Source organism: Aquarana catesbeiana, linkage group LG03, assembly GCF_042186555.1.
Source record: "Aquarana catesbeiana isolate 2022-GZ linkage group LG03, ASM4218655v1, whole genome shotgun sequence".
In the NCBI taxonomy this organism is placed as follows: Eukaryota; Metazoa; Chordata; class Amphibia; order Anura; family Ranidae; genus Aquarana; species Aquarana catesbeiana.
In genome coordinates this window covers 218,828,033-218,949,928 of record NC_133326.1, presented here as the reverse complement: position 1 = coordinate 218,949,928, position 121,896 = coordinate 218,828,033, and the positions used below count along the sequence as shown (strand labels likewise).

The following is a 121,896-nucleotide window of genomic DNA, read 5'->3' as shown; positions in this document are numbered from 1 at the left end:
ACTCAAACTCTGCTCGGAAGGCCGCCAGAAGGGTCGAGGCTTCAGATCTAGGCAATTCTCCTAAGGCTTGAGGGGCCACATCCCCAGGGCCTGTGTCCGGAAGTAAGTAGAGGTCCCAGATGTGGACGCTACAGCTGGTAGGTCCGAGTGCCGAACCGGGGGGTCATCTGGTTCCTCGCTGCTGTCTGTTGCTGGCTGAGCAGGGGGAGGAGGCTTGACCTTCCCTGGGTTTTGAGCGGGCACCATCTTGTCTTTGGGAGTGCGGGAATCGGGTTGAGATGTGCGGAGCAGGTATCGCTGGATTGTGCCCTGTCGTAGATCCGTGGACTCAGTGGATCGAAAACTGTGAGTGGACATGCTTTTCAAGGATATGCGATGGCTGAAGTATAGCCTGTCTGCTACGGGCGGCCACAGAGCTCAGCAGCTCATTTCTTTAGCCAGACATGGTCGGTCACGCTTCTCTGCAGAGTTGTACGGACGGGGACCACAGGTGGGCGATGACCTTGCTGGGCTACTCTTGTGGTTGTGCAGGTAGAGATCCAGGCTCAGAGAGGTGAAGGAAATCAGGAGCATATGTGGATACAGCAGCTTGGGTGGAGCAAGATGGCTGCCTCTCGTGGTTTCCAGGGCTGTGTCTGCAGCCCGTGCACTGATGAGGGTAGATGCTTATGGGTATCTCCGTCGAGGGCCACAATCTGCCAGGCCAGAATGCCCCGGGGGGTGAGTGAGGTTTGGATTAGGCCCAGAGGAGACAGGGGCTGCCAGGGTGTAGCAAGATGGCCGCCACACTAGGTCTCTGGGGCTAGGGCTGTGACTGCAACTGGAGCCAGATGGGGGGTGGATGGTCCTTCAATATTCCCTTGGGGGGCTCGATTGGCCAGGCTAAGGTGCACCTGGGGATGAATGGGGTCGAATCGGGCCCAGGAGGGAGACGGAGAGGCCACCGGGTGTAGCAAGATGGCTGCCGTCACTTACCAGGTCCCTCTGGCTGGTCTAATAGGGCGGCACGGGGAGGATTGCGGGCCCCGGGTGGCAGGCTGGATATCCCCAGTGGTCGAGGAGAGCCAGTCTCAGGGCAGATGGATCAGCCGGAGGTACATATGTGAACAGGCATTCTCTCCCCCTCCTCACTACACCTCCCCCTCTCCCCCCTCTCCCTGCTCAGCTGATCCGCAGATAGAACGGAGAGGCACCGCTGAACTGCTTTTTCTCTTCACATAGAAAACGGAGCTGGAATTCGCACCAGACTGGTGTGAACCCGGCCTCAATGTAACCATATTGCTACACTTAGAGGCGCCTCTCTTCTCTTTTATACTCTGTAGCGCCTGCTGGAGTTTGCTTCTAATCCCCTTGTGGAGGCTTCCATTTGAGGATGGACATTTTATGGTTACACAGCCTATCACATTGCTATAATCTTTTTATATGGACTTTAAACTGAAGGACTTATGAATGGTTGTGGAACTAATCATTTTAGTTACCATTATTTCTTATGGGGAAATTTGCTTTGATATACAAGTGCTTTGGATTACAAGCATGTTTCTGGAATGAATTATGCTCGCAATCCAAGGTTTTTCTGTATCTCTTGTAGAATTACTTGCAGTAAACATGTATATTAAAAGTGCAAATAAAAGAGCAATACAATTATGAGAACAACATTATATAGTGTTTTTTTCCTGATATATATCTATTTGTGTAAGGGGAAATAATACACAGTTGGGACACATATAGCAGTAAAAACTTGGCAGAAGTTCTAAAAATTCTTCACGCTATCCAAAACTAAACAAAAAACTATGTTTAGAATCAGTGGATTTTCAATATGGAGAAGAACTTCAATTACATGGCTAAATAACTAGTGATACAATAAAATAATGCTATAACTAATGTTAACTGAAATAGGAACACACATCAACACCCATACAAATGGTCTAGTCTTGACTTTATTTTTTTATAACAGATTTGATAGTTTTACAATCATTGCTCCATGTTTGGGGATGGAAATACAGGATCCATAGAATTGTAGAGAGCATAGCTGAAGTCAGAAAATGTTCCATTACTGAATTATCCAGCAGGGAAAATATAAAGGCATTTAATGAAAAAGATAAACATACTGAATTGAGCGGTAAATAGTCTAGGCTTGGAAAGCAGTAGCGATAGGTTTACTAATAACCAGATCATTAACTGCAGACATCTGATTTGATTTCTCTTGATGAAGAAATGGTGCCATCTCTGGAATCTGTGAAAAATAGTTCTTGGCAAGAGTATGTCTGTGCTTGATTTTTCGAATAAAAACAATACCATAAGCCTGGAAAAGAGGGTGAAAGAAATAAACAAGGTCTTTAAAATGTGTACAGTTGTATTATCCTAATTAAATAACTAAATTTGTAGTACATCAATTATATGAATGTGCAACCTGTCATTTGCAATGACTATCAATATAGTATCTAGTATTAATAGACTATTAATATAGAAGCAACTTCAGTTTTAAAGGGAAACTAGTGTGTAAACATGATTTTTTTTTCTATCTTTGTATTGGCCTAATGTGCCATATTTTCATGACAAATGTATATATTTTTGTTTTCAGGGCTATCTGCAATCAGCATTCTTGTTACAGCACTTCTGAGAGAATATTACTTACAGTGTATGGCACCTACAGAATTACTATATGTGTGCAAAACTTGCAATGAGATAAGAGGAACAATAAACTTTCACATAAATAACCCCATAAACAAGTGATACATCTAATTTGTAAGCACTGCTTGAGATAATTGGGCTGTTTTTTTTTTTTGGCATAAAGAGTAATAACAGGTGTATTTATAAATTATACTCCCATTATCTCACATGCAAATTTACCAATTTGCAGAGAAAATTGAGTACTGTCCGTGATACTTTTTTTATTTGCACTAACATACAATTTTTCAGGACAAGCTTTCGGGGTATGTCCCCTTCTTCAAGGTCCAAGCAGTACCCCGAAAGCTTGTCCTGAAAAATTGTATGTTAGTGCAAATAAAAAAAGTATCACAGACAGTACTCAATTTTCTCTGTCACAATTGCACTAATACGGCTACAATCAAACCAATGCAGGAAAGTCTCCCTTGGAACAAGCCAGATACTTTCCTTCTGTGGAGTGTGAAAGCATACGAAAGTCCTCATGCAGGGCATACACTGAGCAAATTTCACCTCCTTCCATGATCACACTGCCCACACGCCCCCTTTGGACTCATCTGATCACAGATCGGGGTAAAGGGCCAATGACAGCTGATCACACGATGTAAAGACAAGCTGGTTATCGGCTTGAAGAGAGCCGGTAACCAGCTTGTGTTGGGGATCACAGTGTCCTGATTATAAGTGCAGTCCAAACAGTGCCCACTAGTGCTGCCAATGTGTGCCCACCAGTGCTGCCAATCAGTGCCCACCAATGCTGACAATCAGGGCCCACCAATGCTGACAATCAGTACCCACCAGTGCCTCCTCAGTGCCGCCTACCAGTGCCCATTAATGCCATCTAGCAGTGCCCATCAGTGCTACATATCAGTGCCCATCAGTGCTACATATTAGTGCCCATCACTGCCGCCTATCAGTGCTGCCTATCAGTGCCGCCTCTCAATGCCCTTCAGTGCTGCCTATCAGTGCCCATCAGTGCCACCTATCAGTGCCCATCAGTGCCACCTATCAGTGCCCAGTAAGTGCAGCCTCATCAGTGCACATCAGTGCTGCCGCATCAGTGCCCATACGTGCAAACTATAACAAGCTACGAAAAATGGGGGGGTTTCAAAATTTTTGGTGTTTTTTCATTCGTTGAGCAAAAAATTAAAAACTCAGTGGTGATTAAATACTACCAAAAGAAAGCTCTATTTCTGTGAACAAAAAAAAAAGATAAAAAAAACATATGGGTACAGCGTTGCATGACCGCGCAATTGTCATTCAATGTGTGACTGTGCTGAAAGCTAAAATTTGGCCTGGGCAGGAAGGGGGTTAAAAGTGCCCAGTAGGCAAGTGGTTAACGAAAGATGAACATAATGATTTTCTGTTGTGATTACTTGAATGTTTATTCACTCAAAACACCTTTGTTTTTGTTGGCTCCCACTACCTCGAAGTGCAGGGGACAGTGATGGGCACAACTGGGAACCTGTACCTGGGGAGGTGGAGCAGGATTTGCAGCTAAGCATTGCCTATGTAAATGTGCCATATTTTGTCTTGGCACAGGTACATAGATAACATTATGTTGGTTTTATTTTTTTCCTAAAAAAAATGTGTTGATATTCTTCACAAAATTTAGGACAACTTACAATTCACGATGGTGGTGAATAAACAGAATTTGGCTTTCCTCAAACATTTAAAATATTAAAACGGATCTTCACCCTCAAATTATACGTTTCTCCTGTTCCCCCTCCTCTGCTCTGCTTTTTTTTATACCTTTTTTTCTGAAAACAGGCTTGGTCTTGCCTTCAATGCACGTCATTCACCTAGGTCAATGACGTGCACTGTGCCCGATGTGCCTGTATGTCACAGATCCCAGGAGGCCTTAGTGTTTCATTCACAGAAGAGGAGGTGGAAGCCCAGCAACACATCATCGGGAGGCTCACTGCCTGAACCCAGAAGAGACAGCAGAATTTCCAATTCACATCACACACAAACATGGCATCACAGCACCCCAGTTGTGGCTGCTGAGAAGATAATCTAGGCAGGACAAGGATCTGGTTAGTGAGTATGTTAACCGTGGAGAACCAGCCACAAGGTAAGCAGGGCTTAAAAAAAAAGGGGGGGGGGTGAATATCCACTTTTGGGTGACCAGGTGACCATTTTATTAAGGCAGTATGCCGTAAACCAACATCTAGAAACAATATTTTGCATACTAAATGTTCCCGTCCCTCCAATTATGACTATTATAGTGTAAAGTCAAAGCCTTTACACTATTGGTCTCATATCTAATATTGCTGCTTGAAAGGTTATACACATCAATAGACTATTTTACTCACTATGCAGTATCTTGGGTGCCCAGTTAAAGCGAAAGTAAAGTCAGCTATAAAAATTTTTTTTATAGCGATCCGGAGGGCCCCCCAGCGATTCCATCCTCACACTCTTCCGGGTCCCGTGCCTTCAACTACTTGATAGGCCAGGCCGCAATGACCCCATTACCACGCATGCGCACGGGAGTCACATCCCCGCGGCACGGATCTTGGCCGATTGGGGGAGTAAATGTTTGCTGAGCTGTGCATGCGCAGCTCAGTGAACATGGCAGCTGACAGGCAGAAGGATGGAGTTATGGCAGAAGAGACCAATAGACTCTCTTCTGTCATAAATACCCTGCCTATCAGCCATTTGATTCAAAAACAACTTTATTTCCACTTTAATGGTGCCAACTATTTTCTATCTATATACTTCTCTCCTTACTAGCTGAGTGGTTGAAAAGTATGAGAGCTATATAACCACACTGCTTGTAAAACACTGCATAGATACAAATGGGACCTAGTGCCATGTGCACTTGGTCCCTTGGGGGCATTCAAAAAGGATTTTTAACTTCTGGTGATTATCTATATAAAATAATACCAGTAATAAAATACTCTAAGGAAAAAAAATACATTAGTCATGATTTGTCTCCATCAATTATGTCCTGATAATCTGGGCCTATGGGTTCATTATGCAAGCAGCTTTTGATTTTGAACAACTTTGCATAACCAGAAGGTGTCATGGCGTTTGCTCCATTTCAATTTAAAGATCTTAGCTAGAAAAACACCTTCACTGCTGTATAATAATGAGTTTTAAAACAATTATCACAAATAAACTTTGCATATTTATTCACTCTGTTGTATGTAACTAAAGACAAAACTTTTTTTTTAGTTCTGGATAGAGTTGAGAGCAATGGCGGCTGGTGCTCAAAATTTTTGTGCCCATCAAATGCAGCCACTGTGACCATCATATGTAGCCTCTATGCCCATTAAATGCAGCCACTGTGCCTATCATATGCAGCCACTGTGCCCACAAAATGCAGCCACTGTGCCCATCATATGCAGCCACTGTGCCCACCAAATGCGGCCACTGTACCCATAAAATGCAGCCTCTGTGCCCATCATATGCAGCCTCTGTGTCCATAAAATGCAGCCTCTGTGATCCCCACCGCAACTTACCCTATCTTGGTGGCGAGTCAGGCAGCGGGTGACAGTGGCGAGCTGTGGGACATGCAGCGTGTCAGGCAACGGCTCCTATATGCTCCATGGTTTCCGTGCGTCTCTTCTTCCGCTCCACTGGGCGTCCAATAAGAGTGCCTGTGCCTTCAGCCAATCAGGTGACGGGTATTAGAACCGCGCTTCCTGATTGGTGGAGGGGTGGGTTCAGTGTTAGAAAAGCAATATTAATTTGCTTTTCTAACACATCTGGGTGGACTCTGAGTGCAGTGCTCTGCGCTCTGAGTCCACCTTTTTTGAAGCCTATTAGAGCCTATGGCTATAATCAGGTGCTTAAATAAAACCCAGCCGCTGTAATTCAGGCGCCTGAATAGGGGGTGGCTACAGCGGCAATGGATAGATTCATGCAATGCATGAATCTATCCATTCTAAATATATGGGGGGTGGCGTGACAGAGAGGGCGGCGCCCGTGCGCCCTTAGTGGACGCACCGCCACTGGTTGAGAGGGATGAGAACACCTGTCAGTTTTAATTGCTGTCTGTGCCCCTATTGAGGAGATCCACCCTCTCTATTTGTCCTGTTTACCATTTTCATCAAAAGTGAAAGTAAAAGCAAATCCCAAATTTTGGGTTAACTTCAGAACACTTTGAGGGAAAATCTTCTAATGGGGACACTATTTCTGGTGACACACTGGGATTCCCTCACTTGGCTATGGGACAGGAAGTAAAGGGAAATCTCCACAATGGGACACAAATGGGAAAAAAAAACTGACAAGGTTATAACCCTCCCTTGCTCTATCTAAATGGAAAAAAAAAGATGTTTTGCCTTTAATCCCACTTTAACAAGCCTTTATTCAGCAGCACTAACTACAGCATGTGCTTTCATTTATCCCAAAAATATCTGGGTCCCACAGGTCTGTTAAAAAGATGTAACTTTGATAAAAAAAATTCGAATTCATCTCACTCCAACATCACTGTAGAAAGAAAACTGACAGCTCAGGACCTTCTCCATGATAGGGAATGCAGCCAAATTTGTCTAAGTTCACAGGCTACTCGCTGTCCTAAAGTGACATCTTCTAACTATGCAAAAGACATTTTCATGCAGTTTTGGTGTCAAACTCTGAAGTAATCTGAAATGTTCCTGGCAAGATAATTTTGCAGCTCATCTGTTTGACACACGGACACTAATGGATCTGTGTAACCAAATGTCGCAAGGCTGAATCTTGAAGAAGACCACATTCACTATATACATTTTCCCATAAGCTAACGACCATAGCATTTTTAAGTCATGTTGGTTTATTACTAATTGGGCAAATATTAACTTGTCCTTTTTAAAATTCACTTATTCATCATTTAAAGCCCAACTCCAGCCATATTTTTTTTTTACTTTTGAATAGAGTAGAGAAGGGTTAGAACTTCTTTCAGGTTTTTACTGCTGTCGGTTACTTTTTCTGTTTTCTCTGGAAGTTGGCTTTAACCACCACTTTATTGTTGGACTGCATTTTTTATTATGCCGTCACTCATATTGAACAGAGATTACTGACTGCATTAAAGTATGACTAAAAAAAATAGTTTTGGATTGAGTGGAGAGGGATTAGAACACCTATTAGGTTTTTATTTCTGCCTGTGACCCCCATTAGGGAGATTCACCTTCTTTTTTTTTTGTCCTGTTTACATTAACAATGAAATAAAAGTAAAAAAAAAAAATAATAATAATTTTGGATTGTCCCCAGAAAAGCAATAGAGAAGAAATCTTCCAATGGGGCTACTAGTTCTGGTGACCCGGGGGGCCCAAGGGATTCCCTTAATTTGAAGAGATTTCCTCTTACTTCCTGTTTTGTCATAACCGTCCCTTACTCTATCTGAAATGAAGAAAAAAACGTTTTGACTATAGTTCTCCTTTAACTACTCTAGCCTCAACCCATTGCATTATTTCTAATCTAGACAAATCCGTTTATTTCCAAGCCAGTGGCTTAACATAAATAAAATCTTACGTTCATGTTCAATAAACCAAGAGAGTTGCTAACAAATATTGGCATATGTGTATAGGAGCTGGACAAAACAAACAGTTTTATACCTTATACTGTATAAATGGATTTCTTGAAGACACTGGGAGTTCAGCAGGAAGCTTGTACTATTGTGTATCTGCACCCAAGTATACATCATGTAGCACTGCATCCTTTAGAATATATATATATATATATATATATATATATATATATATATATATATATATACACACACACATTTTTTTTTTTTTTAATACAACGTGTATGTGATTATACAAAATTAGGCAGGTCCCATCAAACACATGCTTGCTTATTTGTTAAAGCTGAGATTTTAGGAGATTTTTTCACTGCATATAGGTGGTTATCACATCTCGCTGACACTGCTCACTTTTCCTGTGAATGAAGCAAACATCTTACAGCTTCCCACAAAACGTGCAACACGTTTGGAATTACTTACTTGACTCACCCGATTAATAATTACAACACACAATAGCTGACTTGCAATGCCCTCTGTTGGCAGAAATGTACTGTTATCAGTAAGCTAATGGAATACATGTTACTCAGACATGTGATTTATAAACGTTTAACCAGAGTTTACAAAGCTATGATGGTTTTAAATTGATAAAAGTAAAGCAAGTGTAGCTATTGGTTCCAAAAACAAATGTAGGGCTTAATAGTGATATCTAATTATATATTCTTTGTATGTGTATATAATATATATATATATATATCTCAATCACTCAATCACACAAAAACTAAATTAAATAAGCTTCTTAAGTTACCTGTTCAGCATTGCCAAGTTTTAAATGGGCAGCTGCTTCATCTTTTGTTAATAGGATACAGTTCCATGGAGACCACTCATAGTATTTGTCCCACCTAACCATGACCAGATCATAAAGGTCATCACAGACACTGAGAACAGACTGGGCTGCCCAGATATTCTCAACCAGATATTGGAGGTCTTCTTGCTGCAAATAAAATATAAACATATATTTGGTAAGACTGTGCCAACAAATTTTTAGCACAATAATAAAAAAAGAGGCATTAAAAAAGAAGTTTTGCACATTTTACAGCAGCTCAGAAAAACAATGCATAGACATATACAATACAATAATTTCCCAGCACAGTTACCAGCTAGCCAGCAAAAAAAGTTATGTTTTAGGTTAACTGTTAAAGTGGTTGTAAAGATTAAAAAAAAAACAAAAAAACTGCAAGACAAAAAGGCATAATGAGCTAATATACATCGCATACTAGCTCATTATGAAATACTTACCTTAGAATGATGCTGTTTCAGCGGTCCCCGTACAGCGATGTGACCGGCCACATGTCGTCCCAGAGTTACTTCCGGGTTAGCGGGCTCCGGCTCTGTGATTGACCGGAGCCGCGATGACGTCACTCCCGTGCATGTGCGTGGGAGCTGCCAGTAACGTCACAGCAGCTGAAGTAACAGCAAAAGCGAGCCGTTTCTTCAGTGCGCATGTCCTGATGGCGTCGGCACATGCGGATACAGTGAATATCTCTTAAACTATGCAAGTTTAGGGGAAATTCATGGTACCTACAGGTAAGCCTTATTATAGGCTTACCTGTATGTAAAAGTAGTTGTACAGGGTTTACAACCACTTTAAAGAAAGTTAAATGTTAAAGGATTGACGAGAGTCGGGGTACACATTTATAAGTGGTATTAAACCCAAAACCAAAAATGTAATATATTGCTGATTGCCAGTCATCAGATGTGGTGGCTGCATTAGTTCTTTTTTTAGGCTTTTTTTCCCCTCTGTTTTCACCTGTTGATTTGACCAGTAACACCCTTACTGCATTAGGATGCCTACACTCTGCAGGAATGAGCACAGAGACACCCTTGGGCAGCAGCATTTTCTGGGGGAAGGGCAGTGTTAGATGGATTTGTAGATTTAGATACACTAACAAACTGAAGCCAAACTAACACTTTTTTTTTAGGTAGTTACAGCAACAGTATTTTTTTTCCTTTTGAAGCAAAAGTTTTACATAAATTAATAAAAGCTGGCCATTGTAAGCACTCCTGTTAGTGTTTTATGTAAAATGTCTTAACCTTCTAAATTGCTGCACTGCAGAACAGCTTGATCTGTTGACAAACAACAGACTTACTGGCAGAATCACCAGAGAAAAATAAAGGAAAGAAAGCCTAAAAAAGGAAACAATGCAGTTATCACACCTAAGAGTTGGTAAGCTGCAATATAATAAATGTATACTTTAACCATTTGTTTGTAACCTGTACATACAAGGCAACAAATCAGTACATACATAAATAGTATACAACATGAAATGTAATATAAAAAAACTAATAGGTAAATAAATGAAAGTACTGAAGGGTTAACAAAATGCTCCTGAGCTAACATATACTGTGTTTTTGGTATAAATTAGTCAGGTTCGACTAATGTATATCAAAAATACCCATTTATATATACCATATGTCCTTGTATACCTTTAACTTTTTTTTTCTTAATAACAAGAAACATGTTATACTTACCTGCTCTTTGCAATAATTTTGCACAAAGCAGTCCCGATCCTCCTCTTCTTGAGTCCCCTGCAGGTGCTCAAGGCTCCAAACCCCCCCCCCGAGTGCCCACCATAGCATGTCGCATGCTGTAGGGTCACTTGTGCAGGCTCACCTCCGAGCTAGCTGTGTGTGTCCATAGACAAACAGAGTGTGGCTCAGCCCCACCACACACTCCCTCCTCACTGGCTGTGATTGACAGCAGAGGGAGCCAATGGCTCTCTTTAGGATCTGTTTGCTTAAAGAACCAGTGGCTGAAAGGTAAACTCTGAGAGCCCTCAGAGCATCTAGGCAATGGAGAGAGGTCTCCTTGGGGTGTACTGATGCCATACCCAGGGAAGGTAACAGAATACAGGCATACCACACTTTAAGTACACTCACTTTATATACACTTGTGAGGACGGACATACTCGTGAGTGCACGTAAAGTACCTCGCAAGTACAGACATCCCGTGCCGCACAGCTACAGAATGGTCTGGAAGAGGCAGAGTGGTCGCCAGTGAAGAGGCCGCAAGTGAAGAGGCAAAGTTCCTGTCAGCCAGCCCAGAGTTGCCCGCAGCCATGCCCACCAACCAGCCAGCCAAGAGTTACCCGCCAGCCAGCCCAGAGTTGCCTGCCAGCCAGCACAGAGTTGCTACTTAAATGTAAGTGGAGTACTGTACAGTACTATAAACTTCACTCCCTAACCCCCCACTAAAACCCATGGGCCTCCACTATAGGCCCTGATCCCCCCCTCTACAGCCCCTTACAGCCCCTGACCCTCCAGAAGTAAAAAAAAGTTTTGCTTCACTTTAATTACATTTTCGTTTTACATACATGTATTGGTTCCATTGTGTACTTAAAAGTGGGGTATGCCTCATTGTTCATTAAGGTGATAGCTAGGAATTCTTTGGGTAGAAAAGGTCTTTAGGCTGGCCATACATGGTTCAAATTTTCTTTCCTGCAACCACGTGTTACAGGAAAGAAATTTGTATGATTCCCCCATTAACACAGACAGTGCTGACAGGAGAATCAGCAAATGTCTTGTCCCGGCAGGGGCCGGCAGGAGAAGGTAGGCAGGCCAGGAGAAGACAGTGATTATCACTAGTGGCTGCTATAAATCGTAAGAAAATCTGGCAGGCTGGTTGTACCCAAGTTGATCGATAGTTCAGAAACCCTTCTGGCTGAAGTGATGGCCAAAAGATAGGCTATCTTATGGGATAACAATGTCAAGGAAATGTCCCCAATAGGTTCAAATGTGGATAATTGTAACACGGACAATACAAGATTTAAAACCTATGGTGGGAGTGGAGGCCTTATAGTGGGAACAAGGTGTATACCCCCATGAATAAAGTACTAATTAGCTTTACTGACCTGACCTGAATGCAGAGAACTTTTGCTAAATGAAATACGGGTGGGTAAATAATGTTGACTACAGGACCGACACAGGGAGACCACATAATGAACTGGGAAAACCTGCACTCATTAGCTAACTGGAGGGACTTCCAGGATTTCAAATATCTACCCCGAATCTACCAGTAGCTGTTGATAGTAGAACATCTTCCAATTTAGGTGGAAAAATATAGCATAAAGAAAAGAGACAACCTTTCTGCCAGACACTAAGAGGATGAGAGGAGTTATAGCCTCAAAGGGTACTGGCCTTCATTATTCTATGTGCCTAGGTGTGCCTAAGTATCATATAAGTTAGCGTATACAAATACACTGCTCAAAAAAAGGAACACTTTGAAAACATATCAGATCTCAATAGTGAAAAATATCATGCTGGATATCTATACTGATATGGACTGGGTAATGTGTTAGAAATGAAAGGATGCCACATCGTTTGAAGGAAATGAACATTTTCAACCTACATGGGGCTGAATTCAAAGGCCACCTGAAAATCAAAGTAAAAAAATGATGCAGCAGACTAGTCCATTTTGCTGAAATTAAATTTTTGCTGAATGTTTTATGGCCTTCACATGCTTGTATGCATGCCTGACAACATCGGGGCATGCGCCTAATAAGACGACAGATGGTGTCCTGGGGTATGTCCTCCCAGATCTGGACCAGGGCATCACTGAGCTCCTGACTGAGGTGCAACCTGGTGGCGTCGGATGGACCGAAACATAATGTCCCAGAGGTGTTCTCTCTTGGATTTAGGTCAGGTGAACATGGGGGCCATTCAAAAGGTATCAATTCCTTCATCCTACAGGAACTGGCTGCATACTCTTGCCACATGAGGCTGCGCATTGTTCCAGGATGAACCCAGCATCCACTGTACCAGCATTGGGTGTGACAATGGGTCCAAGGATTTCATCCCGATACCTAATGGCAGTCAGGGTGCCATTGTCTAGCCTGTAGAGGTCTGTGCATCCCTACATGGATATGCCTCCCCAGACCATCACTGACCCACCACCAAAAGGTTATGCTGAACGATGTTGCAGGCAGCATAATGTTCTCCACAGTTTCTCCAGACCATTTCACATCTGTCACATGTGCTCTGGGTGAACCTACTCTCAGCTGTGAAAAGCACAGGGCGCCAGTGGCGGACCTGACAATTCTGGTTTTCAATGGTAAATGCCAATTGAGCTCCATGGTGCCGGGCAGTGATCACAGGGCTCACTAGAGGACGTCAGGCCTTCAGGCCACCCTCATGAAGTCTGTTTCTGATTGTTTGGTCAGAGACTTTTACACCAGTGGCCTGCTGGAGATCATTTTGTAGGACTCTGGCAGTGCTCATCCTGTTTCTCCTTGCATAAGGGAGCAGATAACGATATTGCTGATGGGTTAAGGACCTTCTACGGCCCTGTCCAGCTCTCCTAGAGTAACTGCCTGTCTCCTCCATGCTCTTGAGACTCTGTTGAGAGACACAGCAGACCTTCTGGTAATGGCACATATTGATGTGCCATCCTGGAGTTGGACTGCCTGTGCAATCTCTAAAGGGTCCAGGCATCACCTCATGCTACCAGTAGTGACACTGACCCTAGCCAAATGCAAAATAAGTGAAAAACAGTCAGAAAAGATGAGTAGGGGAACAAAATGTGAGTGGCCCCCACCTGTTAAACCATTCCTGTTTTGGGGGTAGTCTCATTGTTGCCCATCTAGTGCACCTGTTGTTAAGTTCATTAGCACCAATGCATCTGAAAATGACCACTTCAATACCAGGCACTTAGACACCTTCCCGCCCAGGCCAATTTTCACCTTTCAGTGCTGTCGCAATTTGAAGGACAATTGCGTGGTCATGCTACACTGTACCCAAACTAATTTTTTATCATTTTGTTCCCACAAATAGAGCTTTCTTTTGGTGGTATTTGATCACCTCTGCGGTTTTTATTTTTTGCGCAACAAATAAAAAAAGAAACGAAAATTTTGAAAAAAAACAAGTTTTTCTTTGTTTCTGTTAACATTTTTTGTAAATAAGTACGCTTTCTCCTTCAATGATGGGCACTGATATGGCTGCACTGATGGGCACTGATACGGCGGCACTGATGGGCACCGATGAGGTGGCACCAATGAGGTGGCACTGATGAGGTGGCACTAACGGGCACTTATGATGGGCACTGATAGGCGGCACTGATGGGCACTGATAGGTGGCACTGGTATGCGGCACTGATGGGCACTCATAGGTGGCACCAATGGGGACTCATAGGCGGCACTGATGGGCACTCGTAGGTGGCATTGATTGGTACATATGGGTGGCACTGATGGGTACATATGGGTGGCACTGATGTGTGGCACTGATGGGCACTGACAGGTGGCACCGATGGGCAATGACAGGTGGCACCGATGGGCAATGACAGGTGGCAGTGATAAAACATTGCTGGGCAGATCTGGGCATTGCTGGGCAGATCAGTGACATAATGGTGCCAATCAGTGCCCATTTGTGGGCACTGATTGGCACAGATTGGGCACATGTGGATGGCCATGGGGTACATACCTGGCCATCCACGTTGCCCCTTCCCTGGTGGTCCTAGTGGCAACGGCTCTTCCCATTGACAGCGTGATCAGCCGTGATTGGACCCGGCTGATCACATGGTAAAGAGCCTCCGCCGGAGGCTCTTTACCAAGATCGGCGGAGCGGTGTGTCAGGCTGACACACCGCTCCACCGATCGCCGCGATGCGCTCCCCCGGGGGCGCGTGGCGGCATGTTATCCTGCTGGACGTCATATGACGTCCAGTCAGGATAACAGAACCACTTCCCGGACGTCAATCCGCTATAGGGCGGGAAGTGGTTAACAAACCCCCTCTGCTACTTAACTGACTAGATCAATATTCCAGGAGTTTAATTGACTTGATTCTATACTCTGATTAAAAAGTGTTCCTGTAATTTTTATGAGCAGTGCACATTGACACCAACTGAAAATGGTTAGTACCATCCAAATATTACAATTATTTATGTAATTAAATGTACCCACAAGAACAACCAACCTCAAAATTGATTAAAAAAACACTTACCTGGAGCACAAATGCTATTTTAGCATTATCACCATATTCTATTTCTGATCTTTTCAGTTGCTTCATTAAAAGTCTATATTTTGAAAACTCTTCTCTTTGTCGAGCTTCATTGTCCAGTTTTGAACATTTTCTACACCTGCCAATACTGCGAGCATTGGCAGAGAGAGAAAACTCAGTTGATGGTAGGTAACTTTTGCAGCTGTTACAGAAATATATATTTTTGCGAAGAACAGCAGGATCTTGAGGAACCTGAAGATAAAAATTGTAATTAGGTGACTATCATACAACCAGAGGTAAAATGACCACCACAACCATAGCCAGGCAATTTAATTCAGGGCTGAATTCACACCAACATTAACTCTGGCATTTCTGACAGTACAGCATGATAATGCTAAAAGCTCTGATTGCATCACTTATCATTGATACACACAAACACTTAAAAAACTATTTATTCACCGTATAGAGGCAGCTATAGTAAGTATAGTGATGAATGATCTCTAAATTGTTTTGTAGGGTTTGTGCATTAGATGAATGCTGCTGTAAATATATCATCAGGAGATCCTGCATATACCTTTATATGACTTTATGTAGTTTTGACACTTGCTGTAGGTTTCATGAGATGGCTTGACTTCCACTGTTAGCCAGTAGGGCCACCCATGGTGAAAGCCCAGTATGAACATGTGTAGATTTAGACTGCTTGACAATACCAGCAAGTGCTGGCATCTTAAAGTTGCCTGAGTTTTGGGAGCTGGAAGTGTCATCTAGGTACTGCTAGGTGACTGCATTTAATTGCTGTAGCCTATTTGGCACCTTTATGATACAGATGGGTTTTTTAAAATGAAACTGGTTTTAGAAAAAATCTTTTAAGTGTTTATAATTTAGAAATGTACTTTCTATTGTTCTCAGCCTCCTCCAATCTCTGAATTCCTTTCTTTTGCTGCTGTTTTCTGACTGCCTGTTAGAGGGTGGCTTCATTCGTTCTCCATGGCCCCACTGTATGTAGGAATTTAGATATGCTTCCTTGCTGATAAGACGTAATTCTATAGTGACAGGTTTGCTTAAAAAATTGTTGAATCATTACCTTGAGTAATCTGGCAATTTCTGGGTTAAATGTGGGAATTTTAATGTACTGTAGGAAAAGTGTAGATATTCTCTTCCGAAGTCCTTCCAGGTTGTGCTCTTCTACACCACGAAATAAAAGGTCAGCCTCTCTGTCAATTAGCTCCACAATCTCTTGAGTTAATTTGCAATTGTGTTCCTATAAGAAAAAAATGAAAAATAAAAATATATATATAATTTTGGGCCATGCAGGAAATAGTAATATAGATGACCTCAGACACAGGCAGATGCAGTTACTTCATGATTCAGATAAAGGCAGATTTTTCATTTAATAGGGGCCGCAATGACCTAATTTGAACAATAATCAGCTAAAGTATGAATAGTTTTAGAATATAATGAAGAACTGATGTGGTTCATTACACGCAACACTTGAAATATTAAGTTTGGTTTTACATGTTCACCAGTGGGTTTGTCTAGTGACTTTCCCTATTATATCATTATACAGAGTAAAACTTGGCAATCCAATTACTGCCACTGTATCAGGAAAACATTTAAAAATAGAAAAACTAAATTATTCAATAAATGAGGCAACTGTTAAATCAGAAAGCAAATATCCTCTATTTTATAAAAAGGCTACCGGCTACCTGCTATGGTGTTTGTAAAAAAGGTACAGCATATGGATAGATACACTAAAATGAATGTAGACTTTACTACTTTGTGTTAGACATAACTGGCTTCAAAATGTTCTGCCTATTGAACTGGTACAGACCCCCATGACGACAAATAGTGCAGTACATTGGCAATATAGACTGGTAGTTACGATTTAGTGGTCAAGTTTGTGACGTGCCTTGGCTAACTACAGTTTAGACATTTATACAATATACGTAACTTCTGTCTCAGCTTTTTTTTTTAACTAGGCATTTGTATTTCTTAATATTGGATTAATAATTGATATCTGCATAAATGAACTGTAAAATATTAATAGTGTTACAAAACACCTGTTCACACAGCCAGGTTTTCAAAAGAAAAATAAATTACCTTGACAGTATGCTTAAGTGTCAAAAGAGCATCAATCCTTTCATCACGAGTGAAGTATTGGGTGTTAATGCTGTTATAAATATCACGTAGCTCTCTGGCACGGATTGTAAACTGGGTATCCATCTCTGTAACTTTTCCATCAAGGGCTTTCCATTTTTTGGGTTCACAACACTTTAAATGAGGAATGCGATTTTAGATACATTAATGCTTACATAAACATACAGCAAATGCAGACCAAGAGAAACATATAACAATTAAAGATGAATTCTCGGCTCAGGGAAAACATACTGCTTGAAATGATAGCAGCCCAGAATGGATTGAGTCAAAAGTGTTGTTTGTAAAATCAGCCTATGTGGTGAGAAAAACAACTTAGTGCAGACTAATGGCCCGTTTTGTGCAGAAGCTTTAAGCGGTAGACCACTTTGCATGTTACCTAGTTAAATAATTTGATTAAAAAAAAAAAAAGAAACAAGTCCGCTAAGTTTATTTTTCATGCACCTTTTAAGTCTACTCCCTGACATGCCCCCTCTGCTGCCTGCCTATGAGTCACATGATCAGCAGAGAACATAGAAAACATGTACATCATGTAGTATACAGAGACTGAATAGGAGGCAATCATTCTAAACAAAACAAAAAGTATGAATATAGGTAGATCCTATAAATAACAGTTTATTTTTTGGAAAAGCGTTTCTTGTAAACTATCACATAGAACAAAAATAAAACAACTTAAACCTTCAGTGGGACAAAAGACCTGGGCCCTTTTAATTCACCTCCATTTTAACCATGCATAAATTTGTAGTCTATCTATCACTAGTTGCGGAGGTGCTAAACCAGGAGTGTCTAACCAAATCTGCCAAATACGATAAAATGTACGCATTGCATTATGGTGGCGATAAGCTAGTTGTTCACTAAATAGGAGGGAGTTGACATACTCAACCCACTGTTTTCTTGTAGGTACTGTAGGTGACATCCAGGACCGAGAAATCAGCTTTCTAGCTTAATACAATAGCCGATTTATCATAATATAAATACCTGGTAAGTACATTTCAGGGTCAAACATGACAACAGCGATAGACTATACAAACCTCTGCAGCTGGTGTACCCAGGAATAATGGAAGATACCGTAGTTTAAGAATCAAAAGCATGTATTTTAAATTACGTATTTTAAATAATAATTTCATATTCAACACAAACACTATTAGGCTAGTCTCTATTAATTTTATTGTGAGCCTGGAGTTTAGCTTTAACATTTCAGATTTTTTTGTATCAAAGCATAACAAAGAAAATAACCAAATTCAATTGTGTGCTAGAAGATAACGTTTTTAATACTCTAAATACATACCATCACAACCCTATCTTCTCATAAAAGGTCATTTTATGAGAACAGATTTTGAAAGTAATGCTTTCATATTTTGGATAATCCCTCCTTGAGCATCATCCTAAACAACATTATTTCAGGTAGGATGTCAAAAATCATGACACTTTTGAGCTGTTATTATTGTACATTTTTTAATCATCATTCAAATAAAATTAAAAAGGAAAAGAAATGAAACACCTGTATAGTAAATATACTGTATAACCTTAAAAATACAGTAAGCCCCAAGAAAGACCCATGTATCGTAAATGTAAGCGTGCATAACCTTAAAAATACAGCAAACGCCAAGAAAGATCCTTGTATCATAAATGTAAGCTTGCATAACCTTAAAAATACAGCAAACGCCAAGAAAGATCCATGTATCGTACATGTAAGCGTGCATAACCTTAAAAATACAGCAAGCCCCAAGAAAGATCCTTGTATCGTAAATGTAAGTGTGCATAACCTTAAAAATACAGCGAGCGCCAAGGAAGATCTAATTACAGCCATCATCATTTTTTACATAACAGACATACATATTAATCTATATTAACCAGTAACTGCATAAAAGTAGGCTCTGGTACTGTGTGAATGGGTACAAAGAGGAGTCAAAGTGCAATGTGATATGTAGTAACTCTGGATAATTCTGGTTTTGCTTTTCAGTTAAAAAGGGTTGACACAATAACAGCTCTCACATGTCTTATTTTTTTTTTGCTTACAAGGCAGTGTACAATTCACATGGAATAAAATAGACTCTTTGTCCAAAAAGAAATGAGTGGTCATCTACAGTACTTCAGGTGTACCGACTACTTTTCTCCTAGAATCAATAAAGCTTTTTGAAAGGATAAGTAATTATCCAGAAACTGTATTTAAAGTGCACACACAGTATATGTTTTGAGACTTAGCGAGCAGCCTGATCATATGAATATAGTATTGTTTAGACTGAAAGGAAATCTGTACTGCCAGAAATACAGTATGCAGGCGGACATTGCTGACTTCAGCTTCAAAAAAAGATGATGGTCTCCTAGCGGTCCTGTTAGATCTAATGGCCTCTATATTTTTTGAATTACTGACCTGGAACAAGCATGCAAATCATGCAAGCATGTATGACTTCACCTGTAGCATGCTTGTCACAAGGGGGAGTTATTTAGAAAGCAAGGTAATTAGCATGACCAGATAGAGGCTTTTGTTCTGAGATGACATTTTTCAGGGAAATGGAATATGGGTAGCAACAGATAATTGTGTAGGATCTACTCTGGCTGTATGGTGGCATTGTTCTGGGTGTGCCACAGTTCTATTCTGCTTTTATAAAGAAAAGGTCTGGCTTTGCAGTGGCATAGCTATGACCCTTGGAAACACGGTTCTTGGCATAAAACAGCTCTGTTCAGGCTTTAGGGTGGTAGGGTCTGCTCACTCTTCTGACCTGAATAGGTCTTTGGTGGAACAGCATTGGCAAAAGGTACACATTTTTTTCTATTAGAAAAAAATTCACATCAGTCTCTCTCATAAGAGTTTATGTAAAAAACAGACCTCTACAAATGCAGTTCTTCACTTCACTGATGGGACTGGGCAGCACTTTGGTTTTCATGATAGCAAAGGGAAACACATCTGCCCTTTTAATTACCATATACATGTCCAGAGTCCCTCAGGAGATAATAGGATGTGATTTGTAGAAATATAAGCCCTAATTTCCAATGGACGTTGTGCTTGTATGAGTCAGAGTGAAAGGGAGGTCATCTTCCCTGCCATGGAGACCAGAATACTAACAGCTCTGGTAGAGGGGAACCAATTGTTTATAAGAACTCTGATTTTTACTTATGTTAAGGAGGGGTAGCAGTGGCTGTGGAGGACATATCTATATTTTATTAGAAAAAGTGGACCAATTGTTTAATATTTATTGCAATGCCATGTCTGTAAAAATTCAATTACCTCTAAAATGATAGTAAAGGTTCATTTTTTGTTTTTTAAATAACAAACATATTTTACTTACCTGCTCTTTGCAGTGGTATTGCACAAAGCAGCCCCGATCCTCTTCTTATCGGGTCCCTCGCCGGTGCTCCTGGCTCCTCCCCCTTGACCAGTGCCTCCAATGGCAAGCCGCTTGCTATGGGGGCAATGGTGTGTGCTCGCTCCTAAACCTGGCTCTATGCGTCTGTAAGACACAGAGCCATGGATTGGTCCCGCCCCACTCTTTCCTCATTGGCTGACTGGCTGTGATTGACAGCAGCAGGAGCCAATGACTCCCGCTGCTGTCTTAGCCAATGAGGAGAGACACAGGACAGCCGAGGCTCCCGTGCACATTGCTGGTTTGAAAGAGGGCTCAGGTGAGTATTGGGGGGGGGGACAGCACATGGAAGGTTTTTTTACCTTCATGCATGCAATGCTTGAAGGTAAAAAATCTTCAGCTTTACAACCACTTTAACTATTTATGGATCCTTATATCTTGAGGGTTAACTATTGTATTAAAATGTGTTCTCAATTCATCCAGCTTACTTTGGACTTGTGATTTATATATCAATATTTGAAAAAAAATATACACTATCATTTTAATCTGAAATTGGAGCTAAACCTTTCTATCTTTTGAAGATGATGCCATCTGAAGCTGGCCATACACTATACATTTTGATTGTTCAGATTTACCAAAAAATGTCAATGGAGGACACACCTAAACAAGCCATTACATTTGTATAAAATCAGACCCTTGCACTACATAGTTGATCTAGTGTAGCAGACGTCACCAAACATCTCGAAGAATAGGAAAATCAAAGCAAAAAATTATAGGTAAGTAGTAGGATAAAGCATGAGGAGATGTCAACAATTAATCAGTACACAGGAGATGTAGATAGAAGTTTGTACACAGTGATTAAAAATATCAAGGGACGGGGATAGTAAGCACTAGGGTCATCAGTTCAGATTCGAATGACAACACTACTCGCATAAAGTTTGCATTATCTTTCTGTGCTTGCATGCATTTCCTCTGGGTACTCTGCTTTCCTCCCACACACCAAAGACATGCTGGTAGACTAATTAGCTTCTGTGTAAATTGGCATTAGACATTGACATTAGATGGAAAGCTCTTGAGGGCAGGGTCTGATGTGAATGTAATATATATATCATATAGATATATATATCTATATATATCTATAGATATATACACAGTGGGGACGGAAAGTATTCAGACCCCCTTAAATTTTTCACTCTTTGTTACATTGCAGCCATTTGCTAAAATCATTTAAGTTCATGTTTTCCCTCATTAATGTACACACAGCACCCCATATTGACAGAAAAACACAGAATTGTTGACATTTTTGCAGATTTATTAAAAAAGAAAAACTGAAATATCACATGGTCCTAAGTATTCAGACCCTTTGCTCAGTATTTATTAGAAGCACCCTTTTGATCTAATACAGCCATGAGTCTTTTTGGGAAACATGCAACAAGTTATTTACACCTGGATTTGGGGATCCTCTGCCATTCCTCCTTGCAGATCCTCTCCAGTTCTGTCAGGTTGGACGGTAAACGTTGGTGGACAGCCATTTTTAGGTCTCTCCAGAGATGCTCAATTGAGTCTAAGTCAGGGCTCTGGCTGGGCCATTCAAGAACAGTCACGGAGTTGTTGTGAAGCCATCCCTTTGTTATTTTAGCTGTGTGCTTAGTGTCATTGTCTTGTTGGAAGGTAAACCTTCGGCCCAGTCTGAGGTCCTGAGCACTCTGGAGAAGGTTTTCGTCCAGGATATCCCTGTACTTGGCCGCATTCATCTTTCCCTTGATTGCAACCAGTCGTCCTGTCCCTGCAGCTGAAAAACACCCCCACAGCATGATGCTGCTACCACCATGCTTCACTGTTGGGACTGTATTGGACAGGTGATGAGCAGTCCCTGGTTTTCTCCACACATACCACTTAGAATTAAGGCCAAAAAGTTCTATCTTGGTTTCATCGGACCAAAGAATCTTATTTCTCACCATCTTGGAGTCCTTCAGGTGTTTTTTGGCAAACTCCATGTAGGCTTTCATGTGACTTGCCCTGAGAAGAGGCTTCCGTCGGGCCACTCTGCCATAAATCCCCAACTGGTGGAGGGCTGCAGTGATGGTTGAGTTTCTACAACTTTCTCCCATCTCCCGACTGCATCTCTTTGGGTTCTTCTTTACCTCTCTCACCAAGGCTCTTCTCCCCCGATAGCTCAGTTTGGCCGGATGGCCAGCTCTAGGAAGGGTTCTGTTCGTCCCAAACGTCTTCCATTTAAGGATTCTGGAGGCCACTGTGCTCTTAGGAACCTTAAATGCAGCAGAATTTTTTTGTAACCTTGGCCAGATCTGTGCCTTGCCACAATTCTTTCTCTGAGCTCTTCAGGCAGTTCCTTTGACCTCATGATTCTCATTTGCTCTGACATGCACTGTGAGCTGTAAGGTCTTATATAGACAGGTGTGTGGCTTTCCTAATCAAGTCCAATCAGTATAATCAAACACAGCTGGACTCACATGAAGGTGTAGAACCAGTTAAAGTTAAATATATGAGTGTCACAGCAAAGGGTCTGAATACTTAGGACCATGTGATATTTCAGTTTTTCTTTTTTAATGAATCTGCAAAAATGTTAACAATTCTGTGTTTTTCTGTCAATATGGGGTGGTGTGTGTACATTAATGAGGAAAAAAAATGAACTTAAATGATTTTAGCAAATGGCTGCAATATAACAAAGAGTGAAAAATTTAAGGGGGTCTGAATACTTTCCGTCCCCACTGTATATATATATATATATATATATATATATATATATATATATATATATATAAAAGAGTGGGAGTTGGTAACATGGGAGGATGCCAGAATCAAACCATCTAAAATATATATATTGTGGCATTGGGACCCTGTGCTACCTGGAATATTGCTGGTTTACATCAGAGTTTGGAGAGAAAGGCACGCTGATTGCACAGCTGTGTGCTGGGCTATTTAGTTGTGACCTGGCTATGGCTCAGGGCCTCACCTGACAGACAGGAAGTCAGTGCATGGGAGTCAGGTGGACTCCCATTCCTCTGCAGGAGTCAGAGACTGCATGGGTGCAGCCAGAGCATGCATGTCTGCAGGAGGCAGATGTACTTTGTGACAGAGCAGCAAGGCACTGATCAGGAGTAAGCTAGGAGAGAGCTTAACTCAAGGAAACCCTTTTGTTCTAAGAAGCAGACCTAAGGTCTAGGCTACAGGCCTGAAGCAGTCATATGGCAATAACGTAAGCCAGGAAGCTGTAAGAGAGAGTGTCACCAGAGGTATAGTGTGGGTACCAAACAGGGACACAGTTACAGGGTCAAGAGGACCGAGGTCAACATCTGAACAGCAGTGCTGACCAGAGAGTAAGGTGGCTCAGTATTTTCTATTTATTTCATTATTGCTTTGTGAAAGAAACCCCTGCGTGGGAATCCTGGATGGACTGTTTTTCTTTTACTTCAATAAATATGGGCCAAAAAAGCCCTTAAACTGCATATCTGGCGTAGACTCAGCTCACTGGAAAGCTCTACACTGAAGCTAAATAACCCCCAATACCACAATATATACATATACACACATAGTATGTGTATACTGTATACATGCTTTGGCGTATACATGGGGACAGGGAACCAGGGACAGACAAGTACAGTAAAACACTAGTGTAGAAAACAATAAAACATTTAATGAATCCTAAAAGCAACAGGGAGCCAGTGCAGCAACTGTCTTGGGGCAGTAGTGTGAGTAAAGCAGCTGGCAAAGCAAATCTACCAGATGCATTTATAATAGACTGAAGTGGTGCCAAAAAAGGTAAATATGAAACCTAGTGTGAAGAATTGCAATCCATAGTTTAGTGTTTTCATTACAAGGTGAGACTGGATGAGAAAAACAGCCCAATTTATGAATCAGAGAGGAACCTTCTTACTGTATCAGAAGGAAAACCTAATTATAAGCACCAGTAGTTAAGCACTGTAATCTAGCCAAGAAGATAATCACATGCAAATAAATAGAATCCTAATAACAGCCTCAAAGCACACATACAAAAGACAAAATGAGGAGTTCCAGTACTACAGATTACAGTGAACTGTGCTAATAGTTTCCAATAGCTCTTAAGAACACAAATAAAATTATACAATTGCCTAGCTTCAAGTTTACAAACTGTCTTGGGGCAAAAAACATGCTGCAATATAGTTTTATTGTCTTTCAAAAAGAAAATGTCAAGCCTTGTCTCCTGTACCAGCTAAACTCCATCTTATGCGCTAAATAAATCACACACTGAGAACTGTGTTCATTTTTACATATTATTTAACTAACAAACTAGTAACAAATATGAAATGGTGCTGTGTAAACAATACAAAGTTTAGACAAGGTGACAGTCGGTTGTAATTTTCCTACCTTAGTTACTGCATTAGGCTTATTACGTAAATACAAATGCAGTTAACATTCAGAAAACATAAAAAAGGGGGCACATCAGCATTATTCATAGTAGTCATAACGATGAAAAATGGTACTCAGTGGTCTCATAGTCTCTCTTTTTTTGTGGACTAGGAAATTAAAGAAAGCAACTGACTAGTTACTCATAGACAACACATCTACTTCCATAGGCATCACTAGATGCCCTGGGTTTAGCAACAGTTCTAATTCAGCTCCATCTAGCAGAGTGACTTATGCTGGCCATACACTATACGAAAAAACAGCCGAAATTCGGTCATTTAGACAGTTTCGTTTTTTTCGGCCAGTTAATGGGCACAAAATTGATAACCGTTGGGACGTTTTTGAGCCGAAAAAAACGCAGGACAAGTTTGAAAATTTTCTGCAGAACGAACGATAAATTGAAAGGTTAATGTGTTTCCCGTCCGAACTGTCTGCACTAGGTATATGTAAAAAAAAAAAACTAACAAAAAATGCAATCATTTATGTCCACTGAAAGATTTATCAGTCATTACATGTGGCACTATCGTTTGCGCTCACGGCCAAATATTCGTTTTTCGAAAATGGGTTTGGCCGATTTTTCGTATAGTGTATGGCCAGCATTACTCTGTTCTATGTTAGCCTTGCCATGTGAAGGGATATCAAGCCCCAGATGCTACCTGCATAATTCCAACTCAACATTGCAAAGTTTTATGGAGGTGGGAGAAAGCGATGTGGGACCAATGCAATATTTCTCAGTTAACTAAACCTTTCTTCCACTGAACACTAATGAAAGGGGGCCAGTGAGCACCTACATGTAATTGATCACTCACCACTGATCACCAAGGTAAAAGAGCATTCCCCACTTGTCATCAACATGAAGTGATCACTGACCACAAACTTTATAGGGAGCACTCGGCACTAACCACCAATGATAAGAGGGCAGTCACCACTGACCACGGTTTAAGAGGGCACTTACAACTGGCCAACACCACTGACCATCAAAGTATACATGGGCACTGACCACCAACATAACAAAGCGTTAACTCCTAACTGCTGCACTTTGCAAGTTGTGCTGTGCACTACATAATCCTGACTCCTGCACTTTAAAAGCTTTGTTTTAAATTACATATTCCTGACCTCTGTACTGTACAAGGGATGTAGTATTATACATTGTCCTGACAATTTCACCATACACATTAGGGGTGCGCATCTTCACTGGTCTCACGATTCGATTTGATTACGATTATCTGGTCAACGATTCGATTCCGTGATGCATCACGATGCATCACAATTACCGACGAGCTCCCACTTCCACTTGGGCCGCCTAGGCGGCCCTTCCACCCTGCAATCTTCTGGGACACATCACAGTTCCCAAAAGATTGCCCGGCTATGCAGGACAGCGCAGTGAGACATGCGCACCCGGCTGTGAAGCTGCAAGCTGTCACAGCCGGATGCCCACAGTAGTATTGCCAGCGCCGTGGACAGGCGGGGGAGACAAGGGAGGGTTTGGGTGACCACGTCGCTGGATTGTGGGACAGGTGAGTGTCTTTTTATTAAAAGTCAGAAGATGCACTTTTTTTTGTAGCTGCTGACTTAATAAACAAAAAAATGACTGGAACTCTGCTTTGAATTAAAAATAACCTCACTCCCTTGAAAAGTGCACTAATCCGGTGCACTACAGCGTACAGAGATTCACACACACACGGCTGCTTGGAGGTCAGAAGGGATAGAATCCACAGATGACAAACAACCCTGTGAAGTTCCCTGTACTGTCTCTGTGCTGACCAGTGGCAGCTGGTGCTCAAAATATTTTTGGGGGGTGCAAACAAACTGAAAAATACTGAACCTCCCCCATCAAATGCAGCCTCACTGTGCCCATCAAATGCAGCCACTGTGCCCATCAAACGCAGCCTCACTGTGCCCATCAAACGCAGCCTCACTGTGCCCATCAAACGCAGCCACTTGTGCCCGTCAAACGCAGCCACCTGTGCCCGTCAAATGCAGCCAACTGTGCCCGTCAAACGCAGCCACCTGTGCCCGTCAAACGCAGCCATCTGTGCCCATCAAATGCAGCCACTTGTGCCCAAACGCAGCCACTTGTGCCCGTCAAACGCAGCCACCTGTGCCCGTCAAACGCAGCCACCTGTGCCTGTCAAATGCAGCCACCTGTGCCCGTCAAACACAGCCACTTGTGCCCAAACACAGCCACTTGTGCCCATCAAACGCAGCCACTTGTGCCCATCAAACGCAACCACCTGTGCCCGTCAAACGCAGCCACCTGTGCCCATTAAATGCAGCCATCACTAACCACCCCCCCACCACCACAATGCACGGGCCACCACTGGTGCTGACAGTTCCTTGGCATTCCTGTTTGCACCTTCCAGCACATTAGGAGTTAACAGTGGAATGTGCACAGGATAGCCAGAGACCTGTCAGCATGGAGCGTGAGGTGTAAGGTTACTGCTTTTAAAGTTACTTACTTTTAATAAATGTTGTGTTACTATGGATGATGTGCCCCGCTGTATGTGATTTTTAAAAAACTATGTCACTTCATACCGAATTTCCCCGTAATACGATGCGATCCCGCTCATGTGACTCCCGGCCCCTCCTGCCCCTCTCCGCTCTCCTCTCACGTGTCTCCTGAGTCCTGACGTCAGTGGGGAATTCTCGGCCCTGCCCGCTGACGTCAGGACTCAGGAGACATGTGAGAGGAGAGGGGCGGGACGGGACGGGAGTCACATGAGCGGGATCGTATCTTACTACGGGGAAATTCGGTATGAAGTGACATACTGTATTTATTGGCGTATAACACTCACTTTTTCACCATGAAATAGCAAATAGCTATGTGCGTGTTATACGCCAATACTTCAATTTTAGCTGCCTCGGAGGGGACAGGGAGGAGGGCGGGACGAGCGCCATCAGATTACATACAGTGAGAATCTCCTGTTTACTTGGCGGCCTCTGTAATAGGAAGTCCCATCTCCTGGGCCGCCATTGGACCACTGTTCTGCCTATCATAGGAGATTCTCACTGTATGTAATCTGTCGGCGCTCGTCCCGCCCCCTCCCTGTCCCATCTAGGCTGCAGATGGGCATCGATCAGGCTGCACTGATGGCAATGGTGAGGCTGCTGCATTGATGGCAATGGTGAGGGTGCTGCATTGATGGCAATGGTGAGGCTGCAGATGGGCATTGATCAGGCTGCATTGATGGCAATGGTGAGGCTGCAGATGGGCGCTGACCCTTATTTTGCTTCAAAGTTCCTTATTTAAATTTTTTTTTTTTTCCTGAAACTTCACTCTTAAAATGAATGTGCGTGTTATACGCCTGAGCATGTTATACGCCGATAAATACGGTAGTTTTTTAAAAAGCACATACAGCGGGGGCACATCATCCATAGCAACACAACATTTATTAAAAGAAAGTCATTTTAAAAATACGCTCCGAGCGCTTTCCCGGGAGGGGCGGGGCTAGTCGTAATGACGTCACCCGACATTGATTTTCCGGTCGTTATGCATTGATGACGCATCGAGGACACCCGAATCGCGATGCATCGATGCAACAATTAATTTCAGCACCCCTAATACACATCATGTTGTACGTTACATTATTCTGACTGAATATTTTATGTTGTACATAAATGATCCTTTATACTGAGGTTTATATGTGTCTGTGAGACTCTCACTTCTTGTCCTGTAATAAAAGAATATTTTTTGGGTACAAGACTGCGGTATTTGTGTGCAGTGTATACAGCAAGTAGGATTGGGTTCTCTTTAGGCCACTCACACTGTTAGGTGCAATCTTGCCATGCCCATTGTTCACTGGTGACTTCATCTCCTCAATGCGCCCAGGTCCTCTACAATCCTAGCAATGGCCCTTCCTACTTGCCTTATCTTTAGCATCCATACTGAAGGTCCACCTCTTACCACTTGTGCAGGAAATAATCACAAGTAGCACGCAACAAACTGATGAACATTATAGCTCTTATGTGTGATGATTACACTTACCTTGTTTAGGAGAGACTGTATAGCTTTCTGCTGGCTTTCCTTGCCAGCATCTATTTTGTGTCTGCCAATAGATGAGATCAGCTGGGTCTCTTGTTCCAGTAGTGCACAGAGAGCAGCTTTCCTTTCAGCACCCGAATATTGTTGGTTTATACGCTCCACTTCTTCCTTTCTCCATACTATAAATAATATGCACAGAGGAATTAAACACACTGAAACTAAAGAAAAAGATAATAAATACAACTTCCACCAACAAATGCCATGAGAAAATTTGAATATATTAATCACTGCCCCCCTTAGAAAACAGTATCACCGGCCAATCAGATGTCACAGAAATAACAACTGAGTGTGTATAAGGCAGGTCATAGATGAGTAGAAAAATCTAAATTTCCATCCAATTTAACATGCAACAGTCCCATAATTGTATTGGAATTATTTCAGTAAAATTGCAATCATTTTCAACATCAATCAATCGATTTCTTCTGCTCACTTGTATTTCATTTTTATTTTTTATTCAAACTAGTAACCTATTAACAATTAAAAAATGGTTCTAAAAAAAAAAAATCAAAACAAACATGTTAATTTGTTCAGTTTCCATGGCGGCATGAAAATCACCTGTCGTAGCGGACACACTAACTATGCAAAAATCGAGCGATCGGTCAGTGGACCAGAATTTTCAGTTGTTTTTCTAATCATCTATGGTCTGCATAAGACATAATAATTTACAAAAATATTTTGGAACAGTGATAAAACCTGAACGAACTGATAAGCTATAACTTTGCTAGGTACATTGTTTTCTGAGCTTCACATTATTTATAAGGCATAACTGCATTTTTTTTTTTTTTTTTTTGGTTTTGGTATGTTTTCGTGAGGTAAAATTGCATGTTTTTCACCAAGTGTAGAATGTTTCAGCTTGTCCCTATGTTTGCCCTATGTTTTTAAAAAGTCCCTAAGTCAATTTCTTGCTTTCCAGACTTGCTTAGATTTCTAGAAGCCTTTTCTCCTGGCTGTACAGATATCTTTGTTTTTAAGGTCACGTTTTTCAATTATTCACTATAAAAATCTTAAATCATAAAAACGTGGCCTTTGGAAAGCTGAAAGCTAAGCTGATGATAAATGTCACTATTACATTATTATTACAAAAGATAGCCTTAGTGAGGGGCCTTGACATATTTTGAATCTATTTCAAGAAAATGGCCTGAAATGAATCATTCTGTTTTGCGCATACAAAGCTGATTAATTGGCACCGGGAACATAGACATATGAACAATTTTAAGGCTTATGCACACAAAATATGCTTTTTTTTTTTTTTTTTCTTTTCAGAGATACAATCAACACATTCTACAGTTCTGACATACTGTATGTCTATATGCACAGATTGTTCACCTATATGGTAAATACTGTCATGTGTCCACAGTGCTCAGCATTGTTGTACATGGAAGAAGTAGGTCTCAGCAAATCCACGGGGGGGGGGGGGGTGGGTGATATCTATGAATCATTTTAAACCCACTTGAGGTTGCCATCTCCCCAAATGGAAAAGCAATATTCCAAGGGGGTAAGTTTTGCTGTCTCAGGAAAAATTGTACTTTGGATGAGGATTATATATCTCAAAGCCATTATAGCATTTTTCCTGGGCAAAGGCTATACTCAGGAGATGGTAGATGAAGCATACCAAGCATATCTCGTACCACACCCAAGACACATAGACATAACAGGTGAAGATCCTTTTCCAGACATTGTATTCAATGAATTCATTACATTTCATTATTATTATTGACATATGTAGGATATTATCAAAAAACATTGGACCACTTTATTAGAAGACCCAAACTTGGCCCTGTCTCTTAAAACGCACCACCACTAAACTGCAATCGAAAGACCTCTACAGCTTCTTTGATAATCTTGTCCCTAAAAGGTCTTTGCAAGTGAAGCATTTTCTTTTTCTGCACTGGTAGGCCCCTACCTACCAATGCAGAAAAAGAACATGCTTCACTTGCAAATATATTCTACATAGGCAGAAAACATTCCTAGGAAAAAATGGCAAAATATATCTGCTTTCTATAATTGTCATACAAATGTTGTTATTTGTTGCCTTTTGTGCCCATGTGGTTTATTAAGTTGGGTATACCATCAACGCCTTTGGGAGCAGGTTTGAGGAGCACCATAGGTTTATATGCACTGAATTATAGGTTGCTCCTTATTTATGGCTGTGAATGTATAACGTTTTCAGCCAAAGGTTCATAATTCACGAATTTCACAAATCCTGGGGATTTTCTGGAAACACATGGCAACAGTGAACCCATACCTTTTCCATAGGCAGCAAACAAAAACTGAGGTGAGGGCCGAGGTCTCTCTGGAAATTACAGATCATCTTGGTAATGTTTTTTTCCAAGGATGACCTAAGATTTACTAGGTTAAATGGTACTAACCATGAAGTATATTTAGAGTGACAGTTCGAGGGTGATGTTACACTCACTCAGTACATTATACTTACACTCAAGAGCATGGTAGAGTAACTCAAAATCTTCCTTAGTCTTCGGATTCATTCGACGTTCATAATCTTTTCTCAGTCTTTCTTCTCTCTCTTCCATCTTTCGCAATTCCTCCCTTTCTTCCCATTGCAGTCTCAGCATTTTATCCTCTCTAAGCTGCTCCACCACTTTTTTGGCATGAAATCGTCGAAAGTAAGTCTGTATCACTATGACCTGAATGACAACGATTCTTACATTGTGCAAAAAAACAGAAAAAAACTGACCAAAACAGCACAACCTTTTTTTTTTTTTCTTTTTTTTTACAATTCTGTGTTTTTGCCTGTTCCCTACTACATATTGTGCTGAATGTGCCCTATTTTTACCCAGGACCCCTGCTGCCCCCCACTCCCCTCCTCCCTTCGAGTGCAAGCCAGGTTGTGGACAGTGGTGTAGCATCTGAGTAAAACAGGGTGGTCCTTGGCAGTGGATGACCAAAACTCTGAATCACAGCTAGTTTCTATACTTTGGAATTCCTGGCACTGCAAATGTATCCTCATTGGTTTCAACATCATCATCATCAACATCATAACTTGTCATATATATTTTTTACAGTTGTCATTTGGCAAAATCAATTTATAAAATATGAGATTTCTTTGCTTTCCCTACTTGTGTGTGTCTGAGGTGGTGGTCTGTAGTCTTTCAAACAAAAAGCCTTTGTGGGCTAGCATAAGTCACACAAGACTTTGAAAAAAAATTTCAGGAATTCAATGACATTGCAGAGCAATGGTTGGGCAACTGACTTTCCAAGAAAATGTGTGCATCTTTTTATCTACTGTAGGTCTATTACAGGGACCATACGCTCTGGATTTTGCATGACATGTACACTAAACTACTGCTACTAAACTACTAAACTTTACAAAATATTGTTGATGCCCAGCAGCAATGTAGCCCGGACTGTTAACATGCTACGTGCTTTATTGCTTTATTGCTAGGGCCTCTCTATGGTAAACAAATGGATCAAAGATCAAAGAAATTGGAATGCCTTCAAAAAATGTTGTAGTTATTTTTAATGGCACAGGCATAGCACACAAACACACACAAATTCAATCACTTACTGCTCTCAGTCTTCTGGCATGATACTCATCTGCTGTAACATATTTTGAGGGCTGTAAGAGTTTGTCAGTTATATTTGATACATAGTGACCGATTTTTGTCATTTGTGTGGACATTGTATTCCTTGACTGCTGAGTCTTGTTCTTTTGAAACACAGTCTGTAGAGAAAATAAAACTAATTATTAGAAAAACTGGGCACAAAAACCGTTGAATCTACAGGTGGCTTTTAAAATGCTGAACCATAGAAAACTGTTTAGTTGTTTAGTGGTCCAAAATGTAATGTTTTCAAAAGATGACTACAATGGTTTTGAATTACTTTTCTTCTGATGTATTTGTACTATTTAAAGAGGAGGTCCGCCCACCCCTGCAACAATTTAAAGCCAGCAGCTACACATACTGCAGCTGTTGACTTTTAATAATAGGACACTTACCTGTCCTGGAGTCCAGCGATGTTGGTATCGCAGCTAACGTTTCCATCAGCTGTCGGGTGCTGCTGCTGCCATTGCGGGTAAGGGAATCCGGTAGTGAAGCATTATGGCTTCAGCCAGGTCCCTAATGCACATGTGTGAGGCACCACTGCGCTCTCCTACTGCCTGGCCGCGTGGGAAGGAGGAAGGAGCCAAGCTGCTGACATAATTCGCCGCGACCCAGTCTCCCGAAAGTGGAGACAGGATATCTGTCAAAGCAGAAGCTGATCGGCGAGAGGTGGTCAATGGATGTCTGCCCACACCCGCTGATCAGACACAGAAGCGAGAGCTCAGTTCTGTCAGCAGGGATGTGGTGGATTTTGTTTCCCTGCAAAGCACATCCCTTAGTAAAAACAGCACATGGTAAACACACAAACACTGGTTAGGCACACATTTGCAATGGATGTCTGCCCACACCCGCTGATCAGACACAGAAGCGAGAGCTCAGTTCTGTCAGCAGGGATGTGGTGGATTTTGTTTCCCTGCAAAGCACATCCCTTAGTAAAAACAGCACATGGTAAACACACAAACACTGGTTAGGCACACATTTTACTTTTTGATCGCCCTAGATGTTTAACCCCTTCCCACTCAGTGTCATTAGTACAGTGAGTGCATATTTTTATCACTACTCCTGCCGGCGGGAACTCCTTGCCCTTAAAGCAGAGTTCCACCCAAAAGTGAAACTACTGCTTTAAGCACTCCTCACCCCCTTATATGCCACATTTGGCATGTAAATTTTGTTTGGGAGTGGGTACCTCATTTTGACAGATACCCAGCTCCCACTTCCGCTTGGCTGCCTAGGTGACTCCTCTTCTCTCCCTCCCTGCAATCTCCTGGGACACGTCACAGGTCCCAGAAGATTGCCTGGCCACTGAGAAGCCGCAAGCTGTCACAGCTGGGTGCTCACACTTGCAATGAAGGAGCCACGGAGAGGAGTGGGAGAGGAGCGAGGCTTCGGGCGGCCGAATCGCTGGACCATGGGACAGGTGAATGTCTGTTTATTAAAAGTCAGCAGCTACACTTTTTGTGGAACTTCGCTTTAAATCTCCTATTTATATACCCATGCATCTCTTTCCAATTCCCCATCACATCTCCTCTCTTTCAAACTTCTCCTTCTTACACCAAACCCCCCCTCCCACACTTTTTTTTTTTTTCTTTTTCTCTGTCATATATACCCAATCAATTTTCTATCTAGCATAGTAGGAGTACTTCATTGGCAATAGCATATCTTCCGCTTCACCGCCGCCACTTCATACTCCCACCCTCCCTTCACGTTAACAAGGTGCACTTTCCTCTCCAGGAGTAGGATGCTGAGTGCCGTTTTACTTTGTATTTACCCTTAAGACAAGGCTCTTCACCCTTCTTTCTTGTTTTATATAAAAATGCTTCGGGGATACGTTCCTATAGTATAATAATACAGAGCCTCACCATTGAATTTGCAGTATCCCCTTGGTTTTTGACACACTGTTAGGCTATAACCATTTATGTACATGAATGTATAATGAGAGTTTATCTTGTTTTTATCTACCTTCCTTGCAGATATATTTCCTTACCCCTTTCTTATGTTGTAATTCTGGTTTTGCAAATATATCATTACAATGTACAAACGACATTTCTTTGTATTGTGCACAAAATATATTTCCAATCAAATATGTTTGAATTAAAAAAAAAAAAAAAAGCTTTCATTCAGTGAATTTTAAAAATCAAGCATCTCCAGCTGTGCCTATTGTATTTTGACAGCTGCCTGTCAAAATACCCAAATAGTATCTGCATCTGACTGGATGCAGAATCTGTTCAGCCAACAATTTTCTGCCCAGCTCCTTTGAATTTTCAATTGATGGATGTCTGTCTGGCGGTGCCCTGTCAAACATCTCCAGCACGTCAACCGGCAATTGAAGGAGCCGGGTGGAAAATTGATGGCTACGTGAAAGATCTAAGGGACATGTGTACCCTAAAACAGTAGGTGTTTTAGTCAGAGAGTTGTTCTCCGGACTGCTTGCAGAGCTTTGCCATTTGTACCTCAACATGCCCAATCTCAGTAAGTAAGCCCTGGTTATGGTGGTTCTACTCTACCCCTAACCTTGTCTTTGTAAACTTTCATTGTTTTGTTTATATTTTTTTCATTTTTTTATAGAAACCACATGTGCCTGCTCCTGATGAGTGGCCTAAGCCACGAAACGCGTAGAGCTACTGACTGCCGTGTACCCACCTGTTTTATCAAGAATTTAAGCTATTATGTATTCCGTACCCCTTCAGGCTTAGTGAGGCCATAGGTCTTGCAGACCATATCCTTTTAAACCATTGGTATACACTTACATTGTGGTGAATCTGGGAATTTTAAAAATATTTTTTACCATATGAAACTACCATGTTATTATCAATTTATGGTTATTTTCTTGTCTTTTACATACTCTTGTTGCTACCAGCATATGTACCATGAACTGTGTTCAATGATCTCATTACCTTATGTATGTTACCTATTAACGTTACCAGGAAAATGTATGTATAATATAATGTTTAATAAAATTCCTTTATATTCACCCTATTATCCCCTTGCTGTCAAATGCTTCATACAAAGTTCCACATCCTCCGTATATGTATATATACTTTTTTCTTCCAATACAAATGGGATGGATATCTATGACCTTACCAGGCCATGATATCAATTAAAGTCCCTAGGGATGGAAATACATGGTCTTACCAGACCATGGCTTCCTGAAAGTCCCTAAATTTCCCCTTTTTCCCCCAATTTTTTTAGTCAGAGAGTTGTTATTTTTTAAAACAGCAGAGTAATTTAATAGGAAGGTACTTTTCCCGTGGAGTCCTTTCCTGAGTACGTAACTAATAATGCTCAGGGAATTATGATTATCTTGTGATTTCACAGACCTGCAGACTTGTGAACACTGGACCTTTGAAAAAATATAATCAAACAAACTTTCCTGTTTGCAATACTTCCAAGGTCAATTATGCAGCGACCGATGTGCATATGCAGGAAAAGCTCATGAAAATCAACATACCATATCATTTATATCAATTTGTAGAAACCCAACCCAGGCAGAACAAAACAAGCTTATGTAAATCTTAGCAACATACCTGGGTGTCTCTACAGAATACTTCAACTCCTTTGTCTGGTCTTTTTTTTGGCACAGTTTGTGTTCCAGCATGATGGTACACCGCTCCTGTCAACTTGTGTCGATATCCACCCAGATATGGTTTGCGGTAGTTTAATCTTTCAATTTCCACTGCTATATCCTGATACACATCTTCTCCTAATCAAAGATATAAGTGTTAAATTAAAAAAAATACAGTTTTTGATATATTTATTAATGGCTGGTATGGTGCCGTTATACCAGTCCTGTCTTTTTGCTTCTGAGAGCAAAGAATTGCTTGGATTGTGGAATTTCAGGCACCAGCTTTAATTAGGCTTATACTGTATATACTGTATTAATGTGCTACCATTTAAAATTTTTTTTTTTTTTATTCAGTTTTTTTTTTTTATGCTATCATCCCCTTACTTACTCAACCAAGCCTCAATTTCAAATTAATTAGCCTGAGTAAAAAAAAAAGTCATTGGCCGCCAGATAACTGGTATTTTTAAATGGGAAGTTAAATAATGGCAGCCTCCATACTTCTTTCTTGCAGGTTTTCGTTATTTTAAGGGAAGAGTTTTTAAAAGGTTGTCCCAAAAGTTTAAAGTGGTTGAAACGCTTACAGTTAAGTGACTGGCCACAGGTGATACACATACAGATGAAAGAAATCCCCCTACATTACATGTTTATCTGCAGTCTTTTTTCCTCTACATCTGTTCAAAATAGAGAATTTATAAAGCTTTTCTGATCTTTCTGAAAACAGGGACGGAGAGCTGAAATTACACACTGCAGAGCTAAGAAGAACACTGAGAGGTGATTGAAGGGAACAGATACACCCCCCCCCCTTTCACACAGCACACAGGAACAGAGCCGAGGCTCTTGATCACAGGCTGTGTGCTGGAGATCCCTCTCATGTCACCATTTTTTTCTTGCCGTCAGGAAAACCTGTAAAAAATGACTGATAGCAGAGGAACAAAGCAGCAACAGACAGAAATTACACTTATTGCTCTGGATTGATGCGAGTACAAACTATAGAGGGATATGCTTTGTTCATATTTCATGTCAGAGCTTTATAATCACTTCAATTTTAACATAGCTTCAGATGAATGAATAAATGCTTCAAATGGCCTGTTTAATAGTTCACTGGGGCAGGGGTAAGTTACAAATAAAGGGAGATCACCTTTTTGGGATACTGGCAAAGCAGAAAAACTTGCTTGCTGTCACCACTTGGGTTGGTGTTTTAGAGGGGACACAGTTATTTCAGACACTCATTTGGAAGCAGACTCTCTGTTCTGAAGGAATAAAATCTGAAATCAGCATGGCAGGCACTCTACACACCTGCTATATTGGGCTGAGCTGCTATCATTTAAGACAGGGGCCTCCAAACCTTCTGAACAAAGGGCCAGTTTTCTATCCTTCTGACTTTGAGGGGGCCGGACTGTGGCCAGTGTGGGTGGAAAATGCCCTAGTGTCAATGGGAGTAAAGAATGGCCCATCATTGGTATCAGTGGGAGGAATATTGCCCCATTTTTAGCATTAGGGGAAAAATAGTGCTCCATCACTGGTGTCAGTGGGATTGTTGGTATAAGTGACAGGAATTATGCCCAATTGCTGGTGTAGAAGGAATAGTGCCTTGTTATAGTGGGAGGAAAAGTTTCCCAAGGGCCTAATAAAGGTAAGTAAAGGCTCACATCCGGTTTGGAGTCCACTGATTTAAGGGATGGGATCACCACTTTGTATGTCAAAGACTTAAATACAAGCAAGGCAGGTTCATCATAAGTATTTTAACTGCTGTCAAACCTGTTTGCACCCTGACAGTTATCACATCTGGCATGCTGTATTCATGCTGAAATTTCACAGCTTTGACTGGATGGTTTTCAGGATCCAACGACTGCATATCCAGCTGGATAGTTCCATTGGGTGTGATGCCAAGATCTACTAAAGTCTCATGGTCTTCCACTGCCCGGCCTGTAATAAGAAACAAGCAAACAGAAAACAAAGTATGCTTCCGGTGCTATGAGATGTAGGCAAATTACAGTAAATTCTGAACTATTATAGTGTGACACAGACATCTAATAGCGTATAAACACTTATGTGCAGAATTAATAAAGAAGGTGAGAATTTTCACACAATAAATTGTGTAAATATTAATTTCAATTACCCACTCATAAGCAGATGAAATAAATAAACATGAATTTACTTTTAAATGGTTAGATAATTTAACTGAAAACTCCCACAATTAAGCCCTCCTTCACATTGGAGCGACTTGTCATGCGCTTTGACAGGACCAAGCGCATGACAAGTAGCACCTTATTGCTGGCAAACGCACTGTTCAAATTGGTGCGATGCTGACTTTGGGGTGCCGCATTGGTTTGAAAAAGCAGTTCCTGCACTACTTTTGGCGATTTCAGGTGCGACTTGCATAGACATCTGTGCCTGAAGCCGAACAGATATCTTCCAAGTCACATGGATATGCAGCTTTGAAATCGTGCAATTTCAGAAGAAGTCGCACGATTTCAAAGCTGCGGTCAATGTGAACGAGGGCTTAGTGTGAGAGGTTTCTCAACTCATTTAGTAAATCGTCATCTATAGGGCTAACTATACATCCCCAATATTTAAGGAAAAGCAAAAAACTATGAAAAAAGGGCTGCTGTTATGGGCCATTGAAATTTTTTTTTTTAACTTTTCTAAAATAAGTGATTGTTGTTCCCTAATATATATATATATATATATATATATATATATATATATATATATATATATATAGCATACTTTATAAGTACAGTGGCTACACAAGCTGTGGGATGCAGGATTACTATCCATGTATTCACCTTTTTAAGTGTCTATAAGAAGCTGCATAACAATTCTACTATCTAGGCAGCTGTAATAATCCTGTGAATGATGATCTATGACAGACATGGAAAAATGGTCCTGCGTTACTGCAAACAGAATGTCTTCTACGTTTTTCAGCACCATGATAGTGCAGAAGAACCCAGCTTGAACCAGAGGCTCTGACTGTGCCTGACCAGTCACAAGAAGCTAATACCTGTTCTATCTTTAACTTACACTGCCACCTGTCTGGTGAGGAGAAAATAATTATTAAAAGGACAGAGAAATGTTTTTATGTTAGTAACCATACTTGTTCATGGCATCTAATATAGAAATAAATAGGCAAGAACTTTTAAAGCTAGCATTTTTTAATTAAAGGCACATGACAGCTAATGCACACTGTTTAACATTGTTTACTTGCTGTGTTCTTGTAAGCTACAGTATATTCCCAAAACCGTATGCCAGATTGGTCTTGGTGTACTTTTGCAGGTAGATCATTTGGCAAGAGATCAGATAAAACTCCAAGTTAGCTTCCATTAAAGCCCCACTTCGGGATTGTTTTCCCCCCTCACCCACCCCCCTCTAGTGTATGGCTGGAAAGGGGAAAAAATCCCTATCTGATTGCCCTTCTCCTCTTCTATTTACTTCCTGGAAAGGTCCTTCTTTGAGTGTTCATGTCAGTGCCTGCATGACACTGAAACTTCCTATTGAATGTCCAACAACAGAGTCCTCTCAGGATCCAGAAGAGGACAACTTCATTGCATGGGACTAGCGATCTTAGGGGGAACGTCACAGAGCTGGATCAGCGCCCCCCCCCCCCCCCCCCACTTGGAACCGGTAGCGGAAAGGGATCTGGAGGGGGTACTTAGGTGAATATATCTGGCCTCACAAGGTAAAGGGAAAACTGCATAATCAGGTTACAAGGAGTGGGAGGGAGGAAGTTCCATTTTTGGGTGGAACTCCGCTTCAAAGTGTTACTAAACCCAGGAGCCTGAATTCACTATATCTGGTCTCCCACAGTACACAGAACATGGAAATGCAATTATTTTAGTAAATATAAACTGTTAAATACCTTTTCTCATCAGCAGTTAGAGCAGTCACGTGACCTCTTTCAGTGTCTGGTTAAAGCTTGTAGGAGGAGTTTTTATTCTCCTTTGACTGCCCTTACTAGGCTGCTAGACAGTGATGATTGGCCCTGTGCTGATCACATGCACTCTCCCAAGAAAAAAAAAACTCTCTAGCAATACACATTGTGTTACTATGGCTATTAATCACTTTAAGAATAAAATAGAGTTAGATTTTTAAGAGCATATGTTTACAGAGGCTCTTCCACTCCATTGATATGTAAATAAACCAGTTGGATAGATTTTGGAGACAGGAAGTTGGTATACAGGAAGTTGGTGGGAGGGACTTGGGGTCTTTTAAAAAAAACATGTGTTCAGACAAGAGATGCGTTTGTAAGGACGATGAGGAAAGACGTGGCTACCAGAACCTGGAGAGTTTTGGAGAACTTTTGAGTTTAACTGAGCAAGGAACCATGAAGGACATTACATCTTAAACTCTAAGTTGAGTAACTGTTTCATTTACTTAATGCGTACATATTGTACATGCTTATATTTGTAGGCATATTTTTGTAACCTATGAGTTATGTTGTATTGTGCATCCTACAGTTGTATGTGCAGTTTTTCCTGTTTAGTAAAGCATTGATACTTTACAGAAGTCTGGGCTTCCTTGGTTTTACCACAATAACTTTAAGAGATAGACACAAAACAAACCAAACTGAGCATGTGCAGAGTGATTGTATTATCAGGAGATATATTGGGGACAATGGAAGAAGGGGAGGATCAGAGAAGACAGGATCGAACAGCCTTTTTACACATACAGACCGATTTTATTGTCATGGGTTTAGTAACACTTTAAGTGGAAGGGGTTAGCTTTTCTATTTGGTTACATTTATTAAAGAAACCCTGCTTAACCTGACATCCTTTTTTTGTCACTTCCTGCCACATCACTTCCAGTATTTGGAACGCCCACCGACTCCTGGTCACAGCGGAACAGGTTATCACTCTCTGTGTTGTGGTCTGTATTAGTGCCAAGCAGGCACCAAATCATGTAAGAGGCCATCTATTTGTTTTTTATGCCTTTTATGTCTTTTTAATAAAATCACTAGGGCTGCGGAAATTAACGATTAATTCCTCGATTAATCGTTCATTTTTTTAATCGGTAGGCTGCCTGCCGTGGGGCTGCTTTGGGCCAAGCTGTGGCTGCAGTGCAGCGCTCCCTCCTCCTCCACTATATGTCATACACAGTCTGCGGCATCTCCTCCTAGTTCAGCTCGTGTGATAGACGCAGTGTTCTGTCTATCACACAAGCTGATCTAGGAGGAGGGCGGGACTTTTCTCACAGCGCGGCCAAAGTTTTCACACTCAGATCCGAGACACACAGCGGGAGATGCCCGCAGACTGTGTAATCCAGGCACAGGCACTGACTACAGTGAGGCTGCGATTATGGGCACGGTGAGACTGCATTATGGGCACGGTGAGACTGCATTATGGCCACAGTGAGACTACATTATGGCCACGATGAGGCTGTCATTATAGGCACGGCGAGGCTGCGATTATGGGCACGGTAAGACAGCATTATGGGCACGGTGAGGCTGCAATTATAGGCACGACAAAGCTGCGATTATGGGCATGCTGAGACAGCATTATGGGCACAGTGAAGCTGCGATTATGGGCACGGTAAGGCTGCATTATGGGAACGGTGAGGCTGCGAATATGGGCACGGTAAGTCTGAGATTATGGGCACTGTGAGACTGCATTATGGGCACGGTGAGGCTGCGATTATGGGCTTGGTGAGGCTGCATTTATGGGCACGGTAAGGCTGAGATTATGGGCACGGTGAGGCTGAGTTTATGACGTGTGACGTCCTAGCCATGCCCCGCTATGTCTGGCTTCGACCGTTGCCATAACAACGGTGCTAAATCAGCTAAAAGTAGTTGGATCTGTATGTGCATTATAATTAATCGAAATTAGTCGATTAATCAATTTAAAAAAAATCGATTAATCGAACACGAAAATTTTAATCAGTAACAGCCCTAAAAATCACTACACTGAGATATTTCCTTTTCTTCTGAGCCGGTTCTATATGTGCAAGTTGACTTGGAAGGAACATCTCTGTAATGTATGAGCTGATTCCCTGGTTGGAATACGCGGAGGTGTAAAAAGGCTTTTCAGACTGCTTGTGATTAAGGGGCTGTACGATGAGCATTTAGTGTGCACATCAGCCACTGGGTGTCTGCACGGCATGGATAATAATAATAATATCTCAGGTGGATTCATCTATGGACTTCACTATATGAACTTTTCAGACACAAATAATTTTTTGCACTATTTTGGCGATGATATTGTTGGGAAAAGGCCCTTGTCCCCATCAACATGGGGGTAAGGTGCTTTGGGGTGGGGGGGGGGCGCAGAGCCTCCCTGCCCCAAAGCACCCATTCCCCCATGTTGAGGGCATGTGGCCTGGTATGGTTCAGGAGGGGGGCGCTCGCTCGTCCCCTCCCTTTCCTGGCCTGTATGCTCGAATAAAGGTCTGGTATTGATTTTGGGGGGGACCCTCCGAATCCATACTAGACCCAAGGGCCTGGTATTGACCTGGGGGGGGGACCCCATGCTGTTTTTTTTTCACAATTTTTTTTTTTAGTCGGCAATTCTTTTTTTTTGGTCACTTAATATGGTCCACAGGATCACCGCCCCCTCCTATGTGCCAAACGCTGCGCTCACAGATCTACCCCTCACTGACAGCTGCTGCTTAAATTCAAATAGTGCAAAAAATAATAATAAATGATTCACTAAAACCTGCCCTTACCTCAAGTGAAATCAAATAGCAGCGCTAATTATAACAAAAATTGTATGTACATGTGTATAATTACCACAATAAACTAAAAAGTGACAACCTATTAAGTATCACTCAAAAATAATCAAAAAATATTTTAGTGTAATAAAATTCATACAGTGTATATTAAATTGATAACATAAAAGTCCAATAGGCAGTGACGTAGTGATATGAGTGATGATTCATAAATAATATAGATCTTCAGTGAACAAAAATCTTCCACCACACCGCTGTGAACTGTGATCTCCACTCCCCTTCAGCGAGCAAACTCACCAGCTACTTTTGCCTTACACTCTCGTGTTCGGCTCACAGGCTATTCCCACACAGTAAGGGGTACAGTGATAATTTCCACTCAATTCCTGTTGGATGTCCAGAGCATATACAAGCGTACTAGATTCCAGAGTTTGACCATAAACCTTTACTGCCACCATGAACTGTCATTATTTCTGCTGGCACCAAAAGCTGGAAATGTATTTTTTTGCTGGCACTGAGAGCTAAAAATACTTTTTTTCAGACACAAGAAGTTAAAGTTGTCAGACTGTTAAAAAGGACATCAACCTCCTCCTAGATGTGCAGTCTAGGTGTGCAGCTCACTCCGAATCCATACTAGACCCAAGGGCCTGGTATTGACCTGGGGGGGGGACCCCATGCTGTTTTTTTTTTCACAATTTTTTTTTTTAGCCGGCAATTCTTTTTTTTTTACATTCAGCAGGCAAGCCCGCTGACAGCTGATGACTCATCAGTTGTTAAGGATGTGACGGCCGGCTTTCCGGCCCCCTCCTTTGCAACCAGTGTAAAAAAATGAATTAAAAAAATGCAAATCATGGCAAAATCGCGGTACTTGCGTTTTGGATGAGGGTCCATTGAAGTCTATTACATGCAAAACGCTGCATTTTGCGGGAAAAAAACATCCCCAACCCTTTCCAAAAATGCAGAGGCACAAAAATGCATTGATGTGAACATGTTCCATAGGAACCCATGTTAAAAAATTTCCCTGCATTTCTGCAAAATGTAAAATATATAAAAAATGCATTAGTGTGAATAGAGCCTTAGGGGTAATGAACCTACAAAAAACTATTTAGTAAGTCTATTTTACATACCTTCAAACATAATGCGTATGACTGTTTCTGGTATTTTCATCTGAGATGCAAAGTCATTTTTAAGATTTCCCACAGACTTTCCAATGGAAAATGCAATAGTAATGACTTGACCAACTGGAACTAACATAACCTTAACTAGAAATAAAGAAAATAAGCAAAATTATATATCAGAAGCATTTTCTTTTCAATTACCAATGTACCTTTCTGTTAAAATGGTATACTTTGTCAATGTACTTTGATGATTTACAAAAGCTTTAGTAAATCAAATGCTGAGAAGCAACACAGGTAATCACTGGCCTTATTCAGAAAAAAAAGTGTTAATCCATATAGAGCAATTCTAGGCATAAAATAAAACTAATCAGTGAGCTAGTAATGCTATCAAGTAAACACAGTGAACTTTCTGGTTTTAGCAGAGTCAAAGAGGGGTATTTATTAAAATTGCAGCAGCTAAAATCTGAAGCAGTTGTGCATGACAACCAGCTTCTTTTTTTCAGCTTGTTCAGATAAGCTTTGGAAATTTCAAGATAGAAACAGATTGGTTGCCATGCACAGCTGCTCCAGATTCTGGCTACTCCAGTGCCGATCAATTCCCCACTTTGTGCTAAAACCAGACAGCTCACTGAATTCACAGGTAGCATAAATCCTACATTATCACTCCCATCCAGATACGGATGACTGGTAATTTTCTTATCTGAGTCCATGTCAATCTAAACTCTGAACTTTTATTTTTTTTTTGTAGAGTCCTTTCAGATGAGCATTTTCATCACATTCGCCTGTTCGTTTTTCAGGTGGATTTGACTGGACGCTTAGTATAGTCTATGGGCAGGCAAATGTAAAATGTCAAACAAGCATTAATCCATTTACATTTGATTACCTCTAAGTTCACCTAAATTAAAAAAAAAAAATGCATTCTTTTCCAGTCTTTTACAAAAAATGATGGATTGGTGGCAAAAGAATTTAAATACATGTCTGTTTACTGTGACCTGCTCATAGGCCCAACATGGGTCTGTTTGCTTTTAGTCGCAAGCTATAGCATTATAAACTTGGATGTCACAAAAGTGTCATCTGTTCTATTCAGCTCTGATTCACTGGATCTCAACAGAGAATGGCCACCTGAAAGTAATTGTGAAACTAGTTACAAAAGGCAGCAAAGCTGCATATCATATAGCTCATACAGTACCAATTCTTTGCATTATGTAAATTAACAGTAAAATAGATGCATGGATGCACAGAACCCAAAGTACGTAGGAGAAGAAATGAAATGAGAAAAAACAGAAGACAACACAATACCCTAGTGCCCAACCTGGGGCCCAGGAGCCACATGCGGCCCTTTGCTACTTTATGTGTGGCCCTCGGGGTCCCTGCAGACACCGATCTGTGTTTCCCTATTGCCCTGTTACAGCAGTGATATCTAGTAGTCTCATATAATGTGTCTCTAGTCTATTACTGCCACTTGAAAAATGTTCACTGTCTCCAACAGCTCTTGTATTATGTTTATAATTTCTGACAATGTCTTGTATCATTCCCTCAGTTACTGACCATATCTTGTATCTTGCCGCAGTCTCTGACCTTGTCTTGTATCATGTCCGCAGTCTCTGACCATCTCTTGTATCTTGCCCTCAGTCACTGACCATCTCTTGTATCATGCCTGCAGTCTCCGACCATCTTTTATATCATGCCCTCAGTCACTGACCATTTCTTGTATCATGCCCTCAGTCACTGACCATCTCTTGTATCATGCCTGCAGTCTCTGACCATCTCTTGTATCATGCCCACAGTCTCTGACCATCCCTAGTATCATGCCCACCATCTCTTACTATCTATTGTATTATAGCCACTGTCTTTGACATTCTCCAGTAACATTCCCAAAGTGTTTGACCATCTCCTGTTGGGTGTTTGCTGTCTCTAAGAATTATATATTTACTTTATTTTTTGTGCGGTCCTTTGGTGATGTCAGGGGCCGCACTCATAAGAAAGTTGACCACCACTGATATAATATACAGTTGTGCTCATAAGTGTACATACCCTGGTAGAATTTATGATTTCTTGGCCATTTATCAGAGAATATGAATGGTAACACAAAAACTTTTCTTTCACTCATGGTTAGTGTTTGGCTGAAGCCATTTATTATCAATAAACTGTGTTTACTCTTTTTAAATCATAATCACAACAGAAACTCCCCAAATGACCCTGATCAAAAGTTTACATACCCAGGTAATTTTGGCCTGATAACATGCACACAAGTTGATACAAAGGGGTTTGAATGGCTATTAAAAAAGGTAACCATCCTCACCTGTGATCTGTTTGCTTGTAATTAGTAAGTGTGTATAAAAGGTCAATGAGTTTCTGGACTCCTGATAGACCCTTGCATCTTTCATCCAGTGCTGCACTGATGTTTCGGGATTCCTAGTCATACGGAAAGCAAAAGAATTGTCAAAGGATCTGCGGATAAAACAGGAAAGCGATATAAAAAGATATCCAAGGAATTGAGAATGCCAATCAGCAGTGTTCAAACTCTAATCAAGAAGTGGAAAATGAGGGGTTCTGTTGAAACCAAACCACGGTCCGGCAGACCACCTAAAATTTCAGCCACAACTGCCAGGAAAATTGTTTGGGATGCAAAGAAAAACTCACAAATAACTTCAGGTGAAATACAGGACTCTCTGAAAACATATGGTGTGGCTGTTTCAAGATGCACAATAAGGAGGCACTTGAAGAAAGATGGGCTGCATGGTCAAGTCGCCAGAAGAAAGCCATTACTACGTAAATGCCACAAAGTATCCCGCTTACAATATGTCAAACAGCACAGAGACAAGCCTCAAACCTTCTGGCACAAAGTCATTTGGAGTGATGAGACCAAAATTTAGCTTTTTGGCTGAAACCATAAATGCTTCATTTGGAGAGGAGAGGCTTATGATGAAAGGTACACCATTCCTACTGTGAAACACAGGAGGTGGATCGCTGATGTTTTGGGGATGTGTAAGCTACAAAAGGCACAGGACATTTGGTCAACATTGATGGCAAGATGAATGCAGTAGGTTATCAAAAAATACTGGAGGGACATTTGAATTCATCAGCCAGGAAGCTGCGCATGGGACGTACTTGGACATTCCAACGTGACAATGATCCAAAACACAAGGCCAAGTCGACCTGTCAATGGCTACAGCAGAATAAAATGAAGGTTCTGGAGTGGCCATCTCAGTCTCCTGACAATATCATTAAGCCACTCTGGGGAGATCTCAAACGTGCAGTTCATGCAAGACAGCCCAAGAATTTACAGGAATTGGAGGCTTTTTGCCAAGAGAAATGGGCAGCTTTACTATCTGAGAAGATAAAGAGCCTCATCCACAATTACCACAAAAGACTTCAAGCTGTCATTGATGTTAAAGGGGGCAATATACGGTATTAAGAACTGGGGTATGTGGGGGGCATGGCCGGGATGTGAACAAGACAGGACATGTCTGCACAGAGCTCCACATCATCCTGAACAATCCGGCTCCATCGTGGAGAAATCTCTCACCCCAGTGCCTCATCTATACATCCCTGGAACCGGGTGATCACGGGCTCCATGCAGACCTGAAAATCGGCATCGGCAAAGCACACTCCCGGGTTCCAGCACTTTCAGAAGGCCAAACCTGTATGTGCAGCTACAGTCATCATGCCAGGGCACACAGCGTGGTCTCCTCATCCAGACAAGCCTGCAAAGAGGATGGAAGGAGGTAAGCCTGCCGCAGGTGGGAATCCCTCATCTACCCCTTCCTCTCCCTCAACCTCCAAGGGCTCTGCTGCTAAGGGAGCTGCTTCTCAAGGGACAGGGGACCCTTTAGCATTACAAAGCCGATCCTGGCAGCCATTAATGAATCCAGGGCTGCTCTCATGCTGAGGATTGATCACCTTGTTTCTGAATGTACCCTGATCATGCATGATCTTGACAAGAATAGAGGCAGGATGACAGAAGCAGAGGGGCGAGTATCGGAGGTGGAAGATTCATCTACCACACATACTGCACAACTGGCTGAACTGAGGGCCCAGGTGAGCACAATGGTGTACAAAATGGAGGACGCAGAAATTAGACAGCATCGCAACAACATCAGAGTGGTGGGATTGCTGGAAAAGGTTGAGGGGCACAATCCGACCCAGTTTGCGGAGCAATTCTTTCAAGATTTACTCCAGCTGCCACAGGTCTCCCCTACCTATGTGGCGGAAAGAGCCCATCAGGTACCCACATGCGAACACCCTCCTGGAAATTCCGTTCCTAATGCGGTTCCTGAATTTTAGTGACCCGAACTGGATCCTGAACAGAAGCATGCAAAAGGGATGGGTTACATTATGTAAATGCCAAAATAATGCTTTTTCCTGATTTTGCTGTGGAAACGCAGAAGAAACTCTGTTCTTATACTGAGGTTCGCAAGTGTCTGAGGATCAAAGGCCTAAAGTATATTATGCTGTGTCCGAGCAAGTTGCGGGTGGAATACCAAGGTACTGTGAAGTTTTATGAATCCTCAGGGGATGCCACGGACTGGCTTGACACCATTTAAGCCTATTTTTTTCTCTGCTTCGTCGGGGTTCTGGAAGTTGTTCCTGTAACTCAGTGAATGGGTATGTGATTCTCCCTGACATGCTTGCTTTGCAAGCTTTTTGCTCATGGATTCCTGCCCTGACATTGTTTTGTTAATGATTTTTCTTCTTTTGCCTTCTCTACCATGCTGATTACACTAGCTGCCATTTGCATCAGGGATGTCCTTGCATTGTTTGCTAACTGATGCAGAGTTTCTTCTTCTGTGCTATGGAGTCACATAATGAGCTCATGGAATGTGCTACAGTTTTATGTACCTTTTTTCTTTTCTTTTTGGTTTTGCCTATGTTCTTTTGTCTTTTTTAAATCTTCAGGTGGATGTTTTTTTTTTTATCTCAGGACTTCTGCAGATGACTATTTGTGTGCTAATCTACTAGCCACTGTCCAGTGACTATTAATATGGGTTCAGGGTATAAGCTGAATGCCAGGTTTTTGTTCTTTTTTCTGTTAGGTTTTACAGCAGGGTATGTTTTTTCCAGTTTCCAGGTGCCATTGAGTGGGGAATCTGTACAATTTCATCATCATAAATATTCTTTGCTTTGCAACTACTTTTCTTGTTTTCAGGAGCCACCTTGTGGGGACTATATGCAACTACATCATGTTATCTGTGTATTGCTTTACAGCTTCTTAGGAATACATATCTTGGCGGGGTCTTTAAACTGTACTAATGGCTATATCGGTTAATGTACTGTCATGGGGCCTTAATGATAAAGTTAAAAGGGTGGCTATGTTTGCTTATCTGAAGGCAGCCAGACCACAAATTGTTCTTATGCAGGAGACCCATATGGACGGGAGCCAGGTCTTGACTTTACGTAAGCCATGGATACAGAAAATTTATCATGCCTCATACTCCTCTTATGTCAGAGGGGTGACTATTTTACTTAGCAAGAGTGTCCCTTGCACGGTCCAAAGGGTGATCTCTGACCCAGGAGGGCGATACATTATTTTAGTGCTAGAAATTTTCCCGATAAAAATGGTATTAGCCTGTGTATATGTTCCTCCACCTTTTCATGCTCAATTATTGTGTGACATGTTGGTTGTGATGGCTCCATTTATGCACCTCCCTCTATTCCTGGCTGGTGATTTCAATGTCATTCTAGACAGCGGGCTAGATGCTACTAATAAGAATTAAGACTTCCACCAATGGATTTTTTAGCATGGGTGTCTACTGCCCAACTTACTGAGTTGTGGAGGTGAAAAAATCCAGCGGTTAGAGGCTACTCTTATCTATCTCGCACACCCAAAACAGCATCAAGAATTGATCTTGCTTTCGCTAATACCCAATGCCTAAATCTGGTACATGCTGTCACTTATTTGGCAGGGGAGTTATCGGATCATGATCCTTTATTAGTCACCCTCTCACTGAGGGAGGTGCATGGAGGTTATCGCCTGGTTGGCTACAGGTGGAGCAGGTGACACAACAAATACAAACGCCTATGTCTAATTTCTGGGAAAATAATGCTTCCTCTGCTGGAGATATGGTGGTCTGGGACACTTTCAAGGCGGTAAGGGGACACCATATTTCTGCCATTTAGGAGGTCCGTAAGGAAGACACTGCAGAGAGGGAAAGGTTGCAGTCCGAGGAGCGCAGGTTTGAGGTGGAATATGCGGTTGCTCCTGGGGATGCCACTTTTGCATCCTTGAAGGCAGCCAAGCGTCAGTTTGCCTTGTTTGACATGAACCTCGCACACACTATCTTGCTACACAGGGCTGAATCACTCTTTGAAAAGGGGGACAAAAATGGTAAGTTATTGGCCATTCTGGTGGCAGATCAGAGGGCTCCTGTTAGTGTACCCTGTATACGTTCTCAGACGGGGGAAATGCTTACTGACCCTGAGGCTATTATGCATCGATTTGTTGAGTACTATTCGGATCTATATTCTCCTATACCCTCTTATGATAGGGGAGAATTAATAGAGCTTTTGTCCAGCCTTCCTGTCTTAAGTTTGGAGGATGATGATAGAGCATGGTTGGACCAGGATATTACTCTCAAAGAAATAGAAAAGGCCATTCTGTAATTTCCTTCAAATAAATCTCCAGGCCTGGATGGTTTTCCGGTGGAGTGATACAGGCTATATTCAGACACACGGTGCACAATTGAGAACTTTGTACTTATCCTGTTTTGAGAATGGGGCTCTGCCTTCCTCTATGCTGGATGCTTATGTGGTGCTCATACCTAAGCCAGGTAAGGATCCAACATGTTGTTCCTCATATAGACCAATAGCACTCCTTAATGCTGATCTTAAAGTTCTCACAAAGGTTTTGGCCACTAGATTGGTCCACATCAACCAGAGATGGGAGCACTATAGACAAACTGGCTTTATGCCGGGGAAGTCCACGGACATCAATTTACGTTGCCTTTTTACCCATTTGCAGATCTCTCGCAATACCACTGGAACTAGGGCTGTGGCTTCATTAGATATGGCCAAGGCCTTTTACTCAGTTGATTGGGGTTATATGGCCATGGTGTTGGAGCGCATGGGATTTGGACCAAAGTATTGTAAATTGGTATCCTTGTTATACAGCAAGCCTAGCATGGTGTTAAAGATTGGGCCTTCCATATCTCCCTTTTTTGGGAGAGATGGAAGGGTAGGGGAGATGGACGTGGGTAGGGGAACCAGGCAGGGTTGCCCTCTATCCCCCTTCCTGTTCTCCCTAATGATTGAACCACTGGCAGTGGCGCTGAGTTCCTGTTCTGCAGTCGGGGCCTTAGAAGTTGGGAACATTAAAGAATGTGTGGTGCTGTATGCAGATGACATGCTGCTGTTCTTAAAAGATCCGGGTATGTCTCTCCATGCGGTCCTTGGCATTTTGGATAATTTTGCGTTTTTTTCCGGTCTCAAAGTTAATTGGGACAAATACAATATTCTTCCATTAGATTCTGATACTAGGGTTGTAGCGGATCCTGGGTTGCCATTACAGTGGGTTAATCAGTTTACATATCTGGGGGTTCCCATATCTGCTAGGGTTGCGGACTACTTTAGTCTGAACCTGCAGCACTTGTTAGACCTTTTGAAGAGGTAAATTGAGATGTGGAAGAATCTTCCCCTTTCGGTTGATAAGGCGAATAAACCTTCTAAAAATGAAGATACTCCCGGTTTTCCTATTTTTTTTAAGTAACTCGCCTGTTTGGATCCCACGCTCCTTTTTTCGTCGAGTCTGTGGCATCTTTGGTTCTTTTATATGGGGGAACTCCCTTCCCAGAACAGGCCTCGTGGCATTACAGAAGCCCTGGGGACAGGGAGGCCTAGCGCTTCCTGATCTCTTTAAATAATTTTTGGCTGGCCAGGGAGTTTTTGCCCTGAGATGGCTTCTTGGGGATGATAGGGATTCTGCCACGATCTTAGAGGCAGCGGTGCTGGGCTCGTATGAGAGCCTGCGCCTCCTTGTTTTTAGGGGGCTTGGGGCTCAGTTTCCTCTGACTGCCACTGTTAAGGCTTGGGATTGTGTTCAGAGGTTGCTGGTACCTACTTGTACCGCCATGTCACCGGCCTTGCCTTTGTGGAGGAAGCCCCTTTTTCCCCCCATCTACTCACTATACCGGATCCAATAATATGGGTGTCCCGAGGGATTAAAACTTTGGGTGACATCACCAGAGGGGGCGAGCTGCTACAGTTCTCAGATCTTAAATAGAAGTTTGAGCTCCCAAATCCTTATTTCGCTATCTCCAGCTACATCACGCTTTTGTGTCCCAGTTTGGCTCCGCTAAGCTGGATATTAGACCTTCAATTTCGGAGAATGTTCTCTTGGATGACTCCATGAAAAAATGTTAGCTGAATTATATAAGGAGCTGTTTCCTGTCTTGCCTCCTTCGGTGATCCAACGTAGATGTAGGAAGCAGTGGGTGAAAGAGGTCCCAGATTTGGGTGGAGAAGAGTGGGGCGATATGTGGAGAATTCCCTTCACTCACTCAGTGTCCACTAGAGATCGATTAATTCAATTTAAATTCCTGCACAGGATATATTACACCCCAGCAAAGTTATCAAAAATTTACCAAGGTACATCGGCTGAGTGTTGGCGCTGCTCACTGTCCCCGGCCAATTTTAAGTCACGCCTTTTGGCATTGCCAGTTGGTCAAGGAGTTTTGGTCTGATGTTGGGCACTGTACAATGGAGATTACATCTATACCTGTGCCCTTGACAGTGGCGACATGCTTACTTGGTTTGGTGGAGGGCTTGGCACCTACTAGGGCCCAACGTACCTTTCCTTTATTGGAAAAAACCTGTGACACCATCACTTTCATACTGGAAAGGGCTCGTAAACAAAGCGATTCTGTTCTATAGAGCAACATACCTGAGCAGAGGATGTCCAAGGAAATTTGGCAAAGTTTGGAAAATTTGGTTGGACAGTGATCTTTCTGTAGCCTAATGACTATATAGACTTCACTGAGCTGGAAGGGGAGGTCTGGTTGGACCTGGATATTGGAGTATAGGGCTCTGTTGTTCCTGCATCCCCACTGGGATTATTCAGGGACTGACTGCTGTTTTAATGGCTGTATATGGAGATAACTGCTGGACTCATTACTATGAGAACTGTACAGTTGCTATATTAGTGTCTTTAATATAATGTTGGTATGTGTACCCCTATTGCTCTGGGGACCTTGCATCCGGGAGGGTGGATTTGCTCACAGGGTGGTGGACCTGAATTGGAGGGAGATGGGGGCATATTATGTTATGATGTTTATGATTCCCGCCCTGCGTGGTGAGGTGTGTTTTTATTTTATTTCTTTTTTTGTACTATACAAAAACTAATAAAAAGAAATTTGCAAAAAAAAGAACTGGGGTATGTAAAGTTTTGATCAGGGTCATTTGGCTAGTTTCTGTTGTCATTATGATTGAAAAAGAGTAAACACAGTTAATTGATAATAAATGGCTTCAGCCAAACACTTTTTGTGTTATCATTCATATTCTCTGAAAAATGGCCAAGAAATCATAAATTCTACCACGGTATATAAACTTATGAGCACAACTGTAACCATACTCATAGAATTGTTTGACATTACTGGCCACTTTAAAGTGAGGCAGTTAAACTACATTCAAATAAACTACCTGTTGCTGTTGGACTGGTTATATCTGAAGATATTTTTTTTTCAAATACATCTTTTTCTGTAGATTGCTCCTCCTCTTCTCTCTGTGAAACTGTAATCTCGTCTGCCATTGTATCATTTAAGATTTGTATATGGTCTTCATGCATTGTCTCTGACACCTGCTCTGCTGCTGGCAAATCAGCAATGAGCTCTGAAGCAGTCTGATCCCCAATATGTTGCTGCCTTGTTAAAGATTGATCTATAACATCGTCTAGTGGTGTAGGTTCAGCCTCTTGTTGCTTTTCAGCTGACATGTCTGAATCAGGTGGTTCATCACCTGTGCTGACAATGTCTTGACTGGTAGGTAAATCCTCTTGCCTATTTTGACTTTCTTCAGAGTGCGGTTCATCAATGCTTTGTACCCCTTTACTCTCAGCATTGAAATTTTGGTCTTGTTCCAGAAAAGCTGCCTCATCCCTTACAGATGGTACAGAGGAAGCCATGTCTTCACCAAGATCATGAATTGCAGTTTCTTGGATCTCATCATCAGTTTGCAGACCTACATCTGTGCTTTCAGGTGGTTGACCTGAATGTTCCATCTTAGGTTATTGGGTTTTCTTTAAATTTATGAGATTTATCCCAAGTCTATAATAGAAAGAAAAATTTAAAAAACATTATGAAAAAATTTTTTAAAAGAGCATCACATATATCCAACAATGTGAAGTAGCCTGTGGTCAAAACAAACATCTTATCTACTGTTTTTGCCACCTACTGCATATACTTTCTGTTATTTATGGAGCAAACCAGACTCCAGAATAGAAGGGTACTCTGATGAGAAAACAGAAATAATGCTCCATGGTTCCTGGCTCTTGCTCTCCTTCCTGTCTTGATGTTGATTGGCAAGGCTACCCATAACAGTGGTGGGTTAGCAGAAGAGCAAGAAAGTAGAAAATGTTAAGGTTTGGAGCTGGTCACTGTTCCCCATCGGAAAGCCCCATTTTCTAAGGTTTGGGAGTGCTCCGCTTGTATTGTGTATGATGGCACTTGGAGGTACCAACTTTAGTATGCAGACTTCTTTACTTCACAGATTTACTTTAAAGTGGTTGTAAATCCTTCCATATACCCAGTGAAGTGACTGGCCTCCTACATAAGTTATACAGTGCCTTGAAAAAGTATTCATACCCCTTGAAATTTTCCACATTTTGTCATGTTACAACCAAAGACATAAATGTATTTTATTGGAATTTTTTGTGATAGACCAACACAAAGTGGCACATAATTGTGAAGTGGAAGGAAAATGATAAATGTTTTTTCAAATTTTTTTACAAATAAAAATGTGAAAAGTGTGGTGCGCATTTGTATTCAGCCCCCCTGAGTCAATACTTTGTAGAACCACCTTTCTCTGCAATTACAGCTGCAAGTCTTTTTGGGGATGTCTCTACCAGCTTTCCACAGCTGTTTATTGACTAAGGTTCTCTAACAAACCCCTGAGAGCTTAACAGAACAGCTGTATTTATACTGAGATTAAATTACACACAGGTAGACTCTATTTATTAATTAGGTGACTTATGAAGGCAATTGGTTCCACTAGATTTTAGTTAGGGCTATCAGAGTAAAGGGGGCTGAATACAAATGAATGCCAAACTTTTTAGATATTTATTTGTAAAGAATTTGGAAAACCATTTATCATTTTCCTTCCACTTCACAATCATGTGTCACTTTGTGTTGGTCTATCACATAAAATCCCAATAAAATACATTTATGTTTTTGGTTGTAACATGACAAAAAGAGGAAGATTTCAAGGGGTATAAATACTTTTCAAGGCACTGTACCTGTCTATCTGCAGTCTTCCCTTGTCTACATCTGTTCAAAGTGATGAATTTTAAAGCTTGTCTGAGCTGCCAGAAAGTGCAAGGGGCGGAGAGCTGAAGTTACACTCTGCAGAGCTTAGACCCCTTTCACACTGAGGCAGTTTTCAGGTGTTTTAGCGCTAAAAACGGTGCCTGTTAAGCGCCTGTAAACTGCCTCTCATGCCTCCTCAATGTGAAAGCCTGTGTGCTTTCACACGGGGCGGTGCGCTTGCAGGACATAAAAAAAAAGTCCTGCAAGCAGCATCTTTGGGGCAGTGTAGGAGCGCTGTATACATGGCTCCTACACTGTTCCCGCCCATTGAAATGAATGGGTAGCGCTTCCGAAGCGCATGAAAAGCGATTCGGAAGCACCGCAACACATGCTCTTTTAACCCCTTGTTAACCCCTTCTTGGGGTTAAAAGCACCCTGCTAGTGGCGGAAAGCGGATTGGAGGGAAGACACACACACACACACACACACACACACACTTCACAGAAACTGAGCTGAGGCTATCAATATGCTGGAGATCCCTCCCCTGTCACCTTTTTCTCTTGGTGACAGGAAAATTTGTCAGAAGGGATTCATGCTTATAGCAGAGGAACGAGGCAGCAGACAGAAATGACACTTAGTGCTCTTAATTGAGACATTTAGTACATACTATAGAAGGCTATGCTTTGTTCATATTTCATGTCTGAAGTTTACAACCACTTGAAAGGTTAACTGTAAAAGGTGCATTTATAAAATACCAACTATGATAAATGACTTACGTATTCTACGTCTTGCAAACAGTACCACGCACCAATCAGACTGCAGCAAAAAACACTGCCATCAGCAATTGAGGCTCTTTATTCAACCCTTTACCAAACCCCACCCCCCTGACAGGCATTACAACCATTATCTAACCGTGTCTCATCTCTGGACCTGGCTACCTGAACAAAAATGGTGCTGACCTTCTGGCAAAAAATAAAAGTTAGGGCCTTCCCAGGGAAATTATTGTAACCTCTTTGAATTGTAGTAATAAATACACATACATTTTCATGGCATGCATGCAATGAATTTAAAAAAAATTTACACTCAGTCATTGCAAAAGACTGCCTATATACTGCAAATGTGTAACAGTATACAAGGCATTGTTATTAATCAATAAACAACATGAGACATTTCAAAAACAGATTTGCTACTAAAACTGAAAAAGAACAACCTTAATTCATTTGATACAATCTTTCAGTAACAATGTAACAGTACCTTGTAAATTAACACTTTGTATTGTATGTGTTATCAGTGATTCATAAGATCAACTATTCATCACATTTTTTTTCAACTCTCTTATCGCAGATGGATAGCATTTATATATTTAACTTCAGTATAGATCAAAGTATTTACCAGTTTAAAGAAGGAATCAGTGCACTGACACAACCTGCACAACAAGAGGATAAATACTGTAAATTACACATCTGGTATAAAAATGTCATAAGCCTTGGGATCTCCACCAGGACATGGCAAAGCTAGATGTAAAGTGACCACAGCAGCTTAATAATGTTACAATCAATAAATGTCACCTAGTAGGGTACGCATGTGGCTATTCAAAATGCCCATGAATGTAAATATTGAACTATTCCTTCTTTTATCCTCACATGAGCATGGCTTGGATAATGCACATATTGATTTGACAAATTTAGACATTTACATCCAGCTAAATCTGTTAAAAAATTAGACAGGCGGGTCAAACGTTTCTCACAGACATTAGATACCAGTTGCCCATTATGGCCAGTTTGGCAAATTCAAAAAATATAGGCTCATGCTCCTGGGCATCACAAGACACTCATGGCTAACTGATTTCGTGGACAAGAATCAATCATGTATTACATTAGACTACACTGCACAAACTTCATATAATTCATCTGTAGGGCTGGGCACTTCTGCGCTTGGCTGAACAGTGACACCTTGGAAATCCAAATGTTAAAAAAAATCAGTATTCCAACTGAACTTCCAATATGGCTGTTTACTGAAGTTCAACAGGCAGTAGAAACTGTTGTGGGCATTTCTGCTGATATAGAAACTAAAATGGAACTAAACCGACTAAGTTAACGGTTTCCCAAAACAGTTACATTCAACACATACCGCAAATAATAACTGTCACAATTGCTTGCGCTCTCAATCAACTTGTCAAGCCATCAGATGGTTGGGGTCATAACATGCACAGCACCATGGCTACTGCAGATCAAACAGCAGGGCATAGACAATGCGATTATCTTTCCTGCAACCACAAGAGAGAAAGCGAGAGGGGTGGGGGTGAGAAGAGAGATAGGGAGGTGTTCAATGTGCAGAAGGCTTACTTGTCAATTTTGGACCCCCCAGGATGTGGGGCTGGGTGGGCACAGGTGATTGGACAGGAGGCAAAGTATGGGGCTGGGTGGGCACAGGTGATAGGACAAGAGGCAGAGTATGGGGATGGGTGGGCAGAGGTGATTGGACAGGAGGCAAAGTGTGGGGCTGGGTGGACACAAGTGATTGGACAGGAGGCAAAGTGTGGGGATGGGTGGGCACAGGTGATAAGACAGGAGGCGGAGTATGGGGCTGGGTGGACACAGGTGATTGGACAGATGGCAGAGTGTGGGGCTGGGTGGGCACAGTTGATAGGACAGGAAGCAGTGTATGGGGCTGGGTGGACACAGGTGATAGGACAGGAGGCGGAGCAGATACAGCCTCTGTTCTCTGCTGGGAGAATGGAGTCTAAAGACTTTTAGGCACTGGCAAATGCTGATTAAGGGTGGTGATGGGTATAGCTGGGTGCTTTTCCATCTCATGAAAGACAACGCAGCTCACGCTCACACACAAACTTAAAGCGGAATTTTACTCAAAAAGGTAAGTCCTGCTTGGTTTTGCTTCCTCCCTGAAATACAGATTTTTTGGGGAAGGGGGGGCGAGCACCATTTTTTATCTTTTTATCTTTATCCTGCTCTCATTTCCGCAATCCTCACATAGGCAAGGATGACATCCTTTGCCCTGTCCCCTTACCGCCCGCAGCCCCCTAGGACACATAACATGCCCCAGAAGGCTGCAGGACCAAAGCGCTGTGCAAGCTCATGTATTCACAATGGGGAGCCAGCAGTGGTTTCTCAGGGAGCCACAGCCGGATTTTCTATCCAATATGGTGGTGCCAAGGTCACCAGCAATAAGAAGAGCTGGCTGTGGGAAGACAGAACTGGACTCCAGGCACTGGTAGGAATTAGATTTTTTTATTTAAAAAAAAAATGAAGTTCCTCTTTAACTACTTCATCTCTCTCTTTGGATGCACATAGTACATCCAGACAGTAAAGGGATCAGCACAAGAGCTCATGACTGCAGTCGCAGCCACAGGCTTGTGCTTGTTTTCTTCAGCTTTCTCCCGGCTGTAAATGAAGGAGACAACTTTCACAGTGCAGATGGTGCGCTCCCCTTTCCCCTCCCCCATTCCCACCTGCCAGCATCCACCCTCTGTGGTTACTGGGTTCTCTTGCTCTTCCCAGGAACCCAAGACTACATTGGAGGGTGAGTGGGCGGAGACTGAGGAACATCCAACCCTCAATCTCCTCTGCAGTCAATGAAATTAGAAGTGACAATGATTGTGTCACTTTAGGTTTCTGAGCTATCATTCCCTGGCTGATATGGCCAGAGAAGCATGTAACTCATCAGATCTGTGCGTGATTAGCTGCTTTGGAGGGCAGGGGAGACATTGGGGGTCAAATAGACCCCTAATGTCTCCAAAAAGAGTACCTGCCCAATGCTATTACATGGTGGTTTGTTAACCCCTTGTGATAGCAATAACGTTAAATAAATAATATTGTTAAAAAAATTAAAATTATAATAAAATGTTAAAAAAGAAAACAAAAAAAAATTAAACGTAACACGCGTTGCTCTGCAAACACTAACAAATGCAAATGCATACAAAAGGTGTGCACATGCATGTAAACTATGATTACACCAGATATGTGAAGTCTTGCCATAAATGTGAAAGTGAGAGCAATAATCCTAGCACCATACGTAGTTAGTTAACTCTAAACTGATAAGTAGTAGGGGTTCTTGAAGGGTCGTACAAACTGAAAGGTGCAGGGCTCTAAACAGGGGAATACCAACAGGCAGGGCGGAGCCCACAGGTGGGTGTTCAGGCTGCGGTGTCCTCCAGACAACACCCAAATAGGTAGAAAAAGTAGAAAAATAGCCTGCAACTCCAAACCATAAGAATAATTTATTGGCACATGTAGGAAAACAAAAAAGCAGACGCGTTTCGGCTGGAGAGCCTTGGTCACTGCCAAGACCAAGGCTCTCCAGCCAAAATGCGTCTGCTTTTTTGTTTTCCTACATGTGCCAATAAATTATTCTTATGGATTGCAGTTGCGGGCTATTTTTCTACTTTGTCCTTGAAGGGTCGCCTTTGGAGACTTTGGGTACCATAATTTTTGCAGGCGTACGCAATTTTAAGACTTGACGTGTTTGGTATTTACTTGACACAACTCCATATTTTATATTTTACTAAAAACTAGGCAGCATATTGTGTGTGTTTGCACTAAAATTAATTTTATTACATTTCTTCCTGAAAATATGCGTTTGATAAGCAGCTGCGCAAATATTGTGCAACATAAAACATTGAAACTACTCTCTTTTTATTCTACAGGGCCTCTGCTTTCCGAAAATATATAATATTCTGGGTGGTTAAATTGGTTCTAAAGGCAGAAGGTTTTTTTTATCTTAAAGTTCCACCCCAAAAAAAAAAAAAATTCATTAATGTACATAAAAAAAATGTAAAAGAAAACATTTGGAGAAAATTATTTTTTTTACTCACCTCTAAATACCTGGGGGTCCCTCGTAGTCTGCCTCCTTCAGCGCCTGGGCTCTTGACGTCACTTCCCTCGGCGCAGGAAGGGAGATCAGCTCTCCCCCCTCCCTCTAGGCAGTCATCTGGGACACGTCACAGGTCCCAGATGACTGCGCGGCCAATCGTGGCGCGGCTCGCGCATGCCGGGCGCCCACAGTTACAATGCTGGTGCCACCGAGCGGAGGGGGAGACGAACATCGCTGGACCCTGGGTCAGGTAAGTGTCCCATTATTAAAAGTCAGCAGCTGCAGTATTTGTAGCTGACTTTTAATTTTTTTTTTTTTAAGCGGAACTCTGCTTTAATGCATTCTATGCATTAGGATTAGGGATGAGCCGAACACCCCCCCCCCCCCCCCCCCCGGTTCGGTTCACACCAGAACCCGCGAACGGACCGAAAATTTGCACAAACGTTAGAACCCCATTGAAGTCTAAGGGACTCGAACATTCGAAATCAAAAGTGCTTATTTTAAAGGCTAATTTGCATGGTATTGTCCTAAAAAGTGTTTGGGGACCTGGGTCCTGCCCCAGGGAACATGTATCAATGCAAAAAAAAGTTTTAAAAATGGCCGTTTTTTCCGGAGCAGTGATTTTAACCACTTGACAACTGGGCACTTAAAACCCCTTCCTAACCAGACCAATTTTCAGCTTTTGGTGCTCTCACATTTTGAATGACAATTACTCAGTCATGCAACACTGTATCTATATGAAATTTTTGTCCTTTTTTTCACACAAATAGAGCTTTCTTTTGGTGGTATTTAATCACCGCTGGGTTCTTTATTTTTTGCGCCGTAAAAGAAAAAAGACCGAAAAATCTGTAAAAAAATTAATTTTTCTTCATTTCTGCTATAATATTTTGCAAATTAGTAATTTTTCTTCATATATTTTGGCCAAAATTTATACCGCTACATATCTTTGGTAAAATTAACCCAAATCGGTGGATATTATTTGGTCTTTGTGAAAGTTATAGAGTCCAAAAGCTATGGTGCGAATATCTGAAAATTGATCACACCTGAAGTACTGACGGCCTATCTAATTTCTTGAGACCCTAACATTCCAGAAAAGTACAAATACCCCCCAAATGACCCCTTTTTGGAAAGAAGACATTCCAAGGTATTTAGAAAGATGCATGATGAGTTTTTTGAAGTTGTCATTTTTTCCCACAATTCTTTGCAAAATCAAGGTTTTTTTTTTACTTTTTTTTTTTTCCCACAAAATTGTCATATTAGCAGGTTATTTCTCACACACAGCATATGCATACCACAAATTACACCCCAAAACACATTCTGCTATTACTCCCGAGTATGGCGATACCACATGTGTGAGACTTTTACACAGCGTGGCCACATACAGAGGCCCAACATGCAGGGGAGCACCTTCAGGCGTTCTGGAGCACCCAGGCCAATTCTGACATTTCTCTCCTACATGTAAAAATCATCATTTATTAGCTAGAAAATTACATAGAACCCCAAAACATTATATATGTTTTTTTAGCAAAGACCCTAGAGAATACAATGGCGGTCGTTGCAACTTTTTATCTCGCACGGTATTTGCGCAGCAATTTTTTTAACGTTTTTTTTTGGAAAAAAAACTGTTTTGTGCTTTACAAAAACCAAAACAGTAAAGTTAGCCCAATGTTTTTGCATAATGTGAAAGATGAAGTTACGCCGAGTAAACAGATACCCAACATGTCACCTTTCAAAATTGCACACGCTTGTGGAATGGCGCCAAACTTTGCTACTCAAAAATCCCCATAGGCGACGCTTTAAAATTTTTTACTGGTTACATGTTTTGAGTTACAGAGGAGGTCTAGGGCCAAAATTATTGCTCTCGCTCTACCGATCGCAGCGATACCTCACATGTGTGGTTTGAACACCGTTTTCATATGTGGGCGGGACTTACGTATGCGTTCACTTCTGCATGCGAGCACACAGGGACAGGGGCGCTTTAAAATTTTTTTTTTTTTTTTTATTGTTCATTTTACTTTATTTATTTTAGATTGATGCTTTTTTCCAAAAAAAAAAATTTTGGACCACTTTTATTCCTATTACAAGGAATATAAACATCCTTGTAATAGGAATATGGCATGACAGGTCCTCTTTACAGTGAGATATGGGGTCAATAAGACCCCACATCTCACCTCTAGGCTGGAAAGCCTGAAATAAAAAAAAAAAAAAAAAACGATCCTGGCTTCGATCGTAGCGGTGAGTCGGTAGAAGCGCGGGAGGGGGGGACATCCCCTCTCGCCTCCCGTAAGAACGATCAAGCAGTGGAACAGCTGCTATGATCATTCTCATGGTGTAGGGAATCGCCGGCTGAAAAAGCTGATATCTGAATGATGCCTGTAGCTGCACCCATCATTCAGATATCTCCGCACAAAGTCAAGGACGTTGTATGACGGCCGGCGGGCGGGAAGTGGTTAAAACGCTTTTTTTTTTTTTAACACAAAGTTGTCCATTTATACAATATTTCTACCACATAACATGTACATGCCAAAAATGACACCCCAAAATAGATTATCCTGCTCCTCCTGAGTACGGCGATACCACATGTGTGAGACTTCCACAGCCTGGCCACATACAGAGGCTGAGTACAGCTGAGCATGGCTCAGCATGGCAGGGTATGGCGGGATATTGCGGAGTATGGCGGGGTATTGCAGAGCATGGCGGGGTATGGCGGAGTATGGGGGGGTATGGCGGGGTATTGCAGAGTATGGCGGGGGCATGGCAGAGTATGGCGGGGGCATTGCAGAGTATTGTGGGGGCATTGCAGAGTATTGCACAGCATTGCAGAGTATTGTGGGGGCATTGCAGAGTATTGTGGGGGCATTGCAGAGTATTGCACAGCATTGCAGAGTATTGTGGGGGCATTGCAGAGTATTGCACAGCATTGCAGAGTATTGTGGGGGCATTGCAGAGTATTGCACAGCATTGCAGAGTATTGTGGGGGTATTGCAGAGTATTGCACAGCATTGCAGAGTATTGCACAGCATTGCAGAGTATTGTGGGGGCATTGCAGAGTATTGCACAGCATTGCAGAGTATTGCACAGCATTGCAGAGTATTGTGGGGGCATTGCAGAGTATTGCACAGCATTGCAGAGTATTGTGGGGGCATTGCAGAGTAATGCACAGCATTGCAGAGTATTGTGGGGGCATTGCAGAGTATTGCACAGCATTGCAGAGTATTGTGGGGGTATTGCAGAGTATTGCACAGCATTGCATAGTAGTAGGGATGGCTGAGCATGGATGGATGGATGGCTGGATGTCTCTGTGCAGCGCTGTGGGCACTACACATACAGCCCACAGCGCTGCAGACATCCATCCATCTCCCTCCCCGCTCACTGTGTACCGATCGGTACACAGGAGGGGAGGAGAGGAACCGGCATCATCAGATGACGCCGGTCTGTTTACATGTGATCGCGCCGTCATTTGACGGCGCGATCACATGGTAAACGGCCGCGATCAGCGGCCATTTACCAGGATCCGTGATGCGCCGGGTCCTCTGGACCCGGCGATCACGGATGTGTTCGGGTGCGCGCCCCAGGGGGCGCGCCCCAGGGGAATTCTGGGAGGACGTCATAGTACGTCCTCCCAGAGTTATCCAACCGCCCTGCAGCCGTCATTCGGCTATGGGCCGGTTGGTAAGTGGTTAATGATGCTTAAAGTGAAAAAAACAAGTGAAATATTCCTTTAAATATCGTACCTGGGGGGTGTCTATAGTATGCCTGTAAAGTGGCGCTTGTTTCCCGTGCTTAGAACAGTCCCTGCACAAAATGACATTTTTAAAGGAATAAAAGTCATTTAAAACTGCTTACGGCTTTAATGTAATGTCCGGTCCCGGTAATATGGATGAAAATCAGTGAGACAAATAACATAGGTCCCCCCCAGTCCATTACCAGGCCCTTTGGGTCTTGTATGGATAATAAGGGGAATCCCCGCACCCAAATTAAAAAAAGGAAAGGCGTGGGGCCCCAGGCCCTCTGAACAGCAGTATACAGGCGGTGCAAACAAGACAGGGACTGTAGGTTTGTTGTTAAGTAGAATCTGTTTGTAATTTGGAACTGGTACATTTTTAAAGTGTAGCTCAAAGCCAAAAAATCTATTTTTAAGCTTTTTGGAAAACATAGGGAAGGGTTATCACCCCTATGACATTTGTTTTGCTGTCTGTGCACCTCTTCAGAAAATTTTACCTCACTTTCTGTCCCAATGACAAATGTTTTTTGACAATTTGGGGTTTTTAGTGAAACAAGGATTGGTGATAAAGCATCAGTGGAAAGGAGACACGTTTTTCCCATATTAACTCTTACAGGAGAGAATTTCCCTTCCTAGGGGTAGATTTCATCTCACTTCCTGTTGTCTCCTTCCGTTTGCAAGTAGGAGTCGTTTGTAAGTTGGATGTTTGAAAGTAGGGGCCTGCCCTATATACTCTGCAGAAATTGGGGCCTTAGGTGTTGGTGTTGCCACAACACTGTAAGCCCTCACAGTTACTCTTGGTGGGCGCAGGAACGGGCTCTGCTGTGAAATATTAGATCAAGAATTGTAATTACATGCCCCTGTTGAACAGGGGCAGAAAAATTGGGCCTTTGGTGGTGGTGGTGCTGGTGCCACAATAATGTAAGTCCTCACAGTTACTCTTGGTGGGCGCAGAAACGGGCCCTGCTGTGAAATATTGTATTAAGAATTGTAATTACATGCACCTGTTGAACAGGGGCATAAAAATTGGGCCTTTGGTGGTGGTGGTGGTGGTGTTGCCACAACACTGTAAGTCCTCACAGTTACTCTTGGTGGGAGCTGGAACGGGCCCTGCTGTGAAATATTAGATCAAGAATTGTAATTACATGCACCTGTTGAACAGGGGCAGAAAAATTGGGCCTTTGGTGGTGGTGGTGCTGGTGCCACAACACAGTAAGTCCTCACAGTTACTCTTGGTGGGCACAGAAACGGGCCCTGCTGTGAGATATTAGATCAAGAATTGTAATTACATGTCCCTGTTGAACAGGGGCAGAAAAACTGAGCTTTAGGCACTGGTGCCACAACACTGCAACCCCTCACAGATACTCTAGTTGAAGCCCAGGAATGAGCCCTCCTGTAAAATATTGCATCAAAAATTGTAATTACACGCCCCTGCTAAACAGGGGCTGAAAAATTGGGCCTTAGGCACTGGTGCTGGTGCCACAACACTGAAAACCCTCACAGATACTCTAGTTGGAGCGCAGGAACGAGCGCTGCTGCAAAGTATTGCATCAAAAATTGTAATTACACGCCCCTGTTAAACAGGGGCTGAAAAATTGGGCCTTAGCCACTGGTGGCAGCGCCCAGAACCAAAAATATTCTTACAAGCTATCAGCATGATCATTGAAGAGGAAGAGGATAGTCACTCAGCATAACAGGATAGTCACTCAGCATCAGCATAGGCAGTCTTGAAGGGATCTGACATTTCCGAAAAAATTATTCGGTTACATCAGCATCAGGTGCTTGGTAGCTGGTGGTGATCCTAGACGGATTCATTTTTATGAAGGTCAGTCGATCGACCGAGTCAGTGGACAGGCGCACCCTGTGATCGGTTACAAAACCTCCAGCAGCACTGAATGTGCGTTCCGAAAGAACGCTGGATGCAGGACAGGCCAGTAGCTCAATTGCATACTGTGCAAGCTCTGGCCAGTGATCCATCCCAGTAACCCAGAGGATTTTCGGTGAGAAAGGTGTCCAAGTCACATCTTGCCCCTAGGTATTCCTGCACCATGTAAAACAGACGCTGGTGATGGTTGCTGGAACCGAACATACCTTGGGGCTGCGGACTAAAAAATTGTCTGAATGCATCGGTCAGACGGTCACCTTCTCCACCGCTCCTTCTTTGACTGACCGAAGCCTCAGCAACACGTTGTCCAGGAACAGGAGTTTGTAACCTCCCAGTCTCTGGGAACGCGTTGCACAGACCTTTCTGCAAGGCCTCCCAAAGATGTTTCATCCTCTGCTCTCTCTGCGACGGCAAGATAAGGTCCACAACCTTACCCTTGTAACGTGGATCAAGGAGGGTTGCCAGCCAGTATTGATCCCTCTCCTTGATACCACGAATACGAGTATCCTTCCGCAGGCTTTATAGGATCAGGGAGGACAGGCTGCGTAGGTTTGCTGAGGCATTCGGTCCGGAGTCCTCTGGGTCACTAAGGACGACATGATCCACAGCCACCTCCTCCCAGCCATGTACAAGTCCATGGGTTTCTTGGGACTGTAAATGATCCCTTAAAGACTGCTGCTGATGCTGAGTGCCAGGCTCCACCTCCATGCTGACACAATCCTCCTCTTCCTGTGTGATCGGCGGGCACGCAGGAGCACTGTCTGGATAAAGGGGGCCTTGAGAGCTAAGGAAGTCCTCCTCTTCCTGCCTCTGTTCTGCCTCAAGTGCCCTGTCCATTATTCCACGCAGCGTGTGCTCCAACAGGTGGACAAGGGGGACAGTGTCACTGATGCATGCACTGTCACTGCTCACCATCCTCGTGGCCTCCTCAAATGGTGACAGGACAGTGCATGCATCCCTGATCATGGCCCACTGGCGTGGGGAAAAAAAAAACAAGCTCCCCTGACCCTGTCCTGGTGCCATAGTCGCACAGGTACTCATTGATGGCCCTCTGCTGCGTGTGCAGCCGCTGCAGCATGGCCAAGGTTCCACCTGGTGGGCATGTCTTGGGCAGGTTAAATTCCTATTGGAGGTCAGCCAGCCGAGCACTGGCATTATTTGACCAGCAGAAATGCACACAGACTTTCCTGGCCTGCCTCAGGACATCCTGTAAGCCTGGGTACCTGCCCAAGAACCGCTGCACCACCAAGTTAAGGACGTGAGCCAAACAGGGCACATGGGTCATTTGTCCCTGTCGGAGGGTGGAGAGGAGGTTGGTGCCATTGTTGCAAACCACCATTCCTGCCTTAAGTTGGTGTGGCGTCAACCACCTCTGAACCTGCCCCTGCAGAGCTGACAGAACCTCTGCCCCAGTGTGGCTCCTGTCCCCCAAGCACACCAGCTCAAGCACCGCATGGCATCTTTTGGCCTGCGTACTTGTGTAGCCCCTTGAACGCCTACGGAGCACCGCTGGTTCCGAGGACAAAGCACAGAAAGAGGCCATGGAGGAAGAAGAAGAGGAAGGGGTGGAGGAGAGAGGTGTGTCAGAATCACTAGTAGTAGCATTTTGGAGGCGTGGTGGCGGAACAACCTCCAACACTACTGCACCTTGTGCTGCATCCTTCCCAGCTGCCAGCAGAGTCACCCAATGCGCCATGCTGAGTCAGCGGTAATATGCACCTTACAGCTGACTGCCCTGTCCAGCGAGGCATGGACACTGCCTTCCACATCCTGGTAGAGAGCCGGAATAGCCTTCCGTGAGAAAAAGTGGCGTTTGGGTACCTGCCACTGAGGAACCGCACATTCCACAAACTCACAGAAGGGGGCAGAGTCTACCAACTGAAAAGGTAGCAGTTGAAGTGCTAGCAATTTTGCCAAGCTAGCATTCAACCGCTGGGCATGTGGATAACTGGGAGCGAACTTCTTTTGGCTGTGCAGCAGCTGGGGGCAGGGAAATTTGCCTGGTACAATCTGATGTCGATGTACCGATAGCAGATTGCCCACAAGTACTTGGCTGTGACACACCTAATTCTACACCTTCATTCCTCTCAGTGCAGGTCTCAGAAGGTCACTGAAGGTATAGTGGGGTTGGAGATCTCAGCTGATGAGGAGCAAGGAGAGGTCCTCTTTGTTCTTTGGTGTGGGTCTTTTAGGTACACTTGCCAACGAACTGCATGGCAGGTCAATATATGTCTGGTCAAGCATGTGGTGCCCAAGCGGGAGATGTTTTGGCCACGCGAGATACGCTTAAGACATATGTTGCAAATAGCAGCGGTGCGATCTGATGCACTCGTCTCAAAAAAGGCCCACACCAAAGAACTTTTGGAGTAAAACGCAGAGACAGCAGCGCCCTGCAAATGCGGAGCTTTGCAGTGTGATGCAGTCAGTGTGCTGCCCGTAAGCTGGCCCCTGCCTCGTTAGTGATGTGCCTCCTCCTCCTCTCTCCTATCAGGCACCCACATGGAGTCAGTGACCTCATCATCCCCTCCCTCTTCATCACTGGAGCAAACCTGGCAGTATGCTGCAGCAGGGGCAACATGACTGCCAGATTGCTGTCCTTCTTGGGCACCCCCTCTGTCTGGGCTCACGTTACTGCCTTCCTCTAGCTGAGTACCATCATCGGAGCCTTCAAAACGCTGGGCATCCTCCTGGAGCATGTACCCAACACTGTGGTCAAACAGACCGGGGACTCCTCAGGAGGACATGGTAGGGCCAGGGAAGGAGTGACTGATGCCATTGAGCCAAGGGAAGAGGCTGGGTTGGCAGCTGCTTTGCCAGACAAAGTACCCTGAGCATGGGTGAGAGAGGATGAGGAGGATGAGGACGGCTTGGTCATCCACTCGACCAAGTCTTCCACATGTTGCGGCTCAATGCGGCTAGCTGCCGAAAAAAAGGCCAAGCGTGTCCCACGGCCACGTGCTGATGAGGATGCACCGTGTCCACGACCAGCACTGTTGCCTCTAGACACATGCTTGCCCTCTTTTATTGGCTTGTGACTGTCTGCCTCTCCTTGTTGGCCTTCCAGACATACTAATGGCCTGCAGTGAGATGTAGCTGCACTAAGCTGGGAGATATATATATATATATATATACTGATACTGCAGCTAGCAAAATCAACTGCCTGCCTGTAGTATCATTAGTATGAGAACACCACCAATCTTCTACAGGTAGCTTTAGCTGAACATTGTGCAGAGGTCGCACTACACTAACTTGTAGCTTTAGCTGAACAGTGTACAGAGGTCGCACTACACTAACTTGCAGCTTTAGCTGAACACTGTGTAGAGGTCGCACTACACTAACGTGTAAATAATGTAGCTGCTTGCGGTAGTGATAGGATCAGAAAAACACCACCGATCTTCTACAGGTAGCTTTAGCTGAACACTGTGCAGAGGTGACACTACACTAACTTGTAACTTTAGCTGAAAACTGTGCAGAGGTCGCACTACACTAACTTGTAGCTTTAGCTGAACACTGTGCAGAGGTCGCACTACACTAACTTGTAGCTTTAGCTGAACACTGTGCCGAGGTCGCACTACACTAACGTGTAAATAATGTAGCTGCCTGCGGTAGTGATAGGATCAGAAAAACACCACCAATCTTCTACAGGTAGCTTTAGCTGAACACTGTGCAGAGGTGGCACTACACTAACTTGTAGCTTTAGCTGAACACTGTGCAGAGGACGCACTACACTAATGTTTAAATAATGTAGCTGCCTGCGGTAGTGATAGGATCAGAAAAACACCACCAATCTTCTACAGGTAGCTTTAGCTGAACACTGTGCAGAGGTCGCACTACACTAACTTGTAGCTTTAGCTGAGCACCGTGCAGAGGTCGCACTACACTAACTTGTAGCTTTAGCTGAACACTGTGCAGAGGTCGCACTACACTAACTTGTAGCTTTAGCTGAACACTGTGCAGAGGTCGCACTACATTAACTTGTAGCTTTAGCTGAACACTGTGCAGAGGACACACTACACTAATGTGTAAATAATGTAGCTGCTTGCGGTAGTGATAGGATCAGAAAAACACCACCAATCTTCTACAGGTAGCTTTAGCTGAGCACTGTGCAGAGGTCGCACTACACTAACTTGTAGTTTTAGCTGAACACTGTGCAGAGGTCGCACTACACTAACTTGTAGCTTTAGCTGAACACTGTGCAGAGGTCGCACTACACTAACTTGTAGCTTTAGCTGAACACTGCGCACTGTATATACTGTAGCTGCCTGACTTTGGTACTAATAGGATCAGAAGAACACCAGCAATTTTCTTCAGGTAGCTGTAAATACTGTAACAACACCTGCCTGCCTGTCAGTAACAGGAACGGATCAAGCTAATCTGAATACAGTGTGTATATATGTGTGTGTGTATATATATATATATATATATATATATATATATATATATATATATATACACACACACACACACACAATACCTGGGATGCATATATATACACAATACACTGTAAGTGCAGCTAACTGACTGACTGTCCTGCCTAATCTATCTAACTTAAATCAAATGACACTGTCTCTCTGTCTCTGTCTCTCAATGCCGGAACACACTACACAGGGCCGACGTGCAGGCGGGCTTATATAGTGTGGGGCGTGTACTAAACCCCCTGAGCCATAATTGGCCAAAGCCACCATGGCTTTGGCCAATTACAGCTCTCTGTACAGACGGCGCTGTGATTGGCCAAGCATGCGGGTCATAGTGCATGCTTGGCCAATCATCAGCCAGCAATGCACTGCGATGCCGCAGTGAATTATGGGCCGTGACGCGTCGCTTGAATTTGGCGCGAACGGCCCATATTGTTCGCAATTCGGCGAACGACCGAACAGACGATGTTAGTGCCGAACACGAAGCTCATCCCTAATTATGATAATAAAAACCTTCTGTGTGCAGCAACCCCCTCAGCCCCCCTAATATTTATCTGAGCCCCATCTCGATCCAGCAATGTTGCATGAGTGCCTCGGCTGTCCGGGACTCTCCCTCCTGATTGGCTGAGACACAGCACCAGTGCCATATTGCCTCCCGCTGCTGTCAATTAAAGTAATTTAGCCAATGAGGAGAGGGGGGGGAGGAACCACGGCTTTGTGTCTGAATTAACACACAGAGCTGCAGCTCGGCTCTTGTGCCTGCTGTGGGGGCACCAGAGCCAGCAAGGGGCCAGGAGCACCGGCAAGGGACCCAAGAAGAGGTGGAGTGCAAAACCACTGCACAGAGCAAGAAAGTATAACATGTTTGTTATTTTTAAAGGGAAAAAATATGATTTTAGTATAACTTTAAGTCATTTTATGGCCAAAACTCAGATTTTTACATGCGTGCAAAAAATAATAAAAAGATTGTGCTAGAGCTGAAGTGTTTAATACAGAAGCTTTATCTTAACAACATAAGTTTACTTTGTGACATTGTACTATCTTTGGTTTTATGATATTCATCCTGGAATAATTTGCTATTTTGTTACTAAACACATTTTGATTTTTACAGAACAATGGAAAAACTTTTCAGTTTGAGCACATCTCACTTAAAGGAGAAGTCCAGCCAAAGCTTATTTGGCTGTACCTCTCCTATGAAAAAGAGAAAAAAATGGAAGGCGCGCACACCTAGTGCATTACCAAAGACATTTAATAAATAATAAAATTCATAAAAAGGTGGGTACTCACAAACAGCAATTCAACTGAGCCATAAAAACACACAGTGTGGAACCATGTGCCATATACCATCACAAGGTATAAGCTAATGCGTTTCGGGGGCTCAACCCCTTCCTCAGAGCTGGGCTACTCAGGGCCACCACAGACAAGCGCTTTTAAATGAAAAAATGAATTCATTCTCCAAAACGCAACTCAAGCAGAAATGCAATTCCCTTTACGCTCAGGTGTAAACCCAGCCTAATAAAAGGTATTTCCGCAAGTAATGAGATAATGAAAAAAAATCACATTTAACAGCCAGTAATAAAAACCTTACAAAGGTTCTAATCCCTCTATGATCTATCTGCAACTAAAATAAACATTTTTGTCCTCAGTTCTACCAGAGGCATAACTAGAACTTTGAAGGTCAGGTGCAAGAAACCATAAAGCCCACCCCAATCCCCGCTAGCGGTAAAGCCGCGATTTACCGGCACTGTGTGAGCGGTAGCGGGGCGCTTTTAACCCCAAAGAAGGGGTCAACATTGATTTCCTAGGGCAGGGCGTTTTGGGAGCGGTGTGTAATCGGGCTTTCACACTGGGGTGGCTTGAGTGCGCTTTTCAGGTGCTACTTTTAGTGCTTAAACACCTGAAAAGCGCCTGTGTGAAAGTGGCCTTAAAGCCCCCCCCCCTTGATCCTCCGCTGGGCCCCCACGGTGGTGGAACTCCAGGGCTCGGTGCAAGAAACCATAAAGTGCTCCCCTGACTCTCGGCCAGGGCCCGATCACAAGCCTTTGTGACCCTGGTAGTTCTGCAACTGGTGTCAGTAGTTTTTATTTACTTTTGTTTTATTATTTTTTTCCATTTTTTTTTTTTTTGGAGCTTTGATGACATATCAGGGGTGTAAACAGACCTCTGCATTGAATTGGGAGATGGAATGATGAAGCCATCATTGAAATGGAGTCTTTATGTGGAAATGATCCCAATCCATCCATGGTGTCCTACCTACTGCTGAGAGTCCCCATTCAGCATCATCAGCATTCACATTCTCCTAGACAGTCGATGAGAATATCGTCCAGTGTGTGTCGCAGTGTCCCCCCAGTACATCGGAGCCCCAAGTATTCCCCTCTTACCGAGATCACAGTCCAGGCTGATGTGTTGTCACCGGCGTCTCCAGGGGAACAGGGGGCGGGGACAGGTCTCTCCAGTGACAGGCGGGCGGCTCCCGGGAGAAGACTCCGCCCATGTGTGGTGTAGGATTGTACAGCGCCGTGTGTGATCATCATCAAAGCGGATTGAAGTCCCGAGACTTCTATCATACACGATCGCGGCTTCCATGGCTCTGTGTACAGTATAGTGTCACATGGCATAACAATACTCATCACACACATGTTAGGGGAATGTACTAAGACTGGAGCAGATTTGGAGAGTAACCAATCAGCTTCTAGTTAGGGCTCACTCAGGATTGGTTCACAGCTGTGTGCATTTTCAGAAGTGCAGGAATTTACAATAATCGATTTACCATAATTTCCTATGGTCCTCCTTCACATCTGTGCAGTTTCCTGGAAAGCATTTTTTGGAAGAGGTGTGGGGTCATTTTTATGCGATTTCGGGTTCATAAACTTCCATGGAAGTACTAGCGCACCAAAACGAAAATTCAGGAGGCGCGAGGCCAAAACCGAAAATTGACGGTTTTTAAAAAATATATATCTTTTTTTTTTTTTTTTTATAAATAATGGTATTAGTATTATGGTCGACTTTTTAATTAAATTTTTTTTTTTATCGGCACCTTTTGAAACGGTGTTAAAAATCCTGCTTGCTGCATTTTTGGCAAACCGCACCAAAAATGCACCTCCCCATCAAAATGCATTGAAAATGCAGCAAGAACACATAAATGCAACCGTGTTGTGTTTTTGATGCATATTTTGAGTCACATGACCTATGAAAAACATACAATAAAGCCTGGTACACACTGAGTGACTGACATACTGACATACTTACGGGCTGAATGTCAGCCATTTTTTTTTTTTTTTGAAGCGGCAGATGTCTCCTGACATTCGGCCTGCTAAAACTGCGGCAAAATCACAGTAAAATCATGGGCGTTTTCAGCAGTCATTATGGGCACTTTTTTTCTTTCTGCACAACGCTGAAAATTTTTCGGCCGATCATTTTCAGGTGGCTGAGATTTCGGTGCATCACTAACGGGAAGCACATCAAAAACCCATGGACATTCGCTTTTGGTAGAGATTTGTGTTTAACAACCAACCTCCTTCTACAAAAAAAAAAAAAAAAAAAGCTCATGAAGCATCAAAACACATCAAAAACAGAAAACGCACTGCAAATATGCATGCACAGATGTGAACCTAGCCTCACACTTGCGGCCAGGGAAGGTGGCAAAAAGCAGTCAGTTGAGATGCGTTATTACCACCCCACTTAAACCAACACAGCAGCCAGAGGGAGTTGTACACATAAACCCTTTCACGTTTGGCGGGCATTACCACTGCTGAACACGGCAGTTTAAAGTGAATGGAGACATGCTGCAAATGCATGCAATGTACACAGTTGCAGCAAGGTGTTGCGTGTTTTCAAGTGTTAAAAGGGTGTCGAGGAAGCAACATATCACATTCCAGCCACCCTCTCAAAAGCGATTCACTGCAGATCACTTTTCAAAGAGGCAGCAAGGGCTGTGGCTAATGTGAACCAGTTGTTAGGGCTCTTTTCAGGTGATGGAGGCATGGGTTTTACTGCCTCCCAATCACCCCCCCAAATGCTAACAATACAGCTGAACAGGGCTGTATACATGCTGTGGATGTGGCACTTTTAGCTAAGGGCACAGAGTCTGACAGGAGGGAATGTCTGTCAAACTCGCTTATTGAGTTTAACCACTTGCTGATCGCCTCACGCCGACATACGTCGGCACAATGGCAGCGGTGGGCAAATGGGTGTACCTGTAAGAGCCGGGGATAGCAGGCGCGCCCGCCGAGTACAGCGTGACCGTGCCCGTGGGACCGGTGGACTCGATGTCTGCCGGTCTCCCGGTGATCATGTCACGGAGCCTCAGAACAGGGAAGTCCCTATGTAAACAAGGCACTTCCCTGTTCTGGCTTGTGTCATGACAGAGATCACTGCTCTCTGTCATCGGGAGCAGTGATCGCTGTCATGTGACTAGTAGCCCATCCCCCCCCCCCCCCACAGTTAGAATCACTCCCTAGGACACACTTATCCCGTTCATCGCCCCCTAGTGGTTAACCCCTTCACTGCCAGTGCCATTTACACAGTAATCAATGCATTTTTATAGCACTGATTGCTATATAAATGACAATGGTCCCAAAATAGTGTAAAAAATGTCCGACATGTCCGCCATAATGTCGCAGTCCCAATAAAAATCGCAGATCGCCGCCATTACTAATAAAAAAAAAAAATTAATAATAAAAATGCCATAAAACTATCCTCTATTTTGTAGACGCTATAACTTTTGCACAAACCAATCAATATAAGCTTATTGCGATTTTTTTTTACCAAAAATATGTAGAAGAATACATATCGGCCTAAACTGAGGAAAAAAATTGTTTTTTATGGATATTTATCATAGCAAAAACTCAAAAATAATGTTTTCTTTCAAAATTGTCACTCTTTTTTTGTTTATAGTGCAAAAAATAAAAACCGCAGAGGTGATCAAATACCACCAAAAGAAAGCTCTATTTATGGGAAAAAAAAGGACGTCAATTTTGTTTGGGTACAGCGTCACGCGACCGCGCAATTGTCAGTTAAAGCGACGCTGTGCCGAATCACTCTGGTCAGGAAGGGGGTAAAATCTTCCGAGGCTGAAGCACTTAATGGGGGTCACAATATTATAAAACTAGAATTTGGCAATTTAAAAATTAAACCTATAAAAAAAAAAAAAAAAAAGGAAGCAAGAAGGTAAGGGTCATTAAGGCCTGATTCACACCTATGCATTTTTACGGCATTTTGTGGTCTAGTGGTCTCTTCTGCCATAAATGCACCCCCCCCCCATCTGTCAGCGATAATGTGATTTGAGGCCTGCTCTGTGTGCCGCAGCGATGTGACTTGCGCAGGAGTGACATCACTGCAGCCCGGCCTATGAAGCAGTTGAAATGAGAGAATCTGGAAAAAGACTGGGCTAAGATGGATGCGCCGAGGACCAAGGGGAGCGGTGACAAGCACAGCACTGGATGGCTACATTTACAGGTAAGTCTGTCATAATGTACTAGTATGCGGTGTACACTAGTACATTATAACTTAAAGTAGAACTATAGGCAAAACGTTCTTTTTCAATTTTGGATAGAGTATTGGGAGGGTTATAACCTCTGTTACATTTTTTTCGCCATCTGTGTCTCATTGTGGAGATTTCCCTTCACATCCTGTCTCATAGGCAAAACAAGAAGTGAGAGGAAATCCCTTAAATAAAAGGGAATTCCTTGGGGACCCCCAGGTTACAAGAACTAGTGTCCCCATTGGAAGATTTCCCCTTTATTACTTTTCTGGGGACAACCCAAAATTGGGGATTTTCTTTTGCTTTTACTTTCAGTGATAATAGTAAACAGGACAAAAAGAGAGGGTGAATCTGCTTAACCACTTGCGAACTGCCCACTGTCATTGTACGTCGGCTGTTTGAGGTTAAATACCGGCTATCTGCTGCCATAACCCCAGTAACCTTTTAAACTGCGGGCAGTCCGCTTTCAGATAAAAGTGGTCTCTGCAGCGGATTCACCCCAAGATCACTTTTATCGGGCGCGGGAGAGGGCCCCCCTCCCCAGTGGTCTCCGCCGCTTACCCGAGCCGTCAGTAGCGGCGGAGACGATCGGGTCCTCTCCCCTCTGAAACATGGAGCCGAGTGAGGGAAAGATGGCCCTCGCTCGGCTCAATAACATTGGATGACGGAAGCGACATAAATGTCACTTCTGCCCAATGGTCTTAAAGGGGAATTTTTTTTTTAATTGGAAAAAAAAAATATGTTTTTTTTCTTTATTGCATTTAAAGTGGTTGTAAACTCTGGTAAAAAAATAAAAGTTAAAAAACCTTGCAAGACAAAGGCATAATGAGCTAGTATGCATAGCATACTAGCTCATTATGAATTACTTAACGAAGCCCCCGCAGCCGTCCTCATCTCCTCCTCTGGCCGGTGACATCTCTCCCGGGGGTTACTTCCGGGTATCGTGTCTCCGGCGCTGACATCATTCCCGTGCATGCGTGCTGGAGCCGCCGGTAACGGCACACAGACTGAAGCAACAGCACATACGTGACGTTGCTTCAGTTTGCCCCAGTGCGCATGTGCCAATGTCATCGGCACATGCAGGGGACAGGGATATCTCCTAAACCGTTCAGGTTTAGGAGATATCCTGAGTAGCTACAGGTAAGCCTTATTATAGGCTTTCCTGTAGCATAAAGTTGTTGTAAAGAGTTTACAACCACTTTAAGTGTAAATATGAGATCTGAGGTCTTTTTGACCCCAGATCTCATATTTAAGAGGTCCTGTCATGCTTTTTTCTATTACAAGGGATGTTTACATTCCTTGTAATAGGAATAAAAGTGACCCTTTTTTTTTTTTTTTTAATGGACAGTGTAAAAATAAAAAATAAAAAGTAAAATAAATAAGAAAAAAAAAAAAATAAAAAAAAATGTAAAGTGCCCAGAAGTGAACGCATACGCAAGTCGAGCCTGCATATAAAAAAGGTGTGCAAACCACACATGTGAGGTATTACTGCGATCATTAGAGCGAGAGCAATAATTCTAGCAAAACACCTCCTCTGTAACTCAAAACTGGTAACCTTTAGAAATTCTCAAGCGATGCCTATGGGGATTTTTAAGGGTCAAAGTTTGTCGCCATTCCACGAGCGGGCATACTGTAGCTGCTGACTTTTAATGTTAGGACACTTACCCGTCCTGGAGTCCAGCGATGTTGGCACCACAGGCGATGTTTCTATCTGCTGTCGGGTGCTGCCGCCGCCAATGCCTGTAAGGGTACCTGGCAGTGAAGCCTTGCGGCTTCATGGCCCGGTCCCTACTGCGCTCTCTTACTGGCTCGGCAGCAGGGGAAGGAGGAGGGAGAAGGAGGGGAGGAACTTCTGACGTACCTCGCCGCGGCGAGGTCCAACAGAAATGGGGACAGAGTACCTGTCAAAAACATGTATCTGCTCCCCCCAAAAGGTGCCAAATGTGGTACCGGAGAGGGAGAGGAGACAGATAAGTCGAAGTTCCACTTTTGGGTGGAACTCCACTTTAACAGGGGCACAGGCAACAATAAAAACTGCCAAGTGTTCTAATCCCTCTCCACTTCATCCAAGCCCATGTATTTTTAAAAAATGACTACCGCTTTAAGTCCCTCTGGAGCTACATGCATCATGTGCATCCTAAACTGGTGCTCATGCCTTGGCAAGCAAAACTCTGTATGAATACTGCTTTGTTCAAGCAGCCAGTGAGTAAGAAAATGACAACCAACGGGTTGTCACACTCATTGCACAAGTGGTTAAGAAGACACTCAGGCCTCATTCAAACAAAGCGGATCCGTTTAGCAGAGTCCGCCAGTTTAGCGGGAGCTCGCTGTTGATCTTTACTGAGCCGGCGGATGACAGGTCACTGAGCGGGGAGGGGACTGTCAGAGCGCCGCTGATTTCTATGGAGAGATCGGACGAAAACGGACAGCATGTCCGTTTTCATGAGATCTTATCCGATCCGCCAAGACAGATGGCAGATGTATCGCCATACGTCTGATTTTAGCGGATCGGATGGTTATAGTGGACACATCTCCGCTGACATCCGTTTCCCCATAGAAGTCAATAGATGGCCCGCTTGGATCCGCCTGAAAAACGGACAGGTGGATCCGAGCGAGCTTGCCATGTGAAAGGGGCCTAAAGATGTTTCCACTCACCGTGTACAGGGATCATCTAACTCTAGCAACATCCAGTTTTCCTTCCTGAACTAGTCAACCAGTTTCAGATCCTTCTGAAGCCAGTCGACCATCTTCCCTATACATGAAATATGAACAAAGCCCATCCCTCTACAATGTGTACTTGTCTTTGTGAAGAGCACATTGAATGTGGCTTTGAAATCGTACTTCATCTGAAATCACACAATTTCAAAGCTGCATGTCAGTGCGACTTTGAAGACATCTGTTCGGCTTCATGCACAGATGTCTATGCAACAAGTTCACTCACATGTATCCAGCTGAAACCGAGCGTGTTTAATAAGTCAGGCTCGTAAGCTCAAGCATGCTTCTCCTCACTTAACCTCCGTGCTGTTCCGAGCATCGGAGTGATGTCACTGGCTCCTCCTGCTGACGCGTTGTGTCACAGGTCACGTGACTTTCTCAAGGGAATCTGGCAATGTAACACCCAATGTAACAATCTAATGGCAATTCATGATCATATGTTACCCACTTGGGTTGATATTTATACTATGCAATTATTAAACAGTATTAGTAAGCTTCATCGTGCCAATCTGGAGCGTGTAATAAAATGATGTCACTATGAATCCCATGTCACTATGGCAACCTTGATGCTCCGCGGGGCTATAAAAAATCCTCCACGACTGTCACAAGGCCAGATTCACTTGAGAAAGTCATGTGACCTGTAACGCAACGCGTCGGGAGGAGGAGCCAGTGATGTCACTCCGATGCTTGGAACAGCACGGAGGTTAAGTGAGGACAAGCATGCTTGAGCTTACGAGCCTGACTGATTAAACACGCTCAGTTTCAGCTGGATACATCTGAGTGAACTTGTTGACACTTATCTGAATAGCTTGTTTGCCACAGTGTTGCGCGATGAGTTTATCGTTCGAGATTAATAGCTTGGGACAACAGTAACAGCGGTCTAATCGTGGAGAGTGAGAGAAGGATACTTTAGAAGCGAATGAGGAACTTGAAAGGTGGATGTCTTTTTCACTATCTAAACCACTGATTGAAAGACCTGATCGGCATATGTATGTGCAGTTTCACAGAGTTTCTCTTATATTAATATTTCCTGTACCAAGATCTCTTTATTATCCAACAGCAGTGGAATTTTTGAATCCAATATTTCACCAGCAAGCATTTTATGAGATCAACATTTATATTTGTTTTATTTAAAGTTACACATGGAGGTGTTCATTTAACCCATTATATGCATGTGTATCTCTGACATGCACATTTACACTATATGTATTAAGGTATTTAAGTTGCACTGCGATATTTCATTTTATTTTGTTTTTTGAAAATAGCGCACTAATCATTCACAAAATTTCTATCAGCATGACTAATTTCTGCCAAGTTTTCTTGACACCAAGAGAAAAATGGTGACGGGGAGGGCACAGCTTGTGATTGACAGCCTCAGCTCTGTTCCTGTGAGCTTGAGCCGTGTGAAGGGGGTGTGTCTCTTCCCTCCAATCCGCTCCCCATACTTCAGTGAGCTCTGCAGAGTGTAACTCTAGCTCTCCGCCCCCTTTTTTATGACAGGCTAGACACGCTTTATAAACTCTGCACTTTGAATGGATGTAGAGAAGAGAATACCGCAGATAAACAAGTACAACTTATGTAGGAGGATTTGTGTCATCTCTGTGTATCACCTGAGGATAGTCCCTTCACTGGGTATATAGAAGGGTTTACAACCACTTTAACCCTTGCCTCTCTCCCAATGCAATGGAAAGCTGGATAGAGAACATTAATTCTATCCTAAAGAATATTTTTGACAAGTGAGAGAGCCTGTCTGCATTATAAGAGATGGAATTGCGATCTTTCTCGTAGGACAAGCTTCAATTGATAGCAAAGAGCTGGGATTGTGTTTAGTCTGACCTCCTGCCTCAGAGTAATCGTGGTAAATGCCTCAGAGTAATCGTGGTATCGTGGTAAAGAAAACCACGATATTTAAATCACTCCAAAAAGAGGTTCACTCCAGCAGTCCTATTTGGGGGTCCAGGAACTAGAAAGAGAAAGTCCTCAATTAAAAGGTCAGCAAAGAGCTCCACTTCAGGAAGACAATATTCTTTCTGGCCTTTTTGAGATGTCAGCACTGTCACATATTTTTTTGTTTCATATTTGGAGTGTAGTAGTTACACTTTAATGTTAGCCACTGTACATTAACTAAAGAGTGGTCTGGTGGTGCAGATTTCTTTGATCAATAAACTTTGAGATTTTGCCACCCATACCTACTGTATCTTATTAATACTTGGTTGCTCCTCTTTTAACACGAGTCTACAGCTTTGGTCTCAGATCCTCAGGACAAGCAGGCCATATTTGGACAATTAGTCATCCTTCAAGTCTTGAATTGTGCCAAAAGGAATGATTTGCTCTAGTGACAAACAAGGAGCTCTTCTAAATGTCAAAACTTACTATATCAGGGGATGGTAATTCTAGTGGAAAAAAAAACACAATTGTATGGATCCTTGGAGTGTTGTGAAAAAGGTTGCCTATACCCTATTAAACGAGGGGAGATGCTTCCAAAATATACATGCCAAAAAAACACCAAAGGAAAAAATGCACCTACAAAGGCTATCGATATCAATACAAAAATTTATTTATTGGACATACGTGTGTAGCGCCCTGCTCCTGTTGATCAGGCGCTTATATGTAAATTTAGGGGGTTATCTGTTCTGTATATAGTTCAGATTTAATCCATGGCTAAATTAGCTTCTGTTCCAGCATTGGCTGTGTTGCATGTAGTTCCACATTGTTGTCTGTAGGTGTCTTGTCACTACAGGCCAGTCTTGGAAAGCAACAGGCTGAAGTGTATTGAGTGCTCTTCTTTCTCAGAAGTAACTCAGCAGAGGTGGTCCACCACTGTGCATTCTGGGAAAGAGTACTTAAGGGGCAGACGCCATTTTTGGGTCTCTTTTACCACCTGGCCCTCCTGGCCTAAGGTATGTGACAGCTTCTTTTCTGTCTCGGGACCATGCTGGCCCGAGGATATGTTACTACAAGTAGGCCCAGTTGTCGTCTGGGACCTTTTGGTTTAGAGGTGGTCCTGTGCTGTCTGTCCTGCAGGAAGAGGCCAAGCAATTGAAAAGACCCAGGGGAGGACTCGTCTTGGAGAGGACCGAGCGGAATGCTGGTATCTCAAGAAAGGCCTGGTGACTCAACTGGAGGATGCATCCTAACTAACTTACCGTACAGTACTGCTGGGTCGGCTTAAAGGTTCTGGTACTGTGTTGCTGTTCATCTAATACTACAATTTTGTGGCAGAGGATTGTACAACCATGACTAAGTCCTGTGGCAGAGGATCGTACAGCCATTTTGTTTCTTTAAAGTCTGTGGCAGAGACTTTTTGTCCGTGTGCCATTCTGCTGCTAGGTCAGTGAGAGAGACCTATCCATGTGGGCAAAGATCTTTAGACTGAAGGTGTGTTAGTCTGCAAGATCTTAAATTCTTTAGTGATCTGAAAAAGGTATTTGAATTCTTCTGCAACTCCCTTTCTACCTCTTCACTGCTACTTCCTTTCAAGTTTTGCAATAAAGCATTGGAAACAGAACAAAGTGACTGGTGCATTTGTTGGTGGACACAAGGCTTAATATAGATTTTAAGTTCCTAAGGTGGTGAAATTACAGGTAAGGAGTAACGGCAACAACCCAATTTAAAACAGCGGCTCCTTCGGGGTTTTTTACTACACGTGTAAAAAGCAATCATGGCGAAGATGGGAAACCCCTACCCCCCATATACCCCTTCCCCCTGGCCCCCCACCCAACACAACCCACTCTGATCTTCCCAGATCCTGGCCCCCAAAATCGCTGCCACTTCTCTATCTCCCACTCCATTGAATGTGCTCCCCCTTCTGATGGTAACAGGTCCAGTTGTATCAGTTATCTGTGTGAAGTGATCTGTAGGCTGAATGGCTAAATATATGTAATTAAAGTAAGTCTGCCTGCTTATTCGCCTGGTTCGACCATCTGCAAGTGAACCCATGGTCCAACCCACTCAAACCAATGTCAATGTGAGCCACCGACAAATGGGTGTTGTAAATGGACTACAAGGGGCCACAGCGGCATATACCAATGGCGATATTGGCAGGGCTATAGATTTGTTGATTGGGATGATGAACGTGTGTGAATACAGAGTTGCAAACCAGATGTATCTACATGCCATGTCATAGCCAGGACTGGGGCAAGAATTTTTGACACCCTAGGTGAAACCTCATTTTGCTGCTCGACCCCTGACTCCACCCCTTTGCCCTGCCCATGTATACCCCACCTTTTTAATGAAGCGCCCATCAAATTGAGCCTACCAGTGCCCATCTAAGAATGTTTGCTTGCTTCCATTAGTTTGGGGACACAGACACAATCCTCCACCCCCGCTGCGCCTCTGACACTATGTGTGAACGGAGCGGCGGCTGCCTGCTGATGGTGAGACTTAGTTGCTTGCTGCAGAGAAAAGAGAGTAGGAACACCAGTGGCCAGGTGCCCTAGGCAGCAGTGCGCCCTAGGCACTTGCCTAGTGGTAGCACCAGCCCTGGTCATAGCATGCTGGTTGGTGATCCCCTTGATATATTTCTCATATCCACCACCATCTATTGTTGGTCAGCAAAGTACAAAAAAAAAAAAAAGTTGATAACAATTTAAAAAAGTTGGGTGGATTTCTGTCCAACAATAAACAATGTTCATCTATTGAAAACTAAACAATTCTCCAATCCAATAATATCAGCCAAAGATGTCAGTGGCTGGCAAGAGAGAGCTTTGGGACACTCTTGCTGGAGTGGAAATGAGTAAAGTTCCTATTTAAATGTGAACAAATAAAAGTTGAATTGCAGCTAACACTTTTAAAGCAAATACAGCAACAATTGTTTTCTCTTGTGGTATAAGACCCCTTTCACACAGGCGATCCAATCAGGTCCATCTGTCAGTTTTTCAGGTGGACCCGATCGGAATTTCAGTCTACTATGGAGTGGCGGATATCAGCAGACACGTTTGCTGACACCTGCCGCCATCCAATCTGATCCTGTCCACCAAAAACAGATGGATGGGGGACAGGAGTTCTGTTTCTATTCGACTGCCCCATAGATTTGTGCAGGCTGTGTTTGTGTCTGCTCTGTATAGCAGACACGGACCTATTATCCACTAAGGATGAGCTCCGGGATGTTCGCATGCTGCACGTGTCGAGCCCGCCAGGAAGTTGGCACTGCGGAACGGTAATCACAAGCAGTGAGACATTTCCCGATGCGTGGCTGCAGAGATCGGGAGATCTGAGCCCTGCCAGGAATCAGGACATAACGAAAGGGTTTTGTTCAGAACAGCAACAAAAAGGTGGACGATTTGGATAACGCCGGGTTGGAGGAGTTGGACACATCAGCTGTGTTGGACGCCACCACTTCACGGTCCCCGCAGAGGGCAAAATCTGCTTGCTTGTCAGACCTTGCTAATAGGGAGGTCCACCATTCAGGGTAAGGGTCCACCTTCAGCATTTCTTTGGATTTATTTCAACAAAGAGTCACATCTTTATACTCCTCTCTTCTCCCTTCACCTATATGGGGTACGGCGGGATGGAATGTGGATGTGTTTCCCTACTTTTATGAAGTTGATACACACTCATGGAACTTTTTTGCTCTTCAGTTTATGGACTAAAATCACTACTTTTACGTATTTTCACCACTGATGAATTTCACTCTGTTTAGTGATAGTCTGAAGTGATCACTCATTCAGTATATGTTGTATTTGAATTGTGGATATGTGTGTTTTTGCACACAAGTGCACACTCTTCTCATGTCATTTATTTTATTGCACTTTTATTCATGCACGTTCAATCAATCCATTTTTTATTCGATTAATGTCACTAGTCTTTGTATACAGGCTGTAAGCGCACTTATTTAGATTTTTTAGTTTACTTTACACAGATATTGGTGTTTATTTGTGCAGCTATAGTTTTGTGATCCTTTTTTTATGTTTAAGTTTTCTAGCGTGTTTTTTTCCCATTTTTATTTATTTTTTAGAGATCGGGAGATGTCTCACTGCCTGTGATTAGCGCTGTGCAGTGCCGGCTTCCTGGCGGGCTCGGCACGTGCTGTTTGCGAACACGCCTGAGCTCATCCTTATTATCCACCTGCCAAGCAGGGATCAGCGGACAGATCCAGCACTGAGCAAGCAGATCCCGCTTCATGGAGCCTAAAGGTTTAACATTCAGTAAACAAATAAAAGCTGACCAATGTATGCGCCTCTGTCAGTGTTAAATAATTTGCCTCAACCCTTTGCCATTTTACTTTATTTAGGACTTATTTTTATTTGCATTATTGTGTTTGTTTTCATGTTTGTAGTGTGGAGTGCTTCACTTTTATCTGATTGTTTTTTTTATGTGTATAGTGATTGCACATATAGGTGGTACCAGCTCTACTTATCTCTCTATGGTGTGATATATTTTTTGTCTTTTGTGATACTTAATAGCGGGATTTTTTATAATTTTTTTTAAATTAAATTCCTTCGCCATTTTTGCTGCACAGCTCTGTCTGTTAAAGAAAGATGAAAAAAAACACACTGGCTGCATCACTAGGAAAAAATGAGAGAAAAAAGCCTACAGATGAAAACTAATGTAGCCACCACATTTAAGTCATAGTGAGTTGCAAAATATACACATTTTTATTTTTTGGTTGTAATACCGCTTTAAGGCTGTGTTCACACAATTAGGTGCGGGATCCCCGCATCCAATTTGCAATAGCAGGAGATTTTGACTGGCTCTCTATGGATCCGGTTCACATATCTCCGCAAGGGGTCCTGTGTGTCTTTTGGTCCCTTTCGGGTCCAAATACAGCCCAAAATTCGGGCTGAGATCGGACCTGAAATGGTGAACCAGCACGCACCGGACCCCTGCTGTGAATCGCATGTGGCTCATATGTGAACCGAGTCTAAAGCTAGATGATCAGCCTGAAAGCTAGTATTTTTAGGAGTGGTCACGAATGGCATCCTGCATATTTTTCTCAATACCTGATGTAGTTGAGCATTAAATAGATAGATGGCACAATTTGTAATTCATTTTGCAAATACCTCTGTAGATGGAATCACTATGAAAGCTGCTCATTTCATGTAATGTTTAATGACAGTTGTTTGTTTTATCTTAAGATTACAAGCATCTTAAGGACTAATTAAAAAACACAATACACAACTGAATACCAGATTGCTGGAGAGTGCCAGGAGTGTGTCCTTACTCAACGCATAAAGAAATATCTACGAACAATCAAAATAGCATTAAATGCACTGCAACAAGCTCAGCAAACCTGAGAAAATAATCATCTAATGTCATCTCACAGCTACCCTGGCATTTTACAAGTCTCTAGTGAACAGCAGGAGTATTCTTTGAAAGGTTCTGGTTGAATTATTTACAGCAGACAAATAATGGACTATCTGTTCTTAAACCTCTTTAAAAATCTAAAGCAGCTCCAGCTGCACTATTCAACCTCATCTTCAGCTCTGTTCCCTACAGATTTACCTGCTCACCATTTCAGCGCTGGTCCTCTTCAATGGTATTCGATACCCACTGTCATTCAACCCATTGCTTGTGAGCCCAGGGTGTCATGGCTCTACCTCTTTTCCAGACTCATAGGAGAATAAAGGGTGCCACTCTGCAGCATTCGGTTTCCCCCACCCCCTGGAAAAAGTAGAGGATAAAGCTGAACTCCAGGGGGTTACACCCAGACCTGTATGTACTTGGACTACTGGGGACAAAGGAAGGGGATAATGGGGCTAAAAAATAATTAATCAAAAAGGAGAGGGGTGGGCGAGGAGTAGAGAGAATGAGGAATTCATTAAGAAGGAGGAGACGACTATGGAGAAGAAGAATATGGAGAGAGGGTAAACGCATAGTCTGGCAGATAGGAGGGGAAAAGCTGAGGAATTTAAATATAGAAACTTGGCAAGAGGGAACTAAAAGTGGCGGGCACAGTTATTGGTTTAGGGGGTACAAAAGGTTGCACACAAGAGGCCTGTCTCCAAGTAAAGCCTCTACCAGTCCTGGAGGCTTTGTGGTGTTGCTATTAACAAAGGTGTATACAACTGGTCCAGGTCAGTGAGTTATGCTGTCTCTGCCACATGGTTAACCAAGACCCTCTCAGAGCAAAGGAGTCGAGACAGTCTTATATTCTGCTGTGGATTTGTAGTAGAGCCAGCTGGCTCAAACTGTGGTGCATTGAATCAGTCTGTCTTGTGTAATATGGATTAGCAATTCTATTTCTGCCACTTTGTTAAAACAGGAGAGGCATTTCACCAGCATGGGTATTTGTTTTGATCACCAGTGGACAGGAAAACACATTCCGGCCATGTTTATCATATGCATAGCTAGAGTCTTAAAGTATTGATGGCTGGGGAAATTAGTGTAGTTACTGGGAGGGAGTTTAGTCAAGAGAACAGCTGGAAACTGCCCAGTGTCCAAGTAACACAGTGTATTTCTTTTCAATAACTCTGCAGCACTGCACACTGCCACCACATCTGAATTATGATACCTTCCTCTATTTCAAAGTGCCAACTAAGTTCACAGACAGTAGGAAATAATTTGTGTATTAAAGGAGGCTTCCTGCGCCATCTTAACCACAACCTCTGTCAGCCTTTCTGCATGTTAACAATAAGAGAGTCCTTCGTCCATCAATGTGCAACCTAAGGGCAGCTTCATACTGTACAGCCACGCTTTTTCTAAAGTACAAATAACTCACGGTTTTCATGTGGGTTAGCTGCACTTTCACATAGACTTCTATTAGGTGCTGCGGTTTTGGTGCAGTTTCAGAAAGTTGCTCCAAAACTCCTGAATGATGCATCTTTGGCGCGCTTTCTGAAACAATACCAAAACTGCAGGTCCTTATGGAAGACTAAGAGAAAACACAGCTAACCCACACAAAGAAAAAGCGCAGTGGGGCAGTGTGAAGCCACCATGAGTATATTGAGCACAATATTTTAGTCAATGGACATACTGTATCGCTGCCACACCCCCCCTTATTTAGACCATTAAGAATTTATATGTCAAAAATAATTGGCTAAATCCAGATTTTCAAACATTACTTTTCCTTTATACTGGCTTTTCAAAACTCCCACCCACAACTCCGCCAGAATGGTGGGAGGGAAGAGAGGAATACAGTGGGACTTTACATGTGTCACCAAAGAGTGCAAACAATATATGTAAAACACAAAATATTTTATTTACAAATATCGATAATGCTTGATGCATTTTTATAATGCATCAAACTCTCCTATATACTACCTTTTCTCTGCTAGTTGTTATTGTAGTTTATTCCATTTTGAGGCTTCATTCGTCTTTATGCAATTTTTGTTGAATATATTCATTCTCTTTGAGATTATTATTACTGTTACCAATTTGGATAGGGGAGCTATAATATCAGGTTTTTTTTTGCCATAATTTATGTTATTAGACACATTTGGAGTTTTCCCCCCAGTCACTAAATTTTAAGATATCCTTTACTTAAATTTCAGATATCCACTAGAGGTCCTCAGTGTCCCCCTTGCCTTATATTTAGGCATTTGTTGAGATTTTTGGGACTTCTTTTCAATGTCCATCAGTAGTCCCTATAATAGGGTATCTGTTCCAGATGCTCTTTTTTCGAAATTTTTATTTTTGATAGTAGTTAAGTACAACCACAATTTGATAAGATGGTCTGGTTTATTCAGTTCATATCTGAAACCGAGGCGTAGTTGCTAATATAGTGGTGAATGGGAAGGAGGCTTGAATTAGCTTAATATGGCCGCTGTGTGGAAAAGAGGCTTGGTCATTTCACATTGGTACTTATAGCAGTGGCTCAGTACGTCACCCGTGCCACAGGAAGATGCCACGTGCCACTAAACATGCTGCGTGGAGCAACGCGCTGATGCCATCGCGCCCCACGTGACCCCGGAAGTGCAGTTGATAGATTTCATGTTTGCCAGCAGACATTTTTACTTCCTGCTCTATTGGTTTTAGCCATTGTAAGTAGCCATTTGTCTCTTCTTTTCAATAAATATTACATAAACAGTATTACTCTATTGGAGCTCTCTATTTGTATGGTCTACCTCCCGGATTTGGCTGGCTTGGATATCCCACTGTGAATGTGACCACATTTGAGGATTCATCATACCACCAGAGAGTCATGAGGCTTCCTGGTTTTCAATACCCTGTAGAGGTTGTTCTGCCTGCCTGACCATTCTAGCGATAGGTGGTTCCTACCATCTGGTAAGCGTCCCCGACTGCGGGGTGTGGGGTGCCACAGAAGGCTCTGCATTACTTTTTGGTGGTGGAATACCTGTCTAATCGGCTTTTGGACTTTCTACATATCTACTATACAAGATTCACTTCCTGCACAAATTCTTTTGAACTGTATATTCATTATTTTTTCACTCAAAAATTTAATCCAAAACAAATATAAAAAATACATAACATAAGTGCCACACATATTTCCACAGATAGATCTATGAATGTAGTATCAAGTGGCCTGGATCCTGAGGAAGCGTTTTTACATCCATTGATATATCTGTGGAAATATGTACTGTATGGCACTTATTTTATAATATGTTATAGTATTTGTAAATAAAATATTTTTTTGTTTTACAGATATTGTTTGCACTCTTTGGTGACACACGTAAGGTCCCATTATATTCCTCTCTCCCCTCCCACCATTCTGGTGGAGATGTGGGTGGGAGATCTCTGGTTGATTTGAGAAAGGATGGTGCCCTATTGAGTTATTAGGGCTCCACCATTACCAATTTTGCTATGCTTTTAAAAGCAGCAAACAAGATAGGTAAGCAAAAGGTTGAAGGTTTTAGTGCAGAACAGCACTTTTGGTAGTTAAATAGTACATCTTCATAGACTTCTGTACGTCAGAACAAAAGGGGGACAACTAAGGAAGAAAGAAGGAAAGGATTTGGTTTGTAAACAAGGGACAGTCCCTTCACATGAGGGTCAGTTGGGAAGTATGAATGGATACCTAGACCCAAGAACACACATCTAATAGTTTACCAGCCTTTAGATACGGTGGCTGCACTGGTATCCATTTTTCAGACTAAAAAAATACCTGTTGATCTTGCCAGAAATGCAATGGCCGTGTCATTTTCTGTGAGCTGAGCTGGATGTTATCTTTGTTCTGTAAAACTAATCTATCCACCTCTCATTTAATGAAGATGGAGAGGGAGACATGTTTGCAGTCCAGCCTGGGTGACATCCATGGCTACCTACATAGATACAGTGAGTACCTGTTGTCAACTTAGGACAGGAAGTGTGTTAGCTGCAGGATCACTAGATGAAAATAAAAATAAAACTAATGCAGGCATCTCATCTACAGAGAATAAGCTTCAATAGATTCAATTTTATTTTTTTTTTTAGGTCTAGATACCCCTTAAAAGCAATTCTCAGGGTTGAGCTTCAGCCTCCCCGTAGTAAGAACAGTGTTTCCTAATGCTTGGGGTCTGCACCACTGATGGCTGCAGTAGGGGTGATGCACAAGGGTCTTTTTATTTGTTCCACTGCATGCATTTTTGTGCATTTTTTGCCTATGTCTTTGCTCAAGCATTGTGCAGGGTGAGGGAGTACCTACCATTCAATGTACAGAAATGTACAAAAATGGCACATGTCCGATATTTAAAACTGCACTGCAGTGCAGCTGTGTCAATTAGTCACACAGGACTAAATAGGATTGTTAATTGAAATGTATTTTTAGGAAGTTAAACCAATGCATTTTACTGCAGGAAAATAGACAAGTGTGAATAATGCCTTACAGCTACGCGGCATAAATATGAATCCCATAAAAAAAGAAAAACTCTTCCTCTTCCAGCTGAACTCCAGGCAAATATAAACAAAAACACCAATTATTGCAGATATATTGTGTGTGTGTGTATGTATATATATATATATATATATATATATATATATATAAAAAAAATCATGAAATTGATTCTTTAAAGCACAGTTTAAGCTCCTGAATTTGCTTTGATATCAGCCTCTTGTAATGCTCTATGCAGAAAGACTGGAGAAGGATGGGCTGCATTAGGGGTCAGTCTTCTCATCTCTAGGGAGGTATTCTGTAGTCCACAGAAGTAAACTAGGTAGGGCTGATAACACTGCTTGGGATTTCAGTTCAGCAGAGATTATAGAACAGATATAACAAAACATTTCCAACTGTGTATTTACTAGACCAAAAGGGACTAAATCAATGGTTTCAATATGCTTTAACCTGGCTAAGCAGTCTGTCAGGGCTGTGTAAATCTTACAAACTTTGTCAGGTAAAACAGCTCCCATATAAGTATTTTAAATTTGTATACAGTGGGGAAAATAATTATTTTATCCCCTGCAGATTTTGTAAGTTTGCCCACTTACAAAGAAATTAAGGGTCTATAATTTTTTATCATAGGTGTATTTTAAATGATAAAGACAAAATATCAACCAAAAATCCAGAAAAAAACACATAAAACAAATTTTATAAATTAAGTTGCAGTTCAGTGAGTAAAATAAGTATTTGATCCCCAAGCAAAACATGACTTAGTACTTGGTGGAGAAACCCTTGTTGGCAAGCACAGAGGTCGTTTCTTGTAGTTGGTGACCAGGTTTGCACACATCTCAGAAGGGATTTTGGTCCACTCTTCTTTACAGATCTTCTCTAAATCCTTAAGGGTTCTTGGCTGTGTCTTGGCAACTCAAAGTTTCAGCTCCCTTCAAACATTTTCTATAGGATTAAGGTCTGGAGACTGACTAGGCCACTCCATACCCTAATGTGCTTCCTCTTGAGCTACTTCTTTATTGCCATGGTGATATGTTTTGGGTCGTTCTCATACTGGAAGACCCATCCATGACCCATCTTCAGTGTTCTGGCTGAGGGAAAAAGGTTCTCATCCAAAATTTTACAATCAATGGCCCTGTCCATTGGCCCCTCAATGCAGCAATGTCAGCCTGTACCTTAAGCAGAGAAAAAGCTCCAAAGCATCATGTTTGCACCTCTGTGCTTGATTGTAGGGACCATGTTCTTAGGGTCATAGTCAGCATTTTTCTTCCTCCAAACACGGCGAATTGAGTTAATGCCAAAGAGCTCAATGTTGGTCTCCTCTGACCACAGCACTTTCTCCCAATCCTTCTCTTGGTCATTTAGATGTTCATTGGCATGACTGTACATGTGCCTTCTTGAGGAGGGGGACACGCCATGTTTGGAGGAAGAAAAATGCAGACTATGACCCTAAGAACACCATCCCTACAGTCAAGCACGGAGGTGGAAACATGATGCTTTGGGGCTGTTTCTCTACTAAAGGTACAGATCGACTTTTAGAGAAGATCTGTAAAAAACATTGGACCAAAATCCCTCCTGGGATGTGTGCAAACCTGGTCATTAACTACAAGAAACATCTTACCTTTGTGCTTGCCAGCAAGTATTAGCTAGGAGTTCACGCACACCCACATCGTAGTTTCTCTCGGAAGGTGAGAGTTTTCGTGAGAAAAATCCCACAGGGTACAAAAGAGCTTTGGTGCCTTGTCGTTGTGAGACTACAGCCCCTACCGCAATTTCGGAAGCGTCAACTTCTAACACAAATGGTAGAGCTGTATTGGGGTGTTTTAAAATGGTGGCTGAGGTAAATAGAGCCTTGAGTTCCTCGAAGGCCGACTGCGCCTTAGGAGTCCAGCAAAACCGACTTCCTTGTTTGGTAAGTTCAGTAATAGGAGCGATTATCAAGGAGAACCCTTTTTTGAATTTTCTATAGAAATTGGCAAAGCCAATAAAACGTTGTACCCCTTTCTTATCAATAGGTGCAGGCCAGTCCAGGATAGCAGATACCTTTTGGGGATCCATCTTGATGCCCTCAGGGGAGATGATCAGGCCCAGAAACTGAATGCATTGAAGCTCAAACTCACATTTCTCAAGTTTTGCATAGAGCCCATGTTGCCTAAGTCGGGTGAGAACATTTCGCACATGCCTGCGGTGGTCGGCCAGAGAGGCGGAGAAAATCAAAATATCGTCCAGATAGACTATGACATAGAGGTCTAGGAAGTCACGGAATACGTCGTTGACAAAGTGTTGGAAGGTGGCTGGTGCGTTGCACAGGCCAAAGGGCATGACAAGGTACTCCTAGTGCCCGAATAGAGTACGAAAAGCTGTTTTCCAATCATCCCCTTCTCTTATGCGAATTAAGTTGTATGCCCCGCGGAGATCCAGCTTGGTGAAAACTCTTGCGGTTCCCAGTCTCTGGAATAACTCAGGTACTAAAGGTAACGCTTATCTGTTCTTTACAGTAATTTTGTTTAATTCCCGGTAGTCAATACAGGGACGTAGGGTGTGGTCCTTCTCCACGAAGATAATGCCTGCACCGGCTGGAGACGTGGAAGGGCGGATAAACCCTTTCTTTAAGTTCTCGTCAATGTAATTTTTTAAGGTGCCCAGCTCCTGCTCAGTTAGTGGAAAAATCCTCCCAAAGGGAACTTCGGTTCCAGGTAAAAGTTCTATTGGGCAGTCATAAGGCCTGTGAACTGGAAGAGTCTTTGCCCCCTTCTTACTGAAGACATCCTGGAAGTCCCGATAGGCCTCGGGAAGAGATGGGCAAAGCTTGGTAACCGAATCCAAACAAAGACATTGAGTCGGTGTTATGGGGGTCCCACGTAAGCAATGTTGCCTGCAGTAGTCAGATGAGAATTGGATTTTTCCTGTGGACCAGTCAATGCTGGGGTTATGTGCCTGTAGCCAGGGCATTCCGAGAATGATTGGGAAGAGAGGGGAGGAGATGACATCCAAACGTAAGAGTTCCTGATGTTCCGGGCCTATGGTGGCCAGTAGTGGAACAGTCTCACAGGTGACTGGACCAGAACTAAGGGTAGAGCCATCAGCTTGGAATACTGCAAGACCCTGGGTCTTAGGTTGAAGAGGAATGCCATGATTATTGACAAAGGTTTGATCGATGAAGCCACTGCATGCTCCAGAGTCAATAATGACCGACACTGGGATGTTCTTTCCGGGGAGCTGTAATACAACAGAGATAGTCAAATGGTTACCAGGTTTGGGCAAAACAGATGCACAAGTGGAAGAAGACGTCAGACACTTACGTATCTTGTTAGGGCAGGTCCTCACAAAATGTCCTTGTTCCCCGCAGTACAGGCATAGGTTGTGAGTACGTCTGCGCATCTTCTCTTCCGGGGTAAGGGATGGCCAGAGCAGACCAAGCTGCATGGGTTCGGGTGCTTCCGTGGTTGAAGTAGAGGAGAGAGGCAATTGGTTGGGGGAACAGGGAACTCTAGGGAGCATCCAAATAGGACGAGGGTGACCAGAGGACCTCTCAGAGCGTCTTTCTCTCAGACGACGGTCAATTTGAATAGATAGGTTTATAAGTTCGTCCAGAGTCTGGGGTATCCCAACACGTGCCAGTTCATCCTTAAGGGGATCAGATAACCCCATCTGAAATTGATGACGCAAGGCAGCGTAGTTCCACTCTGTATCAGAGCTCCAACGACGAAACTCAACTGCGTAGTCTTCGGCCGCTCTGCGGCCTTGCTGCAGGGAATGCAGGGCTGCCTCAGCAGTAGTAGTAAGTTGGGGGTCCTCGTACAACTGGGACATTGCCAGGAAAAAAGCGTCCAGGGTATCCAAGGATCTGGACTTCTGTTCCAGTAAATGATGAGCCCAAGTCTAGGGCTCGCCGGACAGCAGTGCAATGACAAATCCCACTTTAGTGGCGTCCAGAGAGAACGTGCGAGGCTGTATCGCAAAGTAGAGCTCGCAGTCATTACGGAAGAGGAGATTCCGGCAGATGGTGCCCCCTGGGGGGGAGGAGCAGCTGAGAGGGCTTGGACCTGACCGTCTAATCTGGTGTAGCCTTCTTGTAGGCTCTTGACTGCTTGAGTAAGGCCCGCGAGGTGCCTACAAAGTTCATCCATGGGGGAGGCCCCCTGCCCGGACTCGGTCATGGCTGCCTGATACTGTCAAGTCTCTCACTTACCAGACCGGAGAGTCCACTTGGGCAGAGGGTAGGCTCCCTTACGTATCCGACTCGCGGCCCCTGGTAGAGCAGACAGGAGGCCCACGAGTGCGGAGTAGTATGAGAGCCTGTGCAGGAGTCCGTGTTCCGGAAGCTAGCAGTCTTCAAACAGCAGATGATAATCAGTGGCACAGACAACAGATGCTGAGCAGGAGCTGGAAACAGGTTAGTACACAGGCTGGGTTTGGCAACAGGCGGGCAGCAGAGGTACAGAAGGAGCAGGCAGAAGCGAAGTCAAAACAGGCCGGGGTCAAATGCAGGCGGAGGTCAGGAGAGTCCAAAAGGCAAGCCGGGTCGTCAACAGATCAGGATCACAGGAATCACAGGAACTAGGAACAGGAAACAGGAACTAGGCACGGAGCTGTTGATCAGGCAGCACTGATCAGAGGGAGAAGCAAGCCTAGAAGGGTCGCTGGTTCGAATCCCGACCACGACACTACCTGCCTGGAGTTTGCATGTTCTCCCTGTGTCTGCGTGGGTTTCCTCCGGGTACTCCGGTTTCCTCCCACACTCCAAAGACATGCTGGTAGGTTAATTGGATCCTGTCTAAATTGGCCCTAGTATAGGTATGAATGTGAGTTAGGGACCTTAGATTGTAAGCTCCTTGAGGGTATAGGGACTGATGTGAATGTATAATATATATATGTAAAGCGCTGCGTAAATTGACGGCGCTATATAAGTACCTGAAATAAATAAATAAATAAATAGGCTGATTGGCGCCAAACGGCGCGCTCGTGCGCGCGCCGTTACGCACAGGCGCCCGCGCACCCGCACGCGCCCAAACGCGCCCCCGGACAGCGGTATGCACACCAGTGCCACCAGGCGAACGCATAACAGCGCCCATAGGCGAACGTGCGTACACGCCCGAGCACCACCGCGTCCGCCACGGCCAGACGGCATGCCAACACCAGTGCCCATAGAAGCAGGCGCCCGAGCACCCGCAGGAAAGCGCGCACCAACGAGCCCTGGCGCTCGACGATGCCCAATCAGGTAAGCTCTCTGACAGTTACCTAGTATCAGGCACATATAAACTTGTTTTAGTAGAACTTAGAACAAACAAAAAACCAAAACACAAGAAGAATAAAATAAAATAAAGTAAAAAATAAAAAAATTTAGAAGTGAGAAAGAAAAAGATAAAAAAGGACTCCTTCCTCCAGGCTTGTTCATAGGCATATCTACCACATGAGTTATCATCTACAAAGCACATGCATTGTAGGAGAGGCCTCAAGCTCAACATTCACAAAAAATCCTAAAAAAAAATTAAACAAAAACATTTGAAAAAAAAAATGTTAAACTTACCTAAACCCTTGTTGCTAGGCAGTCTTCCTAATCTGCCTCTTACTTTTCCGCAGTGTGTTCTGCTCCTCGGTGAGCGGCCCTGTTGTCTTCTGGGAACTGTGTATGTTCCCAGAACACCACGGGGCCATTCACAGAGCGCCGTGCCGCTCACGTGCAGTAGGAAACTGGCAGTGAAGCCGCAAGGCTCCACTGCCTGTTTCCCTTACCTAGGATGGCGGTGCTGGGACCTGAGAGCCGAGGGACGGTTCCGCCTCGGGAGGCCGACATGGCGGGCACCCAGGACAGGTAAGTACTTAAAGTCAGCAGCTACAGTGTTTGTAGCTGCTGACTTTATTTATTTTTTTTTTTTTAAGGCTGGAATCCCGCTTTAAGTTTTAGGTATTCAGTAGGGTTCAGCGATATCATTACTCCCAGATATTTAAACGTGTTAACATGGCAATTTGGGATGCCTATGCAGGGAGAGGTGATACTAGTGGATCAAGGAGCATAAGTACGGATTTGGACCAATTAATATTGAATCGGAGAATTCACAGAATGTAATAATGGTTGCCATCAGGGTCTGCAGCGAGCCACCCAAGTCTGCGCATATATTAGGGCATCGTCAGCGTAGAAGGATAACTTGTGCTCCAGCTGGCCTCTGCGGAATCCCACAATGTCCCGGTTATTACGAATTAACATGGCAAGTGACTCCACTGCTAGTGCAAATAAAAGGGGAGATAACAGGCATCCCTGACGAGTACCCCGGCGTAACTTGAAGGGCAAGGAGAGGGCATTATTGACTCGGACCCTGGCCCGAGGTTTGGAGTAAAGTACTTTCACCCAGTTAATAAAGGCATTCCCTAGGCCAAAGCCAGCCAGCATCTCCCAGAGATAGGGCCACTCAACGCTGTTGAAAGCCTTGGCAGCGTCCAAGGAGAGAATGGCCCTACCCCTGCGGTTATCTACTGGAGTTTGTATATTAAGAAGGAGGCGTCGGATGTTGTCCGCCATGGACCATGTCGGAATAAATCCGGATTGATTATGGTGTACCAACTGACCAACAATTCCCGAGAGCCTGTTAGCAAGGACCCTAGTTAGCAGCTTGACGTCTATATTAAGCAGCGATATAGGGCGGTATGAATCCGGTATCTGTCTATCCTTACCTGGCTTGGGGAGGACCAAAATAATGGCCTCCTTCATCGAGTCAGGCAGGTGACACATTTTAGCCGCCTCTTGTAAGACCCGCAATAGCGGAGGTAGGAGGATCAACCCATACCTGGTGTATACCCCGGCAGGCAGTCCATCTGACCCAGGAGATTGGTGGTTGGTTGCATCTGTCAATGCCTCAATCAGTTCTTCTATTGTGATCGGGGAGTGTAGCACTTGTTTCATCCGCAGAGACCTGGGGTACAGTCCCTTAAAAACAAAGCCAAGCCAAAGGGGGTAGTCTGGGTCTTAGAGGTGTATAAGTCTGCATAGAACCGCTGAAATGTATCCAAAATGTCAGTAGTAGAGGTGCTAACTTCACCATTAGGTTTCTTAATCTCAGTAATGGAGGTGGATTCTTGTTGTGCCCTAGCGACCATAGCCAATAAATGACCCGTATTCTCTCCTTCCTCAAAATAGTTTTGTTGTAGGAAGCATCTCTTTTTTTCAGCTGTTGACAGTACCACCCGGTTATATAAGGATTGGGCCACAGTCCAGCTGCTTTGGTTGGCTGGGGTAGGATCCACTACCAGACCATCTCTCTACACTGTAGCTCAAGGTGGACCGTTTCCTCCCATTCTCTAGACCTTTTATTTATACTGGATATCTCCCTTATGAGGAGACCCCATAGGAATGCCTTTATAGCATCCGACACTACCGGCCCACTAGCAGATTGTTTTTTTGAACAGCAGAAATTCCTTCAGTTCTCGGGATCCAGGGTAGGTAGCAAGGTTAACCTTGGTTAACCAAAATGGATCAACTCTCCACATTGGTCTGACGGATGAGGCTGCAGTAGCCACCTGCACCCAAAGTGGAGAGTGGTCCAATAGGAGACGGGTTCATAGGCAGTATCCATAACATGTGGGAGCAGCATATCATTTCCGGTACCCATGTCTATTCTAGAGAGGCCTCCATGGGAAGCAGAGTGGCAAGAGTAGCATTATACATCTCTATTACGGCCCCTCCAGATGTCTCACAGACCCAGCTCTGATAGCAAGGTGGCAAAGGAAAATGGGCTGGACATCACTCTCCTGGCTCCGGGGCGAGTGGACAACCTGTCTAGTTTTGGGTCAATAACATTATTAAAGTCCCCCAGAGCTAAAACTGGGATCCCGGGGTGTAATGCCATAAACTGTGCTAATTTCTTCAGGGGATCTGAAGAAAAGGGTGGAGGAATATACATCGCAGCAACATTACATCGAAAGCCCCCAAGACTACATAATAAGAATATAAATCTACCCTCTCTGTCAACCTGCTTCTCCATACATTTAAAAGAGATATTATTAGCAATTAGCACACTCACTCCCCTAGAGAAAGAGTAGGTGGAATGGATTTGTATCGGAAATTTAAGAGATCTGAGCAGGCAGACAGAGTCAGGTTGTAAGTGCGTCTCCTGGAGACACACAACATGTGGCTTCATTCTAGATAGATAATGAAACATTGCCCCCCCACCCCCCGCTTTGTCCCATCACTCAGGCCCCTCACATTCCATGAGAGGAAGAGCAATCCCTTGTTAGGGTTAGTAGGCATAATATATAGAGGTAGAATATGGGCAAGCACTATTAGCTTGTCCCCTTTGTTGCAAGGCTAGGCCCCACAGTGTAACTTGTCATTATAACCAGCAGTATTGACATATGTTTGGTGCTCCCTCTAGTGTCAGATTGAAGAACATTCAATTGCAGATTTTCCCAGTTCAGACCCATTTGTAGAAAAAAAGAAAAAGAAAAGTAAAACTGTTCAAAAAAAAAGTTGAAAGAGATCAAAAAGAAAACCAAAACCATAGTCCCAGGTCAACAGGACCCATGTTATTATAGGATACCCCTCAACATGACGGGGGTAAGTCTGCTCAGGACCATGTTGCTGGGGGGCAAGAACGTAGCCCAAGGGGCAAATAGTCCAGGTGGCTGGTGTCAAACTTAACCACTTGAAAGATGCCCCAGAATGTGCTAAGGTAGCCGTGCACTGCGGAGGGTGCACAATAGATCGTAAAGAGCAAGATCAAACAGTTATAACCTGCCCCACCGCACAGCCCATATTATGCACTTTGCACCAATGGAAAGAATTCTGTTTTCAGCCTTCAGGCTGGCGCCGCTCCAGATTGCATTCCTCCCTGTTCAGCCAGCGCATGGCAGATGTAGGATTATCAACGAAGTGAGAGGATCCATTGGCAAGTGCCTTCAATTTTGCCAGGTACAGCATAAAATATTGAACATTTAGTGCCCGTAGCCCTTTCTTGATATCCAGAAATGTTGCCCTTTGCCTTTGCACTTCCGCCGAAAAATCGGGAAACAGCAAGATTTTTGCATTATCCACTTTGAGGGAGGCAGCAACCCTGGCTTTAGACAGTATGTTATCCCTGTCTCTGTAATTGAGCAGACAGAACAAGAAGGATCTTGGGGGTGCTCCCTGTGGTGGCGGGCGGAGTTGGGACCCTATGGGCTCTCTCAACCGCAAACATAGATGAAAAAGTGTCCTCCCCAAACATGTCAGATAACCATGCTTCAATAAACGCCACAGGATTCTTGCCTTCCGCCTTCTCTGGAATGCCTACCGCGTGCATGTTATTTCTGCAGAGGCGGTTCTCCATGTCCTCCAACATAGATGCATTAGCAACCGTCATGGAGTGAGTATATTTAACATCCCTCTGTAATGGTTGCCATTCCTCCTCTAGTGTGCTAATACGCCCTTCCACTGCAGAGGTGCGCTCGCGCAGCTTCTGCATATCCTGCCGCACAAAAGATATTTCCATCTTCATGCCTTTCACCTCCCCTGCAAGATTAGTGATAGAGGAGTTGCAGACAGTGACCGTAGCCAGTATATCTCTGAGGGTTGGCTCAGGATCATTATTGTCCTGCATGCTGGGCGCCACCATATTGCAGGTCTGTGTGAGGCCTTGAGACACAGGGGACAGAGCGGGTGGATTAGCCAGAATCAGAGGAGTATCATCCAGATCCCTGGTATCCTCCTTTGGATCGTGTCCGCCAGGCCCTGGGGTAGGTGGTGTGTCATTTCCCCATTTAGAGAAGAGGCGCTGGACCGCTTCTTTAGCCGAACGGGGTGGGAGCCGCCATCTTGGATCTGGGCATCTAGCCGGACTCAGGGGCCTTGTCCATGTCTAGACATGTTAAGGCACAGAAATATTACTAGCCTTTTGTAGAGCGGGTTTCGCAGTACTCAGCGGTGTCGGTCCCGAGGCTGTAGCTTGCAGGATGGCGGTGCTATGGCAGGGATTCCACAGTATGATCGGCGGAGCAAGCGGCTGCACGTCCTCCTACATGCCTTGCTCGGCCATGCCCCGAAATGTGTTTTTCTGGATATTTTTGTTGTTGTTCTTTCTTTCACTGTTAAAATAAACCTACCATTAAAATTATAGACTGATCATTCCTTTGTCAGTGGGCAAACGTACAAAATCAGCAGGGGATCAAATACTTTTTTCCCTCACTGTAGGCTGACTGCCCAAACTGCTGTAAGAGAAATACACAGGCTGCCATTACTGAACACTCCTGACATTGCTAGTTACCTACTGTAGCTGTCCAGTTGGTTCTCAAACTTCTACACAATGTGAGTCTCACAGCCTTAAAGCAACAAGTGACATCAGAAAATGTCTGCATGTGTTTTTGGGTCAGTGGCTCAGAAAGCGCTAAAGCCAAAAAATGTATTTCTGTAAACAGGCTCCAAATAAATCTGTTTTAGAAGGGGGGCCCAGAAGTCAGCAGGAGTATTAAATTGGCCCCATGTCAGTGGAAGGAATGGGATCCTTGAGTTAATAGGAAAAGGTAACCCAGCATTGGTTCTCTGTGAGACTTAACTTGCAGACTCCTTGTCCTGTGCTGTCCTTCATAGGGAGGTCATGACCAGGCCTATATAAGCACCATTGGGAAGTTTTGCCACCTGATAGTGTCTGGTATAATGCCAGCTGCTGGAATGATTTGTCTTCCATCCAATGACTTACTGCATACAGTAAATTACAATGAGAAAGCTCTGCATGTGGAGCCTTCTTGCAAGGACTGGTTTATAGCAACCACATTTCCATAGTTTGGGGACCTTTGTCTCGAGCCTTGTTCCCACAGGTACTTGAGTAAGAGCAGTATGGAGATGCAAACTTCTCTCCAGCTCCTAGCATTTGTTGAATTCTGTAAAGGATAAGTTCACCTTTTAACAAAAAAAAGAAATAAATGCACATTTCTTTTGCAGGTAAAAAATGCGCATTTGCTATTTTTTTTTAGGGGCCTGGAAAACATTGCACCAGTGATCAGTAGATCACTGATGCAATGCAGGTCTCCTGCAGACTGTCAGTGTAAGCTGTCTAATACATCAAATGGGCAGGCAGTTTCACACTGACAGGAAGAATCAATATAATACCACAGCGTTCAACAGCGCAATGGCAGTTTGAGAACTACAAGCCGCAAAAAAGGCTGTTGGCACATTTAGTTAATTGGTTCACAGGGATCTGTGAATCAATGACGCGGCCTTGTGGGTGGAGTGCTGCATGGCCATGCTCTCTTTGAATTGTGGCACCAGGAACCGGGAAAAGATCCTGCAGATCCGCGCTATAGCTGAATGACAGCTGCAGCTATTCGGATATACTTTGCCGGGAGACGTCCTCCCCTTTGCACGCTCCCTGCAGGGCGTGTGCTGTGATCACTGAGTCAATGAGACTCAGGTGATCACCGTTCGGAGTAACAGGTCAATCCTGGCCCCTTACCACGTGATCAGCTGTGAGCCAAGGACAGCTGATCACGTGATGTAAACAGAAGATCGGTAATCGGTTTCTTTTTCTCCTCGTGCTGACAGCGTGAGGAGAAAAAAAAGGCGATTACTGATCTTCTGTTTACATCACGTGATCAGCTGTCAGTCAATGACAGCTGATCACGTGATGTAAACAGAAGATCGGTAATGGATTTCTGTATGGCTGAACTCGCATCGCACAGACGTCGCATGTGATCGGCGCCTGCGGTGCGGGTGAGAATCACATGCGATGTCTGAGATCGCTATAGTCTGAACCCAGGCTTAATGTAGGTGTAACATTTTAATGTGACAACATTGAAATGCATGCATAATAAACAATTCAAATGCAATTAGTTTGTTTTCACAATGTTATGCTTCTACGTTATTCCTAGACTACACAGAGAAAACATTCTAATAGTATTAAGTCATGCTTGAAATGAAAATTGTCAAGACCAAAATATAACAGCTACTGTTACTCAATTCGTTTATAAAATTCCAATCCCCAAGACTATCGTCTTGGTCTCTTCCTAAAGTGGAACTTTACCTAAAAATTAAACATTTGGAACCAGCAGGCTTTATTTTTCATTGCAGAAGAGAAATAAAATACGTCTGTTCACAATTTTTTGACAATGTACACTGATCTACACACTTTCAGCTCAGTATACGATCCTAGCATTTGCCAGGCGCCAGGATGAATAAACTGGCAAGTACATGTGAAGGAGATACATCAATTCAGTGAAGCCAATCAAAAATGTATTAATTGACCCTCACCTTGTAAAACAACCCATTCAGTTTAACATAGAAATGAAAGGCAAAACGTGTATAGATATAAAAAAATGTATACTTTTTTTTCTCCCTTTCATACAAGTTGTTATTATACAGGATATATATATATATATATATATATATATATATCTATATAACGGAGAAACAGCAGTACGCTGATCTTCCCAGTGAAAAGCTGCATGAGTGTGTAGAGGGTCTCAGCAGAAGTATAATAACTGGAAGAGAGCACCCGAGCTCCCAGCACAGCTAGAGAACTGACCATGGTGCTCTCCTGCTTAGTGTGGTCAGTGGTACAGCAGGCATATATAAGGAATATGAAATGTTGGGTTTACATACTCTTTAAGTTTGTAAATGAGACTCATTGATCCCCACAGCAAGACTTTAGTGCTCCCTTCCTGCATTAGGCTGCAGAGAGGTCTGCTGATCTCTGTGCAGAAGCAGTGGTTTCTCTGCAGCAATCAGATTTGTCTCCCACTGAGTCAGCGCTCTCCAATCAGCAAACATTCCCTGCTGATTAGAAAGTTCTCATTCTGATTTAGCAAGAAGGCACGCTGGACCTCTGCAAAAGATAGCCGTATATAGAGAGCAGTGGTTCTCACCGAGACCTAATGTGTTCTCCCTGTAGGATTCAATTAGCCTTATCACAGATGAAATAATATTTATATGGCTGCTCATTAACTCATTTTATATTCAAGAAAACTACATTTGGACTTTTGACAGCTGTATTCATCGTCAGCACTTGCTTCTTGCCCCAATCACTTTACCCAGACTAACCTGGCAAGAGGAATGCAAAGGGATTGAAGGCTGACACGCCCCCCTCTCTGCATTCCTCTTGCCAGTGATGATCTCTAGAAAGTGCCTGGCGTCAGAAACAAACATCAGCTATCAACGCGGCCATTCCCTTGCTAGCTGTGACATCAATTGTCTATAGATCCATAGAAGGGGGTGTCCAACCACATCGCTAGCTTTTCACAGCACGCAGAAAAAACAGGACAAAGCACTACATATATTCGGTCACCTGGGGAACAGAACACTATAGTAGTAATTAGAATAATAACAACCCCCCCCAAAAAAAAAAAAAAAAAAAAAACAATGCCAGCTCTCATATTTCTGGCAGAATCCCCTTAAGCGAGACTGTGTACAAAGACTGAAGCATAACTCTAAGTGTGGGAGCTAGCAATCATTGAGGGCTTTGGTATTTTATCTATACCAGGATGTGAATATGTGCATATGGTAAAGAAAAAGAAAAAATAGGCATAGAAGTTACAAGTGACCACTGTACTATTCATAGAGTTCATATTTTCATGATTTAAGGGCCCATTCATAATGGAGAGCAGACATGACAGTTTGACAGACACCCGGCCATTCATAAAATGCAGGCTGTATTGTGGAGCCTATAATTCCCACCGAGCACCATGCTGCAGAGAACACTTCTACTGGAGGTTCTATTATTTAACAGAAAAACTGGGCTCATCTCAGCTTTATTTTTAAGTCACTGTAACGAATGAAGACACACAATGTACATTTGTAGATCACATTGCAGGTAATATTTGTAATAATCTATATTATAAGAGGTACCAAGTATCACTGGCATATGAGTGTTGTGGTCAGGGTGGCTTGCAGTGATGGACGGCTAATAAGATGACATGTTACATGTGCGTACAAAGCAAACAAAAAGGAAGTTCAGCTACATAACTTCTCTTTAATCACCAGACGTATTACCCCTATATGCTATACCTATAGAATTCCTATACATGTGCCTATGTTTTATACTCTCAGTAATACAGTTGATCTCACAGAAGCATTCAACGGGATACCACTTTTCCAGCTGTGCTTCTTGCAGGAGCACTGTATGTAGTCCCAAAAAAATGATTCAGTAGACACACATGAACTTCAGCTCTTTAAAATATTACAATGGAAATGAGAGTAATACCAATCACATATCAGTTATCATTTTATCACTGACCTAAAAGCAGTGGTGTCAGGCTCCAAGGGATTGGGCTTCTCTAGAATTAGGCATATAAGATCATGAGTGTGGAGCCTAGATTTGGGTGCATTCAAAATCAGTTTAGCCTTGTACAAAGGATACTTACCTTGTCCCCAGGATCCTACGATGTCCCCCCGCGGTGTCTGTGGGCTACATCCTCTGCCCGAAGCCTCTGTGTGCCAGGCTCCTTTCCCTGCGAGCGTCGCGACGCATGGGGGCAGAGCCTGGTGGCAAATTCAAAAAAATTAAAAAATCATAACACATGCAGTACTGTAATCTTATAGATTACAGTACTGTATGAAATTATTTCACATCCCTTTCATAGTTGCCAACAGTCCCGATTTTCCCGGGACAATCCCGATTTTGGGACCCTCGTCCCGATTGGAGGCTGTCCCGAATCAGGATTTTCCATAAGGAAAATCGGCAATGTTGTTTTTTTTTTGTTTTTGGAGCAGCTGGCTCCAGCAAAATGGCGGCCGGCGCCGCCGCTCGATCTTCCCCCTAGTGTTGAGTAAGTGGAGAGAGGAAGGGGGCTCGAACCGTGCAGCCAACAAAGCGGCTTCCTTAGCTGCACGCCCCTCCCCTCTCCACTGAAGCAAGCAGAAGACACGGCGCCATCGCCGTGTCTTGCCGAAAGTTCCCCAGCACCGAACTGCGCAAGCGCTGCGCCTGCGCAGTACAGGGGGTCCTTCATTGCCGAGCAGGAACTTTCTCGGCAGAACACCGGCCGCTCCTGCACTGAGCGGGTGGGTGGGGGGGCTGCACTGGGGGGGCTGCATTGAGGGGGGTCTGCACTAATAGAGGGGGGTCCGCACTGATGGAGGGGGTCTGCACTGATGGAGGGGGTCTGCACTGATGGAGGGGGTCTGCACTGAGGGGGTCTATACAGACTCTGCCGGGGGCACCTGATGCAAGGACAGACTCTGCCGCGGGCACCTGATGCAAGGACAGACTCTGCCAGGGGCACCTGATGCAAGGACAGACTCTGCTGGGGGCACCTGATGCAAGGACGGACTCTGCCGGGGGCACCTGATGCAAGGACGGACTCTGCCGGGGGCACCTGATGCAAGGACGGATGATTTAAAATGATTTCATTTTATATTACAATGTAATAATAGAAATAATGCGCTTCAATCATCCTGACACCATAACAACCATGGTGCCGGGATGATTGAAGCGTTAACACCAGGCGTTTGGAGTATCTTTATCTGCTGATTGTTAAATTTTCTAGAATACACATATTTCTATTGTGTAGGATCTGGGACTGCTGTCCCGTCATTCCCCTCTCCCCCTTTCCCTCTCCATCCCTCATTCATCTCAGACTCTAACCACGCCCTCTTGAGCCACACCCATTTAAGCCACTTTCCACGTAAGCCACGCCCATTTTTCACAGCAGCGCGCTTCGCACGCCGCACTTGTAAATTTTACTAAGCCACACCTACAAACGAATGCCCCGCCCGCTAATTATTGTACGGCTCCATCTACAGCCAAAAAAGTGTCCCACATATTTTTTTTGCAATGTTGGCAACTATGCCCTTTTGTCCCTAATGCTTTGTCCAGTGCCCTGCATGCAGTTTTACATGATATATACTGTTCTTTCTCCCTGGAAACTGGAGATTGTCCATAGCAACCAAAAAGATTCCCTTTACGTCAAAAGTGGCTTTAGAACAGCTAGAAAACAGCGATAGTAAATTAGAACACTTGCAGAATTGAGCGATAGTGATTTGTGGGGAAATGTATTTTATTATTATTATAATATTATTTTTTTAATTATTTATATTTATTTATTATATTATAATTTATGATTTTGTGTTTCAAACTTCATCATACCCAGGATATCTACTAGACTCTTGTTTGGACAGATTTAAGTGTGTTATTGCTAAGAATTACAGGCCTACAATATAAAACCAAATTTCTATGCAAAATAATTGTACCGCTTTGAGATGCAAAAATCTGAAATAATCATACCACCAGGGAGGTTAACTGTTTTATGCTGTATGTCCTCACTGGAAGAGGAGGGGGTATTTTTTTTCACTTCCTGCTTTGGTGACACATTATAGCAATCGAAAATTCAATCAGTTATACACAAATGATCCATGAAAACAATCAAATAATCAATATGAATTAGAATCATTTGTCCAACACATTCAAGGATATTTATTCAACAAATCAGAAGTGTTTGACAAAATTTCACCACAGTCAACCAATTGAGGGCTCATTAAATCAGTCAAATGGAGATTAAGGGGCCAACCCGCAACCCAAAAGCTTGTTGAGTCAGCGGACTTGGCTTGCAGCCCAAAGGTGTCCGGATTGGAGAAACTGCTGATTTTAAGGTTGACACCAGGACTGCAGGAAGTGGTGACCTCCATGTTTCTGTGAAGGGGCCAAGTAAGTGTCTGCTATTGTTTAACTGTATGCAAACAACCCCAATGTCTTGGGGTCTATTTTCAACAATATTGTATAAAATAAGCTTTACACCTTTTGTACAAAAAAAAAAAAAAAAATTATAAATCCACTTTTTGCAGGTAAAAAAATTTGTATGATTTTTTTCTTTTACTCTACAGCCTGTAAAGCATTGCACCTGTGATGAGCAGATTGTGGGTGCAATGCCAGGGCCCTGTATACACTCAATCAGCTGTCTGCCCAATTCCTCCCATACAAGCAGGCAGTTACTGAATTGCAGGATGAATCAATGAACTACGAGAGCTCTCACCAGCGCCTTTACAGTTTATTATCCACTTCAGCTCTAGAGGGTTTACCCCCCTAAAGACCAGGCCATATTTTACGATACGGCACTGCGTTACTTTAACTGACAATTGCGTGGTTATGCGATGCTGTACCCAAAGAAAATGTTTGTCCTTTTTTTTACCACAAATAGAGCTTTCTTTTGGTGGTATTTGATGTCCTTAGGTAAGCGTGATGTGAGATTGGTCAACAGCAGAGAATTTCTTTCCTTCATGGGGACCACTATACATACAGTTAGGAAAAAAAGTATTTGATCCCCTGCTGATTTTGTACAATTGCCCACTGACAAAGAAATGATTAGTCTATAATTTTAATTGTAGGTTTATTTTAACAGTGAAAGACAGAAAAACAACAAAAATATCTAGAAAAACTAATTTAAAAAAAGTTATACATTGATTTGCATTTTATTGCGTGAAATAAGTATTTGATCCCCTATCAATCAGCAAGATTTCTGGCTCCCAGGTGTCTTCTATAGAGGTAGTGAGCTGAGATTAGGAGCACTCTCTGAAGGATTTACCCCCTTAATGATCAGGCCAATTTTTCCGATACGGCACTGCGTCGCTTTAACTGACAATTGTGCGGTCGTGCGACGTTGAACCTAATCAAAATTGACGTCCTTTTTTTCCCACAAATAGAGCTTTCTTTTGGTGGTACTTGAGCACCTCCTGCGGTTTTTATTTTTTGCGCTATAAACAAAAAAATAGCGACAATTTTGAAAAAAACGCATTATTTTTTTACTTTTTGCTATAATAAATATCCCCTATATATATATATATATATATATATATATATATATATATATATATATATAAAATGTTTTTCCTCAGTTTAGGTCGATAAGTATTCTTCTACATATTTTTGGTAAAAAAAATGCAATAAGCGTTTATTGATTGGTTTGCGCAAAAGTTATAGCGTTTACAAAATAGGGGATCGTTTTATGACATTTTTATTGATAATTTTTTTTTTTTGCTAGTAATGGCAGCGATCAGCGATTTTTATTGTGACTGTGACATTATGGCGGACACATCAGACACTTTTGCTGCGATTTTGGGACCATTCACATTTTATACAGCGATCAGTGCAATTAAAAATGCATTGATTACTGTGTAAATGTGACTGGCAGTGAAGGGGTTAACCACTAGGTGGCGCTGTAGGGGTCAAGTGTGTCCTAGGGAGTGATTCTAACTGTGGGGGGGAGGGGCTGTGTGTGACACATCACTGATCACCACTCCCGATTACAGGAAGCTGTGGTCAGTGACAGTGTCATTAGGCAGACCGGGGAGATGCTTGTTTACATTAGCATCTCCCCGTTCTTTCTCACCGCGAGACGATCGCGGTCACGGAGCTCCCAGCGGGCACGCTTGCGCCCGCAAGCTGCCTCTTAAAGGGCAACGTACAGGTATGTTAATCTGCCTGTACGTGCCCTTCTGCAGCAGTATATTTGCGTGAGGCAGTCGGGAAGCGGTTAAATATACATTTTGCATAAATATTTCTCAGTTCTCCGAATAGCAGTGCATGCAACTGTCGCAAACAGTGACTGACATCTGTATCTTAGAGAGTCACAAAGTGCTCTGGTCAGGAAGGGGGTAAATCCTTCCGGGGCTGAAGTGGTTAATGGTAGAAATGTTGTGTTACTGGATTCAGGTAGCCTGGTAACAGTAGTAAAAGCTTAATTAGTTACTACAGAGGTCTCTGGGAATAACAAGGTGGCTATTATTTGTGTGCATGGGGACATCTGAGAATATACTGTGACTACAGTGTTTTTTGAGACTCCCAAAGGTAACCTATATCAGCAGGCGGGGTTAGTGTTTCACTTACCCCATGATGCCATTGCGGGAAGGGATTTTCCAAAATTCTGGAAACTCTGGGATGGTACTGATCCCCCGCCCACTCTCACCCCTTTAAAGCAGGAAGGTGAATCCTAGAAATCTTCTGAGGGTGGTGAGGATTCTCCAGAATTCCCCTTGTTGGTGTTGGCACGGGAGACTCGAGAAACTGGGGAGGAGCCAACATCCTCAGACGAAAACATGCCGTCTGTTGAGTTTTTTGATCTAGAGGTTCACAAGGAAAATTTTGCCACAGAACAGTTAAAAGAGCCCACCCTGATAAAAGCACAAGAAAATGTGGTGAGAGTAGATGGCGAACTAGTGAACCCAGATAAGACTTGCGCTTACCCATACTTCAATGTGGAAAGGGATCTACTGTATCGAGTTGCTCAAGGGGCGGAAGAAACCATTGAGCAACTTGTAGTGCCCAGAACTTACAGGAAATTGGTGTTGGAGTTAGCCCATGGACACATTCTTGGAGGTCATTTGGGGGCAGAAAAAACGCAAGAGAGTATTGCAGAGATTCTATTGGCCTGGGGTCATGAAGAAAATAGAAAATTATTGTTCCTCCTGCCCTGTGTGTCAGAAGTCGACACCAATGTCACATTTCAGTAACCCGCTAGTACCCTTTCCCATCATTGAGGTCCCCTTTGAGAGGACCGCAATGGATTTGGTAGTTCCAATAATGAAGTCCGCTAAGGGGCATCAGTACATTTTGGTTACACTGGACTATGTCACCTGTTATCCAGAAGCGATTTCTCTCTGAAATACCTCTGCCAAGACTATAGCCAAAGAGCTATTTCTTGTTTTTAGCCGCATGGGTATTTGTAAGGAACTGCTTACGGACCAAGGTACACACTTTATGTCCCGGGTTATGAAAGAGTTATGCAAGTTGTTCAAAGGGACACAATTGCGGACAACAGTGTATCACCCCCAAACAGATGGGTTGGTTGAAAGGTTCAACAAAACCCTAAAGCAGGAGTTAAAGAAGGTGGCGGATCAAGATGGAAAGGTTTGGGACTGTCTAATACCTTATTTGATGTTTACCATAAGGGAGGTACCACAATCCTCTACAGGTTTTTCACCCCTTGAGTTACTCTATGGGAGACACCCAAGAGGGCTGATGGACATCGCCAAGGAAACTTGGGAAAGTGAGGGTTTTCCCCACAGGAGTGTGATTGAACTACAGGGTCATACAACCAGGAAGGCGAAAGCCAGAACAGATATATCACATTAATGTGTTGAAAGCCTGGAGGGATAGGAAATCCCTAGTCGCAATTACTTTGTTGTCACCGGCTCAGTCTGATTGCTTGGTTCCTGAGATTAGAATAGCAGTCACCTTATAGAAACCCCAACAGGAGGTTAAAGAGTTTGTGCTCCGCAACAAAGAGTTTTTCTCTGAGCTGCCGGGACAAACATCTGGGGTAGAGAATGACATGGTCACCCCGCCAGGTGAAAGGGTAAAACACTAAAACACTAAAGCCCTACCGAATAACGGAGGCCCAACAGGAGGCAATATGTGGGGAAGTACAAAGAATGCTGGAATTGGGTGTGATAGGACTGGACCAGTCTCTCTGGGACTCCTCTATCGTGTTAGTGGCCAAACCTGATGGGAGCTGGCGATTTTGTAACCATTTTCAACAGTTGAATACAAAACTTGACACCTACCCCAATGCCACCTATAGATGAGTTGATCGACCGACTGGAAGCAGCCTGGTACATGACAACACTTCATCTGACAAAAGGGTATTGGAAGATTCCCCTAAACGTGTCAGCAAAGGAGAAAACTGCATTTGTAACACCGGATGGGGCATTCCAGTATAGAAGAATAGCTTTCGGGTTACAGAAATCGCCGGCAAAAATTTCAGCGGAAAAGATTCTGTGGCCCCATCAGAAATATACTGCAGCTTACCTGAATGATGCGATTGTCTATAGTACAGGTTGGGCCTCACATCTGCCAAAAGTGCAAGCCGTGTTCGATTCTATAGAGGAAGCTGGGTTTACGGCCAATCCAAAGAAGTGTACCATTGGACAGGAAGAGGCCAAATATCTTGGGTGCACTATTGGGAGGAGAGTAATAAGACCCCAAATCAACAAGGTTGAAGCTATAGATAGTTGGCTGCGTCCCAACAACATGAAGCAGGTACGAGCATTTCTAGGAATTGCTGGCTATTATCTGCAATTCATTCTCATTTCGGTTCTCAGGCTGTGCCCCTAACCAACTTGACAAAAGGTAAGGAGTCTGTCATGGTTAAATGCACCACGGAAGCAGAATTCCTGTCCTTAAAAAAAGCTTTATGTTGCCAGCCAGTGCTTTACTTCCCTGACTTCTCTAAGGACTTCGCTGTACAGATTGATGTATCCGATGTTGGGTTAGGAGCAGTTTGGAAGGGAGAAGAGCACCCGGTCTTTTACCTCAGCAGAAAACTGAAATCCCACGAGTTGAAGGAGTGTTTAGCTGTGAAGTGGGCTCTATATTCCCTTCGGTACTATCTGCTAGGTAGACATTTTGACCTGGTTACTGACCACGCTCCCTTAAAGTGGATGGCTCAAACCAAGGAGACCAATAGAAGGGTAAATAGGTGGTTTCGGGTCCTACAAGAATTCAATTTTACGGTACAGCATGACCCTGGGGTTCAGATGGGGAATGTGGAGGCTTTATCCTGGGTTCATCACTGACTACTGGTGTTCCAACCCCAAGGTTGAAACAAAAGGGGTGGATGTGACAGCAGGCAGGTAAAATTGCCTGGTTGCGACCAGGATGGCAGGTATTTGTGTTCTAGATTCAGGCTCTATGCAGATTTGTACCACTAGGCGGAAGTGCTGAGAGTCCTGCCGGGGTAGAGGTAATGATCCCAGCTGAATTAAGTTGGCTCATTAGGACATCTACAAAAACTCCCAGCCTGCTTAGAGAGTTGCTCCATCCTGGAACCAGTTTTGTGCCTGTGTAGACTGGGGAGCTTTATATCTGTGCGGTGAGACAACGCCTGTGTGGCAAGCCTCTTTAACCGGTTCCAGACCAGCCGCCGCAGTTTTACTGCGGAAGGTTGGTCTGGCTGCACGAAATCATGTTACTATACGTGATGCACATGGCCTGCTGGGGGGCATGCGCCCGCCCCCCCCCCCCCCCCCCCGCCGTTCACTACAATCGGATTTGATCAGGAACTGATCAATCCCCAGGCCCAGGCCAATGAAATCTGGCCCGGGCCTGGTGATCGCTCCTGACGAATGAGATCCTTCCCCTGACTGTGTAACTATAAACACTGACAGGGGAAGTGATGTCATCTCTCCTCGTGTCTGTCTTTTCGTTCCAGACCGAGAGGAGAGAGCATCAGTGAGTTGCACCAACACTACACTGACACTAGGTCACGTAAGCACACAATTCACCCCCCGATCACCCCCCCAGTTAACCCCTTCACCACCTGTCACTGTGTCACCCAGTACAGAAATCAGATTTTTTTTATCGCTGTACCAGTGTCATTAGTGACAAAAATCAGTGTTAGGGTAATTAGTTTTAGGCCCAGATAGGTCTAGGAACCCCCCTAACCCCCTGGCGGGTGATCAAAGTTAAGTTTTAGCGTCAGATAGGGTCTGCGTCACCCCAGGCAGCATCAGATCAGTGCCAGTACCGTTAACACCCACGCTCGCACCATACGCCGCCCTTAGTAGTATAATGTCTGAACGGCTCGATATCTGATCAGATCTATACTAGCGTCCCCAGCAGTTTAGGGTTCCCAAAAACGCAGTGTTAGCGGGATCAGCCCAGATACCTGCTAGCACCTGCGTTTTGCCCCTCCGCCCCGGCCCACCTAAGTGCAGTATCAATTGATCACTGTCACTTACAAAACACAAAACACATAACTGCAGCGTTCATCAGGAGTCAGGCCCGATCCCTGCGATTGCTAACAGTTTTTTTGGTAGCGTTTGAATCAGTCGCTAACAGTCAGGAGCTTTTTTACCTGTGAGTCTCAATAGCGTACCAGTAAATTTAGAGACCAAAATGTCAAATCGAAGGTATACTAGTGAAGAGGCCTACACGTTTCTGAGCATGACAGATAGTGAAGAGGAAGTCACTCATCTGTCAGATTCAGGCTCAGAATACGAACCTGTAGACAGCAGCGGCACCCTGACAGATAGCTCTGACAATGGAGTTGTGGTCCCTGCCAAGGTCAGGAGTACCAGACCCCGATCTTCTTCTGCTGTCGTTGAGGTGCAAGAACCGCAGGTCTCTCGTATGGAGCAGAGAGCCAGTACTAGCGCCGCTATTCCTTCAGGTGAACTGGCAAGCACCAGTGGCCTAGTACATCCTGGTCATACATCCATAAGTGCAGTTCAAGCTGGCGAGGTGGCAAACACTAGTAGTGTCCCACTGCCACCAAGAAGACGACAACACAGGCCCGTCGAGCCCATAGTGCCCTTCCTGCTGCATTCGCCAATCCTAATTGGGAGCCCACCACTTCTGCGGCATACGTACTTCCCCCATTCACTGGTCAACCGGAATTCAGATGGAAACAGTTGATTTTACGTTACTTGTTTTTTTATTCGCTGTGGACCAAAGCAATTTTTATGCTGGTCAATTCATCGCCGCTAATCCCCAGCGAACAAATTGCCAGAGATTGGAGACCAATTACTGTTTCCCAATTGAAGACCTTTCTGGGCCTATCCCTCCTCATGGACATAACCAAAAAGAGTGAGTTGCGGTCATATTGGTCCACTGACCCAATTCACCATACGCCCGTGTTCTCTGCCTCCATGACCAGGACACGATACGAGCAGATCTTGCGGTTCTTGCACTTCAGCGACAATGAACTCTGTCGTCCTCGGGGTGACCCGGGATTTGATCGGCTCTACAAAATTTGGCCCCTTGATCAAGTTCTCTGCATTATGAGTCCCTGATTAAGTTTTCTGGCCGCTTGTCTATCAAACAGTATCTTCCCAGATACGAGGTCAAGATGTATAAGCTCTGTGACAGGGCCACAGGCTATACATATAGTTTTATGGTTTACCAGGGAAAAGATAGTCACGTAGAGCCGTAGAACTGTCCATACTACATAGGGAGCGCTGGTAAGATAGTGTGGGGCTTGGTGTCACCCTTATTCGGAAAGGGGTACCACTTGTACGTGGACAATTATTACACAAGCATGCCACTTTAGTCACCTTTTTGATTATGGAATTGGCGCATGTGGCACCATGCGATCTAATCGCCAGGGCTTCCCCCAACGGCTTGTAGAATCCTGACTTAGATGGGGGGAGAGAGCCTGCTTGAGGTGTAATAATTTGTTAGCAGTGAAGTGGAGGGATTCACGGAATGTTTTCGTTCTGTCCTCGCTTCACGCAGACACAGCATTCCAAGTACCTACAGCGACTGGTGTTGTAGAGAAACCCCTCTGTGCCCACGAATACAACCTTAACATGGGAGGGGTGGACCTCAACGACCAGTTGATGGCGCCATACCTAATTACCCGTAAGGTCAGACGCTGGTACAAAAAAGTGTCTGTTTATTTCAATTGGCTTTGCTGAATGCTCATGTGCTATACAGAGCTTCAGGACAGACTGGATCCTTCCTTAAATTCCAGGAAGAGCTCATCAGAGCCCTTCTGTTTCCAGACGGTGCTCTTGCCCAACTTCCCAATGCAAATGTAGTGAGCCAGCTGCATGAGAGGCATTTTCCTTTTGTCCTCCCTGGTACCCCTACCCAAAGAAACCCCCAAAGAAGATGTCGTGTCTGCAGCAAACGCGGATTTAGGCATGATACCCGCTTTTATTGTCCCTCCTGTCCTGACTAACCTGGTCTTTGCATTGGTGAATGTTTCAAACGCTACCACACACTAGTGGAGTTTTAGCTTAGGGTACAGCACCACACAGTCCTAGGCACACTAACAAAGGGTCTCGAAAGATGTGATGGCCATCACATTTTGAGATATCCCAATCTGATACGTTCAATTTACAGTTTTTATAAAAGTGAAAAAAAAAAAAACACAAAAAATATATAAAATAAAAAATCCAAAAATAGTTGTGGTTATATTTTTCTCCACTCTCTCTATTGTTCGCTCTCTTATGTCCGCTCACTATTGTTCTATATCTATCATTCTCTCTATTTTTACTATGTTTTTTTGTATTTGCTTTGCAGGTATGGTATGTTATACTGTAATGTTTGTTTTATTGTTAACCATCATTTGCTTAGCAGGTACGCCATTCAGCTGCAGCGCGGGTTTATTTATCTTGACAGCAACAGCGTTTGCTCCCACGATAAATGAAAGACTCCAGCGCTGTTGGGGGTGATTTCACCACCACAGCTGAAAAAAAAAAAGAGCATATATGCCGAAGCATGGGGGCAGGGGTGGAGGAGCTATTTGCTCCTAACATTAGGGGCGGATTGCCCCCATGCTTCGGCATATGTTTTTAGGCACAGATTGCAATGTTTTATTTTTACTATGTTTTATTGTATTTGCTTTGCAGGTATGGTAAGTCTTACTGTTATACTGTAATGTTACTTTGTTTTATTGTTAACTATCATTTGCTTAGCAGGTACGCCATTCAGCTGCAGCACAGGTTTATTTATCTTGACAGCAACAGTGTTTGCTCCCACGATAAGTAAAGCCGTGACTCCAGTGCTGTCGGAGGTGATGTATGTATGCCCATCATTAGAAGGGCAGTATCTCTTTTTTTCGTTCAGCCCACAGGCTGCATGAAAAAAAGAACATTACAATGTATGCCCAACAAGGATCAGCAACGTACTGGTATGAGTGGTTATACCAGAATGATGCCTGCAGGTTTAGGTATCATCTTGGTATCATTCTTTTCAGCCAGCGTTCGACTTTCATATAAAAGCAATCCTAGCGGCTAATTAGCCTCTAGACTGCTTTTATAAGCAGTGGGAGGGAACGTCCCCACCCCACCGTCTTCCATGGTTTTCTCGGGCTCTCCTGTCCCAACAGGGAACCCGAGAAAGCAGCCGGTGGTTCAGCCAGCATAGAGCTGATCAGAGACCAGAATGGTTCCAATCATCTCTACGGCCTAAGAAACCGGAAGCTATGAGCATTTCATAACAGGGATGCACCGAATGGGTTTTTTGGTGCCGAAACCGATACAAAAAATAAATCTTCCTTGATTCCGAAAACCGAAACCGAAACAGCACCAATACCAAAAGTGACTGTTTTTAAAAATATTTTTATACAGGAGATGGTCAGAGACTGGGGACATGGTACAGGAGATGGCCAGAGACTGGGGACATGGTACAGGAGATGGCCAGAGACTGGGGACATGGTACAGGAGATGGCCAGAGACTGGGGACATGGTACAGGAGATGGCCAGAGACTGGGGGCATGGTACAGGAGATGGCCAGAGACTGGGGACATGGTACAGGAGATGGTCAGAGACTAGGGACATGGTACAGGAGATGGTCAGAGACTAGGGACATGGTACAGGAGATGGTCAGAGACTAGGGACATGGTTCAGGAGATGGTCAGAGACTAGGGACATGGTACAGGAGATTGTCAGTGACTGCCGACACATTACAAGAGATGGTCAGAGACTGCAGACAGGGTAGAGGAGATGGTCAGAGACTGCGGACACGGTAGAGGAGATGGTCAGAGACTGCGGACACGGTAGAGGAGATGGTCAGAGACTGGGGACACGGTAGAGGAGATGGTCAGAGACTGGGGACACGGTAGAGGAGATGGTCAGAGACTGGGGACACAGTAGAGGAAATGGTCAGAGACTGGGGACACGGTAGAGGAGATGGTCAGAGACTGGGGACACGGTAGAGGAGATGGTCAGAGACTGGGGACACGGTAGAGGAGATGGTTAGAGACTGGGGACACGGTAGAGGAGATGGTCAGAGACTGCAGACATAATACAGGAGAGGGTCAAAGACTGCAGACATAGAACAGGAGATGATCAGAGACTGCAGACATCGTACAGGAGATGATCAGAGACTGCAGACATAATACAGGAGACGATCAGAGACTGCAGACATAATACAGGAGACGATCAGAGACTGCAGACATAATACAGGAGACGATCAGAGACTGCAGACATAATACAGGAGACGATCAGAGACTGCAGACATAATACAGGAGACGATCAGAGACTGCAGACATGGTACAGGAGAGGGTCAGAGACTGCAGACATAATACAAAAGATCAATGCAGCCTCAACAGTGCCCGTCATGCAGCCCGCGTTTGCCCCTCAGATGCAGCCCACATGTGCCCATAAGATGCAGCCTCACCTGTGCCCGTCATGCAGCCTGCCAGTGCCCGTCATGCAGCCTGCCAATCAGAGTGGCGATCTCTGTGTCTCACGGAGCTGCATTTGAATTGCCCGGGTCGCAGTAAAGATGTCCCGCCTCCTGTAATCACATCACACTGATTCAATGTCCCACCATTGGATCAGTGTGCCGTCTGTCACAGGAGGCGGGACATTGTTACTGCGGTCTGTGTAGTTAAGCTCCGTGACACAACGGAGATCGAGGCGAGGAGGGGGGGAGGGGAGGAAGAGAAGAGGATCTGTAGGGCCTTTGCTTTAAAAAAATATATATATATATAATGTTTGGGGGTTCAAAGTAATTTTATTGCAAAAAAATATATATTTTTTCATGTAAACAAAAATTGTCAGAAAGGGCTTTGTCTTCAAGAGGTTAGAAGAGTGGGTGATGTGTGCAATAAGCTTCTAAATGTTGTGCATAAAATGCCAGGACAGTCCAACCCCCCCCCCAAATGACCCCTTTTTAGAAAGAAGACACCCCAAGCTATTTGCTTATAGGCATGTTGAGTCCATGGAATATTTTATATTTTGTCACAAGTTTCGGGAGAATTACACTTTTTTTGCACAAAGTTGTCACTAAACGATATATTGTTCACACATGGCATGGTTATATGTGGAATTACATCCCAAAATACATTCTGCTGCCTCTCCTGAGTATGGGGATACCTCATGTGTGAGAATTTTTGGGAGCCTAGCCACGTACAGGACCCCAAAAATCAATCACCGCCTTCAGGATTTCGAAGGGTGTAAATTTTTGATTTTACTCCTCACTACCTATCAGAGTTTTGAAGGACATAAAACCCCCCTAAATGACCCCATTTTGGAAAGTAGACACCCCAAGCTATTTGATGAGAGTCATGTTGAGTCCATGGAATATTTATATTTTGCCACGAGTTGTGGGAAAATGAATTTTTTTTTTTTTTTGCACAAAGAATTTATACCCCAAAATACATTCTGCTGCTTTTCCTGTGTACAGGGATACCACATGTGTGAGACTTTTTTGGAGCCTAGCCGCGTAATGGACCCCCCGAAAACCAAGCACCGCCTTCAGGCTTTCTAAAGGCATAAAATTGTGATTTTACTCCTCACTACCTATCACAGTTACGGAGGCCCTGAAATGTCCAAATAGCACAAAAACCCCCAAAATTACCCCATTTTGGAAAGTAGACACCCCAAGGTATGTGCTAAGAGGCACGGTGAGTATTTTGCAGATCTCATTTATTTTTGAAAATGAAGAAAGAAATGAAAAATGTTTTTTTTTTCTTTTTTTCAATTTTCAAAATTTTGTGACAAAAAGTGAGATCTGCAAAATACTCAACATGCCTCTCAGCAGATAGCTTGGGGTGTCTACTTTCCAAAATGGGGTCATTTGGGGGGCTTTGTGCTAACTGGGCATTTCATGGCCTCCGAAACTGTGATAGGTAGTGAGGAGTGAAATCAAAAATGTACGCCCTTAGAAAGCCTGAAGGCAGTGATTAGTTTTCGGGGTCCTGTACACTTTTCCGGAAACTTGTGGCAAAATATAAAATAAAATATTCCATGGACTCAACATGCCTCTCAGTAAATAGCTTGATGTGTTTTCTTTCCAAAATGGGGTCATTTTGGGGGGTGTGGGGGAGTGGGGTTGTGCTATCTTGTCATTTCAGGGCCTCCAAAACTGTGATAGGTAGTGAGAAAGTGAAATCACCATTTTATGCCCTTAAAAAGCCTGAAGGCAGTGATTGGTTTTCAGGGTCCTGTACACGGCTAGGCTCCCAAAAAGTCTCACACATGGGGTATCCCCGTACTCAGGAGAAGCAGCAGAATGTATTTTGGGGTGTAATTTCACATGTTCCCATAGCATGTTTGAGCAATATATCATTTAGTGACAACTTTGTGCAAAAAAAAAAAAAAATTTAATTTTCCCGCAACTTGTGGCAAAATATAAAATATTCCATGGACTCAACATGCCTCTCAGCAAATAGCTTGGGGTGTCTACTTTCCAAAATGGGGTCATTTGGGGGGTTTTGTGTTATCTTGGCATTTTATGGCCTTCAAAAACTGTGATAGGTAGTGAGGAGTGAAATCAAAAATTTACACCCTTAGAAATCCTGAAGGCGGTGATTGGTTTTCGGGGTCCTGTACACGGCTAGGCTCCCAAAACGTCTCACACATGTGGTATCCCCGTACTCAGGAGAAGCAGCAGCATGTATTTGGGGTGTAATTCCACATATAACCATGCCATGTGTGAGCAATATATCATTTAGTGACAACTTTCCAAAATGGGGTCATTGGGGGGGGGGGGTTGTACTGCCCTGCCATTTTAGCACCTCAAGAAATTAGATTAGGCAGTCATAAACGAAAAGCTGTGTAAATTCCAGAAAATGTACCCTAGTTTGTAGACGCTCTAACTTTTGCGCAAATCAATAAATATACGCTTATTGACTTTTTTTTACCAAAGACACATGGCTGAATACATTTTGGCCTAAATGTATGACTAAAATTGAATTTATTAATTTTTTCTTAGAACAAAAAGTAGAAAATATAATTTTTTCAAAATTTTTGGTCTTTTTCCGTTTATATCGCAAAAAATTAAAATCGCAGAGGCAATCAAATACCATCAAAAGAAAGCTATATTTGTGGGGAAAAAAAGGATGCAAATTTCGTTTGGGTACTTCATTGCATGGCCGCGCAATTACCAGTTAAAGCAGCGCAGTGCCAAATTGTAAAAAGTCCTCCGGTCATTCAGCTGCCAAATCCTCCGGGGCTGAAGTGGTTAAATGCTGCCAAATCTCCAGGTCCATGGAATATCAGTCCCCCCTGCTATGCACTGTGGTTTCTCCAATCAGGCAAGTGCTTGCTATAGCAATATAGGAACTGGTGGAGAAACCACAGGAGAGGCTTTTCAAGTAATTTCACTCTTCTTTAGCAGGTAGGTTGTTGGATACAAACGTACCTGTGTTGGCAGGGTCACTTTAAGGGAAATTGGGGTGGTCTTTGCTGACCTCCTAGTTGCCTTGCTGTCTCTGACCTCAATGCTTTCTACGCCAATACTTTGAAGCAAAAAAAAAAACTACAGATTAAAAGATAAGTTCACTTTTGGGAACACGTTACATGTTCCACCCGTTTTTAGGGTGAAACATGTAACATGTTCCCGCACCTGCAGCCACTCCCTAAACCCCACTCCCACAACTTGTGACAGCAGGCTAGGGATCTTTTCCCCATACCTACTGTCATGATTAGGGTTGTCCCGATACCACTTTTTTAGGACCGAGTACAAGTACCGATACTTTTTTTCCAAGTACTCGCCGATACCGATTCTTTTTTTTTAATGTCACGTGACAGTGGTTTTTTTTTTTTTGTTTTTTGTTTTTTTTTAACAATGCTTTCTTTTTTTTCGGGGGGGGGGGTGAACGGTGTCTGTGGTGTTTTATTTTTTTACAATTTTTATTTTTTACAATAATTTTTTTTTATTCTTTATTGCAATATGTGTTTTTTTTTTTTAATCAGCCCTGTTGGGGGGCTTTGGTGAGATATTAGGAGGGGTCTTAACAGACCTCTGATATCTCCCCCTTGAGACAGAGAAAGAGACAGAGGATAGAGATTCCCCAGTCCCTTTCTCTGCAGCCCCAGCTGCACTGAGAATGAATGGAGAGATGACAGCGGCTCCTCTCCATTCATAAACTGAGACATTGTAATCACAGGAGATTACAATGTTTCAGTTATGTGAATGGACAGAGTCAGCTGACTCTATCCATTCACAAAGGAAGGAGGAGGAGGACAGCACAACGGAGAGGCACAGCAGAACGAAGGGGACAGCTGAGAGGGACAGCAGAACGAAGGGGACAGCTGAGAGGGACAGCAGAACGGAGGGGACAGCGGAGAGGCACAGCAGAACGGAGGGGACAGAGAAGGAGAGGGGGACAGCGGAATGGAGGGGACGGAGAAGGAGAAGGGGACAGCGGAATGGATGAACGGAGGGGACAGCGGAGAGGCACAACAGAACGGAGGGGACAGAGGAGAGGGGAACGGCGGAACGGAAGGGACAGCGGAGAGGCACAGCAGAACGGAGGGGACAGAGAAGGAGAGGGGAACGGCGGAACGGAGGGGGACAGCGGAACGGAGGGGGCATGGAGGAGGATGCGGTGACAGTCAGCGGTGATCGCGTGTGGGGGAGTTACAAGCACCGATCACTGCTGTATGTCACTAAAGCAGCTGAAAGCCGCTGGGGGAGAAGCTTGTAACTCCCCCACACACCAATCATTGCTGACAGTCCAGGTATCGGGGGAAGCATCGGGAGCATTTGCCCGAGTACAAGTACTTGGGCAAATGCTCGGTATCGGTGCAGATACCGATACTAGTATTGGGACAACCCTAGTCATGATTTAAAAAGAGCGTGGCCATGTGGGGTTCCTCCCACATGGCCACGTCATTCATTCACAGACTACTGTGAATAAATTAACTAAAAGTACAAAGAAGTTTTGCAGCTAAACGCTTGTAGTTCTCAATGAACTGCGAGGGTGCTATTGAGAGCTCTCATAGTTCATTGATTCTTCCTGCAATTCAGTAACTGCCTCCTGTATGGGCAGACAATTGAGTGTCAGCAGGGTCCTGGCATTGCACCCACAATCTGCTGATCGTGAGTGCAATGCTTTATAGCAGGGCTCAAAATGTAAAGTCCTGGGCTACTAGCCAGGCCTTAAGAGTTACTCGCCACCAGTTGTCCCACCCAACCCTTACCCTGCCCTGCCCCTACACACG

General features: G+C 43.4%; 1 protein-coding gene across 3 annotated transcripts; it reads right to left on the bottom strand.

Annotated features, from left to right (window-relative positions):
- Positions 1-1,919: 1,919 nt before the first annotated feature.
- Positions 1,920-85,876, bottom strand: IQUB (IQ motif and ubiquitin domain containing). Of its 3 annotated transcripts, none has more exons than XM_073619784.1 (13): positions 85,855-85,876; positions 53,533-54,155; positions 43,909-44,043; positions 37,883-38,050; positions 36,087-36,262; positions 32,529-32,684; positions 31,437-31,647; positions 28,946-29,121; positions 17,195-17,365; positions 16,179-16,355; positions 15,098-15,346; positions 8,913-9,098; positions 1,920-2,302 (listed from the first exon to the last, which is right to left on the bottom strand). In XM_073619784.1, exons 2-13 carry the CDS (start codon positions 54,107-54,109, stop codon positions 2,129-2,131), a joined length of 2,556 nt encoding a protein of 851 aa, XP_073475885.1. In that variant the 5' UTR covers positions 54,110-54,155; positions 85,855-85,876; the 3' UTR covers positions 1,920-2,128. The 3 variants fall into 3 exon arrangements, with proteins under 3 accessions (XP_073475885.1, XP_073475884.1, XP_073475886.1); XM_073619783.1 differs by lacking the exon at positions 85,855-85,876 and adding an exon at positions 72,588-72,699; XM_073619785.1 differs by lacking the exon at positions 85,855-85,876 and adding an exon at positions 72,460-72,479.
- Positions 85,877-121,896: the final 36,020 nt, after the last annotated feature.

Coding starts and splice junctions, on each gene's coding strand:
- IQUB (XM_073619784.1), bottom strand. CDS start 54,109: ATGGAACATTCAGGTCAACCACCTGAAAGCACAGATGTAGGTCTGCAA. Junction 29,122..31,436: donor ACTCTACCATGCTCTTGAGT/GTAAGTATAATG, acceptor TATTATTTATAG/TATGGAGAAAGGAAGAAGTG. Junction 9,099..15,097: donor AAATAGCATTTGTGCTCCAG/GTAAGTGTTTTT, acceptor TTTTATTTGCAG/CAAGAAGACCTCCAATATCT.